Source organism: Myotis nattereri (genome assembly GCF_964212035.1).
Source record: "Myotis nattereri genome assembly, chromosome: 16".
NCBI classification, from domain to species: domain Eukaryota; kingdom Metazoa; phylum Chordata; class Mammalia; order Chiroptera; family Vespertilionidae; genus Myotis; species Myotis nattereri.
This window is the reverse complement of record NC_138091.1, coordinates 36763450-36867166: the sequence shown is the minus strand read 5'-3', so window position 1 is coordinate 36867166 and position 103717 is coordinate 36763450. Positions and strand designations below refer to the sequence as shown.

General features: G+C 40.9%; 2 protein-coding genes across 3 annotated transcripts; one reads left to right on the top strand and one right to left on the bottom strand.

Annotated features, from left to right (window-relative positions):
• Positions 1 to 11112: 11112 nt before the first annotated feature.
• MYL4 (myosin light chain 4) lies at positions 11113 to 22243 on the bottom strand (the record flags this gene model as incomplete). 2 transcript variants are annotated; one of them, XM_081110489.1, is made up of 7 exons in its annotated part: positions 11113 to 11289; positions 11822 to 11866; positions 12872 to 12949; positions 13394 to 13567; positions 15734 to 15883; positions 19558 to 19585; positions 22018 to 22243. In XM_081110489.1, the coding sequence occupies 6 exons, from the start codon at positions 22132 to 22134 to the stop codon at positions 11838 to 11840; spliced, it is 576 nt and encodes a 191-aa protein (XP_080966615.1). In that variant the 3' UTR covers positions 11113 to 11289; positions 11822 to 11837. The 2 variants fall into 2 exon arrangements, with proteins under 2 accessions (XP_080966615.1, XP_080966616.1); XM_081110490.1 differs by lacking the exon at positions 12872 to 12949 and having other exon boundaries at positions 11116 to 11289; positions 22018 to 22134.
• Positions 22244 to 35564: 13321 nt separating this feature from the next.
• On the top strand, positions 35565 to 83973 carry CDC27 (cell division cycle 27). Its single transcript, XM_081110280.1, has 19 exons — positions 35565 to 35693; positions 49894 to 49969; positions 52409 to 52556; positions 54320 to 54445; positions 57426 to 57523; positions 58295 to 58449; positions 58555 to 58766; positions 59743 to 59857; positions 63152 to 63267; positions 67298 to 67397; positions 68102 to 68309; positions 68508 to 68680; positions 72048 to 72200; positions 73432 to 73640; positions 76442 to 76559; positions 79614 to 79742; positions 79834 to 79908; positions 80906 to 81062; positions 82125 to 83973. The coding sequence occupies exons 1-19, from the start codon at positions 35667 to 35669 to the stop codon at positions 82205 to 82207; spliced, it is 2478 nt and encodes an 825-aa protein (XP_080966406.1). The 5' UTR covers positions 35565 to 35666; the 3' UTR covers positions 82208 to 83973.
• The last annotated feature ends 19744 nt before the right edge of the window (positions 83974 to 103717 follow it).

Below are 103717 nucleotides of genomic sequence, written 5' to 3'. Positions count from 1 at the left end.
AACCAGTGACCCTCCAGTGCAAGGCCCAATGCTCTAACCATTTGGCACACCAACCGGGGCCAAATATAGGAACCTTTTTAGCCATTATCTCTTCAAATATTTTTCCTTCCCATTAGCTTTCTCCTTGCCCTCTGAAACTATAAGTACTTTTAGATGTCATCTAAATATCTAAGTTTATAATTATATAAATGTTTATATATTATCACACAGGCCACTGAGGCTTACTTATTTTTTAAAAAATCATTTATTGGTTTTGCATATTAAGTAGTCCATTAATCTCTCTCTCTATTTCCCAATCCTTTCTTTTGCAGTTTCTAATGTGCTGTTAAGTCTATCTGGGGAATATTTTGGACATTGTGCTTTTAAATTCTAGAATTTCCCTTCATTCTTTTTTATAGTTCCCGTTTCTCTGCTGAGATTCCTCCTATCTTCAATCACCATGTTTACATTTTCCTTCAAGTCTTTAAACATGTTCACAGCAGCTATTATAACATTCCAGTCTGCTCACTCTGACTCATCTCAGAGTCTGTTTCTCCCTTTTTAAATTATGAGCCCCTACTTCCTGCTTCTTCACATGTGTAGTGATATTAGATTGTATACTAAACATTGTAGATTATTCATTTTAGAATGTATGTTGTCTTCCCTTGAAGAGTATTTGAGTTCTGGTCCGGTCAGTCTTGGTTTTACTCTTTTCAGGACTGCTCTTTTTCTATTTTATCCATAGTCTTCGGGTGTCATTTTTTATTATAGAACATGGTCCTTAGTCCTAAACTGTGAGCTTTCTGTATCATTTAAGTACCCTGAGTTGGTCAGTGAGATCTCTTCACTCTGACTGGGCTGTAAGCTGTGTGCAACCTCCAGTGTTCCAGTCTAGCTCCCCGCCAGCTCTCAGCAGCTCTCCGCTAAGCCTTACTGAGTCTCACCATGCACCTCTGCAGCCCATCCTCATCTAAAAACCATAGGGGACATCCATATGGACTTCTGGGGGCACCTCTCTGTTCAACCCCTTCCTCTCTGAGAGCTTTCCCCGCCAATCACAGCTTCCTCAGTAGCTCTGAACTCTAATCTATGGCCTTCAGCTCAGTGAGACCATCATGCACTTCTTTTTTTAAAAAAATATTTTTATTGATTTCAGAGAGGAAGGGAGAGGGAGAGAGAGATAGAAACATCAATGATGTGAGAGAATCATCGGTCCCCTGCTTCCTGCACGCCCCACACTGGGGATGGAGCCCACAACCCGGGCATGTGCTTTGACCAGAAATCAAACTGTGACCTCCTGGTTCATAGGGTGACACTCAATTGTTGAGCCACGCCGGCTGGGCCATCATGCACTTCTTAGGCTCCACCTTTTCTCCCTGTATTCCAGAAAGTCACCCTGACAGAAAGCTGGGCAGGTGTAGGGCTCACCTCATATGTTTCCCTCCCCTCAAGGATTATGCGTCTGCTTTGCCTAAGTTCTGGTCAAAAGCAGTTCCTCAGATATTTTGTCTAAATTCACTGTTGTTAACTATGGGAGAGCAAGTTCCATATCAGTCACTTTGTCATAGTCAGAAGCAGAAGCTCTGTGATTATTTTATTTATCTTCACCTCCTCCACCATTACTGGACAGTGAGATCCTTGAGTGCATGGACTACAGTTTATTATCTTTATAGTCCCTGATAGGCCCTCAGTAAATAAAAGAATCATTTCCTATTTTTGACCTTCTTAGCAGCCTTTGGTAGTTAATTTTAATAAAATGTTAATCAAGCAAAAATGTTGGGGGACCTGAGTGTCCATTCTGTTATTTGCCCAAGTGCCAAACTCCCCAGGTAATAGGACCATGGAGGAGTATCCAATGCATCACAGGTAGTAAAAAAAAAATCTTTCCCAAGATCTATTTAAGGGGCAAAGGTCACATTATCTGGCTCCTTGTCCAACCTTGGCCAGACTGACACCAAAATAGGAACCCTTTCCTTGTACTCTCATTAACAGTCCGTCTCCTTGGAGAAGCCACTCCTACTCAGTTCCTCGTTGGCACCACTATTAGTTGGAGGAACCAGGTTTGTGGGCATTTCTTGGACCTCTTGCCCTCAAGGTCATGCTTCATTCCCCTTTGTACTAAAGGTCAGAAGGTCTCTGGATTCAGGTCCTTGCCCCACCTCTTAACGTTAGATGGTCATGGAAAAGTCTCCAAATCCTCTCTATATTCCTTTTCCTTATCTGTTAAAAATAATTATCTGTTCCCTGCCCTTCTCCCCATCCGAGACCCCACTCTATACTTTCCTAACACACTTGGTTATGAGGTTCTGTGAGACCATGAATATGAAAGGTCTTTGGAATCTGAAAAGCGCAGAGGGATACATTATTTTTGTTATTATTTATGGAGAGACTGTAGCCCTGTCAGTGCAAATCCGTTCCATAGTTAAGAAAACGAAGTATGGAGCAGCCTATTGGCCCAGGATCTTCTCCCCCTACACCTTTGGCAGAAGCTCTTCTGTCCATGGAGAGAGGATGACCCAGCTGTTTCTTTGGCTTGAAAGCAAATGGGCTTTTCAGAGTTCACACTGACTAACAGTGTCATAACTTGGAGTTTCTGGGCTTTGGGGAGCTATCTCAGCAACTACGCCTAGATTTTTATCAAGGTAGTGGTGGCAGGATGAGCTCAGCCTTGGCATTTAACATTCATTCGCAAGCACGTAGTGGGCACCTCCTGTTTGCCGGGTGCTTCTCAGCATAGTGAGGGTGCAATTGTGAAGAAGGCCAGACCCTGTCCTCCAAGAACCAGAGCCCAGACGGGCCTGAGGCAATCCAGTTCTGTCTTGGATGCATCCTCACGTGAGCCGGACCTTCCTCCGCTGAAAAGAAAATGTGAGGGCCCAAGGGTCTTCCATCCCAGCTCAGCATACAGGGCCAAGCCTGGGTTCAAGCTCCGTGCCCACAGAGGATATCACGTGACTGCTCTCACCCCTGTCAGACCAGACCAGACCCTTTTCCCACCCAAACCCCAAGCTGGGAAGATGCCTCATTCTGATACCAGAGCTGCTGCTTGGCTTCTGGCCCCAAATTCCTGTTGTTTCTAAATCCCCGGGGACCCTTCTTGAGGCCCTGCTCCCGTGGATCCAAACTTGCAGCTGGGCTCAGGCCCTCTTTACTCTCCTTCTTAAGAGACAGAGGACCGTAAGGGTTGTCTGCACAATAGTTAGGTGGCCAGGGTTTGAATCCTACCTCCACCACTTGCTAGTTCCATGATCCTGGGCAAGTTACTTAACTGCACTAAGTTTTGTTTTCCCCATCTGTAAAATGGGGATTTGATGGAAAAAGTGAATGTAAGTCATTTAGCACAGGGTCTGAGTATTCAATACATGTGAGCTGTTTCTCCCCTTTAGGATCAACTCATCTATTCTGGATTTCAGTTTATACCCAAATTCTGCCTACCAGTCGTAATTCCCTCTGCTTCACTGTTGCTGCCTATCACTAGGCCCCCTGGGCAATGTTGGTCAAACTGGGGCGAAAGATATTACAGGCAATGGGCAGGGTCCTGGCTAGGCAAACCGATCACCCTCCAACAGCCCCTGGGTCAGGTTCACTGACCCTGCACCAACCCATGCTGATCCTTGGCATAATTAGTGCTGCTGGGACAATCTCACCTTGTCCCAAGTTCATGGATTCCTTTTCTTGCCAAGACCTAAAAGCATCAGGTCCCTGATCCCATCAGAACCCAAAGACAAGGCACCTGGGGCCCCTTTTCTCAGGAAAAGCTTTTTCCCACCCTTTCACCCACAGGGCTGCTCTATTTTCAAGTCTTGACCACTTCCTGTCTTGACTATGACAAGAAGTTACCAGCCAAGCCCAGCTGACTCCTGAGATATGACAGGCACGCCGGAAAAACCTGGGCATTAGACCAAGGTCTGGGCCAAATAAAGGGCCCCTGGGATTCAGCTTTTCCCTGAAAGAATGACAAAGAGTGGGATGACTGTGAACCTAGCCTCAGATCAGCCGTATGCCTCACTTCCCCATGGCTCTGGATGTTTCCAACCCAGGAAGACCTGAAGTCCTTGACCCTGACCTGGAGGCCGTGAGGACTGAGGGAGGAGGAGCGGGAGACCCACACGTCCTTCACTCCGCCTGGGAACCCTGGCAGGAGAGCACCTCCACCTTGCTGGCCCTCCTCCTCCCTATCTCCTCTCCACCCCTCTTGCTCCGTTCTCTTCCCTCGGGCCTCAGGCACCTGTGCCTACACCTGGGTAGTTACTCACAACTGCCATTCATCTGCCTTCCTGACCCACCCTGTCTTTGGTTCTTCCCCAGGAACCCTCACACCCATCCCCTACATAGAGGATTTTGTATGTGGTAAAACCTTCAGACTGGGGTCATCCTAGTTCGTGAATGCCCTATTTTCCTAGAGTTTTCCTTTGCCTGGGTCACAAAATGAAGGTGTTTCCTACTGCTTCCTAATTTGACTGGGCAATCTACTGAGTAAGATTTCATCTAAGTTGGCAGAGTGGTGATAACTTTGCAACTAGCATTTATGAGGGCTTATTACGTACCCGGCACTGTGCTAAATGTTTCATACACGTTACCTTGTAAAATCTTCACAACTTCCTGAAAACAGTATTGTTTTTATCCTTGTTTTATAGATGAGGACACTGAGGTCCACAGAGGGAGTCACTTGCCCAAGGTCACTGGTAAATTGTAGTCCTCAGTTTCAAACCTTGGCACTCTCCATACCCAGGAGCCTTCAATGCCTACCCCCTAACAGGTGACTCATAATGGGCACTTGGGACACTGTAGCAGGTGACCATGGATACTCTTTGAGGTAGGGGGACATAACTGATTCTGATCAAGGGCACGTACCTCGGTTGCAGGCTCCATCCCTGGTCCTGGTCGGGGCATGTGCAGAAGGCAACCAATCAATGTGTCTCTCTCACATTGATGTTTCTCTCTGTGTGTCTCTCCTTTTCCCTTCCACTTTCTCTAAAAGTCAATGGGAAAATATCCTCAGGTGAGGACTAACAACAACAAAAAGAAATAAATTAAAAAATAATAATTGTAGCATGTTAAAAGATGGGAGATATACATGATGGAATTGCTGAAAGTACATGAAATTAGCTACATAGGTATGACATAATCCCAGCCCTTTTTATCTGTGGTAATTTTTTTAATTGTGTCTTTTATCAAGCTAGGAAACAAAGTAAAAAATATGGCAGTGATTATGTAGCAAGACCCAACAAATCCAAATGCTCAGAAAAAAAGCAATGTTGAAACATGTCCACCTAAGCTGCAAATCAAATCAAGCAAGTGACTCACTGCCTCCCCTCTCTACCCTCAAAAACTCTTCCTGAAGAAAAAGAACTCTTACCATTTGCCACAGCATGGATGGAACTGGAGAGCATTATGCTAAGTGAAATAAGCCAGTCAGAGAAGGATAAACACCACATGATCTCACTCATTTGTGGAATATAATGAACAACATAAACTGATGAACAAAAACAGATCCAGAGGTAGAAAAGCATCGATCAGACCTTCAAACCTCAGAGGGAAGGTAGGGGAGGGTGGGGGTAAGGGGGAAAGATCAACCAAAGGACTTATATGCAAGCATATAGGCCTAACCAATGGACACGGACAATGGGGGGGTGAGGGCATGAGGGGGAGGGTAGGGGGTAACGTGGGGATAAGGACATATATGTAATATCTTAATCAATAAAAAATATATTTAAAAAAAAAGAAAATGACAAAAAAAACAAAACAAAAAACCTCTTCCTGCTCCATCTCTTCCCGCAATGACCCATGAGATGCATCTCAACCAGTTGCCCCAGATGCCACGAAGAAGAAACCAGAGAGACGGGTCACCAGGGAGGCGGGCCCTCATTCCACCTTCCCAGCTGGAGCCCAGAGCAGAATCCTCCATTTCCTTTGCGGTCGATTTCTAAACTCCTGCTCCTGGGAAGGGTCTGACTCACATCCCACCGCTGGTTCCTTCTTTTCCAAATCACCTTGGCACTTCTGCTCCGATGTTGTTACACGCAGGTTTGATTTTCTTTGTAACCTGGCAGGTTTGTACCAAAGGAGCCACAGCGCTTTGCCCTCTGCTTTCCGTGCATGCCTGTGATCAGGCCAGAGGACACACGACAGCCAGATAAAGACAAGGTTTGAGGAGAGGGAAGAAAAAGCAACCAGACTCCTTAGAGCTGGAAGGGACTTCCAGGGCATCCTTGACTCCTTTACTTCAAAAGGAAACGGAAGCCTGGAATGAGAAAGTGACTTGATAGGTGTCAACCTGCACAGCATGGGGCTGAGGGGTCAGCCAAGGCAAGGGCTCTATAGCTGGGGCTTCAGAGCACAGGCCTAGGCAGCGAGAGGACTTGGGTCTGATTCCTGAAGCTTCCAACACACTCGCTGAGGGCCCCTGTGAGGGCTAGTTAGCCTTTATCAGCCTCAGCTTCCTCGTTTGTAGAATGCGGGTAATTGCACCTGCTCCAGCGGGGAGTCGCTGGGAAGAGCATTGGGACAGTGCCCCGGAAGAGCGTTAGCACAGGGTAAGCACGCATAAAGGCAGTAAGGTCAACAACGATGGGCACTATTTCTCTCTCCATTTGTCCTCCAGGTATTTCTATTATTTGAGGGTTTTCCAAAAGAATAACAGTTGCTTCATTTTCCTTCTTCCGCTAGAGCTGTTCCTCTGCCTCGAATACCCTTCTCCCCGCCAGAGCTAATATGTATTGAGTCCTTAGTAATATGTTACAGACACTGTTTTAAGTGCTTTACAGGTATTAACTCATTTGTAATAACCCAATGGGGTCAGGACTAGTATTTTCCGGATGTTATAGATCAGGAAAGTGAGGTTTGGTGAGGTTGAGAAACTTGCCCAAGGTTCACACAGCTCGTGTAGACCCATCCTGACCTGAGAAGACATTCTTAACTCGGCTGTCTACTGCCTCTATGTGTCAAAACCACCCTCTACAGTTTCAGTGCCAGCTCCTCCTCCTCCAAAGACCCTTCTCTGATCTCCCAACTGGAAATAATCTTGCTTCTCCCTTTAAAATTCCCCCACTTCTTTGTTAGTAACTGAGAGCCTTTGCCTTCTGCTCGATATTCTTGTATTTGTGCACAGTGCATGGCTTAGCTTACCTATCAGTCTTGATATTCCTTAAGGGCAAGGACCAGGTCCTGTTTGATTTTATAAACTCCAAAGGCCTGGCAAAATGCCAGCTGCCATTATAAGAAATTAGACCCGGACCAAATATCACAAAGACCCAATTCTAAGTCAAACCCAAATCTCTCAGTGCCAGCAAAAAAAAAAAAAAAAAAAAAAAAAAAAATGCATTAAGTAAACGATTGTGAAACTAACCACCATTCAAAAGAGCTCTTTCCACATTCTCACTGGTGACCAAGATTTTGAATGCTTGATCTTTGCCTTCTGGCTTCTCCTTAACATGCAGAGCACAGAGAGGCGAGCTGAGAGCTGAAGTGTGGGTGGAAATGGAATGGGAGCAAGGGTAGGGCCAAGGCAACCTTCTTTTGGACTCTGCTTTGAACGCCGGGAGAAGGCAGTTGAGGGAGCCCTGAGACCCGCGCCGCGAGATGGGCTGTTTCAAGTCCTCAGAAGCCGAGACCAAAGTTCGCACGCCACAAAGGAAACCAAGGCCAGGACATCGTCCACTCTCTGTTCCTACACCGGCCACGGCCCTTGGTTACGAAATGAAATGCCTGTCCCTAGTAACACTATAAGAATGTATGTAAATGCAAAACGACTAAGATTTTCTAGAAAGTGCGCACACTCTCTTCGGTATGACCAAAAGTCTGTGAGATGGGAAGCATCTCCATTTGATGCTGGCGTCTGTTATAAGAAAAAATAAACTGATAGGACAGTGGGCATGACCTTCAAGAAGATTTACATCCACAAGGAGCCCACATATCTGAGGGAGGAAGCCAGTGGAGGCCACTGGAACATGATAAAGGAACAGAGGAGAAGAAGTGACCACAGGGATGCGGTTGAGCCGGTGGGCCCCGGCCCCAGCTGTGGGGAGGGAGGAGGAATGCACCCAGGCAGACCCAACAGAGTCTGAGGCAAGATCCAGAGGAACTTGGTAGGAATCCTCACTCAGCTAAAAGTGAGGCCTCGAAAGAAGTACTAAAAGGTGGAACTTCCTCTCTAAACCTAAGTGTGACCCAAGGAATGGCTGGGGGAGAGGTGGAAATGAAGAAAGTGCCGGGAGAAGGAGACGAACTATCTGAGAGCACATGGCTGCCCGGAAGGAAGGCTGGCCACAGCAGAGGCAGCGTCAAAACACTCAGGGGAAAGATAAACAGGATCCCACGAAGGCTCTGAAACAGCAGTTCTTACCCTTTGTCGAGTCTCTGACCCCTTTGAAAACAATATGACAATTCTCTCCTTGGAAAAAGAGCATGAATGTCCCCACAAGGGTCTTCCTGGTAAAGAATCTCTGGTCCTATCACCAGAGGAATGGCTGGTACTCACAGCAGAACTGGAAACAACTAAAAAAGGAAACAGGTGGGGAAGGGGCTGAAAGATGGAGCTGAGGAAAGACAGTTCTGCAGGGTTCTTATCCACCATGGATGGAAGGAGGGGTAGCCAACAGCAAATGACTAATAAAAGTTGCGGCACGGGACTGTGAGAGCAGGCCCAGAAGGCGTAAGTCCGAACGAGGTGGAATTTTTTGCTTCATGTTAAAATGAACAAAAAGAGGCTGTTCATAGCACCAAGATCAGGAAGGGCTGGCAGTGTGACATCAGCAGCACATCCCAACCTCTATTTCGACCTCAGTTCTGTCTTTTCTGTCAATGAGATTAATTTCCAAACTGTAACATGTGACACTACATTGCTAAGAAGAAACGGAGCTCAGGGAATCACACACCTGGGCGTCTTATTGAAAGCATGCCGCTGCAAGTGTGCCATCTAGTGGTAGGAGGCAGATATTGCATCATTAACCATCTTCACAAACACACATTCTACCTTAAAAGCCCTAGTAACCAAAAAGCTTTTAACCTAGAGGAGGATAAATACAGTATGGCACTATGCTAAATGCTGCTCCGCTCTCAGGTGATTACACTTTACTAGAAGTCTTAGGCTCTCCTCTAGCTCTGATATCTTCAGTTCAAATTTGGTGATTGCATCAAGGAGACTAAATTATGGCCATTGCTAAGTAGCAGAGACCTCTGGCAGTGGGAAAATTCCAAAGGGTAGGAGGAATACTTGGGGCAGAAAGAGCAGTGCACATCAGGAGGTAGGAATAACATGGATCAAGCAAGAAGGGAGGAGAAAGAAGAGGAAGAAGAGGAGGAGGAGGAAGAGGAGGAGAGGGGACAGAGCAGGGAGCTAACAGAGGGGAAAGAGGTCAGCCGGCTGCTGCAAGTGCTGTTCCTAGGAGACTGGGGCAAATAAAGGAAGGCCTTAGACACTGACAGGAAGGTTTGAGAATGACCAGTAGGCCTTAGGGAGGTTTTGTAAATCCTAATTAGGGAAGATATTTTATGAAATTGGCATTTTCTGAATATTAATATTATGCTGTTGGTTTGCAAAGTGAACTCTGTACACAGAGGGCAAGGAGAAAGAGGCAGACCCTCCAGATCGGTACGTAGCAGGTTTGATAAGAACGGGAACTTATGTATGAGGCTTGTTTGGGGCAGCAGAAAGATAAGTAGATCTTGGCACCAGAATCTTCCAAGTTTAGGTAGAGACTGTAATGGGGCTCAGTCACATACACAGTCCAGATGGTCTCAACAACACAGTGCTCGTTCAAGGCCGTGTCCTTGAAACAGCTCCTAGTATTGGAACAGTGGACAGAGGGTACCCGCCAAGGACAAGGGAGGGGGTGAGGAGCCTCCAATGCCCTGGTCCACCTCTAGGGTCAGCTGGCACTCACATTCTCTTGATGACCTCCTCCAGCTTGCCTCTCCATGCTCCTTTGCCCTCCCAGCCTGAGGTCTGTGCTCCCTCTGGCCCGACCCTTTCCAGGGCCCTAAGCTGGAGCCCAGGGTATGGAGCCCAGGGTTTGAACAGGGAGTCAGGGAGATGGCCAAAACATGCAAGGCCCAAAGCTTTGTACCTAAAGGGCCACATCAAGAAACAAGGACCATAAACAAAATGTGGTAACACATACAATGAAATACTTATTCAGCCTTAAAAAGAAGAAAATTCTGAATATGCTAAAACATAGATGAACCTTGAGGACGTTAAGTGAAGGCTAATAAGCCAGTCACACAAAGACAAATACTGTCCAACCCCATTTAGATGAGGTATCTAGAGCAGTCAAATTCATAGGGACAGGAAGTAGAATGGTGGTTGCCAGAGACTTTGGGGGGAGGGAGTAGTTGTTGTTTAAGGAGCATAAAGGTTAAGATTTGCAAGATGAAAAGTCCTGGAGGTTGGTTGTACAACAGTGTGAATATACCTAGCACCACAGAATTGTACACTTAAAAATGGTTAAGATGGAAAATTTTATATTATGTGTATTTAACCACAATTTTTTTAAGCAGCAAGGACCATATATCTGAGGAGTCCCTGGTGTCCCCAGAGCTCCTGATGCCCCTCTCCTTCCTTGCCAGCTGGAGGTGGATAAGCTGGACAGTGAGCCTTGGAAGGAACGGAACTCCTCCTATTACCACTCCTCGAACCGCAGACCCTCCAGAGCTCTCTGCTCGTGGTCTGACCCTCGTGCTTCTATCTAGATCAGCCGTGGGCAAACTATGGCCCGCGGAAATGAACAAAACTAAAAAAAAAAAAAAAAAAAAAAAAAAGGCCATACCCTTTTATGTAATGATGTTTACTTTGAATTTATATTAGTTCACACAAACACTCCATCCATGCTTTTGTTCCAGCCCTCCGGTCCAGTTTAAGAACCCATTGTGGCCCTCGAGTCAAAAAGTTTGCCCACCCCTGAACTAGATCCATGAGGAGCCCTTGTCTCCTGACTCCCAGATACTACTCATTTCTCTGAGGAATACACATGAGGCCTCAAGTGACCTCTCTCTCTCTCTCTCTCTCTCTCTCTCTCTCTCTCTCTCTCTCTCTTTCTCTCTCTCTCTTTCACACACACACACACACACACACACACACACACACACACACACCCCTAAATTAATTAGTGTTTAAGAAACAACTCAGAGACTGGTGGGGATCAGGGAACGCGGCCCAGCCTTGCTGGGGCTGTTTATTTGCAGGGAGGGCTATGGGCCCATGAGGCACTCGGGCTGTGGTGCAGTGATGAGTCCAGGACTCCCGCTCCAGCTCCGTCACTCAGGGCCTCTCACTAACTCACCCTGGGAGGGCTAGGTCCAAGGGCCAGGTACCTGGAAGGAAGTGCTAGATGGAAAGGGCATCTCTCCCTCCATACCCAGTCCCTACCCGCCCCTCCCATAACAGACCCCACCTCCCTATCAGGATGGCACCAAGCCCAGGGGAGCACAGAGAAGAGAGTGAGGAACAGGATCAAGAGCACAGGCCAGGGACCCTCCTTCCACCTGGGACCTGGCTTTCTCATCCACCAGAACCTGTACAAGCGGCCCCAGGCCTGCGGGAGAAAATGGTGTCTGGCCTTGAGAGACCCTGGGAGAGGCAGGAGGATGTGGCTGATGAGAGTCAAGGTAGGGTGCAAAGGCCAGGGAGGACAGGAAGCTGGGCAGGAAGGGAATGAGGAGAGGAGACAGGAGCAAAGGGGTTGGAGAGGAGATGATGGAAGGGGCTGGGCTGCGCTCCAGTCATCAGCCCCTGCGGTTTCCTCTCCTGGGTCAGGGCTGGGCCAGAAGAGTCTGGGGCATGTGATGTTGTTCCAAAGCCCCTCTGTGGCCCCAGAAAGGACCAGGTTCGAGAGGTTGTACTCACCCTGGAGGGGCCTGCTTCACCCCGACATGATGTGCTTGACAAAGGCTGGGAAACAAGACAAAAATCAGCCATTGGCCCTGGCTGGTTTGGCTCAGTGGATAGAATGTCAGCCTGGGGACTGAAGGGCCCCGGGTTTGATCCCAGTCAAGGGCACATGTCTGGGTTGTGGGCTCAATCCCCGGTGGGGGTCGTGCAGGAGGCAGCCAATAGATTCTCTCTCATCATTGATGTTTCTATCTCCCTCTCCCTTCCTCTCTGAAATCAATAAAAATATATATTTTTTAAAAGTCAGCCCTTGCCGAAACCGGTTTGGCTCAGTGGATAGAGTGTCGGCCTGTGGACTGGAAGGTCCCAGGTTCGATTCCGGTCAAGGGCATGTGCCTGGGTTGCGGGCACATCCCCAGGGGGAGGTGTGCAGGAGGCAGCTGATGGATGTTTCTCTCTCATCGATGTTTCTAACTCTCTATCTCTCTCCCTTCCTCTCTGCGAAAAATCAATAAAACATTTTTTTTTAAAAGAAATCAGCCCTTGAACTTGGCCCTCCTCAGCTCTTTATTGCCCTCTTGGCCCCTTAAACCTCTTCCCTCCTCCCTATATTGCCTGACTTCAAACCTCCCTGCTATCCCTTCTCCAGACTGTGGTTCTTCCTCTCATTTGAGGATTGGCGGGGGAGCTGGAAGAGGGAAAGAGACCTCAGTTGTGCCCTCTGTCCCCGCTGTGCTGACGCTCGACATAAATGCCATGTAGAACCTTCACTAGTCCCCACGACCTTGAGAAAGGTGCCTGCATCACCCCATTTCTCAGGTGAGAAAACCGAGGCTCAGGGAAGGTAAGTGACCTGATGAAGGTGACGCAGCTCAGGCATCACAGCTCTATCTCCGAACCCCATGCTTCCGCCATTGTACCAGGATGGGAAGGAACAGCACCAAAGCCAAACCGGTGGCCATGCCCACTGGCTCCTGGCCCTGTTCTACTCTGCAGTCCGCCCGGCCCTCACTGTGCTGGCCCTTCTTGCCTGGGTACGCGGGGAAGCGAGGCAGGACCTGATACCTTCGTAATTGATGCAGCCATTGGCATCCTCCTGCCCAGCTAACAGCTGCTCCACTTCCGCCTCAGTCATCTTCTCTCCTGGGGCGGGAGGCAGGAGGCTCTTAGTTGCAGATGGCAAAGGAGGGACAGGAAAAACCCAAACGCCCCCTCCAGTCTGAAGGACTTCCTGACCTGGGAAGCGGTCAGACCGTACCGCCCCCAAAGGCACTGCAGAGTGGAGCCAAGGGTCTTACAGCCCTTCCTAGACCCCCAGGCCTCTCCCTCTGCCTTGCAGCTCTCACTGGGTGAACAGACCAGGGCCCCAGTGACCAAGGCAAAGGTAAGGACAGGAACCCTGGGTCCCACCTCTCAGGCCTCAGCAATCACCCCTGCTCTGCCAACCTGCTCCCCTCTTCTTCCAAACCCAGCTGGGGCAGGGAGCCAGGGCTGGACCAGGATGTGATCCTCAGGACGCAGGAACTCCCCAAATCTGCCCCCAGGCACCTCCCACCCCTCCACTCTGCTTCTGCCCGGCTGGCATACCCAGGGTGGCAAGGACATGGCGAAGCTCAGCGCCCATGACCGTGCCGTTGCTCTCCTTGTCGAACACGCGCAGCCCCTCCACGAAGTCCTCGTAGGTGCCCTGCTCCTTGTTGCGGGAGATGTGCTGCAGGATGGGCAGGAACGTCTCAAAGTCCAGCATCTTGGCATTCATCTCTGCAGGCGGCAGGGGAAGGAAAGAGAAGTGACGTGAGCAGAATCGCGAGGGGAGCAGAGGGGCCTCCTCCCAGCTCTGCCGGGTAGGACTGTCCCTGGCAGCACCCAGGGCTTGGCTGCAGCCACTTCTGGGTGGGACACCCAGCCAGGGATCCTGGAGGGCCCAGAGCCCACAGGAGCAAAGCAGGAGGCTGGCTCTGCGGCATTCTTCTCAGTGAAAGGCAGAAGCGAAAAGGAACCACCAGACTCTGAGCTCCAGGTGGCCAGCCAGGTGGGGAGCTGAGGGGGCAACAACAGAATCTGAGGGGCCCAACTGAGACTTCGGACATGTGACAGACATACAGTCACAGAGGCAAACTGCTAGGATTGCAAAAAAAAAAAAAAAATTTATTTTTTATAACTCAGCATTTGGGGTTCATTACTGGACCACATTGACTAGAGCTATCTGAAGCAATAATTTTTATAAATTTACAATTCTCTTATGACTAGTATACTTCTCCCCCATTGTAGTGTGTTAAAAAGCTTCAGTTTAATACAGTGGTTCTCAACCTTGGCTGCACATTAGGATCACCTGGGAATCTTTTTAAAATCCTGATTTCTGGGCCTCATCCTCCGGAAATTCTGTTTCTTTGTTACTAATGTTGTGGCCCCAACCCATAACAAAGAAACAGAATTTCCGGAGGATGGGGCCCAGAAATCAGGATTTTTAAAAAGATTCCCAGGTGATTCTAATGTGCAGCCAAGGTTGAGAACCACTGATTTAATAGATGTAAACCATTTTTTAAAAATATTTTTTATTGATTTTAAAGAGGGAGAGGGAGAGAGAGAAAACACACATCAATAATGAGAGAGACTCATCAATCAGCTGCCTCCTGGACCCACTCCCCACAATGGCGATGGAGCCAGCAACCCCAGGCATCTGCCCTGATGGGGAATCCCCTGACCTCCTGGTCCACAGGTGGGTGTTTAACCACTGAGCCACACTGGCTGGACTCTTTCTTTTATAACAACCTAGAAACCCCTCCAAATGGAAGTGCCCAGATATCTTTTGACCCCTGAGAAGCCCCGCCGACCTGAACAAGCTTCTGGTCCTTGAAAGATCAGACGGAGGCCTAAAACCAGGACTACAGGCTTTATTAGAGGAAAAGCACCTGCCGGGCTGCCTCACAAGACAGCAACACGTACGTGCAGGGGTGGGCACACTTTTGAGGGGCGGAATGGGAAGGGGTGGGGGGCTTAGTGTATTCGGTGGGCACTGATTGGTGGTTTATTGCATTGTCCATATAGGACAAGGGCTTAGGGCATTTGGCAGGTGTGGATTGGTGGCCCAATGTATAGTCCATATAAGGTACCTGGTTAGTCACTCAGGTATTTCTGGGCTGCAGGTTACATCATACCCCGCCCACTAGGGGGGGGAAGGGAGGATCTATCAGTCCTCTGGCCCTTTCCTACCCACATCCTTCACCCTGCACTGGTGTCTTCACCAGCAAAAGGAGGAGGGGAGGGGTCAGAACAAAGGAAGGGGGAGGGGACCTCCAGAGATGGCTGCACCCTGGGTGGGGTGCTCCTGCCATGTCTGCATGTCTGCCTGGCCCCACCTAGTGCCAGCACCTCTGAGGAGCAGGACCTGTGGGAAAGGACTGGGGCAGGAGCAGCTGTTAACTTTACTGCCTCACATGACAGATGACACTCACCAATGAGACACACTCCCTTGCACCACTTTCTAAACTCCCATTGGCCGAATGCAAATGAGTGAAAGAGGCATCACTCTAGAGCTAATCTTGAATCCGCTCTAATTTCTATTAAATGAGTAATTTGCCACCCTCAGTGCTCTGACCATTATCAGACACAAATTATTTGCGATAAAACTCACAAGGGTCACAGGATATCTCAGCGCTGTGACGCCTAGACGAAGGGCTCCCGGGTGGGGAGTGGGGGCGGGTGGCTAGTTATCAGATTCCCACCGAGCCTCCCTTCCCAGTGTCCCTGGCACCCTTGAGTGTCAGAGGAGGATAGGATGTCGCTTTGCCCTCCAGGAGCAAGGCCAGGCCACATTCTGCAAGGGTCAGCTACGTGGGGAGGGAGGCTGGTCGAGAAGGGATACAGGGGAGAAGGGAGGGAGGGGCCCACAGGCGGCAGATCTGGGCGAAAGGCCCAGCGGCTGACCTTCGGGCTTGGGCTTGCCCAGGACGCGCAGCACCTCCGCGTTGGTGGGGTTCTGGCCCAGCGCCCGCAGCACGTCCCCACACTGCGCGTAGGCGATCTTCATCTCCCCAGTCGGCGTCCGGTCGAACAGCGAAAAGGCCTCTTTGAACTCTGCGGAGAGACGACCCAGCTCAGCGCCCTGGGCCAGGGGAAGGCAGGGGCTGGGGGCTGATCGGCCTCCACCCGGGCTGAAGGGCAGCCCAATGTGGCTTATAAAATGTTTCAATATTTCCCTCCCGGGTCCTCCCTGGAGCACACACCCACCCCGTTTTCTGACAACTAAAGGGGCAGCCTAGGGCCCGTGACCTGTTCCAACGCTGGGTCTGGGATCTCTGCTATCAGTCGGTTGTCACATAATGAATGTCTCCCCTGCTTCCAGCCCTCCCAGCCACCCATCCTCCCCAGGTGCAGGTGAGGATCCCGACTGTTGAACATGTCAGGGAAGTGAAAGCAGCACTGGTTCAGGGGTAAGAATTCCTGGCTTTGCAGACCTCGGCAGGATAAGCCGGGCGGGTCTGTTTTCCTGGCACCACGGGGAGCAACAGCGCCACCCACCGGGCACGCCCAGTTACTGGGAGCGTCAGAGGAGATGGCAGCATGTGGAGGCACTCTGCCAAGTGATCATACCTGTTCGAAAGTCAGCTAATTAATATCAGTACTTCCTGTCCCGGGCTCAAAGAGGGCTCCCAGGCCAGAGAAGACGACACGGTGGAAACAGACCTTCCGACTCTGCCACTGACCAGCACATGGCCTCAGGCAAACCACTAAACTCTGCGTGTCCTCCTTTTTTTGGCTCTAAGTGGGGATACAGCGTTCACCTGAGTGGGTTGCTGAGGCCGATGGGGATTTCCTGGTTCTCAAGCCAGCTTAGATCTACAAGGACTACACTCCCTGAAGGGATCAGGGCAGGTGTCCACGGGGCCAGGCTGAATGAAGACACTCCTGGGCCCTTGCAAAGAACCTTAATTCCTCACTAATTTGGATTCAAGCAGTTCATTACTGGGGATAATTTGGACTGGGAATGGCATTGAAGTTACCTTATACCATCCACAAAGAAATCGTTTACTAAGCAGATTAACAATATAAGCCAAAGAAGAATGTGTAAACTTCTCAGGAGAAAAGCTGTGTTTAATCCTCTCCAAGTACGTTAAAAACAATTATTTACTTAGAGGCTGCATATGGGTTATTTACAAATCATTCCACATGTCAAAGCTGGCTCCCCAAAACGTTTACTTGTACCTCTTTGTTAGGCTTTGGATGAATTTAAAAGATAGAAAACCGCATGTCTGTCACATTATTGAATAATTGAGTTCAAATTCCATTTTCATTGCTTACTAGCTGTGTGACTTTGGGAAAGTAAATATTTAACTCTATAAAATCTCTTCTATAAATGGCACCTGTCTCACAGGGTCTTTTAATTACATCCAAATTAAATACAATAATTTATGTAAAAAACCTTAATACAATGAATGGCACATATCAAATCCTCCAACAATGATATTAGTATTATTTTACTGAGTTTAATCCTAATTTTACCATTTAACTATGTGACCAAGTCACTTAACCTCAATAAACCTAGGTTTCCACCTCTGTAATAAGGAAATAACACCAATCTCACATCTGTGTTGGAGGGTTTAATTTGTTTTTTTTAACTTTTGAAGCAATTAGCTTGCCTTTCAGCACAAATTCAGTGCTCAATAAATACATATTGTTAGTTGACTCTGAACTCTGACTTTTTGATCTCCTCCTGGTTCACTCAAATAAGTCAGGTCGAATCTAATAAAAGAAGGAATCTCCTCATAAAAGAAGACTATAATGATACCTCATAGGAAGATGGTACATGAGGAGGAAAGGAATAAGAACAACCTACGACTTGAGTCCTTACTGTGGGCCAGGCCCTGAGCTGATAATTTTTCATGGATTATCTCATTAATCTTTACAAAAACCTTATGCTGTCGGTATTATTGCCCTCATTTTGGACCAATGCAGATGTGACTTCTCACCAGCTATCAAGGAAACCAAGGAAATGGTGAGGAGGAAGGAGAAGGAAGAGACTTGCAGCGACTGCTAATGCTCCACCCACCAGGCACTCCCAGTTACTGAGAGCATCAAATGAGATGGCAGTGTGTGGAGGCACTCTGCAACGTGATAATACCTGTTCAAAAGGAATTACACACACAGGAAAACCAAACACTGAAGTTTAGCATTGATACCAGAGAAAAACAAAACCAGGGTGACCTTGAGGTGTCTGAGAGGTGATGCTAATGGGCTCAGAAGAAACCTTTTCTCAATAGTCTATAGCTTGTTAGAGCAATGAGCAATGATGGTAACCCCTTTCTAGAAGGACATGAAAATCTGGAGAGGGACCAGAGAAGGAAGTCAAAACACCAGGAGATGGGCGAAGGGGCAACCATCAAGTTGGAGGGTGGGTGGAGATCTGGAAGCTTGTCTTGAAGCTACATTAAGTAACACTTCACATAAGATTGAGAAAAATAAGTTGTCTTCATCAAAGATGGAGAAGCATTGCTAACGGAGATCACAGGTGGACTAGGGCAACCCCAATCAGTGTTGGCCCTGCCACCATTAGTGGGTGAGCATCTTGGCAGATTTCAGGAGGAAGGAAGAGGAAGCTGGTAACCCAAAGGAGGGCTTTCCAATAACAGGTACAGGAATGAGGGCTTTTAAATATGTTAGAGAGTAGATTTGGGGGATAGAGGAGGGAAAAGGCATTTTTGCTATGCATTTATTATGTTCCAGGTGGTCTGGCAGAGCAGTTAAGAACTACTAGTAGATCTGGAATCAGATTGCCTGAATTTGGATCTTGACTCCACTACCGACTGCCTGTGTGAGACTGGGCAAGCCACCCAACTTCTCTAAGCCTCAGCTTTGTCACCTGTAAAATGGGGTGGTAATAGTCCCCATCTCTCAGGGTTGTTGTGAGAATTAAATGAGTTAATGCAGGCTCAAATAATAGCATGTCGTAGGCAAAAGTGAACAAATGGCAAATCAACACCAAATATGTTTGCTATTATGATAATGACTAGAGGCCTGGTGCACAGAATTTGTGCGGGGGGGGGGGGGGCGCGGGGGGGAGGGTATGTCCCTCAGCCCAGCCTGCACCCTCTCCAATCTGGGACCCCTTGAGGGATGTCCGACTGCCTGTTTAGGCCCGATCCCAGTGTGGGCCCAAACGGACCTAAACGGGCCTAAACAGGCAGTCAGACATCCCTCTCACAATTCAGGACTGCTGGCTCCCAACCGCTCGCCTGCCTGCCTGATCACCCCCTAACCGCTCCCCTGCCAGCTCGATTGCCCCAAATTGCCCTCCTCTGTTGGCCTGGTTCCCCCCAAACTGCCCTCCCCTGCAGGCCTGGTCTCCACCAACTGCCCTCCATTGCTAGCCCGGTCACCCCTAATTGCCCTCCCCTGCAGGCCTGATTGCCCCCAACTGCCCTCCCCTGCAGGCCTGGTCCCCCCCAACTGCCCTCCCCTGCAGGCCTGGTCCCCCCCAACTGCCCTCCCCTGCAGGCCATCTTGTGGTGGCCATCTTGTGTCCACATGGGGCAGCCATCTTGTGTTGGAGTGGCAGTCAATTTGCATATTACTCTTTTATTAGATAGGGTGGTGATTACTATTATGGTGATGACAACAATTCCTCCTCTTCCTCCTCTTCCTCCTCCTCCTCCTCCTCCTCCTCCTCCTCCTCGTCCTCCTCCTCTAAGAAGTGCAACAGAGAGGGTATGTGTGGGTGGAGGTGGGGGCGGACGGGAGCTGTTAGTACTCACCTTCTATCTGGTCAGCAGTGAAGTCTATCTGTGGAGAGAGAAACAGAGGCGTGAGAGCGCCAAAGGTTTCCAAAGGGAAGCGGAAGTGGCTTCCACCGCAGTCAGGTCACCTCCAACAGGCCCTGATCAGGAGGGAGGAGGCTGCGGGCTAAAGGTAGCACACCAGCCCCTGATGCATGGGACACGACTGACAGGCGGTGAAATAATGCAGCCTCCAAGTCTCTCTCAGCACCACTCGTTAAGTGATGATTCCCAGTGAAATGCCCTGGGTAACTCTAGAACCTACACCCACTCCCTACTGTAATTTCTTTGTGTCAAATGTGAATTCCTTGTCCTATCGGCCATAAACTGACCTCACGTTCATCCCTTCAGACTCTCCCTGCTCCACAATCCTCCCACAGCCACACCTCCTCTCCCTTTGGGCACCTCCACTCCTCACCCTTGGGCTCCCTTTCCTTTTTTTCTTTTCTTTCTTTCTTTCTTTTTTTTTTTTTTGGTTTGTTTTTTTTGTTTGTTTTTGTTTTTTTGTTAATCCTCACCAGAGGATATTTTTCCCATTGATTTTTAGAGAAAGTGGAACGTAGAGCGGGGAAGAGTGCCCAGACACTAGGACCAGGCCTGCAAGTGGTGTCCCACAGGCGTGGTGCATTAGGAGAACAAATCAGAAATAAAGGTGTCCTGCTGGGGAGATAGTCAGCTTTTTTTTCCCCCCTTTTTAATATATTTTTATTGATTTCAGAGAGGAAGGGAGAGGGAAAGAGAGATAGAAATATCAATGATGATAGAGAATCATTGATCGGCCGCCTCCTGCACGCCCCTTACTGGGGATCGAGCCCACAATCCAGGCATGTGCCCTTGACTGGAATCAAACCCAGGACCCTTCAGTCCACAGGCCAGATAGTCAGCTTTTCTTGCCAGGCTCTGCCCATAGAGTGATGTATGACCTAGAGTACCTGCGGGTGTTCTTCAGATCCTACACGATGCCTCAGTTTCCCCAGAGTAGTGCCATAACCGAGCTCAGGGATGGGCAACTGCCTTCCTCTCTTGGCCAAGCCAGTTCTGCTTAACTCCTGCCCCTTGGCGGCATCACCACAGATCAACCCAGGGTCCTTGGCCCAACTGCAGGGTCTCTGGGGCTGTGGGGGCCGGGAGGAACCTTAAGAGGGCCAGGGAGGGTCATCCAATGAGAGCTGGGGTTTTCATCTCCTGCCTACTTGTCACAGAACCTGCTCCTGGGCTTTTAATTTGCTCTGGTTCCTCACCACCCAGCCCTGACTTGAGGCTGATATTCCCAGGGGCCCACCACGCCCAACCTGTTATTAATAGCTCTTCATACCAGTGGCCAGTTGCCCTCTTACATTCCGGTGCCAAGGCTTAAAACTGCTTCACTCTCCAGAGGCCTCTGACCTGCTCCTTCCTAGGCCTTTCCCCTCCCAGTTCCATTCCTTTGGCAGCTGCGCCGGAGAGCGGGGCAGCCTGAAAGGACTGAGTCAGCAGCAGGGCCTACGCCAGCCCCAGAAAGAGGAACCTGCCGATGTCAGGGAGACAGGGCAGGGCCGAGAGGGAATGGGGCTGGGGTGGGAGAGGAAGCAGGGTCAGCAGCCTCACCAGGTGAGAGCGAGGGTCTTGGCTGGGGTGGGCCAGTGCTCTGCCGATGCCAGATAGGGGCCCAGGCTGAGGCCACAGAAGGAGCTGCCCACCTGGTGGGGAGGAGGCGAGGGAACCAGGTTTCTCTCACCTCATCTTTGAGAGTGAAGCCTTCCCCAGGCACAGGGAGCACACTCCCTCACTGCGGACATCGCTGACTACACATTCCGCTGGCAGTTACATGACATGTCCTTTTTCCATGTAGAAAACAGACTACCTCTGGGGAAAGGGTCAGTCACTTTCACTTCACTATGGTGGCCTCCAAAGTGCCTTAAAAAGGTTGAATGGCCCTAATCAGTTTGGCTCAGTGGATAGAGCGTCGGCCTGCGGACTGAAAGGTCCCGGGTTCGATTCCGGTCAAGGGCATGTACCTTGGTTGCGGGCAACATCCCCAGTAGGAGGTGTGCAGGAGGCAGCTGATCGATGTTCCTCTCTCTCTCTCATCGATGTTTCTAACTCTCTATCCCTCTCCTTTCCTCTCTGTAAAAAAAATCAATAAAATGTATTTTTTTAAAAAAGGTTGAATGGTTGCACTTCCCTGCCATTCCCAACTCTGCTGGGCAAGTTAGGGTGACAGAGCAGCACTTTGTCAGACGGAGCAGAAACCCGTTCTTCTTGAGGGGCAAGACCTACAACCCAAAACACTCTCCCCAGCCCCAGCACCTGCCCCACTGCCCCCCAGGACTGTGATCTGGGGCATGGACCCCATAGCGTCACCCGAGTCCAGCCTCCTTGAAGTAGGTCTCTAAGCTTCAGACCAATAGGGTCCTGAATGCCATCCCCACCCCATCCCAGCGGCTGAGGCTCACTCACCTTTACACTCTTGGGGTCAAAGGCAGGTTCCTTGGGGGGCTCGGGAGCTGGGGCAGGAGCTGGGGCTGGAGCTGCCTTGGCCGCTTCCTTCTTGGGCTCAGGCTTCTTGGGAGGCATGTTGCCTTGCCGAGATCTTTAGTGGAGGTGGCACCTAGGAAGGAACCAAGAGCTGTGGCACCTGGGAAACGAGACGGGAGTCTGGGCCGCCTCCCTCCCCTTTTATCCTGGGCAGGAGCCCCCACAGAGGGCCTGGGTGAGAGCAAGAGCAGCTGCTACTGACTATAAAAGGAAGAAACACCAGCAGGGGACAGCTGACAACTGTGTATTGTCACCAGGTTTGGTGCTCCCGGCCCCCTCCCCCTCTCCCCACTCCTCACACCCCTCGCAGCCTCTACCTCTGGGACAGGCTGACCCCTTCCTGCCAATTGGAGGAAACCCAGAGGGGCCAGGAAAGCAGGCCCTCTCAAAAATGCCAGCGTCCAGCCAGAGAGATGAGCTGACTTGAGCAGTTGATAACCCTCACACAAAGCCCAGGGGAGGGTCAGGCTTTTTTTAGCCCCTCCTGAGCGGAGGCAGCCCACTGCACATTCCTTTGAAGCCAAGATCCTTTAAGCTGAGAGCCACTCTGGGGCCTCAGCTCTGTCCTGAGGCTCAACTCTCAGGCCTGCAGCCCGGAAGCAGCAGCTGGTCCGGCCAATGCACACTGTCCCACCCCCCACCCCCAATCCACAGGGTGAATGCTCATCTTCCAGAGCAGGCACCCTAGGAACTCCACAGACCTCGGGTCCCCACCGAACTTATTCATTCACACAACAGGTGTCGAGCATTTAACATATGCCCCGGGGGACCAGGAGGAGCGGTAGAGAGGTGTGGCTGAAAGGTGATGGGACTGGGGGTCAGAAAACTCAGGTCTCAATTTGTACTGTATCTCTAACTCATTCTGTGCCACCTGGGTGTGTGTGTGTGTGTGTGTGTGTGTGTGTGTGTGTGTGTGTGTGTTGCTTACTGTGTACCAGGCACTGTTAAGTGCTGTTTATAAAATCTCATTAAGTCTTCATCACAACCCTATAAGGTAAATATTATTATTACTGCCATATTTCACAGGGGGAGATTGAGACGAAAAGTAGCAACAACTAACAAGGTCACTCAGCTAATGAGCTATGAGATGCATGAGAGCCCAGGAGTGTCTGATTCTAACGTTTATGCTTGAATGCTTGATACGACCATCCCATTTATGGGGGACACATATGTCTGTGTGTTCATTAGAAAATTCAGGATGAATACACACTAACTAAAGTGTTAACAGGAGACACCCCCTGGAGACCTACAGGGTGAGGACAGGACGATGACAGCAATTGACAGTTTTTTACCCTTTCACTTCCTGTATTCATGGACATTTTTATAACGAGCATGTGCTGTTTTTGTGAGACGTGTTGAAAGTCAATAAACGTTCAGAAAAACAACACACACAAAAGCTTAGCCACTGCACAGAATTGCTTTGAGCTGGATCCTGAGACCATAGTTCAGAGGATAAAAGGAAATCATGCTGAGAAAGGCAGAAAAGTCATTTGGCCTTCCTAGGCCAAGTTTCCTCGCCTATAAAACCAGATTGCTAGACTACGGAACACCTGGTCCCTGTTAGCTCCTAAGCTTGCAATCTGCCAATTCCCAGGCTCCCTAAGCTCAGGCTCCAAGTCCCAGATCTTTCAGAACCCGAAGGGCACTTAGAGATCGTCCCCTCCACTTGGTTTTATAGATGAGGAATCTAAGCCCAGGGACCTCAAGACATACAGGCAGAGGTGAGCATCTAATTCTGCCCTGTGTGTGGCGCTCTGACACCACCCTGCCCCTCCTGTAACCTGTACCTGCTCTCACTGCTGGTGGCTGATGAGCCTTCAAAGGGAACTGAGGGTGGGGATGGACCAGGACTTGCCCAAGGGGATACTAGAGCAAGGCCAGGGTGCAAACCGTAGGCTAGCCCTGGTCCTGGGCTGGTGTGGAGGCTCCTTCGCTCTTTTCCCCTCACCTTTTCTCTTCTTCGGCCTCCCCTGCTCTCTTCCTTCTGAGTCCTTGTCACCTGCTCCCGGGTGCCTCTGCCTGCACCCTTCCCGTTTCCCTGTCTGACCCCTCCGTGACTACCTTATTCCCCAGGAGGGTTGGGAACTCAGGTGGTTGATGAGGAAGGAAGAAAGAGGAAGCCGGGCCTCTCCCCACTCTCTTCCCCTTCCCAGACCGGGTGCCCTGCAGGGTTTACAGAGATCCACAAGCTGGCGTTTCTGGAGAAAGCTGCAGGCCAGAAGCTGGATGACCCAGACCCGAGTCCTGACTTTGCCAGCCACTTCCCCTCTCTGGGCCTCAGCTGGCTTGTCTCTTAAATGAGAGATGATGAGGCGCTTTCAAGTGGTTCAGCAGACACCTAAGGCTCCCTGGCTTGCTGCCACTGCAAGGGACAAAGAGAGTCCAGGTTTGGGAGCTCCCCCACCCCCTGCCACTATAAGCAGCACCTCTCCTGTGTGCTTCATATGCCCTCAATACTTTTCTAAGAAATGGTTCCATGGTTTAAAAGTTCTAAAATAAGCCGTAACCGGTTTGGCTCAGTGGATAGAGTGTTGGCCTGCGGACTGAAGGGTCCCAGGTTCGATTCCAGCCAAGGGCATGTACCTTGGTTGCGGGTACATCCCTGGAGGGAGGTGTGCAGGAGGCAGCTGATCGATGTTTCTCTCTCATCGATGTTTCTAACTCTCTCTCTCCCTTCCTCTCTGTAAAAAATCAATAAAATATATTTTTTAAAAAGTTTTAAAATAACTGCTGAATGAGATGCTCTCAGATGTTCCCTTCCAGTTAAAAAACAAGTTATTCTAATCATTCTAGAAAGAAGTGTGATCTTCAAAAGATAGAGCTGGGAGGTGGTCCTTTTCTTTCTTTCTTTCTTTCTTTCTTTCTTTCTTTCTTCCTTTCTTCTTTCTTTCTTTTTCTTTCTTTTCTAAGGAGAAGCAAAATATCCAATCTGCTTGGGAATAGAGAGATGAGGCTAGGAAGCTGGGAAAGCTGAATGGGGCTCAAGTGCCATCAGGAACACGGAGAGGGTGTGGGCTTTAGAGGCGGATACGCATAGGTCTGAATCCTGGTTTTGCCATCATTTCCTTGGGCCTGGTCCTCTCAGGACCTTCCATAGCAAACATTTCCTTCTCTAGTGGTTGTGTGATCGGCATGAAAGGATGTCAGTAAGGCACCACAAACCATCTCTGGCTCGTAGGAAACATTCATTGCTGTTCATTTCTTTTTGCTTCCCCAGGCAGATGAAGCTAGAGATGTCCTCAGGTCTCTCCGATTTCCCAGGAAAAAAATCCAGGAGAGGGGCCCACACGAGAGAGGCAAGGAAGGCGGCAGTGGCTAACGAGCGTATAGGGGTACAAGGTACGGATATAGGAATGAGGAAGAAGTGAGAAGGAATGGGGTGCGGGGGAGGGCAGCAGCTGGGTCCCCATGGTGTGAAATATTTGTGGCTCAGAAAGCATGTAGCAGGTCCCTGGGGCCAGGCAGATAAGGAGCCTGTCTGCCTGAAACCGTAGGCCGCCGGCACCCCAGTGGGGGAGGAGATGCTCCTCAAATCCGTTTCTAATTCTCTGTAAGCCAGCTCAGCTGAAAAGTGTCTGGCACTTCAGAAGGGACCAGAGGAGAGCTGTGGTTTCCCAGAAAGAGCCATGCATCAAGAATCAAGACACCCGACACTAGCCTTGTTGTTGCTAAAACTCAAGACGCCCACCGTTCCTAAGAGCTCGGTCACTGGAGTCAGAGGTTTCACTTTCTCAGGATCTGCATTCTCCTTCATTGTCACTGAGTTTCACCTTCAAATCTTATCCATCTAGAGAATCCTTCCGGGGCCTATGACAGGGTCTTACTCTCCAGTACATGTTGGCCAACCCAGAGCAAAGGAAGAGCGAAGGAAAGCAGCAGAAATGTGAAGAGGCCAGTCTAGCAGCACGTACTGGCAGCCTCGCAACTGGCCAGGGAGGCCTCGGGTGGTTCCTGGGCCAGAGTCACTCCAGGCCACTCAAATGCTTCCTCTGGGAGGACTTCAAACTCAGTGCATGGAATACCCAGGCAGAATCTCACACCAACCAGTTTACGTCACATGTCAAATTCAGAGACAAACCCCCAGAAGAGAAATGACATCAGACCTCATTAGGGCTGGGCTTACGCACACTCACTCACCCTCATCCCTTCGCCTCTAACCGCGCAGAGCCTGTGTCCTGCCCTGAGAGACGTACGTTAGAGTCTCCAGCTTGGGCTCAAATGCTGCTGACAGCAGGGCTGGCCATTAAGGCCTCGTCCTTGTCACCCTCCTTCCTCTCTTCTAGCCAATATCGCATAAGCTAGACACCACGGGGCAGACGTGGCCAACACTACATTAACCTGTCCATAGAGGACGCTGCAAGGGAGAGGTTAGGAGGGCCTCTGCTGCAAGGGAGAGGTTAGGAGGGCCCACCCAGGAGCCAGACTGCCAGGGTAAGAGTCCTGAACAGGTTAGTTCACTAGGGAAGCTAGTTAACTTCTTTATGCCTCAGTTTTCCCATCTATCCAATGGGACAGCTAATATAACCACATAGGGCTGAGTCACATGGGTCACATGCTTACAACAATGTCTAGCACAGAGCAAGTGCTCAAAATCCTTAAGCTTCAGTCCTGATGGAACTAATGCGACCGCTGCTCCCTCTCCCGAGACCGACCGTGGAAGAATTATAAAGAGAAAATACCAATATTTCAAACTGTTGTGTGTGGTAGGGGGGTGGCTGTGGTTTCGGGCAGGAGGGGGCCAGGTATGGCTGTGGAATGATAAAAAGAAAAGGAGCTAAAATAAAATTACATCTAGCAAAAAGGAAAAAAGACAAGGAGCTCTGATGGTCTGATCTCTTTTCATCCACCACTATCTTAGAGCAAACAGTGATGCCCCTTCACCGGTGTGACTCAAACCTGTGGCCCAGGTGCTGGTGAGGCCAGCATCAGGGCACTGCAGAGGAGCCGTGCTGGTGACGAACTGATTAAAAAACAGAGAAGGGGCCGAAACCGGTTTGGCTCAGTGGATGGAGCGTCGGCTTGCGGACTGAAAGGTCCCAGGTTCGATTCCGGTCAGGGGCATGTGCCTGGGTTTCGGGCACATCCCCAGTGGGAGATGTGCAGGAGGCAACTGATCGATGTTTCTCTCTCATCGATGTTTCTAACTCTCTCTCTCTCTCTCTCCCTTCCTCTCTGTAAAAAAATCAATAAAATATATTTAAAAAAAAAAAAAACAGAGAAGGGGCAACCAGACTTTACCTGTTGTTTCCCCTCCTCATCCCTTCAACTCTCAGGGCAGGTGAATTACCATCTTAGAAGCACCTCCCCCTAAGGTTAAAATTGAAGCTCCAATGAAAGAAAATGCTTTTTTGTGTCTTAGCAAGATAGGTACAAGAATTTATGCTAAAACAGAAACCTCTCATAATGCACATTTTTAAACATAATATGCGGAAATTTTAATTAAAATCAACAGCACTACAATAAACTGGCTGCAAAATCCACACGAAAGGTTTAAATGTTTTGTTGATATTAATAAATTTCGAATTGCTTTTCCATTTAAGCAATATCTCCTGAATTTCATGTTAGTGATACCGAGTTAACACAAGAACGAGTGAATTTAGTTAGCTTGGGATGTAGTTGTGAAATTTGTATGCTTTTGCTTCAAAGTCAAGTCAATTCTCAAATAGATAAAACAATTTTGTCAATTTGGATGAGAATACTAAAGGGAAATACTTTTTGGTACTTGATTCAATTATTGGAAAAATTTAAAGTATTCTTGGAACAATTTAGGTATGTAAATCAACTTTTTCAACTGTAAATTTTATAAACTTTAAATGCAGATCAAGTATTTCTGATAAAAATTTAACATTCAAATTAAGATGCACTATAAGAATAAAACACACAGATTTTGAAGACCAAATAAAGAATGCAATACATCTCATTAGTAAATGTTATACTGATGACATGTTGAACATTTAACATGTAACATTTTGGATATTCTGGGTTAAATAAAATGTTATTTTAATAATTTAAATGCATGCATACTAGAAGCATACTAGAACCATTATTCAAAAACACATACAGCCCTAACCATTTGACTCAGGGGATAGAGTGTCAGCCTGCAGACCAAAGGGTCCTGGGTTCAATTCCAGTCAAGGGCACGTACCTTGGTTGCAGGCTCCTCCCTGGCCGGGCTCTGGTCAGGGGCGTGCAGAAGGCAACCAATCAATGTGTTTCTCTCACACTGATGTTTCTGTCTTTCCCTCTCTCTTCCACTCTCCCTAAAAATCAATGGAAAAAAATATCCTCGGGTGAGAATTAACAAAAAACAAACAAAAATCACACATACAAAGAAACAAAAATACACATTAAAAATAATTGACGATTGCCCAACAGGAATGTAGTTTGAATGGGATGGGGCAATGAGAGAAAAGGGATTAATAAATAATTAAACAAGAGAGGCCTTGCATGGACCACTGATGAAAGAAAGTTATAAATCAAGGAGAATGATTAACCTGATCCTCTGTATCTAAGATTCGTTTACTACCAAGGAAGGAGGGGGAAAGCAATGAATAACCTGAAGTCTCATTGACCTATAAGGCCCACGGCGACAAAGGTAAAGGCAGAAAAGGAGTAGAAAGGTGTCTAAAGTCAAAATTTCAAGGACCGTGGTAGCACGGACTTTCACTGCCCTTTAATCACCCCTTAAACTTTATTTCCACAGCTGCTTGCGCATCAGTGGAGGACGCGACATGTTTGTCCAGAATGGTTGAAGCTAATTTCTGTGCTGAGATCAGGACAGTGCCACCTAGTGACCCAGCTGTGAACTGAATCGTGGGAGCAGAAGGCTGGGAAGGGTGCAACAACATGTGGGTTACAGTCTGCCTGGGGATCTAAAGCAGAGGGCAAGACAGCTGGTGTTTGGCAAAGAGATTTATAGTTGAAAAGTAGCAGAGAGTGAGTTGGAATCCTCACCAGTCATCCAAACTGTGTTCTCCCAGACATCCTGACAGCTGCAAGGGGCTTTAGAGGCCCACGGAGAAGGAGGTGACTTGCCCAAGGTCATACTGTGAATCGTGGCAGAACTGAGACTAGAACCCAGGACACTACTCTAAGCAACAGTGAGAGCTGGTAGAGCTGACAGAGGTTCCCTCCGAGAGAGGCAGGCCCCCTACCAGGCATGGAAGCAAGAAGGCATTAATGAAAGAGATGGCCTGACACCCTCAGCATAGATGGCTCTCAATAAGGGAAAGAAACTGAAACCCTTTGCAGGAACTCTTAGCATTTGGGGATATGCTTTCAATGCTAAAGATGATTCTCTTTTCTTGGTTTCCCTTCCCACCAGCTTCTTCTTTTTTTTTTTTTTTAAATATATTTTATTGATTTTTTACAGAGAGGAAGGGAGAGAGATAGAGAGTTAGAAACATCGATGAGAGAGAAACATCGATCAGCTGCCTCCTGCACATCTCCCACTGGGGATATGCCCGCAACCCAGGTACATGCCCTCGACCGGAATCGAGCCCGGGACCCCTCAGTCCGCAGGCCGACGCTCCATCCACCGAGCCAAACCGGTTTCGGCCACCAGCTTCTTCTTTTACTTCTTGAATTCTGACATCCTTTCTAATGCTCCACCAGTGACTTCTCTGTGGCTAGATATTGTGGTCTTCTCTCCAGGCCTTCTCTGCTGTACTTATACCACCAAAGTTTTACCACGGACCCGTCTCTCTTTTATTCAGATGATCCTCATTCATTCACTAACTAACACTTAGTGAGCACCTATGGTATGCAAGTATTCTTACTAAAGTGAATAAGAGGCCATCTTTGGCCCCAAGGAGCTCACTGTCTGGTGTGGAGGATGCAGGTATACAAATAGTTTTAATACTCTGATAAATAATCTCACAGAAATATTACAAAATATTACATAACCAAAAAGAATGCACTTAGTTCTACCTGAAAAATCTATATCTCCAGTCCCAACTTCTTTCCTAAATTATTCAAACCTCACATTTTCAATCAACATTTGGACATTCTCACCTAAGGCACTTCAAACTCAGGATATTTTAAACCAAGTTCATCAACTGTCTCCCAAGTCATATATTTGTGATACACAAAGCAAAGAAACAATAACAAAGTATAATTCAAGTCAACTATAGTGTATGCTCATGACTGAAATATAGTCAAGTCTGTGATCTATTGCTCTGCAACTTATTTAGAGAAAAATGAAAGTCTACCTAGAAAATGGAGAAACAAAGAATCTATTCTATTGTGGACATCCTCTCCAGGTAATATAGATATTTTTTATTTAGTCAGGCAGAGGAAAAAGAGATAATAGCCAGTAGTTTCATTCAATTCATTCTTTTTGTTTTAAGCTTTGTACTCACAAAGAGAACTTCTGGTTAGAATTCAAATGCCCTAAGGCAGTGGTCAGCAAACTGCGGCCCCTTGAGTGTGGCTCTTCCACAAAATACCACGTGCAAGCACACACGTACAGTGCGATTGAAACTTCATGGCCACACTCAAGGGGCCAAAGAGCCGCATGTGGCTCTCGAGCCGCAGTTTGCTGACCACTGCCCTAAGGAGAAGGAATTGGATAAGAATATTTCTCACTGTAAATGAGTAACTATTTCCGTTATCGACCTTTTTTCCATATTCAACCATCGAGGATCCTAGAATAATAGAAATTTATAGCTGCCTAGACTCCCTAGCAGTCTCTGCTGCATTCCAGGTCCCTATTCTTACCTCCAATTCACATAATCCTCAGCTGTCAGCATAATCTTTCTCAAATTCCATTCTCATGAGCAGCTCAATCACCACCAGCAGCTCTGTAGGTCTATTTTATCAAATCTAAAGTCATCAGCCTGGAACCCAAAGGTTATCAACTATCCCCAACACCACCATTTCAACCAAGCTTATACAGCCTTCACCCCAAGCAAGCTAACTGGCTTATAGTTTATCTTTTCCCCTGTTTTTTTTTGTTTTGTTTTTGTGTGTGTGTGTGTGTGTGTTTTAATTCAGAGAGGAAGGAAGAGAAACATCAATCATGAGAAAGAATCATTGATTGGCTGCCTCCTGCACACCCCACACTGAGGATCAAGCCTGAAACTTGGGCATGTGCCCTGACTGGGAATGGAACCGTGACCTCCTGGTTCATAGTTGATGCTCAACCACTGAGCCACACTAGCCAGGGCTACCTTGACTTTAATTCCCCTAAGGACTCATGTTCAAGGCCAGAATGTTTCTAGATGCAGAAAGGGGTATTCATAAAGGCATAAGAGATAAAATTAAGTGGTAAAGTCATTTAATAATCAGATATATTTATAATATTTTAATATTGCTTATATTAGTGCAGGGCACCATGCTAGGTGATGAGAACATCAGGGTGAGCCACAGTCCCTGCCTTTGTGGAACTTATATTAAACAAATATAATTAAAACTACCATGTATACCCTGAAGGAAAATAACAAAGATGTAGTGAGAGAGAATTATAAGGTGGAGCTAATAATTTAGATTAGGTAGAATAGGGGATATTCTGAGGATATGATATTAAAGCTGAGGACTGAAGGATTAGAATTTAGCTAGTTAAAAATAGTTAAAAAGTAAGGGGAGCCCAGCCAGCGTGGCTCAGTGGCTAAGCATAAGCCTATGAACCAGGAGGTTCACGGTTCCATTCCTGGTGGGGAACATGCCCAGGTTGCAGGCTCCAACCCCAGTGTGGGGCGTGCAGGAGGCAGCCGATTGATGATTCTCTCTCATCATTGATGTTTCTATCTCTCTCTCCCTCTCCCTTCCTCTTTGAAATCAATAAAAATATATAAAATGTAAGGGAAAAGTATTTTAGGAAGAACTATTGTGTGTAAAGACTTCCACTTTAATCACTCAGGCAATATTTTTTAAGCATCTACTAAATGTAATGCTTTTCAAAGAACAAGAGGAGATATATTACTTGGCTTTCCCTTAAAAGACAATACATAAATAGAATAATCAATGGTATCAATCTTCTCAGTATGCTATAACAAAATACCACAGCCTGGGCAGCTGAAACACAGAAATTTGTTTTCTCACAATTTTAGACACTAGAAATCCATGATCCAGGTGCTAGCAAATTTGGTTTCTGGTGAGAGCCCTCTTCCTGACTTGTAGATACTTTCTCACTATGTCCTCATATGACCCTTTCCTCAGGGCATGTGCATAGGGGAGGGTGGTAGAGAAAGAGAGTGAGTTCTCTGGTGTCTCTTCTAATTATAAGAACACTAATCCTGTTGGATCAGGGCCTCACCCTTCTGACCTCATTAACCTTAATTATTTCCTTAATACAGCCATGATAAGGATTAGGGCTTCAACATATGATTTTTGAAGGGTTACAAATATTAAGTATGTAATATCAATGAATAAATAAAAATTAATTATAGGAATAGAAGGAGTTTATTCTTTTCATTCATTAAATAATCAGAATGAGTACCTATTATGTACTAGGTACTATACTAAATGTGGAGAATACATCCTGGAACAGCAAACATGGGGAGGAAAGAGACTCAAGGTCAGGTAATATAAGGAGGATAAAAGGCATCATGCAACAGGGATAAAAAAAAAGGGGGGGGCACAGGAAAAAAGAAAGAAAGACGGGCACAGATAAAGAGGACTGAAGGAATTCAGAAGAGTAAGCCTACACTGGGCTGTATTTCAGTGGTACCTGCATCTTGGCAAAGATACCATGTCTGGCTTCTTGAATATATCCTAAATGCTGGTCTCCAACTGATTGTACATGAAACGAGCCAAGAGGCAGGCTAAGAAGAAAAGATAATTTACCACATTTGGAATGATGCTTATTGTAACCCAACTTCACATCTAGATCAGTGGTTCTCAACCTTCCTAATGCCGCGACCCTTTAATACAGTTCCTCATGTTGTGGTGACCCCCAACCATAAAGTTATTTTCGTTGCTACTTCATAACTGTAATTTTGCTACTGTTATGAATCGTAATGTAAATATCTGATATGCAGGATGTATTTTCATGGTTACAAATTGAACATAATGAAAGCATAGTGATTAATCACAAAAACAATATGTAATTATATATGTGTTTTCCGATGGTCTTAGGCGACCCCTGTGAAAGGGTCGTTCGACCCCCAAAGGGGTCGCGACCCACAGGTTGAGAACCGCTGCTCTAGATAAACATATGTGGATAATGGATGGCAGCAGGATGCCCAAGTGCTTGCTGGATTGTGAGTTTAAGTAGGTCAATCAGGAACAGAGAAAAGAAGTAAAAATTCTCTAAAACATTGCATCAAAGCACAGCTTCCAACAATGTGGTCTTGCTGTGGATGAGTAGAAAACCACAACAGATGTATTAGCCCAGTGAACAACAGTCAGAAAAGAGATGCCATTTTTTAGGGGGGTGGGAGGGAAGCTTTAAGCAAAGTCTAAGCTTAAGAGCCAGAGTGCCAAGCATCACAGACTCTTCAAATGCTGACTCTAGATACACATTTTCACACAAAAATATCATCTTTATGTGTATTCTGTGTTGTAAGTTCCTACATTTAAGTTTACAAGAATCCATTGCACAAGTACAAGACTTGGTTTGGCAGCATATTGTGTGGAAAAGAGCTGTGTTTGTAAAATGAACACAAGCTTAGCATGAGCAAAGTATCATGTAACTGCTAAAAAATGTAAATACAACTTTAGTCTACTTTAATAGAAGCGTCCGGATAATAAAAGCAATAGTCCTACTGCATGCTGAATTAATTAGAATAAATCTGGAGTGTTGCATTCAGTTAAATTCATCAAACTTTAAGAGTGATATCTCTTGCCCTAACCGGTTTGGCTCAGTGGATAGAGAGTAGGCCTGCAGACTGAAAGGTCCCAGGTTCGATTTTGGTCAAGGCCAGGTACCTTGGTTGCAGGCACATCCCCAGTAGGAGGTGTGCAGGAGGCAGCTGATAGATGTTTCTAACTCTCTATCCCTCTCCCTTCCTCTCTGTAAAAAATCAATAAAATAAAATATATTTTTTAAAAAATAAAAAAATAAAAAGACCTCCCTCCAACATTACCCAAAGGAAGGAAGGCAGTGACCATTCTAATTTGATTTCATTTACATAAAACCTGAGAACCAAAAGGGAAATTTCCAACCAGTGGAATACACTGTGAGTACCCCATCTAGTCTAGAGATATTCTAACTAGAAAAGTAACCAACAAAAACCATTTTTCTCATCTACTGAAAAACAAAGTTTAATACTCCTCTGGTTCACACATTTTGGGGGGGAAGTAAATTTGAGAGAGTCTACTATGTGAGTTAAATACAACCACATACATATGCATTTAATTCTCTTAATCATTTTTTCAGACCAAGGAAATAAAAATTCAGAGACACTATAACTTGCCTAAAAGACCCAAAACTAGTTAGTGCCAGAGATTACATTCAAAATGAGGCCTCTGGATTTCCAATTCCACACTCTTTACCATACACCAGAATGCTTCCCCAATTAAGACAAAAAAAATTCTGTGCTCACTTCTGCAGCACATGTACTAAAGTTGGAACGATATAGAGAAGATTAGCGTGGCCCCTGCGCAAGGATGACACGAAAATTCGTGAAGCGTTCCATATTTTTTAAGAAGAAGAAAAAATTTCTGCCTGCCTTCTGAGATTTTCCAAGATCTGGTCACCTAAGTAAATATTTCCAGTTAATGCCTTAACTCTTACCAGACTGATCTCATTTCTGTTTCCCTTCATGCACATTCTCTTTTCTTCTAACCATCCTTCAAAGCACAGTCTGTCTCCCTTTTTCCTTCCATGAAACATTTCTCATCTTAATCTCAGTTAATTTTCCTCTCTTCTGAATTCTTACATCACTTATAATGGGTCCCACATAATGTAGCACTTTGTCACACTGGTCTTCCCTAAAAGAGACTGTAATCACTTTGAGAACAGGGACATACTAAAACTTTGGAGGGTGCCAATCCTTCCAAATTGCCTATTTCCGTCTGAGCCCTGAACCGGGACTTCTGGAATGAATGAATGAATGAATGAATGAATGAATGAATGAATGACCTAATCTTGATTAATTAAAGTCAGCCCCAAACTCTCGAGTTTTACCCTTTGCTTAATCTATCAAGTAGCAATTAATACAGAAAGGCTGCGGGGCGAATCGCGAAGGCAGCAAGGCCACGTAACGCTCCCCGCCCGCTCAGGCACCTCTGGCCCAGCCCGGTGATTGCCGTTTGGGCGTGGCCCAGCCTTGGGTGGCCGATTGGGCGTGGCGTGCGTGAGTAAAGGCGTGGCCGAGAAGAGGAACCTATGCGCTGGGTCAGACTCGGTAGTTTCCGGTCACCCTCGACAATTTCCGGCAACGGTCTCCTCCTCCGCCGATTCACCGCGGGTATTTCCGGCCTCTCTCGGGCTTTTTCGTCTGGCTCCCGCGCGGGTCTCTCCACTTCGGGTGTTTCCGTGACCCGCTCGGAGGTGCTCGGCAATCGCTCGGCCGCCCCCATCCCCCGGTAACGGTCGCTGGTGAGTTTAAATGAGCCGGGGCTGGCCGGGCCGGAGCCACTGCGGGGGGGGCCTGAGGCACTGCAGAAAGTGGGCCTGAGCCTCAAGGATGACGGTGCTGCAGGAACCCGTCCAGGTAATGATAACTCTTTTCTCTCAGGCTTGGCTCGCGGCCCCAGTCGGGAAGCCGCGTACGGCCACTCCGCGGCCTGGTGCGGCCTAGGCCGGGCTCTTCTCCCGCCTCCCCTTACGCCGGGTCCTGCGGGTCTTCTCGTCAGTTCAGAGGCCTTGCCCGCGACCGAAGCCGCGTTACCTCTCGGCCCGACGTTACTTCTCTCCCTAGCGTGAGCGGCGTTTGGCGATACTACCTCCCTTCTCCTCCGAGCCGACGTCCGGCTGCGAGCCCCTCCTGTCAGTGCAGGGGCCTGGCCGCGGCTCGGGGGAGACCTCGGGGCGTGGGGGCGAAAGCTGGCGCCAGGTGCTCTGTGACCTGAGGGGTGATTGGGACGCACATTGGATCAAAGCGTGTAAGGTCTTCATAATGGAGGGGGGCAAGTTCGCGGGGGGTGAGGGTGGGTTTTATTCTTGTTTTCTGTGAGAAGGTAGAGGGAGGAGGGTCGGGCCGGTATTTTTAATACTAATTTCTATTTTGGTAGCAGACGTACTAGCCCGCATTGCTTTCCTCGCAGTGAATTTCCCCCGCTGAGCCGTGATCTCGGAAGAGAACTCAAGGCCCAGGGCTGAGGTTCAGGCACCTGCACGAGGGGAGGAGGAGGGTGGGGGGACGGGAGATGGGAGTTTTTCCCGTGGCCTCTGATGGAGATCGGGAAGTGGAAGGCAGATAGGTGATGGCATTCCCATCATTTCACACTCCTTGCCGCACCAGGGCATGCCGAGGGCAGGGAGGAAATCCCGTGGGACTTGGGTGTGCGAGGCAGGGCCACCGCATCCCCCCTGCCTCCCGGGGAAACCGAGTCCCCTGCCCCTTGGCGATGGGCCGGCCTGGGAGGCTTCCAACGGCCACCTGATCTTGACCGGGGCAGAAGCGTTGACCTCTGTCAACTGCTGTCTTTGAGTCGTGGACAGTGTTTATTTTGAAGTTCTAAAGCCAGCCGATTCTAGAAATCAATTCATATGACCCTTAACGGGCTTGTGATAGCTAAAGAGTAAATATTTTAATACATCACGACTTTCATATTTCCTTGATTTTTTTTCCCTTCAAAGGATAAAATACCCGTTTCTCCTAGTTGGCTTCTCCAGCTCTTTCCATATAGCAGCGATTACTGTTTGAATTCATCTAATGTGGGATTTTATTTTAGGAAGTTTTCTCTGTTTATAAGTTGTGCCAGTGCTTCCAAAGTTTTTTTCTTTTGTTGTTGTTGTTGTTAATCCTCACTGGAGGATCTTTTTTCCATTGATTTTTAGAGAGAGTGGAAGGGAGGGACAGAGAGAGAGAAACATCATGTGAGAGAGACAAATCAATGGGTTGTCTCCTGCAAGTGCCCTGGCTGGGATGGAGCCTGCCCGCGAGGTACTGCCCTTGACCAGAATTGAACCCATGACCCTTCGGTCCCGGGGCTGAGGCTCTAACCATTGAGCACCTGGCTAGGGCTCTTTTTTCAAATCTTTACCCCAGGGAGTATATGTTTTTATTGATTTTTTATTTTTAGAGAGGAAGGGAGAGAGAGAAACATCAATTGGTTGCCTCCCATACACGCCCCCACTGGTGATGGAACTGGAAACCTGGGTTTGTGCCCTCAGCAGGAATTGACCCGGAAATCTCTGGTGTATAGCATCAATGATCCAACCAACTGAGCCACCTGGCCAGGGCCTAAAGCTATTTCTTGACATCCAAATTCCTCTTACTAGTAAAAAGTCCCATTTAAGATTTCGTTTTTGAGGCCTCACATGAAATTAGAAGTTGCTGTCTGTACCTTAAATGGATAAGTTGAACACTCAAGTTGTTTAATTTGTTTCATATTCTTGTAATTTTGTCTTAAGAATTGATGCATTTTTCCTCCTCTGGCCCCAAAAGCCTTCTAAAATGATAAACTAGTTGTATTGCTAGCTTATAACCACTGTTTAATAATTTCAACTTGTATAAAAGCATGGTGAATAAAAGAAATATGTAGCTTTTTAGTAGATAGTACCTCTTGGGTGTCCTCAAAGTATTCATGGCAGTAATACTCTTTGGGGTTTATTATTGTTGTTGTTGTTAATCCTCACCTGAGGATATTTTTTCCATTGATTTTTATTTTATTTTATTTTTAAATATATTTTATTGATATTTTACAGAGAGGAAGGGAGAGAGATAGAGAGTTAGAAGCATCGATGAGAGAGAAACGTCCATCAGCTGCCTCCTGCACACCTCCTACTGGGGATGTGCCCGCAACCAAGGTACATGGCCTTGACCGGAATCGAACCTGGGCCTTTCAGTCCGCAGGCCAACACAATGCTCTATCCACTGAGCCAAACTGGTTAGGGCTTTTTTTTTTTTTTTTTTTTAGAAAGAGTAGAAGGGAGGGGAGAGAGAGAGAGAGAAAAACAGCGATGGGTTACCTCCTGCTCTCCACCCTCCAGTGCACAGGACAGCCAACTGAATCACACTGGCCAGGACTTTTTTCTTTAAAGTTTTAATGTGGGTAGCCAGTTTGATAAACATGTGAACCTAAATATAGCTCCTCCTCCAAATTATTTCTGATAGAAAAGTATTATTTGTCTTTGGGGTGCAAAAAACCAACTTTCCCTCTCTCTACCTTTCAAGTTCTTCTAGGTGGGCTAATAATCAAATTAACATGAGACTTATTAACAAGAAAATGTCCAAAATTTATTGTGGGTATACATGGGGTGGTGCCACAAGAATGGGACCCAAAGATGAATTGAACAATTGAGGTGTGTATGCCATTTTGATCAAAGGTGAAGGGGGCAGGGGTCTGGGATTTCAAAGGGAAAGTAGGCAGTTCACAGGTAAGCAAGAAAGAGCAAACATGTGTGAAACAAATTTTTGCTGGGCCACCCAGAAACAATGGGACACAGAAGGAAGCTCAACAAACAGGCTTTGCTAGGTTTCTCACTTTCTGCCACATGTAGTTTATATTGTGATGATAAAGTGAAGCTCCCTTCCTTTTTCTATCTGAATTCCTTTAAATAGGTAAGGGAGGAGAGTCAAAGGTTCTGAGTCTTTTGTTTCTTAATAACCGGCTTAAAATCAGTATCACAAAAGGGTATATTTTGTGGTAGCAAAATTTTGGTCCTCAAGTCTTTACAAAAATCTCTCCTATTATGAGGCAGAAATTTTGTCTTTTTTTTTTTTAAGGTGAAATGTAGTCAATTTTATTTTCCTTAAACCACAAAATAGAGTCTTTGGTTGTACAAACATCACTAGTTACAGTCTTGCCAAGAGGTCCTGGCTGAGGAGGGAGCTGTTAGTCTGTGGCCAGAACTCCTGAGGGGTCTCTATAATGCTAACACCCAGGTTAAAAGACTTGGGACAAGGGTGGTGTTGGTGCTAGAAATTTTGTCTTTTTTTTAAAAAAAAAATGTTTTTATTGATTTTTTGTTTATTTTGTTAATCCTCACCCAAGGATATTTTTCTATTGATTTTTTAGAGAGAGTGGAAGAGAGAGGGAAGGACAGAGAGAAACATCGATGTGAGAGAAACACATCAATTGGTTGCCTCCTACAGGAGCCCTGGCGGGGAGGAGCTTGCAACCAAGGTACGTGCCCTTGACCAGAATCAAACCCGGGACCCTTTGGTCCGCAAGTTAACACTACCCACTGAGCCAAACTGGCTAGGGCTGTCATTTTTTTAATATAAATGTTTGGGAAAGACACAAGCCTAACTGACTTCAATTGGTGCTAATTTGGATGTTTATAAAATTCACCTGATGAAATTGATTTTAAAAAACACAGAGACATTTTAATAGATTTATCAGTTCACGGGAATGTTGGATGAAGTTGTAAAAAAGCCTTGTAAAAATCGCCTTACTAAGCAGTTTAGTAAGTGGGTACTATATAGCTAATACCGTTTTAGAGGGCATTATATAGTGAAGGAGTGCTTTTGGCTTGGGATAAGAAGTACAGGGACAGCAACTAACATGGATTCAGAGTACTATATTTCAAATAACATTGAAAGTGGTGTATTCAGGAAAATTGTGTTAGATGACACCATCCCTTCCCCAAAGGCCTGATTAATGTCAATAATATATGTGAATAGTTTTGGTAAAATTATTCTATTCAATGAGAATAGGAAAAAAAGTGAAATTTCTAAATATATTTTGTGATTTTAAAAGTATATATTTGTATCTAAATTGATAAATCAATAGGCATTGGACCATTTGATCTTCATTCAAAAATTTTATATTTAGGTTAACTGAAACACATTTGTTATGGATTTTTCTTTTGGAAAGTAGATTACCTTATATTTAGGTATGTTGATGTAAGAAACATCTAAACCTGTAGAGAATTTTTATGAGTTTATTTGAGCCAAACTGACGATAATTGCCTGAAAGCAAAATCTCAACAGATTGAGAAAATGTTCCTGAGAATGGCAGTTTTACAGCTTATTTTATTCTCTTAACATATCAAAGGAGGAGCTGTAACATGGGTTACATGGAATTCATTGGTGATAGATGAAGAGGGCAGGAGAAAGCAAAGCAGGGAAATCTTTGAAATTGAGTAAAGTGGAAACAGTCACATACTTCTTTGACATTGGTGGGTATATAGGATAAACAGAACGTTTATGGCACATAGAGATGGTATTTGGGGAACAAGATAAAAATAAAGGGGTTTAGTTGTTTCATTTTCTGGTGAGAGTTATAACCTGAGAAAAAAGGGGATTACTCTGACATTCCAAGGGTATGTTATCTTAGCTACAAAAAAAGATAGGCTAAATTAAGATAAAGATTGAGTTTTGTCTAGGATGTGACTACCCACCATGACTCAACTTTTAGTTAGGAATTATTATGTTCAGACCATCTTATGCAATTACTTTATTTATTTATTCTTTTTTTAACATGGAACGCTTCACAAATTTGCGTGTCATCCTTGCCCAGGGGCCATGCTAATTTTCTCTGTATCCTTCCAATTTTAGTATATGTGCTGTCGAAGCGAGCACCTATGCAGTTACTTTCAATCTCTGAGTTTATAAGGCCCTCCATGCAGGCCTTCCCTGAGCTCGTCAGGTTTAGTATGTGGCTCCTTTTTTAGTCCAACGATACGATGCAGTGATGGCGAACTCATTTTTTTGGTTGATTTTTCTTTGTTAAATGGCATTTAAATATATAAAAGAAAAATCAAAAAATTTCTATATGTGACATGGCACCAGAGTTAAGTTAGGGTTTTTCAAAATGCTGACACGCCCAGCTCAAAAGATTCGCCATCACTGCAATATAGTATCCTGAAGACAGTGCTACATAGTACCTAGACTGAGAGATTAAGCTTTGGGGAATAGGGGTGGAGGAAGAAGTCACTGTAAATACATAATAATTTAATTCCTTTATGGACTAGTGTGCTAATATATCCCTTTTGTTTATGGTCTGTTAAGAGAGAATGAATTAGACAAAAGTCACAAAATAATAATTACAAACTGTCATAAGAAGGACATTAAAAATACGATGTTAGGAGAGAAACCTAATAATAGCAGGGCCCTGGCCCAAGCTCAGGTGTCAGATTTGTAATTGGACCACCAAAAGAGGTAATGCAAAATGACAAAAAGTTAAGAAGCAGCCTCAATGAAAAATCAAATTGGAGAGAATGTTATGTACCTGCTATGTGCCAAGCACAGAAGAATATTAAAAAGTTCTAAAACCTTCTTACAAAGTGTCAGAAAAGACCTTTTTGAACAAATAACATTGAAGCTGAGATCTGAAGGCTGAGAAAGAAACAGTGATTTGAAGAGCATTAAGAGAAAACAGTATATGCAGAGTCCCTAAGACATAGCAGAACTTGGCATTGGAAGACCTGAAAGAAAGCCGATGTGGCTGGAGTTGCATAGTAATGGAAGGCCATTTTCATTGCAAGGATAATGGGAAATCATTGAAAGATTTTCAGCAGAGGGTTGATGTGATCTTATGTAGATGTTAAGATCTCTCTGGCTACTTTAAGACATGTAATGGGAGGAGGGAGGCAAAAGTAAAAACAGTCTAAGGATGAAGGTAGCAGAGACTAAAATGGTAGCAGTGGAGTAGGAAAGAGGTAGATAAATTCAACAGATGTTTTGGAGTTAGAACCAATTAGATATAGATATTGATTGGATGGGAGCAGTAATGATGGCTGCCTGGATTTCATTTTGGTGGTGCCATTTATAAATGGAGAATCCTTTGTGGAAGAGGACGATTTAAAGGAGGGCAATTAATAATTCTGTTGTACAAATTTAGTTGGAGACTTGTGAAATCAGCCAGTAGAAATGTGGAGATATAACTCTAATCTTTTGAAGGGTGGGAAGATAAAAATGCTTAGCAGGAACAATTGGATAATGTTGTAAGTCAGTATGTGTTTGGTTGTATAGATAATAATAAAGAAATTTGGAAAGAAATACTGCAGACCAGAAAAATGGGAAGCTTTCTTGAAGGAGTAAAACTTAAAGCTTTAGGAAGATGGGAAGGGTTTGAATTGGTAGAGAAGAGGAAGAACATTTTTGGCATGGAATGGCATGAGCAAAAGCCCAAAGTTGAGAGTGGTATTTAGGAACAAGGGAACAGTATAATATAGCCTTGGCTAGAATGGAAGTTGAGAGTAGCAAGAGATAAGGTTTTACTATTGAGGTTGAATCAGGTTATAGGGAACTTAAAATCTAGACTGAGGAGTTTAGATTTAATGTATTGTAATAAATAGCCATTGAAGATTTTTGAACAGAAGAATCCTATGTATTAAAGGCTAATATGGCCCTAACCGGTTTGGCTCAGTGGATAGAGCATCAGCTTGCGGACTCAAGGGTCCCAGGTTCGATTCCGGTCAAGGGTATGTACCTTGGTTGCAGGCACATCCCCAGTAGGGAGTGTGCAGGAGGCAGCTGATTGATGTTTCTCTCTCATCAATGTTTCTAACTTTCTATCCCTCTCCCTTCCTCTCTGTAAAAAATCAATAAAATATATATTTTTTAAAAAGGCTAATATGCAAATTGTCCCTTCGGGAGTTCAACTGCTCGCTGTGACGTATGTTGACCACCAGGAGGCGGTGCAGAACGAAGGAAGGCCCCGGCTGGTAGCCAGCAGCCAGGAGAAGGAAGGACCCAGCTAGCAGCCAGGGGAAGGAAGGCCACAGCCGGCAGCACAGGGGAAAAAAGGCCCTGGCCAGCAACCATAAGGCCCCCGATCGGCCCTGATCGCCGGCCAGGCCTAGTGATCCTACCCGTGCACAAATTTTGTGCACCGGGCCTCTAGTTCTGTAATGAAAGCACTGCTTTGGGAAAATCAATCTGGTAAGTTTGGGAATGAGTGATAAGACAAGAGTTAGGAAGACATATAGGCTAGTAGAAATATTCAGTTACATGGTAATATAATAGTACACGAGAGTTTCTCAATCTTAGCACTATTGATGTTTGAACCAAGGTAATTCTTTATTGTGGGGGACATTATCCTGTGTATTGTAATGTTTTCCAGCATCCCTGGCCTGCCTCTATTCAGTAGATGCTTCCTCCATCTGTGACAACCAAAAATGCCGCCGCCCCCCCCCCCCCCCCACATTGCTATATGTCCCTTGAGGGACAAAATTGCCCAGAATAATAACCACTGATGTAGATCTACTAATAAACTAAGGTAGAGTTGCAAAAATTAGATTGTAATGTATAATAGGAAAATCACAGTGATTTTTGTTCTTATACCTTCTTATATTCTCTGAAGCTTTTATTATCCATCTTGTATGATCTAGTAAAAGGCAGCTATTTTCTTTTTTGACAAGAACAAAATAAAACAATTTATGTAGTCACTTTTAAAACTGAATTAGTTGAGAAACTAAGATGGTGGCATAGATAAACACCGGGAAATAGTCGCCTCACACAACAATTGAAAAATATCCCAAAGGACGGAGCAAACATCATCCAGAACAACAGGAAGGCTGGCTGAGTGTAATTTCTACAACTAGAAGAAAAGAAAAGCACACTGAGAGCCAGAGGAGCTGCGGAGGTGAAGTGCAGAGGTACGGCGGCGGCTCGCGCGCGCGGAAAGGGGGTGGCACCTGAGGACGCGGCTGTCTTTTTGAATCACAAGCTCCCGACTGCTCTGAACTCCGGTTCCGGGAAGTCTCTGGGGACCCAGGACTCATACGGGGAGAAGCTGGTCTGTCAGGCGGCAGCGGGCGAACTTGAGGGCGGCTTTCCCTCAGAGGTGCTTGCAGCCGTTACCGGGACACTGAGACGCGCGACTCTGGGCGCGGAGAATCACCATAGCTGCTTTCTCCGCCCTTTGACTCCCTGAGACCCCGCCCCACCCAGGCTGCGGCAGAGGCTTTTGCATGTGAATGTACCTAACTACAGCCCAGCCAGGCAGACCCGGAACTTCCAAGAGAAGGCCCAAGGCTCCGCAGCGGCTTGCATTGCTTCACAGCTGAGCCTCTTCGTGGCTCCTGCTGTGTGGCCTCAGGCAGGGGCTGAATTAGCACCTCCTTAGATCCAGGAGCCACTGTACCCAGTGGTCAGAGGGGGACCATTCTCCCACTTCAGACACAGCTGATTCCCACAGCCAATTGGCCTGGAGGTCAATTCCTCCCAGTGATCCTACAACAACCAAGGCACCAAGAGTGCACCAAGAGTGTCCACCCCAGGTAACTGGGGAGGCTGAGCCACTGGGCCCTACAGGACACCTGGCGCGCAGGGCCACTCTATCAACACAGGGAAGCAGCCAAAATGCGGAGACAAAGAAACAGGTCACAAATGGCAGAAACGGAGGAAAGCAAACGACTGGATATAGAGTTCAAGGCCACGTTTATAAGGTTTTTCAAGAATTTTATGGAAACCGCCGATAAATTTAATGAATCCCTCAAGGAGTATAGTGAGACCATGGAGGACATGAAAAAGGACCAACTAGAAATTAAGCATACACTGACTGAAATAAAGAATAATTTACAGAGATCCAACAGCAGACAAGAGGATCCCAAGAATCAAGTCAAAGATTTGAAATACAAAGAAACAAAAAATACCCAACCGAAAAAGAAAAAAGAAAAGAGATTCAAAAAATATGAAGATAGTGTAAGGAACCTCTGGGACAACTTCAAGCGTACCAACATCAGAATTATAGGGGTACCAGAAGGAGAGAGAGGGCAAGATATTAAAAACCTTTTTGAAGAAATAATGACAGAAAACTTCCCCCACCTGGTGAAAGAAATGGACCTACAAGTCCAGGAAGCGCAGAGAACCCCAAACAAAAGGAATCCAAAGAGGACCACACCAAGACACATCATAATTAAAATGCCAAGAGCAAAAGATAAAGAGAGAATCTTAAAAGCAGTAAGAGAAAGACAGTCAGTTACCTACAAGGGAGTACCCATTCGACTGTCAGCTGATTTCTCAACAGAAACCATGCAGGCCAGAAGAGAGTGGCAAGAAATATTCAAAGAGATGAATAGCAAGAACCTGCAACCAAGATTACTTTATCCAGCAAAGCTATCATTCAGAATGGAAGGTCAGATAAAGAGCTTCACGGATAAGAAAAAGCTAAAGGAGTTCATCACCACCAAACCAGCATTATATGAAATGCTGAAAGGTATTCTTTAAGAAGAGGAAGAAGAAAAAGGAACTCTTACCATTTGCCACAGCATGGATGGAACTGGAGAGCAGATAAATACCACAGGATCTCACTCATTTGTGGAATATAATGAATAACATAAACTGATGAACAAGGACTGATCCAGAGACGGAGAGGCATTGATTGGGCTGTCGGGCCTTGGAGGGAAGGTAGGGGAGGGTGGGGGCAAGGGGGAAAGATCAACCAAAGGACTTATATGCAAGCATATAGGCCTAACCAATGGACACGGACAACGGGGGGGTGAGGGGATGAGCGGGGGGGGGGGGGGGGGGTAGAGGGTACACATATGTAATATCTTAATAAAAAAAAAACTGAATTAGTTGTACAGCTTACAGAGATTTGTTTATATTTTAAATAATAAGTCATGTTTAAGAGGAGCAAGCAAGGAAAGAACTTTGCTGTTTAACTTTTATGCTGTTGATTTATCTTTTAAATTAATGCAACCTAGAACTGACCTATTAATTTAATCAGGAGAATTTCCCTTTTAAATTTGGGGGCGGGGGTCTTTTTGGGCTTCATAACTTTTAGCAGCATTTTATCCATGTGGCTTTAATTTGAGGTGATATACTGACTGATATTCTTTTAGGGGCAGATCCACACCAGTTGGGCAGAAATAGATGAGTTACTAAGAGGCTAATCTTAGGCCCGCTACCAATTTGTAGTGTCTTAGAGAACAGTCCATTTCTCAAAAGACACCATCACTCAGGAACTGTGAGGTGCTTGAACAGAATGGTAATGGAAGCTGTGTATGGGTTCTCTTAAGTGGCTGGTTTTACTACTGGAATATATGGGAGCTTGAGTTGGCTGTTTTCACTATCCCTTTCTGACCCTCTTAAGAATTGGTGATAAAGAAATATTGTTCTGAGCAAAGCTTGACTTTAAATCAGAAATGGATAGAACTCTTGAATATGGTACTTTATTTCTCTCTTTTATTTCTTTAATTTTAAAATGAAAACAAGTCAAAGTTCTAGAACTTTATGGCCATAGTAAATATGTGTCAAATTTTCCAGGTGATCAGTAGTACTAAGATTACTGGTAAATAATTTGTGTCTTTTGTGTCACAAAATAATTGTGGCAAATATGCTGGGAAATGGCTATATAATAAAAAATATAAATTATATATATTGAATTTATTTATATTAAGAGATGGAAAGTGTCTAATGTGTGCCAGTTAGTACTAGACTATACTAGGAACACTATGTATCATTTTATTTAACCCACACAAGTCCAAGAAATAGAGCTGCATTTTTCAGATGAGGAAATGAGGCTGAGAAAAGTTAAATAATTCCTCCAAAGTCACACTTGCAAAAGTACTGGTACACAACTTTAAACAAAAGTCTCCAACATAAAATCCTAGGTATATTCTTTCTACTTATCATGTTCTTTCATGTACAACAATATTTAATAAGTTCTTAAGAATTCCCCGTATTTTATAAAGGAATAACGCACACTGACTACTAGGGGACAGACGCTCAAAGCACAGGATCGGGCTCCCTCTTGTCTGGATCAGGCCTGTGGGGATCAGGCCAAAACTGGCTATCCAACACTCCCCAAGAGGTCCCGAATTTCGAGAGGGCACAGACCAGGCCAAGGGACCCCACCAGTGCTCAAATCCATGCACCGGGCCTGTAGTTCTATAGAAAAATCGAATCCGGTTTTTGTCTTCAAGAAACTGCAACCTAATTAACCAAATAATATAACTAAATCTAATAAGCAACCTGATTTTTTAAAAAAGCATAAACTGTCTAGAACCTCTTAGGGAGTAATCAGCATTGCATTGGATAGATCAGTGAGGGCTTTGCCAAAGGCAGAGGAGTGTGCAAGTTGAATTTTGAAGAAAGACTAATTAAGCTTTCAGGAGATAGAAGTTAAAAGACAGCCCAAACAGAGGCAACAGTGTTAGCAAAAACTCTGAAATATTAAAATACATTGGATGTTTAGGGAGCTATAGAGGCATTTTGTTCTAAATCATAGGCAGCTTTGGTGAGATATGAAAACAGCTGAAAAATGAAGGTTAAAGTCAGATGGGATTTGAATAGTTTACTAAGGAGTTTGTGCTTTATTCTGTAGATATTTATTTTGTAAATTTTGTGGAGCTATCCAAGAGAAAGCATTAGAAAGTTTTGATCAAAGAGGAAGACATGATGATCATAATGAGGATGGCAGCAGCTAAAATTTATTGAGTTATTATTAGGTATGTGCTCAGAACTATTATGTACTTTACTGGAGTCTTATGTTTTGAATGAATAAACTAAGACCAGACATGAAATTACTTGCCCAAGACATAGAACTACTAAGTTGTGGAAAGTGGATTTGAACCAAACCTCTTACCTTAGTCTTCTGTTTAGCAGTGGTAATATTTACGTTTGAGGAAGATAATTCAAGACAGAATGGATTACATAACAGCTTGCAGGCAGGAAAACCACTTAGGAAACTAAGAGTTTAAAGGAAAGAAGATTCTGTTATGAACTGGGACTAGAAAAGAAGGGGTAGATTCTAGGTATGTTTCTTTAGGTACAATTCTGTAAGTGATGGTGACTCACTAATCACATTAAAAACCTTTTAAATCCATAATGTACCCAAATTGAATTACCAGTACATTCATTATTTCATGTGCACCATGCAAGGTCACAGGTGTGACCTTGAGCAGTTTGATTTTCAAATAAGGAACACTCTCCCACTCTTAGCAGCAATGATCCTCAAGATACTAGTACTATAGTAATCTATACTGTGCAAAGAGAAAACATCTTTCTAAGTCAGTAACTTATCTTTTCCCCTTTCAAGTACAGTAGTTCCCTCCTACCCATGTTCTACTGTGGCCCAAAAACATTAAATAGAAAATTCTAGAAATAAACAACTCATAAGTTATTTTAACTACACACTATTCTGAGTAGCATGATGAAACCTCCCACATTCCTGCTCCATCCCGCCCGGGATGTGAATTATCCCTTTATATTGTATTCACCCTGTATACACTACCTGCTCAATAGTCACTTCTTAGCCTTCTCATCATCAAATTGACTGTTAAGGTATTGCAGTGCTTGTGTTCAGGTGACCCTTATTTTTCTTAATAAGGCCCTAAAGTGCAAGGCAATTCGGATAAGCCAAAGAGAAGCTAAGTGCTTCCTTTAAATGAAAAGGTGAATACAGTACAATAAGATATTTTGAGAGAGAAACCACTTTCACATAATTTTTAATTCAGTTTAGTATTACAATTGTTCTATTTTATTATTAGTTATTGTTGTTAGTCTCTTACTATGTCTTAATTTATAAATTAAGCTTTATCATAGGTATGTATGTATAGCAAAAATATATATACTGTAGGTTTTGATACTATTTGCTGTTTCAAGCATCTGCTGGGAGGTCTTAGAACATATTTTCCATGGATAAGGAGGAATTTAATCTAACTGTAATTCCAGAAATATTTATTGAGCACCTATTATATATCAGGCTCCCATCAGCTAGATCAGTGATTTTTAATGAACCAGGATATCTGTGAACCCCTAACACTGTATACAGATTTTCTGTATATATGTGCGTGTGCTTTTTTTCTTAAGAGCCCTATTGCTTTCATAAGTTTTCAAGAGAGTATGCTATAAAAGGAGGGAGAACTACTTATTTAGAAATGGAGAAGAATGGTTCTGAACCCTGAATGCTTACCCGTAAAAAGGTTTAAAAAAAAGGCTATCAAAACTCAATCCCAACTTCCAGGGATTGTGATTCAGTGGATTTGAGGTAGAGCACCATCAAGCAAGGGTTGATAGCCACTGATCTATGTAGGAATAACACTAAAATGTACTTCATGAGAACAGAAACTATTTGTTAATTATTGTACTCCCAGAGTCTAGAAAGTGCTTGGCACATAGTGGGCACTCAGTAAATATTTATTGAATGAATGAGTACTGGAGCCTTCCAGTTCAGAAAAGTTAAAAAAAAGACACCCAACCCCACCCAAGTGCTTTATCATTCATGGTAAGTCATGAAGGAATCAGTGAAAACATTTCCTTGAGTGGCTGAGAACAGGGTAGCATTAAAGGTACTCAATGGGGAAGTTTTTGTTGGAAGATAGCATATATTTGAATATCTCCCTTATGTGTATCATGAAAAATTGTTGAAAACCACTGCTTTAAGTTTAGAGCAATATAGTTTAGAGTGGTAGGGAGACCTGCAAATGAATAACTATAATATAATATGAGTGCTTATACTAGAAGAGGTATGTTTACCAAAAAAAAAAAAATGGCTAAAGATCAGCCAGGAAAGCTTTATGAAGTAGATGTTATCTAAGCTGGATCTTTAGGAATGACGGAGCCCACATTCCCTAGTCACTAGTCACTAGCCGGGCCTAGTGCAAGAAAAGGAAGTACAAAGACACAGAGGCCTAAAAGTCCGTGGAAAGTCCAGTGAGTGAATTCAGGTATGTTTGGAACCATCTGTGAAGAGCTTTATCTAACACACTTTGGAGTTTGCACTGCGGACATTGAAGTTTTATCACTTAAATTAGGGATGTTGATTTGGGGATTATATGCAAGGCTCTGAGCTAGGAGCTTCCTTGAAACTCTGCATTTATATATTTATGTTCTTTTCTTCCTCTTGCAGGCTGCTATATGGCAAGCACTAAACCATTATGCTTACCGAGATGCAGTTTTCCTTGCAGAACGACTATATGCAGAAGGTTTGTACTATATTTATTTCTGTAAAATCCTAAATAAATAAAATATATGAACACCATCCCTTTTTATAACTATAACAAAATTCTGAGTATCGCTTTTTTCTTTTTCTTTACAATTGATACTATTTCATAAAAATTTTTCCCTGTATTTGTGTAGCTCACGTATATATTACTTTTAATAATTATAGAGTTGCTTCAGATTTTACACTATGGTTTACTTAATCTTTTCCAATCTTTAAGTATTTTTTCCCCTGTGTTTTTTATGAGAACAGAGTCTATATTCTGTGGCCAAGAGCATGAATTAGAGTCTCTGGCTTCAAGTGAAAACCCTAACTCTGTCACTTAAATTTGCAGTTGTACACCTAGGGCAAGTTACTTAATGTCTGAGTACTACAGATTTCTCAGCTATAAACTAAAGATAATTGCCTCATAAAATTGAAGAATTAAATTTAAAAATGTGGGAAAAAAATAAAACAAAAAAAATGCAAGAATGAAATAAAATAATGTATTTAAAGCACTTGGCACAGCCTTATTGCATGGTAATAAATGTTCAATAAACATCTAGTAATGTATATTTTGTTTCTGTCATTAAACTTATTGTAATTCTCTTTCTAAGATGTTAATGTAATTATGTATAGTTTTTTTTCTTTTAAGTCATTTCCTTGGATTATATACTCTGAAATGGAATTTACAAGTCAAATAATCAATTCTACAACAAATTACTTTTTGCCAATTGATAACACAGCAGAGAGAGGTGTCACCAATCTGGGTGTCACCAATAGTATAAGACTTGCTTCATAGGCCTATCACTATTACATTTGACCATTGTAATGTATTTTTTTGCTTGAGAATTATGACATATTTGTCTTGGATTTTTATAACTAAGAGATTAATGGTTATTTTCTCAAATGTTTGTTTTAAATTTATTCCTATTTTGTGAGCTATATCTTTATTACATATTTGCCCCAGGTTGTTGCTTTATAATCTTAAGTCTGTTTATGTACATTACTCTGATATTTAAAATTTTTATGTACTTGAAACTCATCAGCTTTGTCATTTATACTTCCTCTTATTGCTACAGTAGCTGGAAAATTGTCATCTTTCTGTAACTACAATAAATATATAGTTCTTGGTAGTTAAAAAAAATTTAAAGAATTTATCATAGTATTATTAATTTATTCAATATTATTTATGTGGTTTTTTGCAAGCTGATCCTTTGTTAACTTTTATTTTTCAATTACAGTTTATATTCAGTATTTTGTATTAGTTTCAGGTGTACATCATAGTGGTTAGTTAATCCTATACCTTACAAAGTGTTCTAGTAGTCACCTGGCATCAATCATAGTTATTGTAATATTTTTTACTATATTCCCTATGCTATACTTTACATTCCCATGACATTTTATAACTGCCAATTTGTACATCTTAATCCCTTCACATTTTTTATCCACTCCCTAAATCCCTCATCTCTGGCAATCACCAGTCTATTCTCTGTATATTTGAGTCCATTTTGTTTGTTCTTTATTTTGTTCTTTAGCTTCCACATATAAGTGAAATCAGATGGTATTTGTCTGACTTATATCACTTAACATAATATCTTCTAGGTCCATACATACTGTTGCAAATGGTAGGATTCTTTTTTTTCTTTTTTTACAGCCAAGTAATGTTCCATTGTATATATGTACCACTCATCTGTAATGGGCACTTGGATTGCTTTGATATCTTGGCTGTTATAAATAACTCTGCAATGAACACAGGGGTGCATAAATTCTTTCATATTAGTGTTTTGGATTTCTTCAGCTGTATACCCAGCAGTGAAATCTCTGGGTCATAAGGCAGTTTCATTTTTAATTTTTTTTTAATTTAATTTTATTTTTTTTACAGAGAGGAAGGGAGAGACATAGTTAGAAACATCGATGAGAGAGAAACATCGATCAGCCGCCTCCTGCACACCCTCCACTGGGGATGTGCCCGCAACCAAGGTACATGCCCTTGACCGGAATCGAACCTGGGACCCCTCAGTCCGCAGGCCGACGCTCTATCCACTGAGCCAAACCGGTCTCGGCCATTTTTAATTTTTTGAGGAACCTTTGTACTGTTTTCCATAGTGACTGCACCAATATGCATTCCCACCTACAGAGGGTTCCCTTTTCTGCACATCCTTGCCAATACTTGCTTGTTGATTTATTGATGATAGCCATTCTAACAGGTGTGAGGTGATATCTCATCATGGTTTTAATTTGCATTTCTCTTATGATTAGTGACTGTGGGGAACTAATTTTCTATCAGTAAAGTATTTCTCCTTAGTGGAAATAAATTATTGTTTTACATTAAATAACATGCCTAATTTTTTTGTTACCAAACTTGTTTATTGCCAGATAAACAATGATTACCATTCAACCTACTGAATAATAGCTCTTTTTTTTCCATATGTGTTTTTAGTACACTCAGAAGAAGCTTTGTTTTTACTGGCAACCTGTTATTATCGCTCAGGAAAGGCATATAAAGCATATAGACTCTTGAAAGGACACAGTTGTACTACACCACAATGTAAATACCTGCTTGCAAAATGTTGTGTTGATCTCAGCAAGTAAGTTTTTAAGAATGTGTTCTAATTTCATTCTTACTTACACTGTAGAATTTGGGATAAAATTCTTTTAATGGGTTAAACTCTGACTCACTTTGTCCCCTCTTTTTGGGTAGTAGAGATTTGTCATTTCAGTAGTTTGAAATGTTTATACAATATTCTATAGCATTATTATTTTTGTTATGGAAAGATTTCATTGTTATTATAATAAATAATAGAATTTAACTTTGAAGAAACTTAAGTTATAACTAATTCATATCATTTTCTAAAATTCCAAGTGTTATTTCATTTCCTTTGCTTTCATTGTTAGGCCAATTGGAATAAGTCTGAAAACCTACTTACCACTTCACTTGCAATTAATACTCCCTTGGGTCTAGGTAGTTGTGTAATTATTTGCCTTTCAAGATCATTCTATTTGCAAACCACTACTCCTACCTCATTGATGCAATGGGACAGATTCTGGAGAGTGCTTCTTTTGCACATTACAGTTAAACCAAGTCAGCTGTCCCAGTTCTGAATTTGGAGGCAGCTAGAGTGTATAGGTAGTTGTGTTCTGTTAAACTCTTTCTGTGCTGTAAGAGATGGAATAATGTAAAAGTGACTAGAGACATAATTATAAAAGCCTGTGTGTATATTTTCTTTGTATGTTTACAGGTTTATTTTATTTGATGGCTTTTCAATTAAAGCTAGCTACAATATGTATAATATTTCTGAAATATTTGTTATTGAGTTATTTTTACTCCAAGGATTCTAATGTTAAATTCTTTTTTCTTTTTTTTTAATCCTCATCAAAGGATATTTTTTCCATTGATTTTTTTTTTAGGTAAGAGAAGGGAGAGAGAGACAAACATCAATTGGTTGCCTCCTGCATGTGCCTCAAGTAGGTGCCCTTGGCCAGGAAACAAACCTTTGATCCTTTGGTCAGAGGGCCAGCACTCTAACCACTGAGCAAAACCGGCCAGGGCTAATGTTAAATTCTTAAAAATCAGTTTATTTAATTTACCAATGGCTTAAGCCAGTTCTTACCCCTTCTACAAATCATTATACAGTATTGTGGTTTTTTTTTAAATCTTACTGACAGTAAAAAAAAACCACAAAAAACTTTAGATATTACCTTTTATATGTAAACTCGAGAGTTTTCTACATGATTTGGAAAAAACTTTAAAATACAAACCATTATAAACTCTGATGCTAAAAATATATACTGAAATCAGGCCAAAATTTATCCTTTGGTGAACACTTATGATTTTCAATGTCAAGAAAGCATACTGACAAATAAAAAGAGATGAAGTGCTATTCAGGTTTCATTTATAAACCTAAAAATGACTGAGGCTTGTTGAGTATGTAATTTTTAATTAAAATGTTAGTCTTATTTAATTTGCTTGCAAATTTATATTTCAAGGAATTATAAACTAAGAAGGGTCACCATGTTTGTTAATGAAAAACCATTTATATTTCCCCTCCTCCCCCCGGAATAATGGTCTTTATTTCTTTTGACATAAATATTGTGTATGTTGTTCAGGCCAGATTTATACATACAGAGAGTAAATTTAGCTGGTTTTGTTTTTAAAGGCAAGACAAATTTTAAGATAATAAATCCCCAGTCTCCCAAATGATTCTAAATACAAGTTTATTGGTATTGTAAAGATACATGAACTTTTTATTTTACCTATGTTTATATTAAGAGGTATATTGGTAATGAAGAATGTATTTACAGTCATGTGTTTTTATGTTGACTTTAAAGTCTGTAAATTTGTGTTTTAAAGGCTTGCTGAAGGGGAACAGATCTTATCTGGTGGAGTGTTTAATAAACAGAAAAGCCATGATGATATTGTTACTGAGTTTGGTGATTCAGCTTGCTTTACTCTTTCATTGTTGGGACATGTATATTGGTAAGAATCATTCAAATTATCAGAAAATTGTTTCCAATACTAGAATGCTTTGTGATTTTTTTAAAAATATATATTTTATTGATTTTTTTACAGAGAGGAAGGGAGAAGGATAGAGAGTCAGAAACATCCATGAGAGAGAAGCATCAATCAGCTGCCTCCTGCACACCCCCCACTGGGGATGTGCCGGCAACCAAGGTACATGCCCTTGACCAGAATCGAACCCGGGACCCTTGAGCCTGCAGGCCGACGCTCCATCCACTGAGCCAAACCAGTTAGGGCATTGCTTTGTGATTTTAAAAACCTGTGATGATCTGTGTTTATCAAGTAGTACTTAGCTGAGTAGTAGTACACAGTTTTCTAGTTCCATGACCTTGTTAAACCTGGAAAATACTAGAGATGCTGGTCCCATATTGACTATCCATTTTGCCTTAATGACAATAGCTATAGCAGCACACTGCCTACCAATTGAGTGAACATATGGGTTTTTTACCTGTTTGAGGAGAGTATCATATAATCCACTGAGGAAAAAGAAGAGTGAAGTTTTTTTCTCTAATATTAAATGTCACTGCTGCTCCTTAGTAGGAGGTTTGAAGGAAAGTTTCAGCCATAAAGTAAATAAATTTACTTATATTTATTTAATTTCAGTCTTTTAAAGGGAAGAGAGATTGACTTCAGTGTTATCACCATAATACCATAATAATATTTTTCTCACCTATTTTTATTCTGAAATACTCTTTGAGCTGGGAAGAGGGGTCAAGATGTAATGAGGTAACAGGAATTCTTCAACTGACTATAGGAGTGTATCGCTTGTGTAAATGTCATCTGTTGCATATCATGGGAAAAATGGATGAGGATTGTTTATCTAAAAATTAGGATAGTATCTGTTTTAAGATAAATTGAGGCTAGTTTAATAGTTTTGAAAAACCTTGAAAATGTCTTTTTGAACAGAATAAATTATTTCAATTGGAGGCTCATAGTCAGATGACACTACTCTTGAGAATGGGAGTAAATAAAAATAAAATATTAATATCTTCATTTATCTCAATAAAAGGACTTAGAGTTATTAATTTGGTTCATGCAACTATGATTCATCTTGTCATTTTTTCAAGGAACTTTGAGATTCATCCTCTATTATGGCTAGACACAGTACTTGGCACTGGGGATATGAAGATAAATAACTCACACTCTTCATAAATCTCTGTGATTTATAATAGAGGAGATAAGCAGTAAACAAAAGTTTTTATGATAACAGTAAAAAAATGACGTGATAAAATTTGAGCAGTATTTTGTTCGAATGAGGGAATGCTCAAGTCTACCTGGTTAAGAAGAGGGATAAGATGGTAACTAAAAAAGACTTAATAGAGCCCTGGCCGGTTTGGCTCGGTGGATGGAGCGTCGACCTGCAGACTGAAGGGTCCTGGGTTCGATTCTGATCAGGGGCATGTGCCTTGGTTGCAGGCACATCCCCAGTGGGGGGTGTACAGGAGGCAGCTGATCGATGTTTCTAACTCTTTATCCCTCTCCCTTCCTCTCTGTAAAGAATCAATAAAATATTTTTTAAAAAAAGACTTAATAGAAAAAGTTTTGTTTCTTTGAATTCTCAATAGTAATAAAACTGGAAAATGGGCAAAATACTTAAATGGATACTTCACTGTAGAGGACATATGGCTGGTAAATAAGCACATAAAAGGATGTGCCAAATCATTAGACGTTAAGGAAAGGCAAATAAAAACCATCATTGGAAACCACTTCACACATGTCCATGTGTTTATTGAATCAAATTAGGAAAGTATGGAAAGCTAGATATCCTTCAACTGGTGGTACTTGTCTTTAGTACATCATTCTAGTTTCTAGTCACTTGAAAATTTGGAAGTAAAGCAAACTAATCTAGTTCCCCAAAGGGGTCCTCTTCACAGTTCTCTGAGATTACACTGACAGCACTTAGATTATATGTTTTAGCTGATAGTTTCATTCGAAAATTCTTTTGAAAATCTTGGTTAGTTGCCATCCCGGCGCTTTATAGAATTTTGGAAGAATTACTGTATCTTATGCCCTAGCTGATTTGGCTCAGTGGATAGTGTTGGCCTCTGGACTGAAGGGTCCCAGGTTCGATTTTGATCAAGAGCACATGCCCGGGTTGTGGGCTCAATCCCCAGTAGGGGTGTGCAGGAGGCAGCTGATTGGTGATTCTCTCTCATCATTGATGTTTCTATCTCTCTTCCTCTCCCTTCCTCTCTGAAATCAATAAAAAATATATTTAAAAAAAAGAATTACTGTATCTTAATTTTTTCCATTATATATATAATGAAGAATTTCCACTTCAGATAAGAGGATTAGTATTTTTTTGCCTGAAAGCTCCAATGAATCTCACTAACCCTCAACCCCATCTGCCCTCCCCTTTAAAAGCAAGGGAGGTAACAATGCCAGTCTAATAATTTTCAGGTTGTTACAAGTATATATGGTTTTAGGAATGTTGTTTACATTCTAAATGTAACCTTTATATACCTGACTTAGAAACATAAACTTTTCTTTCATTAAGAACTATTAGAAAATCTGATCACTTAAATATGTATTTTTAAAGCATTTAAGTCACTTTGAAAATTACCACTAGGATATTATATTAAAAATTAAGAAAATAAGACTGAAACATTTGGATGTTTTTTATATCTCCTTTAGTAATTCTAGTATCTGACAGTATATAAAAAACATTATAATATTCAAGATGGCAATGATAGTTTGTTTATTTTGTTAGCATTCCTTTTAATTCATGTTCTGTTTATTTTCACTGACTTTTGACTTGAATTGCCCTAAGTAATAGAGATTGGAGGCTAGTAAGAAGGGGAAAGTGGTGATTTAGGGAAGCATCAAGAAGAATATTCTCAGAACTTTTATGACTTAACTAATTTCTGTACCAAAAATTTCCTTATAATATATGTCTTAGGTTTTATAGCATGTCTAATTGATTTGTTTGCCTTTACAGCAAAACAGATCGGCTTGCCAAAGGATCAGAATGTTACCAAAAGAGCCTTAGTTTAAATCCTTTCCTCTGGTCCCCTTTTGAATCATTATGTGAAATAGGTAGGTTTATAGAAATGGCAGTAGGGGAAGGGGTTCTCCATTTCCTCTTCTTTATTTTTTTCTTTGCTTAATTTTTGGATACAAATTATTCAGAAAAAAATATTTTTCAAAGCCAAAGGGATGTTAAAATTGAGAACAAGAAATAAGATAGAGTCATATGTTTCAGGAATCATGTAGCCTTTCTTGTGTCCTCTAGCATGAGTTGTATTATGAGTATAGCATTAACCAAAACAGCTTCATGGATAAGAAAAGAAATGAATAGAAGAATAGAATCCCATAGCAGAAACTGTAATAATATAAATTAAGACCTGGAATATATGGGGTGTTTCAGTATATATATATATATATACTCTAGTATGCATGAAGGATCATTTTAAAACATTGTATTTATATACATGGGAGTGCTTAAAATTTTAATATTTCTAGTGGGTTTCAACTCTCTGCTCTTAGTCCTTACCTTGAACAAAATGAGATCTAGATCTTTGCTTTCTGCTTTAAAATAAACACAGAAATTGGCATTTTCCTGTGATTTATTATATTTAAAATCAATATCATTGGTGTTTAGTTTATTTCCTAAATTTACAGCTTTATCTTAGGGGTAAACTTGCGCAATAAATTGATGGGTGGGCTTCTGGGAGGTAAATTTGATCAGGTGAAACAAGAAGAACTTTAAAACTCTGGAAAAGGGCTATTTCCACTGATTTATACATACCTGGGGTGGAAAATTAACCCTCATTTCTTCAGAAGCAAATTTTTTTTTTCCCTTCACAGGTGAAAAGCCAGATCCTGACCAAACATTTAAATTAACCTCTTTACAGAACTTTAGCAACTGTCTGCCCAACTCTTGCACAACAGTAGTATCTAATCATAATTTATCTCACAGACAACCTGAGACGGTTCTTACAGAAACACCCCAGGACACAATTGTAAGTGTATCATATTCTATTATTCAAAATATTATGAAAATGAAAAATAATGATCTGAACTAAATGATGTATTGTAAATGTCATGGTAGAAATTTTCTGTTTCAGGAATTAAACAGACTGAATTTAGAATCTTCCAATTCAAAGTATTCCTTGAATACAGATTCCTCAGTGTCTTATATTGATTCAGCTGTAATTTCACCAGATACTGTCCCTCTCGGAACAGGAACTTCTATATTATCTAAACAGGTTCAAAATAAACCAAAAACTGGTCGAAGCTTATTAGGAGGACCAGCTGCTCTTAGCCCATTAACCCCCAGGTAAGACAAACAAAAGATAGTTTAAAATGTGTTCTATAATATTAAATTATTTTATAATAATTCATATTATTAGTAATATAAATTACTAATTATATGTAATATAAATAGTAATTATAAATTAGTAATATAAATTAGTAATTATTAATTACTAATAATATGAAACTTTTAAATATAGAAAAAGAGGCATTTAATAAGTCAATAATGGAGTAAAAAAATAAAGTACCTGTGATAAAAATTTAATATTAAATATTAGAGAAAATTTTAAAACTCTTAAATATGCCATATGGAGTTAGTGTATGCATTAAAAGATGTATTTATGTTTGTGCATCAGTGAATAGTGAACCTGTTAGAATGTTGAAATGTTTATGATATAATCAGATGATGGTTGTTGTTAAAGTGCTATTTTCCAAAGCATGGAGGAAGGAATGACACCTATTAATATGAAATATTTTGTGAAAATTATTAGAAGTATATGTATGTATAAATGCAGGAACCCAGCCCAGAGGATACATATCCAAAAGTATCAAAATAAAAAATTATATGCTAGACTAGACTTAAATTGGGTCCCAGGGCCAGGGAACTACTAAAATAGCATAAACATGAGATGACAATAACTCATTGAATCCATAAGTGGGTTCACATTTTCTCTGTAATAGTGTCTAAATCCCATAAATTCCAAGAATTTTAATAAATTTGATCATTGGAAACTTAGTTTTTACAAAGCCACTCTTATTTATAATAAATCTCCTGAGATCAGTTGTTGCTGCTAAATTTAGTCTTGTTTGGTATTTTAAGTTTTAGTTATGGTGGTTGGAATAGTCTACATTCATAGCTTATTTTTAATCTGCCCCTTAGATCCTCACTGCCCCAAGACTGATTTGCCATTCTCTTCCTTTTAGACCTTCTAATTTAGTATACTGCTGCTTTATATATGCCTTGATGACTTTTTGACACCTTGATTTCAACCTCTTCTCAGTTTTGGGATTTTGCCATTAGAAACCCCAAGTCCTGGAGATGGATCCTATTTACAAAACTACACTAATACATCTTCTGTAATTGATGTGCCACCCACCGGAGCCCCTTCAAAAAAGGTATTTTCCATGTAAAATATAGTTTTGGTACTGATGAAAGAAAATTCATTTAAAATTCCAATCTATTAAAAGCAATTTCATAGAGAACCTAACTTTATATAATTATTGTTGCATTAGAGTTATTGATCTAAATGTAAAAGGTTATCGCTGTCCTAGCCTCCTTGTTATAATTGGAGACACAAACCTGGTTGTTCTTTATTTCAGCATACATCAAATAAACACATTCAGATTTTTCCTTCAATTTCTTATGGGTTTTTTTTTTTTAATGAAATTAAGAGTTTCTGTCACTTTGAATATAAATAAGAAATATACCTGCCATAGTTTTTACTTGTCCCCATCACCATGTTTGTTTTTTAAGTATACTAGTGTTAAAATGAAAAAAAGACTGACTTATGTAAAGCCAGCTGTTTCTGATAATAAAATTCTTATAGTGGCTACTCATAGATGTGTAGTAAATTTATAGTAAACTAGAGGCCTGGTGCACAAATTCGTGCACCAGTGGGTCCCTCTGGTCTGTGGGATCGGGCTGAAACTGGCTTTCCGACATCTCCCGAGGGGTCCTGGATTGTGAGAGGGTGCAGGCCAGTCCGAGGGACCCCACTGGTGCACAATCGGGGCAGGGGAGGGATGTGGGAGGTTGGCCAGCTGGGGAGGGACCGCGGGAGGGCTCCAGGGCATGTCCGGCTCATCTCACTCAATCTCGATCAGCCAGACCCCAGTAGCAAGCTAACCTACCAGTCAGAACGTCTGCCCCCTGGTGGTTAGTACATGTCATAGTGACTGGTCAACCGGTCGACTGTCTGCCCCTGGTGGTCAGTGCACATCATAGCTAGCTGTTGAGCGGCCTTAGCATATCATTAGCATATTACACTTTGATTGGTTGAATGGCCGACCAGATGACCGGACACTTAGCATATTAGGCTTTTATGATCTAGAAATGTGTAAAAAAAAAAAAAAATGAAAAATATTTGACAATATTCTTACAGTAAATACTGGGATAAGTTTTGAGATTCTCTTTATAATATTCTTTTATAAAGATCTATGGCAGGACAGGTCAAAGTGCTATTTGTTTAAAAGATATCTATGGTGCAGGGTATCTTTTATGATAATTAAATTAGGTTATATCCTAAGGAAAGAGAGAGTAGCTAAAGAGCATAGTTAATGGAAGGAAGAGGGGCCAGCAAATAAAATGGTAAGACAAATAATAAAGATGCTGTACTATTTTGGAAATTATACAAAGTTTCAAAAAGGAGGCATGATCAGTGATGATGAATGCAGGAAAGGCCAAAATTAGGCTTTCCTATCTGATGAAAACATGATTATTTGTAATGTACAGTTTGAGTTTTATGTACAGTGGCTATGAAAGTAACAGGTAAGTTTTGAAGAAAATTATCTGGTAGTAAAGAAATTTAAAACATCCATTGATACAGTAGTCATTGATCTCTTTATAAAGAAGCTAAGTGAAAAAATGAATAGAAATAAGGTGACAAATTAGAGAAGACAGAAAGGAGCAAGCAAAGGGTTTTTCCCCTCTCTAGACAGCAGAAACTAATTAATGAAAGATTGAATACACTAGAAAGAAATATTAATTCTAAGAGCAATATCCTTAGAATTTGGAAAATAATTGGATGACTTCTTTTTAAACCTACTCTTCTAACTACTGTAGGTTTCCCCCACTATACAAAAGTAGAGTATTCATGAAACCTTTTGTAAGCCAAAATGGTTTAAAGCAAGTAAGTATTTATAATTTATAAATTATAAGTAATTTATAAAGAAATATTTGACCATTCCCAGCCCCCAAATTCAACGCATGCACGTCTTTATTTCGTTCACCACAATTGAAATGCTTAAGTACATCCGGTTTTTCACTATACATAACATCCTTATGAGTTTTTCTGATACTTTAGGACATATCTTGCTACTGAGTGCACAAAATAAAGCACTGATGCTCAGAGACACAGTTCCATGCTCTGGGGGCTTGATGCTGGGTGTAGTTCCCAGGGAAGGAGCTTACTGCTACCACTGTCACTACTGGAGGCTCTCAAAGCTTCTAACGGCTCCCTGCAAAACAAATGCTAAGCAGTATTTTTGCTTCTCAACTTTTTTCATAAAAGCAAAGTCATGAACTTTCAAAAAGTAGGGGATACCTGTATAGAATTGCTTTTACTAAGTGCCAAAGAAGGAATATAAAAATCTTATTCTATATATTTTTAAAGTATTTTTATTGATTTCAGAAAGGAAGGGAGAGGGAGAAAGGGATAGAAACATTATTGATGACAGAGAATCATTGATTGGCTGCTTCCTGCACACCCCCTACAGGGTATTGAGCCTGCAACCCAGGCATGTGCTCTGACTGGGAATCGAACCATGACCTCCAGGTCAAAGCTCAACCACTGAGCCATGCCAATGGGGCTATATTATTTTTTTATGTATACTAAATTAGATCATAAATCTTGAGAATAGTAGCTGTCTTAAAATTCTTTAGCATTAGCCCCAACTGGAGAAGATGTTGTAATAAATGCCTTCCAGAAATTTGAGCCTTTCCTTAAAAACTAAAGTGAAAGATGACAGGATAGTATAAAGATAAAAATACTGGGGTTAAAATGTGGAAATAGGCTGATGTTCATTCTAATCTAATATATATATATATATATATATATATATATATATATATATATATAAGTCTAAACGACTGGAACGACAGGTCACTATGACACGCACTGCAGCCTGCCAACCTGCCAGATTGGGGGCGGAGCTGGCCAGCCAACCTCCCGAGGCCCCTCCCCCTGGCCTGCCCAGCCCCAATTGCCCCCATTGGAGTGAGCCAGCCAGACCCCACCCGTGAATGAATTCGTGCACCAGGCCTCTAGTATGACATTAGTACAGTGGGGCCTTGACTTACGAGTTTAATTTGTTCCGTGACAGAGCTCGTAACTCAAATTACTCGTATGTCAAATCAAAAAGTGAACGAGTGAGACGTGATGCTGGGCTGATGTTGTGGTGTTCACTGTGACGTTCGCTGCGCCAACTAGCAGTGGGGTATCTGAAGCTGGCTCGTAACCCGAATTTTAGCTTGCAACTCAAAGCAAAAAATCGGCCAAGAGACGGCTCATATCTCGAAAAACTAGTTAGTCAGGACACTCGTAAGTCAAGGCCCCACTGTAGTTTGTGTATTCAAATGACAGTAATATATTATGAAATCTTGCATTTGGATAATGGAAATAGGAGCATCATATATCTCTTATTATAATGCAATTTATAATTCACAAACCTTAGACTTTTTGTGTTTTGCAGTCTGTTGCCAGAATCGGCCAAACTGGAACAAAATCTGTCTTCTCACAGAGTGGAAATAGTCGAGAGGTAACTCCAGTTCTTGTTGCACAAACACAAAGTTCTGGCCCACAAACGAGGTATTTATTATGGTGCATTATTTGATATTGTTCAGATTTTCTTGCTATACTTCCATATAGGCAGGTTTTGACTCTCCTAAGAATTCTAGAATGACTATTATAGATTTTGAATATGTCAAATTTGAGAAATTTCTAACTTACTAAAAAGACTAGTGTAATTTTTAGTTGAGTATTATAATGCAAATCAATACAAGAATTAGCTAAAATATCTTTTTAGTTTACTCTAATTGCCTCATGAATTTGTTGAAATTAGATATTCTAAACACTCCTCCAAAGTAATTTTCCTCTTATTTACATGACCTTCTCCACTGGTCACGTACAGATAGGTTTCATTCTCTCATTCCCCTGTTATGCATTTCTATAAACAGATATGTCTCTTTCCTCCTCAAATAATTAATCATAAGTCTTAAAAGTTACATGTATGCATATGACTTGACTATATAAAAGGCCTCAATATTTCTAAAGTAGTAGGATGATAAGTATCATCATGAGTGCCAGCTTGAAGACAGGTGACAAATACCTGGGGCTCAGTTATGAGAAGGAGCCTGAGGTCTCCTGCAGAGTAATGTTATATAGGCTGAGTATATATGCTAATCCTAAAGAATACTTAAAACATTTATTGAATTAGATATTTCACTTAAAACTAAACAAATACACTAATAAGCATCAACTGTTAATAATTCTTTGTTCTTTGTATTACCTACTTAATTCTATATTTGTTTCCTATAGCTGCCGAAACAAAGTACCACATACTGGATGGTTTTAAAATAACAAATTTATTTACTCACAGGTCTAGACACAATAATCCAAAATTAAAGTATTGACAGGACCATACAACCTCTGAAGCCTCTAGAAGAGGATCCTTCCTTAGCTCTTTCAGCTTCTGGTAGCCCCAGGCATTTCTTAGTTGGTGGTAGACTAACTCAGTATCTGCCTGTCTTTTTCACATGGCCATCTTTCCTGTGTATCTCTGTAACCAAATTTTCCTTTTCTTTTAAGGAAATCAGTTATATGGGCCCTGATGGCCTCATTTCAACATGACTATAGCTACAAAGACCCTATTTATTACTATTATTATTTTTTATATTTGTATTGATTTCAGAGTGGGAGAGGGAGAGAGAAGGAGAAACATCAATGATGAGAGAGAATCATCTATTGGCTGTTTTCTGCATATCCCCTACTGGGGATAGAGCCTGCAACCCAGGCATGTGTGCTTGAATCGAACCCAGGGCCCTTCAGTCCACAGGCTGACACTCTGTCCATTGAGCCAAACCAGCTAGAACTGAGACCCTATTTTTAAATAAGGTCACATTCACAGGTTCTGGGGTTAGGGGTTCAACATATCTTTTTAGGAGACACATTTCAACCCATAGCATTGCTTTGTTAGTAACTAGAGGTCTGATGCACGAAATTAGGAAGAGTAGGCCTACCTTCCTCCGGCTGATGGCAGGCATCCAGGACCTGGGCTTCCCTCATAGCCCCGGCTTTGGCTTCGTTCGAAAGGGTGTCCAGTCTAATTAGCATATTTTGCTTTTATTATTATAGATTATTCTTATTTTGTCTTTTGTTTAGAGTTTATAGTATAACATTTTAACTTATAAAAGTCTACCTTCAAGTAACAATATATACCATGTCATGTACACCATAGTATTTTTTCATGTTCCTTTCCTAGTCTTTATGCTATGGTTATCATATAGTTTACTTCTATATATGTTATTAACCCCATAGTGCATTGTTGTAGTTTCTGCTTTGGTTATCTTTTATAGAATTTTTGTAAAATAATACAAATAAGTCTATTTTATATTTACTCATATTTTTTTTTCCTTTTTTAATTTTATCCTTATTGTTTAACCTTTGAGTGCCAACCAATATCCTAGGAACTATGCTAAAATTGCCAAGGCATTTTTGCTGATTTTACAGCAGTTTAGGAGAAAAATTATGAATCGCAAGTAAATGAAGTTACATATTCAAAAACTTAAGGAAACCTTTACTACATTTGTTTTCATCTTTGACATACATTGTTTGCTGATTGTATTATAAAATACTAGTAGAAAAAAAATTTGAACAAAACATATAATGTCAAAATAAAATTAATGTTGACTTTGAATACATGAATGAAGATATTGTTTAACTTTTAATAAGCAATAGCGCTTCCGGCACTTTTGGCGAAAGACAGGAGGAGCACGATCACACTCCCCGGCACTCTAGGGGTTAAAGTATTACAGGTGTCCCTTTTTTCCCCCCATTAACCCCTCTACTTCCCACTGCCTGTATATTCAAATTTCAGTTATTTCTTTATATCCAAATTTCAATTTGGTATCCTTTTTCTTCATCATGAAGGAATTCTTTTAACTTTTCTTGTGGTCTAGGTCTGATGATCATGAATTTTTTCAGCTTTTGTATGTCATAAGAAAGTTTTTATTTCTCCTCTGCTTTGTAATTGAAAGAATAGTTCACTGTCAGGTTTTGAGCATTTTTTCTTTTTTCTTTTTTTTCTTTTTTTTGTCAAATGGCCCTTTGGAGCTAACAGAACCCTGGTGATAATTATAATATAGAAAGCGTTTGTCTTTAGCCACCCCAACTCCAGAATCCTCTTAATCATTTTTTTCCTACCTCTGTAAGATTTATGTTGACCTCATGCAGGCTTCTGTCCATTTAAATCAATTTCAGCATCTTTCTCAGGCTTGTCTTCCATATAAACTGCCCCATGCTATGAGATTATTCCTTCCCACTTCTCAGTCAAAACCTTTTTCTATAATTAGGCAATATTGAAAAAATGTCATTCACATTTGAGTAAAAATGACATAGTTGTTAGTATAAAATAAAGGAAAATGAATTGGTTTCTCAAAAAAGCAAAATATGGAGACAGTAAAAGGATCAATGGTTGCAAGGAGTTGGAGAGGGAGTAATGAACAGACAGAGCACAGAGGATTTTTAGGACAGTAAAAATATTCTAGATGATACCATAATTACCTGTCATTGTATATTTGTTCAAATTCATAGAATGTGCAAAACCAAAAATGAACTCTAATGTGAACTATGGACTTTGGAAAATTATGATGTGTTGATATAGGTTCCTCAGCTATAACAATTGTACCACTCTGGGGGGATGTTGATGATGGGGGAGGCTATGCATTTGGGCGTTTAGAGGGTATATAGGAAATCTCTGTACCTGCCCCCTCAATATTTCTGTGAACTTTAAACTGCTTTTAAAAATAAATTTAAAATTTTATTTAAAAAATTAATTGATTAACCCAAATGACCTCTTTTGCTGAAATCCCTACATTGAGATTATGGTTTTTGAAAAGATTAAGGACTACCTGGATATTCTTTACTCACTGGTCAACATCTCTTTTCAAAAGTCTCTTTGACCCAAACTCAGGTAACTACTATGATTTCCCATAAACTATATAAATTGTAAACAGTTTACTCCATAGACTGACTTACTGTCAGATAATTTCAGGTTTTAAGTTTGTTTGCTTTCTAAGAATGAAATTCTTATATTGTAGGATTTGCCTTTAAAGTAAAAAATGTACCCAAGAGATTATTAGATTTCTTTTGTCCTATAAATATTGATGTGGTGTTTGAATTTATAGGGAAATACTTCTCAAGTATAAGTTGTTCTGGTGGTATTTGTTGGGAAGTGTCCCTACATTTAAACTATCCATTGCCAATTATCTTTACCTTTTTCTCTAATTTGCTATCATTGCAAATGAGGGCTAGAGATCATTGGTTTATAGGTATGTTTACCTTTTATTGACCCAGAATTTTTATGTGGATTGTTTTAAGTTTAAGTTGGCAATTTCAGATAGAGCAAAGATCTGTAGTATAATCATTATTTTATGGTAACACAAATAGCATTTAAATCTGAGTTTTCATAGAGGGATGAGAAAAGGACTAACCAAACTCATCAACTTTAGAGTGCAAACATATTGAATGTTTATTTTTTAATATACCTGAATGGAAGCAACAGTTTATGGTTATAAACTGAGTTTATTTAAAATGTCTATTTTTATATATTTTTTTTTAGTACAACACCTCAGGTATTGAGCCCCACTATCACATCTCCCCCAAATGCACTGCCTCGAAGAAGTTCACGACTTTTTACTAGTGACAGCTCTACAACCAAGGTAATGATTCCCCCTCTAAAATTTCTGCTCATTGATGACTCAATTTCTAATAAATTAAGTGACTGTAAAAATTTTTTAATTTGGGGAGCCATCTATATAACATTTGTAAATTTTCTTGGTCCTTTATTAACTATTTTATAATTTAGTTGAAATGACAAAATTGTGTTGGAAAACTGATCAGTGGTTTTTAGGAGTTAGAACTGGGGGAAGGTATGACTTTTAAAGCATAGCACAAGGGAATTTCTTTGTGTTGATAGAATATTCTGCTTTTTTATTGCGGCAGTGGATTATACAAGTCTATACATATTATAAAATTCATAGAACCATGCACATCCACCCTCCCCCCAAAAAATGCATGTAAAAAACTGATGAAATTCAAATAAGGTCTGTAGTTTAGTTGATAGTATTATACCAACTCCAGTTTCCTGGATTTGATGATGTACTATGGTTATGTCAGATGTTGTCAATGGTGAGAATTGGGGGAAGAGTAAATGGAAATTTTCTTTACACATTTCTTCGCAAAATTAAAGAGTCTCATTATGTCTTTGGTAAGTTTCCTTGGTCCATTGACAAATATTATGGATAATCAATCAAGATTATACACAAGATTGTACATTTATTTTTATCTAATATTTGAGAAAGGGTTCGGGGAATGTCTAAAATACTTGAGTGTAACAAGTGTGGGGGTTTCCTGCTTTTTACAGGAGAATAGCAAAAAATTAAAAATGAAGTTTCCACCTAAAATCCCAAACAGAAAAACGAAAAGTAAAACTAATAAAGGAGGAATAACTCAACCTAACATAAATGATAGCCTGGAAATTACAAAATTGGACTCTTCCATCATTTCAGAAGGGAAAATCTCCACAATCACACCTCAGATCCAGGCATTTAATCTACAGAAAGCAGCAGCAGGTCTGTTTTAAATGCTAAATATCTTCTTGGTATTTTATTCACTATTTTAAGTAAGTTTTTTTATGTTCACTAAAGTGTCTTTCATTTTATCTAAATAGATGTTGGAATTTTTAATGGTAATTTTTTAATTAGTCTTTCTAGAAAATCAAGTTGTTTTATTGTCTTTTCTCCTTTGTTTACTACATTGTTTTCTCCTAGAAGGTTTGATGAGCCTTCTTCGTGAAATGGGGAAAGGTTATTTAGCTTTGTGTTCATACAACTGCAAAGAAGCTATAAATATCTTGAGCCACCTACCTTCTCATCACTACAATACTGGTTGGGTACTGTGCCAAATTGGAAGGGCCTATTTTGAACTTTCAGAGTATATGCAAGTAAGTATAGAAAACAGTTATATATGCCTTTTTTACACATAACTGAAATGTAATTAATGCCTATGCTTGGCAAGACTAGATCTAAAAGGTCAATATTTATTATGTAATGTCTATATTTTCTCATTATTTGTAATTTATAAATACAGTTCTTTCTTGTGTTAAGGGTGAGTGACTTGAAGTAGATTTGTAGAGAACAACCCAAGTCATCCATACATTTTTCTTTTAATCCTCACCCGAGAATTTTTTTTTTAAATATATTTTATTGATTTCTTTTTACAGAGAGGAAGGGAGAGGGATAGAGAGTTAGAAATATCGATGAGAGCGAAACATCGATCAGCTGCCTCCTGCACACCCCCCACGGGGATGTGCCTGCAACCAAGGTACATGCCCTTGACCGGAATCAAACCTGGGACCCTTCAGTCCGCAGGCCGACGCTCTATCCACTGAGCCATACCTGTTAGGGCGAGAATATTTTTATTGATTTGAGAGAGAGAGGAGGTGGGGAGGTAGAGAGAGAGAGAGAGGAGAGAGAGAGAGACATCAATGAGAGAGACATCAATGCGATAGAAACATCCATTGCTTGCCTCCCGTACTTGCCCTGACTGGGGATTGAACACACAACCTCAGTATGTGCCCTGACTGGGAATTGAACCGGCAACCTTTAAGTGTACAGAATGTTGTTCCAACCAACCAACTTAGCCACACTGGCCAGGGCCCATATATTCTTCTTTTTTGGGGGGGAGGGGGAGCATACATTCTTATTTGGAACATTTGTACTCAGTTGAATCTGAAAATATACAGTGTATTTACCATGTACTAGATATTTCTAGTAAAAATTCTTTCTATTATATTCAGAGTTCTTACTGGGATAAATATTTGGTATTTCATATCCTATATAATAAAAGCCTGATACGCTAAGTGTCTGGTTGACCAGTTGGCCGTTCAACCACTCAAAGCGTAATATGCCCATGATATGCTAAGGCCGCTCAACTGCTCACTATGACAGGTACTGACCACCAGGGGCAGACAGTCAACCGGTTGACCAGTCGCTATGACGTGCACTGACCACCAGGGGCAGATGCTCTGACCAGAGGGTTAACTTGCTGCTGGGGTCCGGCCGATCGGGACTGAGTGAGACAGGCCGGACACGCCCTGGAGCCCTCCCACAGTCCCTCCCCAGCTGGCCAACCTCCCACGTCCCTCCCCAACCCCAATCATGCACCAGTAGTGTCCCTCGGCCTGACTTGCACCCTCTTGCAATCCGTGACCCCTTGGAGGATGTCAGAGAGCCGGTTTGGGCCCGATCCCACAGGCCAGGCCAAGGGACCCACTGGTGCACAAATTTGTGCACCGGGCCTCTAGTGTTTTATAAACTTGAGGGATGCTATGAAGAAAATTGTAATCAAGGACACAATGTCTTTATCACAAGGCTTTTAGCTTTTTAATTTTAATTATATTTGTTGCTTAAATTATTTATTTATCCTAGAAATGGAGAGGATGATTAACCTAAAGCCAAAGAAAACTGTAATGATAATTTAAATGTCTTCCCTACTTCCAAAGTAGGGAAGACATTTAAATTTTCTTCCCTCACCCTGTAAACTTAAAAACAAAATTTTAAGAAACTTCTATATCAAGTATGTCAAACTCAAAAGGCTAACACAGGCCAAATAAACAAGGTTTAAGTTTATGTGGGATGCAAAAAAACAAAAACTTCAATTTTCATAGACATGTAGGTTTATTTAGAGACATTATTTAGAGACAAAATACCGACTTCTGCGCATGGGCCACGAAGTTTCAATTGCACTGTACGTGCACGCCCTCACGTGGTATTTTGTGGAAGAGCCACACTCAAGGGGCCAAAGAGCCACATGTGGCTCACGAGCCGCAGTTTGCTGACCACTGTCCTAGTCTGTCTTCTAGATTCTATAATACAGCTAGACAGATAATTGCTTGCTTTCATAGAGTTTACATTCTAATTCTAATAAAAGACAGATTATAAGCAAATAAATATATAAAGACTAGAGGCCCAGTGCACGAGATTCATGTACTCGAGGGGTCCCTCAGCCCAGCCTGCGCCCTCTCGCAGCCCGGGAGCCCTTGGGAGATGTTCGACTGACAGCTTAGGCCCGCTCCGTGGATGTCAGTCGGAAATCCTTAGTGCTGCTGCAGAGGTGGGAGAGGCTCCCACCACCACCGCTGCGCTCCCCAGCCATGAGGCCAGCTTCTGGGCTTCTGGCTTAGCAGCGCTCCCCCTGTGGGAGCATACTGACCACCAGGGGGCAGCTCCTTCTTTGAGTGTCTGCCCTCTGGTGGTCAGTGCACGTCATAGCAACCGGTCGTTCCTCCATTCAGTCGATTTGCACATTAGCCTTTTATTATATAGGATGGATAGCGGTAAGTTATATGAAGAAAAAAAATGAAGCATGGTAAGGATATTGAGGGACAGTGAATTTTATGGTGCTTTTTTTAAAAAAGTGTGCTCAGAGCAAGAACTTTACTCCTCCCTTTATGAGCCATATAAAGATCTAGTGGTGGAGTGTTCTTCCAGATAAAGAATAAATGCAGCCGAAACCGGTTTGGCTCAGTGGATAGAGCGTCAGCCTGCGGACTGAAAGGTCCCAGGTTCGATTCCGGTCAAGGGCATGTACCTGGGTTGCGGGCACATCCCCAGTAGGAGATGTGCAGGAGGCGGCTGATCGATGTTTCTCTCCCATCAATGTTTCTAACTCTATCTCTCTCTCCCTTCCTCTCTGTAAAAAATCAATAAAATATATTTAAAAAAAAAAAAAAGAATAAATGCAGAAGTTATCTATTTGTGTAATTTTGTGGAGTAAAGAGAAAAAGAACTGTAGATAGTCTTATTCATTGCTAGAAGATCCATGTTTGGATTATGGTACACAGGCAAAAGTTGTGTTTGGCAAGCCCTTTTCAAAATTATTTCTAATTTATTGTTTTACGGGTACTTTAAGATACATTAATTGTGTTGTTTCCCCTAATTATAGAGCAGATGTACACCTAGATATTTAACTGAAGAAAGCCTTTGTTTCAACTTAAAGTTATGATTTTTAAAATATTTTCTTGTCTATGCCACAGTCACTTTTCAGAAGAAACAATAGATTCTGAAAATTTGAAAACAAACATTTCCAAAATCTGTATTTGGCTGGTAGTTAGGTCTGTCGTCTTATACAAAAAAATTGTATCTGTATAACTTATAGGGGATTTCAGGGAATTTACAAGTTATCAAGCTATCCTAGATAATACATGGCCATTTCTTAGAATTAAGTTCCTGGTTTTAGAAATATTATTTTCTTATGTTATGTCTTCTTAATTTCATTAAGAACAGACCATACTAGTTTTTGTATTTCAGGCTGAAAGAATATTCTCAGAGGTTAGAAGAATTGAGAATTACAGAGTTGAAGGCATGGAGATCTACTCTACAACGCTGTGGCATCTTCAAAAGGATGTTGCTCTTTCAGTTCTTTCAAAAGACTTAACAGACATGGATAAAAATTCACCAGAGGTATGTTACTGAAACACTTTGCTTATTTAGCTATTTTAGCTATTCTTTTTTATCATCCTTACAAAATTGAGATGAACTAAATAATTCAAATGCCATTTAATATTACCCATACACTTCTCTATAGGCAGGACTCAGAAAAGAAGAGAGTCCTAAAATAGATAGTACAGATTCTTAAATAGGAAAATAACAAAGTAGGTATTTCATTTAGGATCAATAGAGTTTTGGCTGGGTTAAAATTGCTGTTATCACCAAGATTAGAGTTCATTAACCAGAAATTAAATAGATTGAATATTGGTCATTTTAAATTGAAAGAAAATAGTAATTTTAATTCAGTTTAAGACATAGATAAATTCATTTACATGGTACAATCATGTAAGAATTGTATTTTAGTGTATCTCAAGAATATTTAGTGGTAATTTTATAACATTTAAACTTAGAATGTAAAAGTCAATTCCTATTATATTTGGTAGTTATGTTCTACTAGAGTCCTGGTGCATGAATCGTGCACAGGTGGAGTCTGGTTGGGGGGAGGGGTTGCGAGTGGTTGGCCAGCCCGGTTGAACTCCCAGTTGAGGGGACAATATGCATATTATTAGCCTTTTATTATATAGGCTAGTCTTCAAGAACAATGAGTTAGCATATACTGAACCATTGTTCTTTGGAGAAATAAACACATGCGCACATGTGTGCACATGCTCCTACCCTGATTATAGATTATAATCTTATATCCTAAAAACAACTCAGCCTGATACATTCTGTTTATTTTACAAAAGAGAAAATGAGGTGCAGAAGTGTTAAGGTGCCTTTCTGAGGCCACCATACAAACAGGTGCCAGAGGTGGGATTCAAACTGTCCATCTGGTCCCAGAATCCGAGCCCTTCATACACTGTCCCCCCACCCCCACCCCCCATGGTCTCTGTCTTTTGGTCACTGACCTGTGAAAATAAGGTAGAGAGTTGCCTTTTTTTACCTCAACTGAGCATATACTTGTTGGGCAACCCATATTTTGGGTCCATTAAAGCACTGCAACTTATTGGTTTGGGTTTTTAAATTTTAGCAAGTAGGCAATTTTGCAAATATGGAATCCGTGAATAATGAGGATTGACTATATCTGTTAAAACTGTTCAGTTTGTATCTTTCTGTTCTAATTTTAGCCATAGATTTGTTTGTTAGAAAAAATAAAACAAAAATGTAATTGTGCATTTGTGTGTTTTTTTTCCATATTTTTAAGGCCTGGTGTGCTGCAGGGAACTGTTTCAGTTTGCAACGGGAACATGATATTGCAATTAAATTCTTCCAGAGAGCTATCCAGGTTGATCCAAATTATGCTTATGCCTATACTCTATTAGGGCATGAGTTTGTCTTAACTGAAGAATTAGACAAAGCATTAGCTTGTTTTCGAAATGCTATCAGAGTCAATCCTAGACATTATAATGCATGGTAAGTGCTAATGAAGTGCAAAGACAATGTCTTATTAATGGGGCTGATATTTAGTGATTTTTTCTTATTAGATAGCTCTCTGTTGTCATGAATTTGATTACTAATACTTAAGAGTGGTACATACTGGTTGGTAACATCTAACCAAAATGTTTTTTGTGTGAAGTTTATACCTTTAACAAACTCTTCAATTAACTAATCATAATAGAATACTAGGTCCTTATCCTCAGCAGTTTCAACCTTTTCTCCTATCAGACTTTTGCAAATAATTGATTTTGTTACTTTGATTTGTTACTTTTTTTAAAAAAACACTAAAATGGTGATTAGGATGAAAAATGAAGAAAAATAGTATAATTCACCCATTGGATAGTAGAATATAAGCATTGAAACTATATACTAATTGTTAATCTTTGGTAGTATTCTAGTTTATTAAGTACTAGTTTTAGTTAATTAAGTTTATTAAGAACTCAGGTTTTACTTTTTTTATTAAAATATATTTTTATTGATTTCAGAGAAGAAGGGAGAGGGAGAAAGAGATAGATATATCAATGATGAGAGAGAATCATTGATCAGCTCCCTCCTGCATGCCCCACCCTGGGGTTCGAGCTCACAAACCTGAGCATATGCCCTGATCGGGAATTGAACTGTGACCTCCTAGTTCATAAGTCAACACTTAACCACTGAGCCACTGCGGCCGGGCAGGTTTTACTTTTTTGTACTTGTACACAAGTAGACAAATAGGAAATTACTACCTGGCATATATTATCAAACGAAGAAAACATGGGAGAGTTTGTTCTTATTTCTGCCTCAGCACTATATTTACTGTTGATGTTTTATTGTGTTTTTCTTAACTGACTTCATAGTTCAAATATCAAGAAGTGTTATTTTGGTATTGTAATTCTGTGATAGTTTTGTCAGACATGTTTGTGTTTTTTATCTTTTGGGTTAATCATTATAGCAGTTGAGTTTTATTCTGTTTCTCACTAAATCAGAAGCACTAGATTCCTAAAATAGTTTTCGATTTATGTATATTTTTAATGAATTTTATCTCATTTCTAAATAGTCAATATTGCTTGTAAGCTGGCCTGATAAGTGCTAGCTTCCGCTGGTATATTAAACAGTCAGGCCTTTCCAACATTAACTTTTCGTCATATAAATATAAAGTTCTCTAATATTTTAAGAATTTAATTCTTAATAGGACTTGGTTGTTTTTTTTAGATGTGTAGTGTCTGTTCTGCTATATTTTATTCTTAAAAAAACTTTACCATATCAAAAATCATGTTGTAAAAATAATTGTTTCATTCGGGAAAAAGAAGGAATGTTTAGGGAGGCAGACCTTTATTATTCAAACTCCAAAGTAAATAGTCTTTTCTTATCCCCACCTTCACCATTATTAGAACAGAGCTTTTTGTACCTGGGTTGTGGGCACTTCCCCAGTGGGGGATGTGCAGGAGGCAGCTGATCGATGTTTCTCTCTCATCGATGTTTCTAACTCTCTATCTCTCTCTCTTCCTCTCTGTAAAAAATCAATAAAATATATTAAAAAAAAAAAAAGAACAGAGCTTTTGCCCTAGCCGGTTTGGTTTAGTGGGTAGAGCGTCCGCCTGTTGACTGAAGGGTCCCAGGTTTGATTCCCGTTAAGGACACATGCCCAGGTTGCGGGCTCAATCTCTGGTAGGGGGTGTGCTGGAGGCAGCCAATCAATGATTCTCTCTCATCATTGATGTTTCTCTCTCTCCTTCTCCCTTCCTCTCTGAAATCAATTTTTAAAATATATTTTAAAAATTATAAAAAAAAGAACAGAGCTTTTTATACCCTTCCTTTACCTCTAATACCATTATGTGATCAACAAAGCCACTTAAAGCAGATACAGTATGATTTTCTTCTTATTCATTTGGTGCTTATTCCCCATCATCATCATTTAGTTATAGTCAAGAGAATTTCCTTAATGTAAATCAGTCACATTGTGTTCATTTGATTTTTTTTTTCTTTATTGATTAAGGTATTACATATGTGTCCTTATTCCCCCATCATTTGATGTTTTGAAAATTCAGGAGAAATACCTCTATATCAACTTAATATGTCATTACATAGTCATTAAAATTTATAATTTTGAGGTCTATAGGAGCATGAAATTATATAATTATAATTTTATAATTATATACTTTTATTATTATATTATTAAAAATTATAATTTTGAAGTCTATAGGAGCATGATTTTGATATAGTAAGTGGAAAGAGAGAAGCAGAACATGACACTATGCATATTATAATTATATAAAATACATACATATTTGGACTAAGAATATGGAAATAGCATTGTAAGGAGTTTAGGGTTTAGAATCAGAAGAATCTGGTTAAAATTCTTATTAGGTATATTTTTTGGACAAGTTAACTTTTCTAAGCCTCAGTTTTCTTACTTGAAAATGTGAATGATAACAGTACTAATTTCCTTGGTTCCCCCTAGGATTAAATGAGATAATTTATGTGAAGAATTTAACAAAGTTATTGATTGGCACACACATAATAACCACTCATTAAAAAGCAGCTATTAAATCTTGATTGGCTTAAGGACATGGTTTAAGGATGTGGTTTCTTCCCCCTCCTACCCCCCACATTGTCATAGTTTTATTTGATTGATTGATTTTATTGTTATCCCTTGTAAAAGTGCCTTGTCTAAAATGCTTTGATGATTTTTCTATTTTCCTACTGGTTTATTAAATTCCATACATAATTCTTTTATTAGTTGAACTAAATTAGCCACCACAGTTTATATCCCTAAAATTATGCTTTTATACTTTCAGGTATGGTTTAGGAATGATTTATTATAAGCAAGAAAAATTCAGCCTTGCAGAAATGCATTTCCAGAAAGCACTTGATATCAACCCTCAAAGTTCAGTTTTACTTTGCCACATTGGAGTAGTAAGTAGCTTTCTAAACATTGTTCAGTCTCCCTTTAGAAATGTGTTTCTTATTGACTTGATTGCTATAATAAGAATTAGGGCTTTTTTGTTATTGTTGTTATTCTTGAAACAATATCCTGGATTCTTTTACAGCCAAAAATACTATGTTTTTCTTGGCATAAAGAGAAATAACTGGTGTATCCTTCTCTCTTAGACAAGTCACTTAATTTCTCTGAGCTTCTATTTTATGAATGGCAAATAATACCACCTTGCCTACCTCATAGGGATAAGACTCATGTTAGATACTTCATATTTTTGAAAGTACTTTTTCATGTTAATATTTAGCTCTAAATTAAGTAATTAATATTCTAAGGCAAATGGTTTCCTATGTTTTAGCCTAAAATTCTTATAAGGCAATGTGGATCACCAATTTTATATTTATATATATATATTTTTTAATGTGTCTGATGATAAGTTGTATTTTGATAGGAGAGAAGGTATGTTTGGTTTTTTTGTGTGTGTTTTTTTATATATATTTTATTGATTTTTTACAGAGAGGAAGGGAGATGGATAGAGAGTTGAAAACAACGATGAGAGAGAAACATTGATCAGCTGCCTCCTGCACACTCCCTACTGGGGATGTGCCTGCAACCAAGGTACATGCCCTTGACCAGAATCGAACCTGGGATCCTTGAGTCTGCAGGCCGACGCTCTATCTACTGAGCCAAACCAGTCAGGGCTATGTTTGTTTATTAAAATATCATTTATTAGTTTCTCTATTAAGTACAATACCTTAACTTTTTGTTCTTGCCCTCAATCCTTTCTCCTCTGTCTTTTCCTCCCCCACCCCTTTATCTTTCTCTCAACAAGTTTGGTTTTGTGGAACTGGGCATACAATATGAGGAAATTATGTTCTTTGGAATTTTACTATTCATTTTGGGGAATGATTCTAGTTCTTTGGAATTTTCTTTAAAATTGACATGATAACTTTTATAGTTAGACACTATACAAAAATATAGAGAAAATATATTGACATAAAAGTTATTTTCAACACTTAACATGAGGAAATCAAATTTGAGTATCTCTTGATAACCTTTAGTAAAATTGGACTTTTTTTTTTAAATTGATTTTAGAGAGGAAGGGAGAGGGGGAGAGAGATAGAAACATCCGTGATGAGAGAGAATCGTTGATTGGCTGTCTCTTGCACTCCCCCAACTGGGGATCGAGCCTGCAACCCTGACATGTGCCCTTGACAGGAATTGAACCCAGGACCCTTCAGTCCGCAGGCCGACACTCTACTCACTGAGTCAAATCGGCTAGGGCGGACTTTTTTTTTTTTTTTTTTTTTTTAAATAGGCTTTTTTAGCCGAAACCGGTTTGGCTCAGTGGATAGAGCGTCAGCCTGCGGACTGAAGGGTCCCAGGTTCAATTGCGGTCAAGGGCATGTACCTGGATTGCGGGCACATCCCCAGTAGGAGATGTGCAGGAGGCAGCTGATCAATGTTTCTCTCTCATCGATGTTTCTAACTCTCTATCTCCCTTCCTCTCTGTAAAAAATCAATAAAATATATTTTTTAAAAAAATAAAAATAAAATAAAATAGGCTTTTTTCTAAAGTTATTGTGGAAGAGATGGTTTTTAACATTTTGAGTTGGTTTATTGGAAGAGGTTTTCAGATAAGAGAGTGTGCTTTTCTCTCTTAGAAAACTAGTATTTAGGATTTCGATCCTGTGAGCAGAGTATTTGGCCACATGTAGTAATAACCTTCTGCAAAGATCATCACATAGATGAATTTAGCAACCAGATGTTGGCAGTAGCTACTCTCACATCTCGTTACAGTGATATTTGTTCCACAGCCGCATCCATTCACTCCACTTTATTTCTAACATAGAATTCATCCAAGGAGGAGCACAACAGAATATAAGTATCTACTCATGAATGAATAGTGAGGCTTGGTGTTTTGTTTTGTTTTTTTAAGTTATTTAAAATAAATAATTTATTCCCTAGTATTACAGATCAATGGTTTTCAAATATGTAAGACAGAAGAATTATTTTTATAATAAATTCCTAAAATAGCTAAAAATGTAATAGTTTTGAGTGAAACAAGTTTAATAAGGTTTAGAGCCAAATCTTCTAATGGTTTTAAACAGTTTTAAAAAGCCTAATACTTAGGACCATAAATAGACCTGTTGAAATGTGAGTATTTAGCTAAATAGTGCAGAAATTCTTATGAAGGGAAAACCAAAGTTTTTCTTGCCTTTTAGATTTAAAGGTAAACCTAATGTCTTCTCTAAAATTAGGATTTTAATTATCATTATGGATACATAATGGTGAATTGGGCACCATAGGAGCTAGGTTCTGATTCCAGAGCAAGTTATTTAACATCTCTGGACTGTAGTATTCTCATCTTTAAAGTAAAGTGCTTGAAGGAGATTTTTAGAGGTAATCTAACAGTTTAGTAACCAATTACTAAATTCACTTAACCTAGTGAACCATCTGGTGGGACAATACAACCTTATCTCTAATAGTTTTATTATCTTCTGTTGATTTTGAGTCACATTATTTGGGTCTCACTTTTCTTCAAAAATATTAGAAGGAGCCCAACCAGCATGGCTCAGTGATTGAGCATTGACCTATGAACCAGGAGGTCATGGTCCGATTCCCAGTCAGGGCACATGCCTGGATTGTGGGCTTGATCCCCAGTTGGGGATTTGCAGGAGGCAGCCAATCAATAATTCTCTCTCATCATTGATGTTTCTATCTCTCTTTTCCTCTCTGAAATTAATTATATATATATATATATATTAGATGCCTGGTGCATGAAATTCGTGCATGGGCAGGGTCCCTGGGCCTGGCTGGCGATCAGGGATGATCAGGACCTTTTGGCTGCTGGCCAGGGCCTTCCTTCCCAAGCTGCTGGCCCCAGCTTTCCTTCGTTCCGTGCCGCCTCCTGTTGGTCAGTGCATGTCATAGCGAGTGATCAAACTCCTGGTCGAACTCCCAAGGGGACACTTTGCATATTAGCCATATATATATTGGAAGGAAACATCAGTTAGGGTCTTTATTTCTTACAGGTTCAGCATGCACTGAAAAAATCTGAGAAGGCTTTGGATACCCTAAACAAAGCCATTGTTATTGATCCTAAGAACCCTCTATGCAAATTTCACAGAGCCTCAGTTTTATTTGCAAATGAAAAATATAAGGTAAGAGATATATGTCTTAATAGTCTTCGGGTTTGTATTGCTTAAGTTAAGCTTTAGTTAAGATGATGTTGTTTTCCTTTGCATTTTTCAGTCTGCTTTACAAGAACTTGAAGAATTGAAACAAATTGTTCCCAAAGAATCCCTTGTGTACTTCTTAATAGGAAAGGTAAAGATTGGGGCCATGGTCCTACTGTGGCTTTGATAACAAGTATTAACTTTTGGAGAATAAATATAATGCTTATTGTGCAACATCTATGGAGCAAATTCAACTAGAGTTCTGAACTAAATGCTCTGGGAATAAAGAATGGATTTAGTTTTAACATTTAAAAAGATAATATCCCGCCAAAACCGGTTTGGCTCAGTGGATAGAGCGTCGGCCTGCGGACTGAAAGGTCCCAGGTTCGATTCCGGTCAAGGGCATGTACCTGTGTTGCGGGCACATCCCCAGTGGGGGATGTGCAGGAGGCAGCTGATCGATGTTTCTCTCTCATTGATGTTTCTGGCTCTCTATCTCTCTCCCTTCCTCTCTGTAAAAAATCAATAAAATATATTAAAAAAAAAATTTAAAAAAAAAAGATAATATCCCAATGAATGGGCAAGTACACACATCCCATAATTCTAACCCTACTATGGCTTTGGAAGTTTATTAGCACTTGTAGCCAATGACCAGTAATGAATTCATAACTTGAGACTACCTTACAGAAAGCCCTGAGCTTCCAATTATCAATAAAACACTTACCAAAAGAAGAAAATTCATGACAGTACAGACTGGGCTTCCAGATGCCAGTTAGTTAAGGTAGTTGGTAACAATGGGTAGATGTTGAGAGTTGAAATAACTTCTTTTAAAAACCAGTATAAATGAATGCTAATCAAGCTTTTATAGTCCATTTTTTTTCCATTGTCATTGTTCCATTTAGAGCAAGATTTTATTGGAATCTCACTAAGAGATATAGGCAAGGAATTCTAAAAGTAATATCTGAATATATTAAAAGGAACTCAAAAGTTGACATGAGTTCTTTCTTCTATAGGATTTAAATGTCCTAGTCATCAGAATGGGTTTATAGTATATAAATCAGGAGCCTAATTTAAATTATAAATTTTTAGGATTTTACAGTTGAAGCTCATAACTTAATGAAAAATGTAGTGCTGCTGTTTATTTTTAGGTTTACAAGAAGTTAGGTCAGACCCACCTCGCCCTGATGAATTTCTCTTGGGCTATGGATTTAGATCCTAAAGGAGCCAATAACCAAATTAAAGAGGCAATTGATAAGCGTTACCTTCCAGATGATGAGGAGCCAATAACCCAAGAAGAACAGATCAGTGAGTATTGTCCATATGAATTAGGTTTGTTTACAGTTACTCAAACCAGAGAACCAGTGAAACACCACATCAGAGTTAAGATGTTTCTTTAATTTTATTTTTCTAACTATGGTGTATTCTTTGTACTAAATGGAATTTTAGGGAAATTGGACAGGATGATAAAATAAGAAAGTACATATGGAGTCAGATAACTAGTTTCATTGCTTATTTTTACCTGGGCCCTGGTTTATATTGTAATATGTAACTAATGCCTGTCTTATTGCTTTCTAGGAATGTGTTTGGGGTGGGGAAGGGAAGATGATAGATGTGATGGTATGTTGAAAACATAAGTGCTATGTGAATGAATAATCAATTTGTGCACATTTTATCGACAGACCTTTAGTAGTGGCTATTCAAATTCTGGGTAGCTCTGGCAAATTCAAAATCCAGGTCAAGAAAAGAGGAGGGAACAAAAGAATTATAGTTTAAGGCAGTAAATACTCTATCCCTAAATTGAATGTATATCTTAAAATGACCAGTGAAGAACCAAGACTTAATGTGACAACATTCTTTAATAAGAAAATTGAGTGACTTCTGATGAGATGAACTAAGATGCCTCTGTTCCAAAAAACTTGGTGAAAGGCTTTGATTAAAATTATAATTTCTATAATCCCAATAACCCTTTTAAAACTGAATTTTAAATTTTATATTTCTGTGGACTAGCAGGGACTAACCCCAAAGTGAAGAAAATGTTAATCTTTTTTTAATGCCTCAGAAAACTAGTTCCAATTCCTAGGGTAAGAATGAGGAATTCCTTAGGGAGAGGTAGTTTTAGTAGTTACTAGTAAAACTCTAACTAAAGGTTAAATGCAATAAACTAATCTCAGACTTTGCTGTAAAATAAGGAGCTTGAATTATATCTTATTAAAGGATATCGGGATCCTTTTTTTTTTAAAGGATACTGGGATTTTTAAGGACCTTTAAAGTCTCATATCTCTGAGTTACAGTAGTTTTTCTTGTTTTCATGAACAAGAAATATTTGTCAGACACCTTACTATAGACTTTTTGTTTTATTTTTTTAAGTGGGAACTGATGAATCCCAGGAGAGCAGCATGACAGATGCGGACGACACACAACTTCATGCAGCTGAAAGTGATGAATTTTAACTTCTGCAAATCAGACTTTTACAACTGGACGTGTGATTAGTGCTGACATGTTTCTTGTCCTTCCATATACTGAGTCTTCACTCCTGAGCCGGCAGTGTCATCATCCATGACTTACACCATCAGTATGCCACTTTCATTGGACCCTGACTGTACACAGAATGAAAGGCAGTGCAATATTTAGCTGCTAACAAGACTGGCTCCTTCACCAGTATGAATGACAATTTAGGGGGTAGGGTGGGGAACTTTCTTTTTTCTTTAATCTCCCTTTGCTGGAAAACTATCATGGAAGGAAGAGTTGTGTTTTATCTGAAGGAACCATTAGATATGGAAAATAGTGATGAACCAGAATTTCTTGGTCATTTTCCAGAATTTTGTTTTATTTGGTTCTGTTCCTGATAAACAGAGTGACTGACCTTCATTTCTAGGTTCTTCAAGAATGGTGTTAGAAAGTGCCAGATGGAACAATAAAAGACATTGCCTATAACAGAATAACTTGATTGCCAAGGAATGTAAATTACCTTAAACTTGCAGTGTCTCCCATAAACAAATGTAATGGATATATTGGGACTCATATTTAGGAATCAAATATCCCTCCATACAGTGTACACTTATTCTTGGCAAGAATGCTTTAATGTCTAACCAAGAAATTTAATTTATTCATCTTGCATCAAAGTGTTGATCATTGTTGTCGGTATCGCAAAGTTTAAACTTTAAAGTTGGTCCTTACCATATTGCCTCTTCTCTGAGCTTTGTGGGATCACCTTTAACATTCAGAGATGATAGAGTGGTTGCCCACTGAAAAGCCAAAACAAGACCCTTAATAACCATTTAAGTTCATCATAGGAATAAAAATGAGAACACTAAAGTAGAGAGACTTTAAGAGATCACAATAGTGAAAGCCTTAATACAATCAGAATTGTACCATAACCTTGAATCTATATTTGTTCAAGACAGTATCCCTTTGATTTTTCTAAGTGTTTAAGCAGGGTGCAAGAATGTATACTCACCTTTGGTTGAGGTCATTTCCATTCTTTTTGGTTCTCTCTGCTTCAAATTATTTTCAGTAATGTGAATCACCAAACATTGACTGAGAGTGGTTGGGTTTAGGATATTAGAAATTTTTAGCTGGAAAAAAAGTTCTTATGAAGGAGATGTGTTCTCTCCTGAGTTTGTCATAATATAGGTTGGTGTCTTTGGGCAAAGGCCACAGTTTTAAAGACCTAATTATGTGTAATAAAATGGGAATTATTGGAATTTCACAGTAACAGATTTAAAAGTCTTAAATTGTGTATCTCCTTTATTGTAATGTATTGAAATTTTTAGAGAAACCTTAGTTGTTAACATTTTATTAAGTGCCAATGTCAGAATATAACAAATTATAGTTTCCTATGAATGACAGGCCTACAGTTATTATTTTGGATTATTTGATGAAGGACAAACTTATCTACTGGTTACCTGTATTAGTCAAGCTGTGAAAATGAGGTAGATTACAGAAGATGTGAAAAAAATTTAACCTGCAGACTCAGTAATTTCCTGTCATTTACTTAATCTACTCATTTAAATGTGGATTAGATACTATTATAAAATAATTCAAGTTGGAGTCTCAGTTAGGTATTGGGTGCCAGAAAGGTATTTAACAAAATTTCCTACCTAAGTCTATGTATATGTGCTGCTTAAAAATCAATTTATAAGAAAAAGGAAAGGTTGGTAGTAAATGATCATTAAAAATTCCAAAGGCCAGCACTTGAATCTAATAAATATTCTGTTTCATTATCCTTTAGTTCTGTAATATTTAATTTTATATCCTTTTACCCTTTTTAATTGGCAAATCAAAAGCCAGCTGTATAACATCAAATACCAGTTTGTTAGAAAGCTCCAACCTGAATTCCATGTTATAAAACCTAGTGAAAAGTAAGCTCAGAAAACAATTTGCTGATATTTGATTAGTTATCTTTTGGTAGTAGGAATTTACGTCCTGTGCCAGAGGTGAGTCTGAGGCTTTCTGGTACTAATTTTGAGACAAGAATAAAAGGATAGTCATGGAAGGCACACCATGGCAATAGTTGACTGAGGACACTCAGCCCAAGGTTGGCCTGATTTTATTTTTCCTCATACTTACTTTCAAAGTCATTTAGATATTTGAAGCCTTATTACCCACCTAGTAACTGTTTCTGGCTTCTACTTCACCCCCACATGAAATGGTGATCAAACAACCAGAACAAAGCGCACATTTTGACCAAGCAAAATGTTTGCTTCGAATTTCAGAAGTTACTTTGAAGGAAATTAAAAAATACTAAGTACTTCAACATTTTTTTTCTCTCTAAGTTTTTCACACATATACATATATATACACACACACATACTTTTGTTCAGAAGTTATGTTGTGGCATTGGATATTTTTCACCCTTGGAAATGGTTCTTAACTCTGGGATTTTAAAAGGTGAAAATAATTTTTCAAGAGAACAATGGTACTCAAAATAATGAAAGGTGGTCCCTACATTTTCTGTATTTCATTACTTTAAATTTTTTTTCCCCCCAAGAACTGCAAGTAATATTTGAACCATGCTGCTGTTGTACCTTAAACAAAAACTCAGTGATAACCAGTATTTAGTCTATTAAAAATGCTCTTTTTGAAGAAAAAAGTTTGGAAGTCTCTGATTAGCCAGAGTATAGTATGGATCTTCATTGAGAAATATAGTGACCCATTTTCTTTGTGAAAACCTGGGAAAATGCAAGTGTGGGTGTGATGTGTGTGTTCTATTTGCATTGAAACAATGTAATTTTGTGTCTTCTTTTTGCTTTTCCTGATTTATTTCAGAAATTGTACAGTCTTGGGGGGGGAGTCTTTTGTTAATATATTTGCAACTCATTAAAGGATATGGAAAATCCAAATAAATTACTTTTGAAAGCAATTTATAATCAAGTTGTTAAAGCTATATCAGAGCTGTGCCATCTGTATTTTTTAGTAAAGCACAGCAAAATAGTGAAAGGTTACAGTTTTATGTTCCACAAAAGTCTAGGTCAGTGTTTAATTTTTTACTTACACCTTCTTTTAATACATATATATTTAAAAACACATTCTTATTTTAGTATTATTTGGAATTTCAAAATAAATATTGTGACAAAAAATGGTAATTTTTAGAATATTTTTTCAAACTGCAGAAGCCCCTTGACAGCAGCTGCTACTTTGCAAGTCATTTGCTTATTCTTTAATCATGTGATTTCTAAAATTCCTTTAAAAGGGACACAAAGCTTTTGTTCCAAATCGAATCCCTTTTCAAAATCAAGATCTGAAAGAAGTAAAATATAGAAACTAAATTTTACTCTAGTTTGATTATCTTGAAGAAAATGGAGAGATCTAAAGGCTTTTGTTCAAATTTGAGGAAAAGGTTAGCAACAGAGAGTAACAAATAGGATGAACTAGGCAGATCAGAGGGATTTGCTGTCAACTGGATAGGGGTAACCAGAAGTATTCGTTGGCTCATTTAGCTGCTAAATTAATAGTTTATGAATGTTTGGTATAGGTTTTATTTTTCTTTATAAGTGTAAATTTTGCTAAATAGCTATGTTTAATGAAATCATGACGTGTGCTGTGTAACTTAATTTTTGTACAGTATTTTCAATCCTCAACCCTATAAGGTAGGTATTTCTCTGTTTTACAAAAGAGAAAATTGAGGCTCAGCTATTAAATGCTAGAGCTGAACGCTTTTGACAAAGTATGTTTAAACCCTTTTATTTAGTTTAGGACTTAACTCTGAAAATTTCAATTCATGTCAGATGTTATCTGTCAGGTATCCTTTCTATCATTTTGAAATTGTCTACTATAGAGTACTATAGAAGTTCAGGTTTTACAAAGGAAATTTATTATTTCTTTAAGTTTATTTTTAGAGAGAGAGGAAGGGAGAGAAACATTGCTGTGAAAGCAAAACATCTATCTGGTGCTTCCTGCACTCCCCCTGCTGGGGATTGAGCCCCCAACCTGAGCATGAGACCTGACCAGGAATAGAACTGGCAACCCTCCAGTGCATGGGACAACACTCAACCAACTGAGCCACAGTGGCCAGGGCAGGAAACTTTATTATTAACCATAGATTCAGATCCATCATATGCATACTCCTTATATTTTTTTTTTATTGATTTTTTTTTTTTTTTACAGAGAGGAAGGGAGAGGGGATAGAGAGTTAGAAACATTGATGAGAGAGAAACATCGATCAGCTGCCTCCTGCACACCCCCCACTGGGGATGTGCCCGCAACCAAGGTACATGCCCTTGACTGAAATCGAACCTGGGACCCTTCAGTCTGGAGGCCAACGCTCTATCTACTGAGCCAAACTGGCTAAGGCGTATCTGTCTATTTTAAAAAGCATATTGGCTGGCATGGCTCAGTGGTTGAGCATTGACCTATGAACCAGGAGTTCACGGTTCCGTTCCCAGTCAGGGCACATGCCCAATGTGGGGCATGCAGAAAGCAGCTGAGGAAACAATGGCAGTAGCCTGATTACAAATATGCCCCTCACTCTCCCAAAACAACCATAAAATCAAGTAGAACAAATAAAAACTACACAGGATTCATGCCTTCATTACTAGAATACAAATTGCCTATAAGTACAAAACAACTTTTACAGTAGGGACCTTGCTACCACCATAAGCTTGTGGGTGTTGAGAATGTGGAATGAGGTTAAATCACTTGGTGGATCAGCAGAATGGAATAGAAGACCTAGAGGAAGCACAGGCAGAATCTATAGGAAAGAAAAAGTGACATAAATGCAAACTATTGAACACAGGTTGGGACTTGGTAGATCATTCCCCTCATTTCAGGGAAAAGTTTGAAAATGGGGGGGACCAAGAACAAGAGCCTCATAGAAGTGGTGTTTCTGGGGGAGAATTGGGAGATACAGACATGAAGAGATAGTGAAAGGAAAAGGATGAAATGTGAGACTGGCAGAAAAGAGAAACAAGGTAAAGGGTGTCCCAAAATTCACACAAGAAGTAATTTTGATAGAAAACACAAGTTTATAATTAAAAATTGTAAATTTTTTATTGATTCATAAAGTATAAGTATAGGGTTATGTATGGAATAGCATATCGGGTAAATGGCCTCCACGGCACAAAAAACTGGATTATCATGCCACGATAGCGAGCACCATTAACTGTTATTGCCTGAGCAGCCGCATTTCGGTCATGGAAAATTTCAACAAAAGGGTGCGTATGTGCCAGCAAAGCCGTGGAGGCCATTTATCCGATATGCTATTCCATACATAACCCTATACTGTATACTTTATGAATCAATAAAAAATTTACAATTTTTAATTATAAACCTGTTTTCTATCAAAATTACTTCTTGTGTGAATTTTGGGACACTTTATATTGATCTTCCCACCCTCACCAACAAGTCCTTAAACTGCACAGAAGAGGGTGGACAAACAGATAAGGGCTCTCAAACGAAGAATTCTTGTCCATGAGATTATTTAGAGTAGAGTGTATAGTAGTCCACACACATACAAAACTATTGCAAAAAGTCCAAAAATGTAAATTAAAGCCTTTCTGATGATAAATGTCTCCCCCAAAGCAATCACAAAGCTAAAGAAAAATAACCCTTTTAAAAGGATGAGAAGCCCTAACCGGTTTGGCTTAGCGGATAGAGCATGGGCCTGTGGACTCAAGGGTCCCAGGTTTAATTCCGGTCAAGGGCATGTACCTTGGTTTCCGGCACATCGCCAGTAGGGGGTGTGCAAGAGGCAGCTGATCGATGTTTCTCTCTCATCGATGTTTCTAACTCTGTATCCCTCTCCCTCTCCCTTCCTCTCTGTAAAAAGTCAATAAAATATATTAAAATAAAATAAAGTAAAAGGATGAGAAAGTGGCTCGGCTGGCATGGCTCAGTGGTTGAGCGTCGACCTATGAACCAGGAGGTCACAGTTCAATTCCTGGTCAGAGCACATGCCCGGGTTGCAGGCTCCATTCCCCGTGGCGGGTGTGCAGGAGGCAGTCAATCAGTGATTCTCATCACTGATGTTTCTATCTCTTACCCTTCCTCTGAAATCAATAAAAATGTATTTTACAGAAACTACACTGAGATACAATTCCTCACCCAACAGATTAGCAAAAATTCAAAACTTGAGTCTACACTCAGTTGGCAAAGCTGTGGGAAACAGGCACTCTTCTACATTGGTGATGGGGATGCAAAATGGTACAACCTGTGAAGCAGAATTTGGCAGTATACAGCAAAACTCCATACGCGTCTATTCTTCACCCAGCAAACACACCTCTAGGAATTTACCTAGGAGATACACCTCAAAAATACATTTGCATAAGTTTATTCATTATAGCATTATTTGTAATTGCAAAATATTAGAAACTAAATGCCCAAGCATAGAAGATTGGTTGGATAAACCGGTACACATACAATAGAGTGCTCTGCAGCTGTCAAAAACCGGATAATCTCTATAAACTGTTATGAAATAGGAGATGTTAAGTGAAAAGTTAAGTGCAAAAGATCATACACATAGTTTGTGTAAGAAAAATAAAAGGGAAGTAAAAACGTCTATAATTTGCTTCTCAAAAAGGAAACAATGGAAAGATAACCCAGAACATAGTGAAGTTGGTTACCTTTAACAGGTGAGGAATGGAGTGGAAGGGATTTGGGAGGAAGTGATACTTTTCTGATTATACTTTTAAAATACATATTTTTTTTATCGATTTCAGAGAGGGAGAAAGAGAAACATCAATGATGAGAGAGAATCATCGATCAGTTGCCTCCTGCACGCCCCACACTGGGGATGGAGCCTGCAACCTGGGCATATACCCTGACCAGTAATTGAACTGTGACCTCCTGGTTCATAGATCAATGATCAACCACTGAGCCACTCCAGCCAGGCTGATTATACTTCTTTATAATATTTTTATTTTGAGAGCATATTAATATGCTACATATTTTTTAAAACAACAAGAATTGGAAAAGGGAAGAAGCTAAAAATGAAATAGAGCCCTAGCCGGCTTGGCTCAGTGGATAGAGCATCAACCTGCGGACTGAAGGGTCCCAGGTTCGATTCTGGCCAAGGGCACATGCCTGGGTTGCAGGCTCGATCCCCAGTGGGGGTGTGCAGGAGGCAGCCGATCAATGATTCTCTCTCATCATTGATGTTTCTATCCTTCTCCCTTCCTCTCTGAAACCAATAAAGAAATATATATATATTAAAAAATAAAATAGAATCAAGGCAATAAAGTCTTTAAAAACAAATCAATAAATAAATAAATAAGAAATAGAAACAAATGAACCTAACTGTAGTATTTCTAGTGAATACCAGAACCAGCCTGGGAAGGGGAGTGGAGGGTAGGACTAAGAAGAGCTAACTGAAATAACTTATGAACACAGTATTTCACTATGCACTCTCAGTCTTGAGAAGGATAGGGTGTATGTTGGGGCAGTGATGGGAAGTAAAAGTGAAAACAAATCCTGAACTCTTTAGTAAGTTTGTTTATTTTAGTGGTATAAATGAAGCAATGGGAAACTAAGATATATCACAGGATTGAACAAATGAATAAATGTGTTGATATTGTGGATTGGAATTCTAACTGGAAGAAGATAACATAAATTGGAGAGGAAAAAACAGGTATCTCCTTCTTTCAACTTTTGGCCTGACTCTAACAATAGAGTCAGTTAGATACTATCATTTTCTGGAAAGTGGTTGCTATCCTTCACCTTCTGGACTTTGTACATGCTATTTCCTCTGTACCTCCCTTTCCAATCTTACCTCCATACTGCCTTCTATCTCAGCCCTTATTTCATTGTAATGGCTTTGCCTTTTTTTTTTCCTGTCTTCCCCACCTCCATGTAAACTTTGAAGGCAAGGGCACTATCTTATCATCACATCTTCAGGGCCTTGGCAGTGGCTGGCATGTGGCAGGTGCCCAATACTATTTTCTTAATGACTTTTGAGGTTGAGATAGACAGAAACTTAATTGCTAAAAACAAGCAGCATTCAAGTACTGGGGTTCATGAGGGAGAACCCAGTGACCTGTGCTACATACATTAGGAAGAAATAAAATCAACATATACCTACTAGCCTTTTATTCTAGTAAAATGCTGCTTTTTGAACAAGAGATCCACTGTCCAATATCACTGCCCAAAGATCATATATATATATATATATATATATATATATATATATTTGATTTTTTACAGAGAGGAAGGGAGAGGGATAGAGAGTTAGAAACATCGATGAGAGAGAAACATCGATCAATTGCTTCATGCATACCTTACTGGGGATGTGCCCGCAACCAAGGTACATGCCCTTGACCGGAATCAAACCTGGGACCTTTCAGTCCGCAGGCTGAGGCTCTATCCACTGAGCCAAACCAGTTAGGGCCCAATGCTCTCTTAACTAAGCTGATGACAATGGAAATAAAAGAAAATTTTAAATGTGATATTGTAAAAGAAAACCAATATAAATGAGTGAATATAGGGGCAATATGTACAACTCAGGATCTCATATCTTCTCATATTTTAATCCAGAAGGCCAGAGTCCTAATGATTGAACAACAATAGCATCAGCCAATTTTTATTGGGCACCTACTGTGTGCAAATCTTCACCTGTGTTAATTTTTTTTTTTTTTTACAGAGAGGAAGGGAGAGGGATAGAGAGTTAGAAAAATCGATGAGAGAGAAACATCGATCAGCTGCCTCCTGCACACCTCCTACTGGGGATGTGCTTGCAACCAAGGTACATGCCCTTGACCGGAATCGAACCTGGGACCCTTGAGTCCGCAGGCCGATGCTCTACCCACTGAGCCAAACCAGTTAGGGCCACCTGTGTTAATCTTTACAACAACTCTAGGAAGTAGGTATTATTATTGAGAAAACTGAGGTAAAACCACTGCTAAGATTCTTCATGGTAAAACCACTGCTATTGCTATTTTATCCTCTTAACTTTTTAATACATATTTTAGTGAACAAGTATTTATTTAGGCTTCTGTGTCTGGCAGTGCCCTGTGTAAAATAAAATATAGAAGACAGTTTCTGCCCTCAATGAGCTTATGATCCATTTTAAATGCTTAATTTCAATGATTTTTTGAATAAGTGAGACTTTGATATGATTCAAAGATTAACAAGAGCCCTAGCCGGCTTGGCTAGTGGATAGAGCGCCAGCCTGTGGACTGAAGGGTCCCAGGTTCGATTCTGGCCAAGGGCACATGCTTGGGTTGCGGGCTCCATCCCCAGTAGGAGGTGTGCAGGAGGCAGCCCATCAATGATTCCCTCTCATCATTGATGTTTCTCTCTCTCCCCTCTCCCTTCCTCTCTGAAATCAATAAAGAAATATATATTTTTTTAAAAACCTGAAGATTAACAAGAGAAAAATTCTCTTACTTCGTCTACCTTGTTTCCCCTTCTTGGAAGCAACCAGTGTTACTGTGTGTATGTTCTTCAGAAATATGTTTTAGGTGTATATAAGTACGTATATGTAGAGATATTTTTTTCTTTCCTTACCCAAATGGAAACAGGGAATAAACATTGTTTGATACCTTAAAAAAAAAAAAAAGAACACCAAACTGTATCCAGAGATCATGCTCTAGTAGTAAATGTAGGTAGAACTTCTTTCTTTTTTATGGCTGGTTAATATTCCATTGTATATCTGATAACAGTAATATAGCAATAATGGTTATGACATTAAATACTTATGTAGTAGCTGCTACACACTATTCTAAGAGTCTTCCCTAATTTAGTATATTTAATCCTCTCAACAGTACTATGAAATAGGTATGACTATTATTCTCATGTTGCAGAGATGGAAACAGGCATTGATTGTTTAAATAATGTGCCCAATGTCACAAAATTAGCAAGCAATGGACAGGACCAGCTACCTAATTTGGAGTTCAGTGCAAAATAAAAGTGTGGATCTCTTGTTCAAAAAGCAGGAAAAAGGTGCCATTAAAGGTACTAAAATATGAAATTTTCCTCTTTCTATCATGGTCTCTGTCTTGACTTGTTATGGGTTTTTTGTTATTTGATGTCATCTAAGCAAATAAAATTTTAAAAATTTAAATGATCAAGCAGGAATTTTGCCATCTATCTTTATCCTGTGCACTGCCAGTTTTAAAGATCATGTATTTAACTCATATGTTGAATTGCTGAAATTATACAATTATTCGTATTTTGTTGCTTGTACCTGCACATGTATTTTGTTCTTACCATAATAGTGGCAACTCTGGATAAACCAACTCAAATGTTTTGATTTCACTTCTTGCTATGGGCATATTCTACTAACACTCCACTTTCAACTTACTGATGAGTAAGGAAGGACTGAAAGGAAAAGGAACTCCAGATTGCCTTTTCCTTTAAAAAAATTTTTTTTAATTGATTTCAGAGAGGTAGAGAGAGGAAGAGAGAGATAGAAACATCAATGATGAGAGAGAATCATTGATCAGTTGCCTCCTGACCAAGCCCACAACCTGGACATGTGCCCTGATGGGGAATCGAACCCAAGACCCTTCAGTCCACAGCCAACACTCTATCCACTGAGCCAAAGCAGGTAGGGCTGCCTTTTCCTTTATGTCATTTTCAGGATCAGTGATTGGTTAATACAAAGAAGCAACATGAGTAAGAAAAGATAGAATACAGTTCCTTATCTTTCTCGTTTCTTAGAATATATTACCTTTTTTCTGGGTTGGAACAGAAAGTTCTAGTTTGAATGGAAAGTATGACTTCTCAGGGCTTCTTCAGTCATACATGTAACACACATACCCTGCATTCATTTTAAATCTTGTGGAACTCCCACATTACAGGTCCCCCAGAATTCTGTGCTCAAAGCTTTATGTAAATGGCGTGACAAGGAATGGTGACACCTAATTGTGCATATCTCCTCTGCTTGCTCATGCATTTGCTTCATTGGCCCATTGGACTTCATTTACAAAACCCAAGTTCAAAAGTAAAATCATTAGCCGAAACCGGTTTGGCTCAGTGGATAGAGCGTCGACCTGCGGACTGAGGGGTCCCAGGTTCAATTCCGGTCAAGGGCATGTACCTGGGTTGTGGGCACATCCCCAGTGGGGAGATGTGCAGGAGGCAGCTGATCGATGTTTCTCTCCCATCGATGTTTCTGACTATCTCTCTCCCTTCCTCTCTGTAAAAAATCAATAAAATATATTAAAAAAAAAAGTAAAATCATTAAAAATTTCAAGATGGCAATAGCAGAGTGTGGGGCCCTTCTGAGTGTGGGGCCCTGTGTGACTTCATAGTTGTTATGCCCATAGTTGTTATGCCCTGGTGAAAGAGCAGGAGTCAAATAATAATTTATTTAACCAGTCCTATAATGAAGTGCATTTAAATTTTCTTTTCATCTTTTGCTATTAGAATGTTTGTTAAAAAAACAAACAAACTGCCCTAATCGGTTTGGCACAGTGGATAGAGCGTCAGCCTGCGGACTCAAGGGTCCCAGGTTCGATTCCGGTCAAGGGCATGTATCTTGGTTGCAGGCACATCCCCAGTAGGGAGTGTGCAGGAGGCAGCTGATCGATGTTTCTCTCTCATCGATGTTTCTAACTCTCTATCCCTCTCCCTTCCTCTCTGTAAAAAGGAATCAATAAAATATATTTTTAAAAAAACAAAAACAAAACAAACAAACAAACTAATAAGTATGTATATACAGATTATTTCAAAATTTGGAAGTAGGGGAATATTTATTATACTTTTTAAATTTTATTTAATGTGGTCTGATAAAATCTTTTATATTCTCTGGTTGAGATTTAAGGCTTCTTCCTCATGAACAACTGTATGACAATGAAATAAACAGCCCCATATTTCCAGATTTTTCAGAGAATATATCAGTAAGATAAATTCTACAGCATAAAACTGCCTGCCACATAGTAAGGTGCTCAATAAATATGTATGGAATGAATGAATACAGTTCTAGAGTTGGAATTACTGAATTAAAGGGTATTTGCATTTATAATTTTGATGGTTATTGCCTAATTGCTCTCCATATAGCTCCATAGATATTGGAAGAACTTAGACTTTCATCAGTGATGTAAAAAAAATTGTTATTTCCCTCTTTCCATTGCCAACACAATGTTTTGCAAATGTTTATCTTCATGACCTATTAGATGAAAATAGTATCTCAGTGGAACTTTAAATGCATGTTTTTGTCAAGTTGAGCATCTTTTCATTCGTTTAAGAGCCATTCCTTGCCGAAACCGGTTTGGCTCAGTGGATAGAGCGTCGGCCTGCGGACTGAAGGGTCCCGGGCTGGATTCCGGTCAAGGGCATGTACTTGGGTTGCGGGCACTTCCCCATTGGGGGATGTGCAGGAGGCAGCTGGTCGATGTTTCTCTCTCATCGATGTTTCTGACTCTCTATCCCTCTCCCTTCCTCTCTGTAAAAAATCAATAATATATATATATATTTTTTTAAAAAAAGAGCCATTCCTGTCCTAACTGGTTTGGCTCAGTGGATAGAGAGTCAGCGTCCGGACTGAAGGGTCCCAGGTTCGATTCTGGTCAAGGGCATCTACCTTGGTTGTGGGCACATCCCCAGTAGGAGGTGTGCAGGAGGCAGCTGATGGATTTTTCTAACTCTCTATCCCTCTCCCTTCCTCTCTGTAAAAAATCGATAAAATATATTTTTTTTTAAAAAAAGAGCGATTCTTGTTTTCATTCTTGTAAAATTTGTCATAAACTTTGTTCATTTTCCTAGAGGTTCTGTTTTTAAAATATTGTCATTGTGAAATATATAGACTGAAAAATATAAATGTTTTTGTACATTTAATTTTTTTAATATATATTTTATTGATTTTTCACAGAGAGAAAGGGAGAAGAATAGAGAGCCAGAAACATTAATGAGAGAGAAACATTGATCAACTGCCTCCTGCACACCGCCCACTGGGGATGTGCCCACAACCAAGGTACATGCCCTTGACCGGAACCGAACCTGGGACCTTTCAGTCCGCAGGCCGACGCTCTATCCACTGAGCCAAAACAGCTAGGGCATTTTTGTACATTTTAATAAACACTTATAGAGCACATACTTCTATCCCATCACCTGATCAAAAAGTAGAATACTGCCTGTCCCTAAGAACAACCTCCACCCAATCAAACTCCCTCTGTCCCACTAATTCATCTTTTGTGTTCATTTCCTTCCTTTTCTTTATAATCCTGACACCTATCTATGCATCCCTAAGCAATATACTAGTAGTTCAATTTTGCCTGCTTTTAAACTTTACATAAGTGGAATCATACTATATATGTTTTATGAATCTTGCTTTTTGTGTATGTGTTTAATATTACCTTTGTAAAAAATTTTATGTCGTTGAATATAACCATAGTTTATTAATTTTCATGGTACAAATATACAATAATTTGACCATTTTACTCTTGGTAAACATTTGGGATGTTTCCAGTCTGGGGCACTAAGGAACAATGCTGCTATAACTATTCTTGTACAGTAATACTTATGCTTAAAACTCTGCATTTCCTTATAATATATATCCACTAGTGTAACTGTTAGGACATAGAGTATGCATATCTCCAGTTGTATTAAATTATATCAAAGTCTTTTTCAAAGTGGCTGTGCCAGTTTGCACTTCCACCAGAAATATATGAGGATTGCTGGTCTTTATTTCTTGATTTGTAGGAGGTCTTTATATTCAGCATTATGGAAGCTAGCCCTTTGTAATAGTAGCAAAATTTTCTTTCCAAGTTTACAATCTCTTTAAAGAGGCACTGATGTTCTTCCAACCACCCCTAGAGGAATGAAAATGTAACTGGAAGAAGTGAAGTATTCTAAATTTGAAGCATTTAAATAAAAAGTAGGTGCTCTGGGTTAATCACTTTATCACTCTTAATTTGCTATTATACATGCCATTAATACAAATAATCATACCAAAACTTTTCATGGCATGCTCTGGAATACAAGATGCAAAATGTAATAATAACGGTAGTTAAAAACTGCATTGTGTTAAATTTATTATATGTATTAACTAATTTAATCCTCACAAAAAACCCTAGGATGTAGGTACTATTTTTTTCACCCCATTTTATAGATATATGAAATAAAAAGATGGATTAAAGATGTTTTCTAGGGCTGATTTAAGTAAAATTAATAAACTCAGAAAATATCATTTTTTAACTGATAAAAGTTTCTTTTTATAATTTGTTTTTCCTCTTGGGGATTAATGCTACCCCATCTTGGGTTCCTTTTCCCCATCTTCTCAGATCTGGTATATACTGTTTAGCTCTCTCTTTTTTCTTTGAAGAAAGACAACCTGTATATATCTTTCTTCCAACACTCACTCATAGTCCTTTGCTCTTTTAGTCACAGGGATATCAGAAATCGGCAGGTAGAGAGTGCTTGGAGCAAATGGGAAAGGAGTAGAGAGAGCAAGAGATAAGCCAAGGGAAGGGCACAGCCTGGCATGGTATATGGAGGGTGGAAAGAATGCTTTCTTTAGGGTATGGTTTCCTAAACTATGGTCCGCAGATTAGGAAATCCAGGAACTTAGAAAAGCATGTGCCTTTATTTTTGCTAAAGTGTAACAGAAAATTAGCATTTTCTTTAAGTACAAATGGAGACAACAAACCAAGTATTATTAGCAGTACCTGTGATCTTGTCATCAACAGAAATCACAGATATTTTTCAAATATATTACAGTTGTTGCAGAGATCTTGAATTATTATTTATGTTAATTTACTGCCTCAAAATTACTGTGGTTATTAGGCCTGTTATTAGATCTTATTGAATACATTAATATAAAATGCATTAATATAATATAATTGAAAATCGTGGTTTAATATCATTGCTTTCCTTTGCATTCCCATGTATGTTTGCTATGCATTTGAAAACATTCTGAGAAGAGGACCATATACTTCACCAGACTGAAAAGGGTCTGTGGCTTGAAAAAAATTAAGAACTCTGCTTAATGGGTATTTTCTTGGCTTTCATTCTTTACTGAATGAGCCTAAAGAGGGTCCCTGAAGTGAGTTTCAAGAGCCTCACCAGTCTTATAATTTTATTGTTCTGTTTTTCCAGATACCCTTCCTCCCTTAACTTTCATGCTTCTTCAATATTGTTTTTCTTACCTAACTGCCCCTCATTCTGTTTCTTTTCATCCTCCGGTGGGTTTCTTTTACATTTCTATGGGGAGTTTATCCTTTAGCATGTCACCAGTCACCATATTTAGGCGGAGACCCCCAGATCTCCCCTAGTCCAGATTTTCTACTCTCCACCAGTTCCATAACTCCAGTTCCCCTAGGACACATCCACTTAGTTTTACCACTGGTATCTGGATCTGAATATATTAAAAACTAAAATTCCTTCCTAAAATCCGCACGTCGTGCCACTTTGTCTGGACGACCATCTTGTCTGTCCCCCTGGTTTTCCAACCTTGGAATTATTTTTAAATTTAAATCAATTACTTAACAAAAAAACCAAAAAAACCAACCTGGCATCTTTGTGAATGGTACAAAAATCAAAAGATACAAAAGGATGCGCGGTGTAATGTTGTCTTCCTTCCACCTGGTCTCCCAGGCACTCAGTTCTCCCGCCCGGGAGGAAACCACTGTTACTAGCACTTTGAGTCATTTTGATTCCTTCTGATCGTGGCTCTATCTCAAGTCCTTCCCTGTTTGTGAGATGTGTACCCTTTCCTCTCCAGGCTCTCGTGACCTTATATCTGACTGACTTTATATGTAAGTATTTGTATGTGGTATATTTTATATACATACATAAAATCTCCTCTATGGCCTTCCGGCCTCGAGTTTTCATCACGTCGCTTCCTGGATGAAGAACCTACAAGGGTGAGGGGCCAGGGTTGGGGGTGATGGAGAAGAGGATCCACAGGAGACTTAGGTAGAGGGCTCGGAGCGGCCGACCGGTGGGAAGCTCTGTCAGGATGCCTATTTCTGTCCTTCCCACCTCCGGCCTCCGTTCAGTCCTCCGATTCAAATGTCTCTCCTTTCCCAAAGCGAGACAGAGACAGAGAGATACACAGAGACAGAGACGCCGGGGCACCAGCATCCTCTCCCCCTTCTGTCCCGCCCCGCCGCTCTGACGGACATCCGCCACCAGCCAATGCCGCTCACGATGTGCTCTGGAAGGGCCAATGAGAGACAGAGGAGGGCGGAAGATTCCCCGCCCCCACTTCTAGGCTTGGTTGAGCCGTGCAGGTAGGTCCGGGGCCCGGGGAGCCGCCGTTGGCACTGGTGCCCCGGGGGGTGGGTGCCCGAGCCGGTAGGGGTGATGGTGGGGAAGGGGAGGTGGTCCCGTCCGCGGGAATCCGAGGGGGCGGCCCGGCCGGGAGGCGAGGGGCTGCAGGGCCCGTGGAGCGGGCGCCGCCGAGGGCCCTGGAAGCGACTGGGCTGGGGGAGCGGAGACGCGTGTGTGGGGCATAGAGACCCCCGCCCCGTTCCCACTCCCAGGCCTGGGCCGCGGGGTGCCTGCCGAAGGGACGGGGGCCTGGTGCCCGGGGGCCGGCCGGGGCCGGGCCTAGGGCCGGGGGCGCCGAGGAGAGCCCGGGGCGCAAGGCCGAGCCGAGGTGGGACGGACCGACGCGGAGGGGAAGGGAAGCTGCATCCCGCGGGCCGACCCTCCTGAGGGCCACGGCCACGGGCGCCCCTGCCCTGAGCCCACTCCCGCGGGCGCCCCCCCTCTAACAACGGGGATGGGGCAGAAGGAGTCACCCCGCTGCGGGAAGGTGAGGCGGATAGGTTTGGGACCAGGGTCCGAGGTGGGGGGAGGGGTGGGAATCGGGCTGTCCCCTTTCTCTTCTCCCCATGCCTCCTGCAGTGGGGGGTCCCCAAGGGGCCCCTAAATCCTCCTGAGACTTGGGTCAAGAGTCAGACTCCTTCCCCTTACCCCTCCCCCTTCTCCCCCCCCCCCCCAAAAAAAAAAATCCGATGAGCGTTAAGGAAAGTGATGGCAAGTCTTCCAAGCCGAAGTGACAAATGTATAGCAGGAACAAATCGACACCAGAACATTTTAAAAACATTTTTCTTTAGAAGATGAGGGTATTGTAGTCTTTGATTTTTCCGAAATTTATTTTATAGAGGTGGGTGCTGTTATTTTTGTTCCTATTCAGGCAAGCCTCCATTTTAAGCGAAGCAATAACTGGTTAAGCTGGAATTTTCATTCAGGCCTAGGATTTGAGCGAGGATTCTGCGAGGGAGGTCATTTAACCCATCCTCCTGCCTCCAGGCAAACTTGCCTCCCTCCCGGGTCGTCAAAATTAAGTTGTTTGGTTTGCTTTTAAAAGATCTCTAGGAAAGAAGGGCCTTTTATTTGCTTGTAGCACTTCAGTCAAGCATAGGTTTTTAAGTAGAATGGGTTCTGAAACTTAATAAAATTTAGGACAATGAGAGCGATCAGAGAGATTTTCATTAAATAAAATTAAACATGGCAAAAGTCTTTTTCAGATGGTCAGTTAACAAATCACTTTCCGTAGTGTTTTTGAAGTACCCTGGATGGATAATTATTTTTCTATCTGGGATTTTGGCTTTCTAACGATTTGATATTATCTGAAATTTTATATTATCTTAAATATGTATTACACATTGAATCCACTTCTTATGTAAAATATAGTTCTCCATATATATGGATATACACATGCCCACAGTTGCTATTTTCCAAAGAGGACTGTTTTGAGTTCTCTTTGGGATGGTGAGGCAGTAGTACTTCAAATCTCTGTCCACATAGCTTAAACTATTTACTCATTCTTCATCATTTTTTTAGTCTAAATGAAAGTCTTCTCTTTCAGATACCTTCTTGAAACAAAACATTTTTCCACCTGCTCATACTTGGTGACTGAGGGATTACTAAGACTCCCTTCTTGCTCATTTTTGAGTATTGTCTGAACTACTCCTGACACTATGAATGCTATTCGGATGCCTCTTAAGGTAAGATGTGTTATTTTTAAAATTAAAGGCCTAATTTATTTTTTAGAATTGAGAATATTCTAATTCTCAAATTTGCAATTCTTTAAGCCTCTTGCCACTCAAAAACTACTATTGTGTTTGCTTCCTAGGACTGATTGGTTATTCCTTACTTTGTTTTTTTTTTTTAGTTTTATTGCTTAAGTATTACAAAGAGTATTACGTATGTCTCCTTTTTTCCCCCACCCTTGACAATCCCCTGGCCTCCCCTACCCCCCAGTGTCTTATGTCCGTTGTTTCCTTACTTTGTATTGCTACTTTTCTTGGTTATTGGAGTTAAAATATTAGTGAAGTTCTCAAATTAATTTGCATTACATATATATGTGTTATTTTTTTTATTTTATTTTTATTTTTTAAAATATATTTTATTGATTTTTCACAGAGAGGAAGGGAGAGAGATAGAGAGTTAGAAACATCGATGAGAGAGAAACATCGATCAGCTGCCTCCTGCACACCCCCCAATGGGGATATGCCCGCAACCCAGGCACATGCCCTTGACCGGAATCGAACCTGGGACCCTTCAGTCCGCAGGCCGACGCTCTATCCACTGAGCCAAACCGGTTTCGGCGTGTTATTTTTTTAACTTTAAGTTATGACAACCCACATAGTTGTAAAATTCTGCTCCTATCTAAGTAGGATGGATTGGCAATTCCGACATCCAGGTCCACTTTCAAACAAGTACTTTAGAGTCATAGGTACTAGGGTGTGACCCACTCTTGCCAATCTGTAGCTGATTCATGTGTTACAAAAGATGTGTCATTAACCATTTGTTTACTCTGAAACTTCATATCATATAGGATATAAGAACATTCTAAGACCAGTTGGTTTATGGATACAACTCTGTTGGAGAGTTATCATGCTGTTTCCTAGTCCTTTGAATGGGAATGAATTTACATTATTTTTCTCAACAGGTAGCACTTGGTGCCAAGTTTCACTTCACAGGATAAACCTCTTTTGGGCAGTGTGGACAGATCTTTTATTTTTTCAAATATATTTTAATTGATTTCAGAGAGGAAGGGAAAGGGAGAGAGAGAGAAACATCAATGATGAGAGAGAATTATTGATTGGCTGCCTCCTGCATATTCCCCACTGGGCATGTGCCCTAATGGGGAATCGAACCCTGACCTCCTGGTTCATAGGTGGATGCTCAACTATTGAGCCTCGCTGGTTGGGCAACAGATGATCTTTAGATGAAAAAACCACTCATTGATACGGTTTTTCTCTAGTCTCTTGGCTGCTTTCAATCTCTTGTACATAGATGGCCAAAGGACACTCCATTGAGACTAAACAGAGGGGCCGAGTTTAAGACATATGTAGGGAGGAAAATGGGAGGAAGGATGGAGAGAGAAAGACAAGGAGTAATGGAAACCCTCCACCAGCTTCACCAGCTGGCATAGGTTGCCTTCCTTTGGAGCTGGATATTTGTGTAATTAGATAATTTGTTGTGTGGTAATCTTTCCTGCAGAATTCCAAATTAATGCAGTGAATAAATCAGAGAATAATGCAATCTGTGTAAACTAAGTATTTGGACTGTTGGAAATCTTTAGGTAAATGCAGACTGAGTTCTCCATATTCGTTTATGTTTCAGCTGCTATTGTTGGATAATGAGGCTTATTTTAGTGTAAAGGAAGTCAAAGTCACACAGTTTTTCCAGTCATTCTCCCTGTAGAATTGAAGCGGTTGCAAGGGGAACCCAACCAGAAGTCCTGAACCCTTAGGAATTGGAGGACTTTGTACAAGAGTATTATTTCTCTTTGGTACTGAGAATTTATCACCAGGATCTGGTGACTTTTGTTATCTTTAGGATACAAAGGACTGTCAGCAGGTACTAGTTCCCTAAAACTCAAGAAAATTTGGATCAATATATTGGATTTTATTTTAGTCACCTTGTTTTTTTTAAAAATATATTTTATTGATTTTTTTTTTTTTTTTTTTTTTTTTTTTACAGAGAAGAAGGGAGAGGGATAGAGAGTTAGAAACATTGATGAGAGAGAAACATCGATCAGCTGCCTCCCGCACACCCCCTATTGGGGGTGTGCCCGCAACCAAGGTATATGCCCTTGACCGGAATCGAACCGGGACCGTCAGTCCTCAGGCCAATGCTCTATCCACTGAGCCAAACTGGTCAGGGCAGTCACCTTGGTTTTAATTAATGTATTAGGTACATAGAGTCCTGCTTTTTTTTTTTTTTAAAAAAATATATTTTATTGATTTTTTACAGAGAGGAAGGGAGAGGGATAGAGAGTTAGAAACATCAATGAGAGAGAAACATCGATCAGCTGCCTCCTGCACACTCCCCACTGGGGATGTGCCCGCAACCAAGGTACATGCCCTTGACCGTAATTCAACCCGGGACCCTTGAGTCCACAGGCCGATGCTCTATCCACTGAGCCAAACCAGTTCAGGCCGATGCTCTATCCACTGAGCCAAACCAGTTAGGGCGAGTCTTGCTTTTTAAGGTATATATGCTGTTTAAGATTTTACCTCTAAATCTCTGAACCTGAGTGTTTAATATACAGTTGGCCCCGTTAACAACCCTGGGGGTTAGGGGCGCTGCTTCCCCCCCCACTCCGCCCCCGCCCCCCCCAACCCCCCCCCAGTCAAAAATAGCTAATGACTTTTGCCTCCTCCAAAACTTAACTACTCGTTGTTGACAGTATTACTGATAAAAAATAGTTGATTAACACATATTTTGTTTGTTATATGTATTATATGTTTACAATTAAAGGAAGTCAGAGAAAAGAAAATCATAAGAAAAATAGTATTTATGGAAAAAAACTCTAAACAGTTTAAACTCATATTGTTCAGGAGTCAGCTGTAGTTTCACTGTAACCCCTGAATCTGTATCAAAGACTTCTGGCTTGGTAGGAATACAGAATGGAAGTCAGAGCTCTGTACTGTATGAGTTACCACTTGTTAACTGCTTAAGAATGTAGTTATGTGGCTGCCTTAATTTTATATTCCCTGCTAGTGCAAAACCTCTTCCTAATCTAAACAAATGTTTTATTTGATAACATTTTCCTCCTCCTTTTATTACTTACAAAAACTTATGAATTAAGTTTGATCTGGGCAGGAGAAAAAGCACTTTTTGGGGGGGAAGAGGATAGCATTGAATTTACAGGATGGAAAATAAAAAAAGGAGGGAGAACTTTATTCCCTTTTTTTAGTTGTAAATATCCTTACAATGTTTCTGAGATGTATTTTCAGGTTATAATTATTTATTTTTTAAGTAAAAAAAAAAAGGTAGTCTAATTAAAATGGAGCCAACATGTTCATTTTCTTTAGTTTTTATGTGATTACCTTATTTCAGCATGAACTCTAAATGCATTACCTAAATGTTAGGCCTGAGTATATGCTTATTTCCATGCTTCTAGAAAGTAGTGCCAATATTCACCCTTTTCACAAGCCAAAGTACCAAAGGAAACCTAAGTTACAAAGGAAAATTAACTTCAAACAGCAACTCCTCAATTGAAGGCATTTTTGTTAATTAGACGTTCCAATGGAAATTATTATTATTATTATTTAAAAATATATTTTATTAATATTTTACAGAGAGGAAGGGAGAGAGATAGAGAGTTAGAAACATCGATGAGA

Coding starts and splice junctions, on each gene's coding strand:
- CDC27 (XM_081110280.1), top strand. CDS start 35,667: ATGACGGTGCTGCAGGAACCCGTCCAG. Junction 49,970..52,408: donor AGAACGACTATATGCAGAAG/GTTTGTACTATA, acceptor ATGTGTTTTTAG/TACACTCAGAAGAAGCTTTG. Junction 68,681..72,047: donor AACTTTCAGAGTATATGCAA/GTAAGTATAGAA, acceptor TTTGTATTTCAG/GCTGAAAGAATATTCTCAGA.